General features: G+C 38.6%; 1 protein-coding gene across 1 annotated transcript; it reads right to left on the bottom strand.

Moving 5' to 3' along the window:
* Positions 1-18150: 18150 nt before the first annotated feature.
* Positions 18151-109572, bottom strand: LOC124155857 (facilitated trehalose transporter Tret1-like). Its single transcript, XM_046530009.1, has 5 exons — positions 108927-109572; positions 71620-71854; positions 31455-32038; positions 24913-25157; positions 18151-21963 (listed from the first exon to the last, which is right to left on the bottom strand). Exons 1-5 carry the CDS (start codon positions 109008-109010, stop codon positions 21300-21302), a joined length of 1812 nt encoding a protein of 603 aa, XP_046385965.1. The 5' UTR covers positions 109011-109572; the 3' UTR covers positions 18151-21299.
* Positions 109573-115733: the final 6161 nt, after the last annotated feature.

Raw genomic sequence — 115733 nt, 5'->3', positions numbered from 1 at the left:
ACCGACCCACTCTCCAGTGGGTTTTCTCCTTCGGAGTTTTCGTAATCCCATAGACGACAGTGTGCGCGAGTTTATGTATACATGTGTGTCTTGTGTGTTTGAGGAAAAAAATATGTAAACGCGCGTGTGCTTTATGAGCCTGTTTGACGCCGGTTTCCCCGGCTATATTACGTCGCGAGAGACCTTGCCGCTTTAAAGGTTATTTTTTTCCTTCGGCAATTTATTGCTCTTCTCGCTTGATGGGCAAGTATGGGCCAGGTTTTTTTTCTCTGAGGGAGATGCTACTCTGTCGGATTAGTACCTATAAATACCCGTGGCTGAAAAGTATCGCACCTGATTCTAGTTAGTCCGAAAAATAAATTTCATCTATTGATTATGGTCCAGGGCTGCCTGCTCTGTCAGGAATTTGAAAAAAATCCGCAGGTTGATCTACGTTTGCAGAATGGGCGAGGTTTTTTCTCTGTGAGAGATGCTACTCTCTCGGATTAGTACTTACACCTTTTGCCGAAAAGTATCGAATGGATTCTTATTGGTCCGAAAAAGAATTTTCACCTACAGATTTTGGTTCTGGGGTATCCGTCTTGTCAGGTATTTAAAATAATCCGCAATTGAAGTTGATTTCCGGGGTTTTTATACTGTGGGAATTGTTTATTTTAGTGAAGATTTTTTCCCACAATTTACTGCTTGACACGACCGATGAGCGATTACGGATTAAGAGTTTTATTTTAGAAGAGAAACCACTTCAGCGCAACAAATATAGCAGCGAAATCGCATTGATTTTTTCCGGACTCTAATAGCATATTCCAAGACCTAGATTCAGTTTCTGTCGACAGGAAATGTTAATGACACTATAGATCTTTTGGCTAGCCATTGGCGCGGGTGATGAATTGTGGTATCTCTGTGTTGAATACTGGAAATACGGCTAATATGGCTTTTAAAAATTGCGGAGGCTTTTAACAGATTTAAGATCTAGGCCGTGAGATCGTGAACGAAGTACACCCTAAAATAATTATTGTGAATCATTAAAATTACCTCAGCGATATCTTCCATGTGAGAGGGGTTTGACTTTTGTTTTAATAGTTCATTGCAGATGGCTCTGCTCTCCCTAACCCCGTGATAGATCCTAAAGACCACCCTCGTTCTCGCAATTACTTTGGCCGCACCTGACAAAGACCTAGTTAGCGCTCGTATTACTGAATAAGATTAGGACGTTGCCTCAGTAATGAAGAGAGGATCCGGTAGATAATCGTATGGATCTAGAATGACGCACCATATTGGTCACCTTATTAGGTCAGCTTCTGTTCTCGCAACGCTCAAGAGGGACTAGAGATTGGGATGACAAGTCCTGTAGAGGGTTGCTATGATTTTATCACCCAATGGACGATCTAGATTTTATTATATTTTTCTTGGTAATCTATGAGACTGTGTTATCTAAGGTCATGAAAATGGGACAAATAAGCGTTAAATCGGTGATTGCAAAAAGCACCTCAGTGCCGCGTCCTTACTTCCCTGAAGTTACAGCGCTTGCATTAGGTAGGCGTGCGAAAGAATCAGAGGAACAAGGGACCTCATGCATAGTATATACACCAGGGCTCAATCCTTGAAAATTATTTCTTCATTTAATTAAGTAGATTTTCCACTTTTTCGTCAACTCAATTCATTTTGAGGGATTCCAATTTAAACTTGGAAGGATATATATTTGCTCTGCGATCCACTTTTCCGCTATCAGCAAAGGTGATAATTTATCGGGGTAGATATATAATTGAAGTTAGTTTCTTTCTTGTTGGTAATGTCAGTTGTCTCCCTGGTTTTAAACTACGAGGGCTCAAATGATTCGTACCAATTTTAAGTAGTTACCCTGCACAGTTACGGCTTGAAAGGAGTTAGTTCGTCAAGCAATGAATGCTGGACAAGTGAAAGAAAGATAAACATGCACTGGCTGGCCTAGTTGTGGAAACCGTCACTTTTTCCTCGTTATCTGTGATAACCACTTCTTTTCACTGGTTCCTGGTGACCATTAACTGGAGATGCGCGAGAAGCACCCGGTCAACACTTGGGCTGTTCTAAAAGACGGTAGTGTTGAGTCAGAACGGAGAAACGAGTCCCTCAGCCCTCCACGCCGCTGACCGCTGGACTTGATACTGACTTGTGAGGGCTGAAGGAAGCAGATGCATCATCGAGTGATGGGAGGGGTGGACAATCCGAAACCCGCCCCCTTCCACCCACCCCTTCTCCCCTCTCCATAGCTCCGCCTCAATGGAGGACGCTGAGGCCCGAATGTGGAAACGACAGCATTTTTTTTGCTCCTCCGCGAGAGCACAACATTTCCTTTGGTGTCACTTCCTCCTTTGCAGACTAATGTATTTCCTCGTCTTATGTTCGCCTATGTGTTGACGGAAAAATCGTTTTCGATTAAAATCGAAACTCGAGTTTTAAATCTAATACACTACTAAATGTCAAGTTGATCTCGTATATTTCATTCTGTATCGAACTCTGTTCAGAAAAACAAATCACTTGTACCCCTTGGCTTCTTAACCTTAATATAAAAAAATAAATAGAACTTGCGATCCGAAACCTCTCTGGTATTGAAGGACAATTTTATATGATGAATTCATTGGTCTTTGTTACATTTGGTGACATGGCACAAATATTGTATCTTTCGTGTAATACCAATAGCCTTTACTAATATTTCACATTGAAATCTATTAAAAATTGCTGTTGTCATCACAACTTGATGGCAATGCGAAACGGAATCAATGAAAGTACGTTCAGTTTCGAAAGTTCAATGCTTAGAGAGCAATACTGCATGAAGATTACATGATAACAAAATTCGTCCGGGTACTCCATGCGTGGCTTGCTCCATAGGCGGATTTAGGGATAGGGCACGGGGATTAACGTAGCCCTCTCCAGACGCTTAAAAAATAGACAAGATTTTTATTACGGTTATCATTACGTTCGTTTTATTTTATGTATTACGAAGCATCAATATTTTAATTTCATATTAAAACCAAAATAATATTTCTTACATTTATTGTTGCATGTTGATTTTAATTTGAGAAGACCGTCTGCATATCAGACCCTTCTACCCCCATCCACCCTTAGGAAAAAAATCCGCCCTTGGACGGCTCCCTCGTATTTTTAATGGAGATATACGCAAAATCAGATTGAAAGAATCGGGCATTACGAAGTGAAAATAATGTGTAAATGTAATATAATTAATAAACAAAATAATTGATATTCAAAGTCATAACCTCATGGGAATGCATGAGCTGAAAAAATTCAAAGTCGTGCGATTTCCCACGTCTGTAAAAGGAGAGGAATTCCATCTGAAGATCGGTAGATGCGCTATTTCTTGACTTCACGTTGGGAAAGGGGGGATGTCGGCATTTAATTGTTTGCGATCCAGTGGTTATTCTTCACTGGCAAGCCACCCGGCGTTGCTCGGGCAGAATAGTACCCCAAGAAATGGCAATAGGGTGGCTTCCTATTATTTATTTATTGCCTAAATCGAAAGATGGAAGATCCAAAACATTGATCTCTATGTGTCCGTACTTGCGAAGACAAAAAACGTCGCGTGAGTCCATGCCTCAGCAAGAAGGTTTGCACCAAGAAGATTAATATTTAAGTGTGTGAAGAGGTGTGGACTCATGGAGTACGTATTTCACGCTTTTAGATTTTTAAATGATGATATCTATTTTTCGCGATTAAATGAAAAGTGAAAAATTTCAAGCTCGCGAAAACGCGACGGGTAAGTATGAATGTCGGGAAAACTCCCGTGTGACGTCGTTCTGGTTCCCGCTGCCGCAAGTGAGGTGACCTTGGGGCGAGGCTTTGAGCGCTGATACGACGCGGGATGCTAGCAGGTAGCAGAGTACCATGTTAGCTGGTAGCGCTTGGCTTAAATAAGGATTATCAAACCTTATCAAACGAAGGAAACTTTCCGACCATAGGCAGTTTTAATAGGTGATAATTAAGAGACGTTTCCCTGAGCATGCATGCATTGGTAATGTCAGACGATGTAAAACTCCTATCTACTCGTATAGAAACTAGGTCCCTGTGACGTCACGTGGAGTGGCATCGCATGAGCGTCAATCTGGCCTTTTTCAAATGCGGTTAAAATTGACCATTGCGATTCATCTAAACTGGGATTTCTAAAACGAAATAATTTGTATAATATGAATACAGTAATGGTGGGTAACGAATCGCAATCAGTGCCTTTCGTTTTCTTTGATGATGAAGGAAACTACCCTATTTGCAGCTTGGAATACTTGGTCACATGGCAGGATTTTTAGGTAAAGGAATAAAGTAAGCATGATGATGTTATATATATGTAATAGCAAACGATTAAAAACATGATTTTCTTGTACCCCTTACGGGATCAACTTATACCCCGCTCCAAAACATTGATCTCTATGTGTCCCTACTTGCGTAGACAAAAAACGTCGCGTGAGTCCATGCCTCAGCAAGAAGGTTTGCACTAGGAAATTAATATTTAAGTGTGTGAAGAGGTGTGCTTACCCAGTAGGATGTTTAACCACAAAAGTCGTATGACGTGACAGACGGTAATGAGAAAATGACGCAAAGGACGAGTTGGAAACAACTAAATACACCACTACGGCGTTAGAAATTATGCGAAATGCGCTTATGTACTAACTTTTTTTGCAATCCGTGTAGCCGTATGGAAATGCATAGCCGACAAACAAACTGATATCCTCTACAATTGATGATCACGAAGATTCGTTTTTGGAGTTGAAAAAAAAACTGAGAACTTTCTTCCAATTTCAATAGTTTGCCATTGGCACTAGAAAGAATTTGCTATGAACTTGTAAATATAATTATTTATGGTTATTTTTATTATGGCTGAATATGAATAAATTTCTATATGGCCCTCACGTAATCAGAGTGTATGAAGTATATAGACATAGTTGTATAATCCATGTATTTTTTTCACCTTGGTTCATGTATTTAAATTCTCACCAAAATGTTATCCATTTCGCCTTAATCGAAAGCCCTCTGAGCTCTTAGTTGCAGTTCATTTATGTTAAAGCCTGAATCACACGATCATTTTTTTCGTCGCGAAAGTGACCACTATCGCGATCACTGCGCAAAATGATCGTCGCCGGCAATTGTTTTTCGCGATCGCGATGAGGATTCCCATCGCTATTTTTCATCCCTCGTCCGGTCGCTTTTACCGTCGCTAAAACCGTCCCTAAAATCCCATATCAGCCAATCGGAACGCATGACCGTATGGTGTGATTGCAGCGCAGCGTTTGACAATTGTGGGAATGACATAAATAAACAAACACGCTATATAATTTCGTGATGTGGGTCCTATGACAACGAGCTGTGATATTGGAAATGAAGCGAAAAGCGACGGCGGGAGTGACCGTGTGATTCAGAAAAATGATCACTGGAGCGATTGCTTTTCGCGACGGGAAAAGTGATCTCGATAGTGATCACTTTCGCGACGAAAAAAAAAGATCCCGTGATTCAGGCATAAGCACGATTGTTGTATTTTATTGAGTCATTAGCAGGCAACACTTTTCTCATCTGTTTTCTGAGAGCTACCGAATCTACTGTTTACGCGATAGTAGGTGAAATGATTATGAGTGATTAAGATAGGTCGTTTTTTGAGGTCGAAAAAAACTTGAACTTTCTTCCGATGTCAATACACGTCATTAACGGAAATTGCGTTTAGAATGGAAAGGTATGGATCTATGCTTGTTTTCCTAAAGGAAGGATATGGATTGTTATTCGGAGAATATGGATGATAGTCGGTCATATGAATGATCAACAGGATACTAACGTAATTTTACATCAATATACATCCGTTTTCATCTAGGTTTATATGTTTTGCACGCAAAACTGAAAAAAACGTTTCCTGTCTATTTTCTGAGAGCAACACCAGAGGATGTTTAGAGGGAAGAAGTGATTTTGAGCCATGATGTTCTGAAGTATTGATTGATTTTGTGTACATACATATTTTCATCAGATACACTGATTCCAGTTTTCATCTAGATAATCGTATTAAATTGTACAAAATAAATATCCAAAGTTGCCGGTTTTATTTTCAGTTATGGTTGGATTATGATTGACAGAGTTTGTGTTTCAATTTCCGATTTGTATTGCTGGATACTTTGAAATAAAATTTCCACATTCCTTCATTATCATACATTAGGTAAATGATATATATTATAATCATAGGCGGATTTAGGAGTGGCACCAGGGCACGTACCCCCCAGACGCTGAAAAAGTTGACAAGATATTTATACGGTTATCTTCACGTTCGTTTTATTATGTGTATCACGGAGCCTCAATCATTTAATTTAACACTGTCAAAAGAAAGAGAGAATTACATACAGCATTATATATTTGTTTTTTACTCTCTAATATGAGTAGACCTATCAGACCCTTGTGCCCTCCCCAGAAAAAAAATCCTGAATCCGCCCCTGATTATAACCGTTTCATCAAATTATAATTTTGAAAGTTGTATTAATTAAGAAAATTTTTATTCGTCTACGGCCCATGAAATGTATTGTTTTTGACGCGAATTTCGTGGGAAGTGTTAATTAAATGAGCGCAAGGAGGGGTAGAAGACGTTAAGTGATAAAAAGTGGCTGCTGGGAGCAAAGCACTTGTCGCCTCGCATCCAGAATGTAGGTCGACTATTTGGTCGCATTTTTCGTCTTTGGAATCCCGAGCGGAGATGAGACCTTGCCGTCATCCAACCATGCATTTCGTTACTGAGGAAACTCCGCAATGAAACGTGCGAAACAAAAGACAATCATCCAGGGTGAGGAATTTTGTCCTCCCCTGTCAAAAGACATTCTGTATCTGAGCATCATAGCCTGGACAGGCCCGGGGTAGTTGTTACCCTTCCACCAATCTACAGAATTATTGACTGTTTAAAATATACGTATATAACTAGATATCTATATATATACTATCAACTAGATAGAGCATTATATACGTAAAACGTATATAATGCTCTATCTAGTTGAAAGATTGATTAGATTTTTTCTTTCATGTGTGATAAATTGTTTTCACCAGCTTCCCTCGTCTAAAAATGGCAGAAATTCTATTATTCTGCTAGAACTTTGCTTCTTTTTGCCTGTGGTAACTCACATCCATGATGTCAAAACAAAGTATTGAAATCTGAATGTCATTTCCCCTTTTTCGGCTTAAGAAAGTAGGAAATTCTTACCAAAAACATACGGTGGATTCCATAGTACCTGCCTATGTAAGTCAGATATTGTGGGGAGGCCACCCTTCTGTATTATGTAGAGGTTTTCATTATGGAATTGCATTCATGATTAACAGGACAATTCTGTTCCGTCTGATCTATTTTGGGGAACGATGAAATTTTCCAACACTTGATTTAAATTGACTTTAGTGTATTACCTAGAGATATTAAGCATAGAGATTTTGCGAGGTTTGGTGTAGTATTAAAATTGACGCGAAGAAATATTCGATTGTTATCCATTTTCAAATTTTTCTGATAAGTTGAATGATGATTATTCAGTACTTTTGGTTGTTGAGTAGGATATTAGGAGTTGCAGTTAGGTGTTCTGATGTAGAAGGTAAGGAATATGGTTGTATCTAACTCGTTCTACGGAAATAAAAGATGCTACAGTAATGAATCTATAAAATGTCGCATTCGTCTCCCATTGTACCTAAAGCCCGAATTTCCCCGTGTATTAAAAATAAATAAATATTTTTCCTTCGAAATAGCTATAATCAGCGCGCATAAAGAAAATTATTATGAAACTGAAAGTCAATCTGCTGAATGAGGGCTTGGGGATGAACGGTTAAATATCTCTCTCAAAAAAAGTTTGTTTATTGGAATCGATATATTGGTGTCCAAAATAGGGCCCGAAGTCTACCTGATCCCTTTGTGATCCTTAAAATACGCAATTTACAAAGGTATCAGTTCTGCTTCATTCCATCTGAAATTAAAAATGATTCCTGAGCAAAATCGTCTAGGAATAAATTTCCCAAGCAGTAATCAATATCCCAACAACATCCAGACAACATTGTTGCCGTTAACTTACGATATCCGTACAATATTCATGTTGATCCAATTAAAATTGTATGGAAATTTATCTAATATCGTAAGGGCCTCCCTATAAGCGTTGCAGCGATGCCCAACAGTGGAAATTTTATTCTCAAACCACCGGATACAGCAATTATTGGCCATTTTACACCGGGGTGATCAACAAATGTAACAAGTAAACGTACACAAACGACCATGCCCAGGACCGGGGAAACCTACCCAGGCGGGACTCGAACCCGCGACCTCTTGTTTGGCAGGCGAGAACGTTACCCCGCCGCCATCGAGGCCGGCAAATGGGGGTCAATATTACAACATCCCTTAGATATCTTCACAACCTCTAATCAGTAGATAATAGGTGTGCTTATAATGGTTTTTGGTAATCCCTAGGCATACAGACAAAACATTTGCGCTCTTCAAATCTATACAGAACATACGCTTCCTATGGATACTGTTTGGAATAGAATTGCTTCATTATTACTGGTATTATATTATTAATTCAACCAGTTGTGGATGTTACAAATATGTTGTCAATGTATCGTTAACTAAATATCCATTATGTAATAAATACGTGTTTTTGATATATTTTCTTTGGGTATTCGACGGATATCGTCTGCTGCTTGGGTGGTGGTCAAAGCGAGCGGAGCGTGGAATACAGTTGAGGGGATGAGAAGCCAAGGGGTATAAGTGATTAGTTTCTCAATAGAGTTAGGTAAAGTTAGAGGAAATACTCAAAAACTTGGTTGCCGAGGAATATGAGTGAGTCTATTCTGTGCTGACATCTAGTGGAAAATCAAATGCACTACTAAATATCTAGTCGATCTCGTTTGTTTTATATAGGTATCTAATTTCTGTACCTAACTCATTATAGAAAAAAGAATTCACTTGTATCCATTAATCCATTGGCTTCTTACCCACTAACTTGTAAGGTGGAGAATCCATTTTAGTGGTGTGGACAGCAGGGGCGGATCCAGGATTTCTTTCTGGGGGGGGGGGGCACAAGCAATGCTGTATCAGGATTTTGTTCTAGGGGGGGGGGGGGGGGGGGGGTAAGGATACCTCGTAATACAAAACGAACGCAATGATAATACGCTATTAAAAATCTTGCGTATTTTCTAAGGGTCTGGGGGGGCACCTGCCCCCGGACCCCCACCCCTCCCCTACATCCGCTTATGGTGGACAGTCAGGAATTGTAGTATCCCATCGGACCATGGGATGTGGTTTTTGCTGATTTTGTAAATCTCAGTTGAATACTCCCTAACGAGTGAGCCTTTATCGCAGAATATTTAGTGGTTAGGTAACTTTCGCGATCTTTTCTTATTTATTCCCTTCACTAGTTGTGACTAGAGCTACTGGTAGTCCCATCAACCACGAAGTCCAACCCACTAACCGTGTTATCCTGTTAGTTTTCGACTGTTTATAATGTCGTATAGGAATATTTTGGTGTAATAGCAATAATATTTTCGTTAAATAATTTGATCAGGTTAATCGAATACAGCGTTACAAGTTATGTCCCTTCTTTCAATGTCACAACCTCGTTGATTTTAACTGCAAATAGATTCGGAGTGGTATGGTAGAACTCAGCCAAAACTAATTCAGAGGCTTGAGAATAATATACATTCAAGGTTGAGTTAGGTGTACCAATCCCTTCGATTTTTTGTCCAAAAATTAAACAGGAGATACGAATCCAGCTGCCAAGAATTCGGCCCATAAGCTATCACACTCCCTCGTTCAATATAACAAAAATACAGAAATAAAGGTGGAAACCGCATTGCAGCTGGATCTCTTCATGGCTACTTGAACGATTTCCACGACGTCCAAGAGCGACGAAGCCGTTATTCTCATTAGCAAACTGGACGAGTATTACTATATCATTGTTCCTTCATGCTTGTTATGAAAGAAATGCATTTTTTGCCGGGACGCTCTGCGACCCATCTAACAGATCCCGTGGAATACTCGGTTCTTCCGAAGCCTAAGTAGGAATTCTAACGCTATTTCTCGGAAAATAAAATTATATCTCATTCTTGGCGTGTTAGACAATAAGCCTATAATTACAATAATATGGTACTCATTTTTTTTTTCTCTTTTCATAATCAGCTATACTATTATATTCTTCCTGAAGCAGCATCTATTTTTCTAAGCCCTCTGGATTACCTCATATGTTCTTCGAAGTGGAGTCGTCGCAAACCACTATTATTTAGGCACATCGATAATGGCGGACTGTGTTGAAGCAAAGGCGGCGAGGCGTGAGGATTTTATTTTAAAATTTGTTATTGGAAATAAAAACTCCTTGGAATATTCCTAACCACTCCACGAGTGAGATTCAGAGCTTTCACTTCATTTCCGACGATCCCGAATTTGTTTCGTTTCAAATGTTTTTAGATAAGTGCGTACAGGCATTGGTGAACATCTCAACTCATCTTGAATGCCCGACGATTTTTATACGTTCAATAAACCTTATAAAAACGTGATATCTTCCCATTTTCCCGTAGTCTATAGGAGGCGTTTACCTCAACCATTGTGAGAACCGCCTTTTTCCACAGTGGATTCGTATGCTACGACTCGACTTGGTTATTAAGTAGTGTTGAGAGTGCCATCTAGAGGACTCTGCTACTTATGTACCCACCGCGCCATCTCTGAATAAGCTGAACTAAGTTCCGCGGGATTTTGTTCTTATGGCATTAATTTCAGAGAACAATATCCCGCGTTTATATTCCCGTATTTTTTCGGAAGGTGTATGTCAGTTTATTCGGAGGTTACATGGAAGATACAGCTCTTTAGGTCATAGCTAAAGCTCCCGTAGTGATTTCAGACAGTCTTAGATTCTCTTAAAAATCGTCATTTCGTGGAATTTCCTATCACGCAAAAAATCGCGAAAAATCAATTGTAAGTGATTTAAAAATCGGTTTGACTTCAGTAATCCAGACCACAACGGATTTCATACATATTTATGTGGTATAAGGAATATTCTGTTGTTTTAGGCGTGACTCCGTTGAATTTACTTGTAATTTATGTGAAATCACAACAGGAACTTTCCTCATTTATTTTATTAAAAAATGTAAAGCTAATCCAAACTATTTATTTAAAAACTATGAAGTTTTATAAGAAATATAGTAGTCGTTGTGAGTGATCGGCAAAAGCACCACAGTCTAGCTTGAAATGTGACTTCCCCACTCGGGATGTGCGCGAAACGAACAAAAAAAAGAATACGGTCGTCGGTGGTGGTGTCGGATGGAAGAGCATTGAAAATAGTTCACGCGAGAGTTCATCCTCTGTTTTTTTTCTCCTATCTCTCCGACGCATCGGCTCGGAACTTCCTCCATCGTTTCGCAACACACCGCCCAGCGGCGCCAGCATTGGTGTGACCGCGTGGCGTTCTTTTCAAACCGGCAACAATTAGCCGACGCGACGTGTCATTGACGGGCGTGGACGGGTAGATGGGATTATCGTTCGTCCTCTGCGACCTCATCGTTGAATTTGAATGATGGCTGTCGATGATGATGATCTTGACATTGGATTCGGTTTCTATGTCCGATATTTCAAGCGAATCTCTCTCCCATCATTGTTAACCCTTAGATACACGTTAAGCGGGGATTTTGCCGCATTTTTCGTAAATTCGAAATAGCGCGTTTACTGCGTATAGATCATTGGTTTCACATTTGGAATTCTTTATCTGTGCTTTTTCCTCGACCAAGAACATTATCGTCTGCAATTCCTTAAGGAAAATTATTCAAAGTATTTATAAAGAAATTTGCATATTCATACGCTTTATTTTTGTTTATAATTGAAAGAGAAAAATATTTAAAGTGCTTTCAATTATTAGAAATTATACAAATGCGTTAAAATACCCTAAAATTTTAATTTATATTTTGGCAAACCAAGAATATTAAAGTGCGGCAAAAAAACCGCAAGCGTGCCCTGGCGCTATCCTCGCAGGCGCGTGTAGCTAAAAGTTGATATTTTCAAGGTTGATATCATCTTAATTTCATTTGCTCCCCGACTTTAATTTAACGCGAATTCACACGATAAATTAATACTTCTCGGATGAAGATTTTCACAGCTTCTTTCATCAATTTGGGTGGTTGTTTTCGGGAATTGCTGCGTAGGTAACATTTTCTCACTCAACGTTTCACTTCTCCGACTGGGAGCGCTATCAAGAGAATGGGAGGGAAACTAGGGATGGGTCGATCATGAACGATTCGATCAAAAAGATTGAATCACTAGGTGAATCAAATGACTCATGATTCATTTCGTTAAACAAGTCGATCATCAATCACTCCGACTTCCGGTTTCATATCAATCATCCCGGTTTCCGGTTTATTTCAAAATTTGGAACGATTGATGCTTGATCTCTTTTCGACAGGGCGGAAATAGTTGAGAGAAAATTAAATACTATGTTATAAAGAACTGAATACTTGTGTAATCTTTTTCTTATATGTTTTCCAGCAGTTATCACTATTAATAACACAAATACACGTAAAAGGAAAATATTAAGATGACTCTTGTAGGAGAACGTTAAGAAGTAGAATTTAAAGCTGTTAACATTTTATTGTGCCGTTCATAAAATTATCCTGCAGATCAGATTCATGCATAGTGTGTGGTGTATTTTGTGTTATATTTTGAGATGTATAGTTAGAAATTATTCTATTAGTGTTAAGAAACTGTGGCAGTTTTGCCTTCCCAAATATTTTCAAGACACTACTTCCTTCATTTTTGCAATCTAATTTACTCATCTAGGAATGCACTATCAAAATAGTATATGAAATGATAATATGGATAGCAATCAGCGTTACCAATGCTCTTCGCAGATGAGGCAGTATTTATTCGATTATTCAAAGTGATTTATTACATCCATTGATTAAGTCTTTTCGATCTTGATTCCTTTTGAGTCTTTTAGATCATGGGGCCGATTGTGTAACTTGGCTACCTTTCGATCGTTAGAGATCCGTTCACTCTCGATTGAGTTCCCGGTATTCGAACGTTAGCTGTAAGTGCGATTGTGTATGGACGATCGTCAACAAGCAATCGAAAGTTACGACGTTGTCATATTTACTTGGAATTGGGAATAAGTTTCGCGATTGTTTTCCTTGAGCGCATGCGCAGTAAGGCCGAGAGTGGCTGTGTTTGTTTTGAAAAGCGAAACTAAGTAAACAATATTGGTTTCAGAGACAATCGGCCAATTAAGTTTATATTATTGAAAGAATTTAACTTTGCGTATAAATCAATCTTTCTCAATTCAGTATTAAATACCTTCCTTTCCGTTGGAGCGTAACTGATATTTGGGATAAGTAGTTTTTACTCAGATATCGCTGACTATTTAGAAATGCCGCGGTAAGTCTCCATTTCGTTACTTTTGCAATTCGCTAAATAATAACTTGTATCATTTGTAATTGACTTAATTCATTTAGAGGAAATATATGAGCGGATATTCGATATTGATAGGCTCTCGTCTTCGCCTTTGTGTGTCTGTAAGGAGCAATGCCGCAGAATATTGAATATTTGCAAGAAATAAAAACTGACGAGTGTGAATTAGTACGACGTCTTAATAATAGTCGTAAGGTAAACAGATAAAAGAGCACGTAACTCATGAAATAAATAAGTACGTTAATATTCTCAATAAAAAACATTCTCATCATCACAAACCTTTCACCTATTACTTGAAAGAAAAAGCAAATATGCAGAGTCATCTTTGATATCTCTTCTCGTCTCAAACACCCGAATATCACTTCAAAAATTTACCCTTTTTGAGGAAACCATATCGCATCAGAGACATTAATTGAAGTACATAAACCTTATAAATTCAACTTAATTTACGACGTCATTGAGAAGTTAAAATAAACTATTTGAATACATAAATTAAATCATTTACTTGTCAATAACCGCCCGATGATCCGAATTAAATTAAACCTCGTAGAGAATATAATTTTGGCAATTTATTATAGCACAACTATAATTTACCTAATATACTATAGTGGAACCACGTTTAAATCAAGCATAAAAAAAGGATAATTTCAATTGAATTGCACACACATTACATAGCGAAGCAATTGTAAACGTCCTCATCTTTGTATCGTATAGTAAACTAACACGTACAAATTGTATTTATCGATGTAATTTCACTACTTATTCACGTCATTAAAAACATAACACAATGATATATAAATTAAAAATAGAATGTTTAATTCACTTAATTCCACATGAGTTAATTTCATTTCAATTGCACACACATTACACAGCGAAGCAAATGTAAACTTGCTCATCTTTATACCATAGTGAACTAATACGCACAAATTGCAATTATTTATGTCAATTCACTACAAATTCACGTAATCAACAACATAACACTGCGATTTATGAATATAATTGATTGCATAATTCACTTAATCCCAAAAAAAGGACAAACAACGTGGCCATGAAAGGTAATAAACATTTAAATTCCATCCCAAACCTCACCTGCGAACGATTCGATAGCCTTATCGTCAAGTGATGTGTTGACGAAGAGATGCTTTCGATCGAGAGCCGGAATACTTTCGAACGTAAAGTTACACAATCGCTCCTTCAATTGTTTTCAAGTTGTTGATCAAAATTCCACGGGAACCGGATCGTTACGTTCGAACGTAAAGTTACACAATCGGCCCCCATAATGATTGAATCAATTGATTGAATCACTAAAATGATCGACTTTGCCCATCACTAAGGGAAACCGTTCTCGCCCCGAGCTTATATAGGTTTCGTCAACCCATTGTTGACCCGATTTTGAATTTTTACGGAAGGCGATAGCCGTTGGTCATTATATTGGGCCAGGAACCCTCTCCATATGCGGCTGAGGTTATACCCATCCTCCCTATTAAAGTTAATAGGCCTTTTCGCTATCTATCACGTACTATAAGACGCGGATGATATTATTCCACCTTCGCTAATACCCGTGCAGCGTTAAACATTATTTTATGCCCAGGGCTGGAGGCGTAACATTCAGCGACCGCTGATGCGTCCCACTGACGTAGTTTTAACGTTGAGTAAGAAAACGTTACCTACGCAGTAAATTTTCGAAAACAACCACCAACACTTCTCGGATATTCACCATTTTTTTCATTTTCCGTCCTGGGTGTCGACAATTTAACTTGCCATTATCAAGGTCCTTGATTTAAAAATAAAAGTATTTTAAGTGTACAAATTTTTTTTTCTGCCATTAGGCGTCCATTAATTAAGTGAGGTGATTGTGGCGATTTTTGGACCCTCTTCCCCCAGTGAGATATCATGAGATTTGGCTCGACACCCTCACTCTAATCTCACGTGAGAATGTTCTAAATGCGCATATTTCGAACGACTGCATTTCTACTGGCTTTCCTCATTATTTTATCATATATTTTCCTTATTACTCTACACCCGTTTCTCCACTTTTCATTGCAATAACAGATTATGCAAATACCTCCGATGGCATTGATTATGTAATATAGTGTCGTGATGAAACTTAAATAAATTAGCAGTTGGATCATTTGCATTGCTAACTACCGAAGAATCAATGGTGTGTGTACACTTTTAAATTGATCTTGTCTAACACGTGGGGAGTGACAATAATTCTTGCAGGGAATAACCTCTCCTCAAAGAAGCCTTAAATTTCTACATTAGCGTATTTCCATCTTTGTAGATGATAACTGCGCATGTCTCCTCCAATCACCACACTTTGCGCCATAGGCGGATTTAGGGGGGGGGCACAGGGGCATGTGCCCCCCCTCCTCCCGGTGGAACAAATTAGCTAATAGGAGAATTGAGTGGAGAGCTGCGTTAACCCAATTTGGGGGCGCCAAAGATATTTTGAGCTACCTATAATTTTATCGCAATGAAAAATAATCAAGTTACATGCAAAATTTACGATAGTTTTATTTAAACTGATTATACGCAAATACAAGACAATGCTATCGTATGATATGAAAATTACAATTACGGTTCTGCAATGTACGGTAATGCGGGCAGCTCCGCAAGGGGGTGGGGGGTGCGCGCCCACCGCCTCCCATATGTATCCGCCACTGACTGACTCTCAGTAGCCAAGGAATTTCGGGGTGGAATGTAGCCTAATATTATCCATTCACCATCAATTTGTGGGGGGGGGGGGGGGTTATAACCTGGGTCCAGGAAGTATGGAATACACCCCTGGAGGTTGCAGCGTTCTCCCGTGTAATTTCTTTTAAAAATAAGCCATCTTTTTTACCCATTCCAACATTTCGTTTTCATTCTTTGAAACAGATGAATTTGAACAATTTTGGACATTTAAGGATATGAATATTATTAAAATAATAGTAAAAGTTGAAAAAGTTTCATAAAATGTGGGAGGAGGGGTCATGACCCCTGTTCCCCCCACCCCTGAATCCGCCACTGACTGTAGCCTGGTATAATCCTTACCATTGCGTGGCTTGGTCCTTCCCCTCTCGGCCGCATCTTCTTTCCTCACTGGTTGCCCAGGCGAGAGGGCGGGAGATTCGCCGCTGACCCAATTAACCGCGCCATATGCCGGCTCTCTCTCTCTCTCTCATCACATAACGCGAAGTGTCCGCGTCTCATTGTGTTTGTGACCTTGCTTCCTCCGAATGACTCGCTTCGTTCAGCGTGATTAAGCACGGAGGGAGCGTGGGTCGACGTCACTGTGACGCAACGATTTCGGATGTGTCACTAAGTCAAGGTCCTTCCTCCCTAAAAATTTGGCTGTTTTTGAGAGGCACCAAATATTTTTTTTATAAGTGCTTTCGTCGTGAACGAACATCTTTTCTGCTTTGCTCCTCAATTAACCCGGAAAAGGGCGCACGGGGTGTATATCACTCCATGGTTCTTCTTTACTTAATAAGAATAATTTTCAGTGTCAATTTGATTCGATGTACCTATTTCAAAAAGAACACAGCATAGGTATATTATTCCAAGGAAAGAGAAAAAAAATATTTTCTTTGGGCTGCCAATGACACTCCACGCGCCTTCTAATGTTATATTTCACCGCGCGCCCTCTCCTGGGTTAACCGCCAACGCACTACGATTTGAGATTTCGAAGTGCCATACTGTAATGAGCTGTGTAAATTCGTTCAATTTTATCAAGCTCAACTATGTGGAAGATAGTACTCGAAAATGAAAAGGAGACTTCGTTGATTTCCACTGATTTATTTCGTCCGTACGACATGTTTCGAACCATAGAGGTCATTATCAAGTACAACAAATTTATATGGTATGCAAACATATACTTCTCCCAAATTCCCCTCCAAGGAGTATGTATGTTTGCTTACCATTCAAATTTGTTGTACTTGATAATGACCTCTATGGTGACATGTCAACTCCTTTCATCAACGAAGTTTCCTTTTCATTTTCGAGCTGTGTAAAGCTATTCCTCTTCTCTTATTTTCGAATAAAATACTAGATTTTATCTGAATTAATTCGCCTTTTGGTGTAACTTATAGTTTGTAATTCCTCTACAGTGATTCCTATTTCCCGTGGTTCTTATTTATGGAGTTTCGATTGTTATAATTTTGAAAATACTACTACGCATAGTTAGTTTGTTACTTACATTTATAAATACGATGATATAGCAAGCTGAGCTTCAAACTCCAACTAGCTAACTGTAGAGCTAACCGTGCTGTTTCTACCGATTTCTAATTGGAGTAGTTGCACAGAATGCTATCAGCTCTTTTCTCGATTAGTTATTCACATTAACAATCCCATTGTAGTCGAAAATTTGTGAAGAATAAGTGCACAATCTTCTCAATCATGAATTTTGAGAGAAAATAATCTTGACAATGCTTGCTCTCCAGCATTTGTCGCGTGAAAGTGGAAAGGCTCTTTTCCCAGGCATTGTAAATGGCTCTTAGAAAACGTAACTCCTTCTAGCTCACCTCTGGCAAGGAAAATCATTGTTTTTTTATTTCCATTGGTCATATCTCAAGTAGCACATGTCATGCTTTCCAGTTCATTTATCCAGTAGCATAAAGGCAGCGAAGATGCAAAGACCTGCCCCTTGTTCAAATACCCCCGCCCCCTTTTACCCGACAGTTAACATGGTGGCACGAAAGGTTAATGCATTTATGGATTTTTTGATCAGCTATGAGCGATTAAAGAAAGCAAAACATTAAAAAATTCCATTTATTGGATATAACAAGCAATAAGCAAAAAGTAGAAAATACAAAAGCCATTACAGAATATTGATGCATTAGTAAGTATACTAACTCTGTGATATAACGTAAAGGCAATCCAGACATTTTTAGATTAGATTACATCACATTAGATTACATAAATAAACCTGTAATGAAGACTTGTAATGCAACTACTCTACAACAAATAAATCAGTGCTTCCTCATTTCGAGGGTATAAACCATGTAATCATAGATAGCTTTGGTACTCTTCCCGAGCAGGAATCTCTTACTTGACTAAATTAAGCCACGGATGAAATAGTGGCGAGGAAGCATGATCCTAACGTCAAAAACCATGCGAGTAGCAGAGAAAAAAGTGTTTTAAGCCTTTAAATTAAATTAATTAGTCAAATTAGGCGTTCTTGAAATATAAAATGGAGCATAAGTGAGTGAATATCATAGTAAAGAGAGTGCTAACAAAATTATATCGTGGGATTGCCGTTTATAATTTTTGTTGCTTCGTTTATAAATAATTTGGCGTAAAAACTTTATTTTGTTAAATTGTATTTTTATCTTCGAAACTATAATAAAATATAATTTTTGTAATTCTCTCCCAAAAGAGAAAATTTTTCGCATGGCGATGAACTATATGTAGGCTCAAAAGAGAGACTATGACTTAAAGAGTATTGGTAAAATAGCATTGCCGATGTAATTATAAAATCTGGGTAATTAAACATGATATAAACGAAATATTAATAAAAAAATGAAAGTTTCATTTGACTACGAAAAGTGTTAGTGACAATTTTTGTTAATTTTGAAATCTAAATAGTATCAAAATGCCATCTTATCAATTGATTTTCAAATCAGGCTTTTCGTAAGGTAATGTGAAAATTAAAAAAAGGTTGTGAGAAAATTAAGTCGTTCTTAGCTGCAAAAACACAGAGGAAGAGTTCATGGTTTTAGCGCTATGACTTAAAATTTGTAATTTCAGGTGAATATTTTCTGGAGAGATTTATATATTTTTTAATGCCTCAAGTGTGTTCCCAAAAAAAGAAAAGTAGAATTTGAACAGCTGATAAGTATTTGTGTAGTGCTTGTCAAAAAAGAGATAGGAGTATATAAAACAGGGGTTTAATTCATGATACCGGAGAAATAAAAGTTACCCAGAGGATAGTATGGGGGTTAGGACACTATATATTGAAATTTAGGGGCTGTTTAATCAGAAGTTTTATCAATACCAAATTCGCTAAAAAATTGAAGGTTAATAATTTTCTTACAGAGAGAGTTTCGAAGTGATAGTTAGTTAGGAATGCCTGTATTATCGGATTTTGGGGGAAAAGTGAATTTGAAATCAGTCGTCTTGTTTGAGACGTGATTTCCCCTCCATTGCGTAAGGTGCAAGCTCTTTTTGAAATGGAAGTCTGTGCAAAAATAGATCCTTATATGATCATCAATTTCCATCAGTAATAAATAATTATCGATGGAGATATGGTATGGTCTTGCAACGTTTGTCTGTAAAAATTATCGCATATAACTTTCCAAAATTAGAAAATTTTGGAGAATTGAATTCGATAATTTTTACAATATGACTTTTTAATTTTAGCGATGCACAATTTGTGTACCCAGTTCTGGCTATAAAAAGATCACAGAAGTGTGACTGATTGTCGGAACAATTTCTATTCGACTTTAATTAAAAGATGTAATATGTTCTTTTGAAAATTATATACTTTCGATGCTTTCATTTCCATCTGTTTTCTTTATAATCTGTTGCTTATTCCTCTTTTCATTCTGATTGTATTTTATTTTTAATCGGATGGTAAATATTTTGTGGGAATTCAGTAGGTACCGTAACTAATTGGTTCCTAATGGTTTTATTTCATTGCTCACAAAATTCATTATTTCTGAGAACGAATTAAAGTTAAGTTTGGAAGGAAGGAAGAAGTAAAATGCATATCCAAGGAAAATATATAAATCAGTAACATAGAAATATATGTCAAGGCACTGGAAAAACGACTTTGCGTTAGGTTATTTTAAATAGTTATATCGTGACAGTTGCCATAGCAGTAAGAGAACTGTTCCTGGAGATGAAATATAGAACCCACGAGGTTTGAAAGAAGGGAGATAAGACAACTTACGCACCTCTATGAGTAGAAGAGGTGAATCAGTGCCTAAGGAAGGATTTTTTTCAATAATTTCCCCTCTTTTTCAGAAAGCACTATATGACTCAATGTAGTTTAAAGACTTATAGTAAAATACATGAAGGGATATGTAATGAAAGCATGATAGTGAAATGTTTGGGGTTAATTTATATTTTTCTGTCAAGAGCAAAAACTTCCATGCATAAGGAATAAATTTTATTGCATTTGGAAGGTCAGGAGTGTATTTCTAATCCATTTTCTATATAATAGCGAATTCTAATTTATTATTTAAACTATAAATACTATTTTCAAGGAATTCTCAACTCTCTGCTTCCTAAGCTCTTATTATTATTATGATTAATTAGCTTAACAAAAATTACTCATCAATTTTATGCCTTAATTTTCTATTTTTTGAGCACTAATATAAAAAATATCTAAATGACTTCAGGTTCAGTCGGTCGTTTTTTTCGTTATTTTTTCGGTATTTAACGCAAACTCAGGGAAGATTATTTCTCACCTTTTCTATTCAGTAGCAATAGGGGGTACTCCATTGTCCTCTTAATGCTCTCACCATTCCCTTATCCTTCGTAAACTCGATCAAGTCGAGACCAATTTTCTTTAACTCCAATAAGCTTTGAAAATTATTTTTCGGGTTAATGCCGCGCTGACTGATTTTGGTGGACGACAGTGTCGGGCGCATTACAGTTCCCGTCTTCGAGTCCAAAAGATCAAGATTTATGATTTTGGACCCGAATACGGGAGCTGTTGTTCACCAAAATAAGTCAACGCGGCATGAACCCGAGGAACAATTGTCAATTTAATCACCACGGAATCCTCCATACCATTCAACTCAATGAGTTTTTTTATAAAAAAATATATACACCACCATCTCAGCGGTCACGTTAAATCGAACCCTTTTTCATATGAGCTCTCTGGCAAAGTCAGATAGGTTTCGTGGTTGCCCAGGACGATGAATTTTTTTTTCGTCTCCGGGTTATGAGAACTAACTCAGCCGTACACCAACACATCCCCGTAGCGTTCCGCGGGCACAGCCGGTGCCGCGACCGGCGCGGGCGTCGAGTTGACCGAAGCGTGGACTTCCTTCCACCTCCCTCCGCGTTCCTCCAGCCCGTCGATGGCCATGCCTTTGGTCTCCGGCACTAAGACCGCCACGTACACGGCCGCGGCCGCCGCTGCCGACGACATGATGTACATGCACCCCGCCAGTCCCAGCGGTGCCACGAGGTCGGAGAACACCCTCAGCGCCACGAACGCGAAAGAATAGGCCGAAGCTGACAGGATACCGAATCCGATACCCCTTGTCTTCGCTGGTAGGAGCTCCGGAGGAAGGGTCCAGGGTAAGGGGCTGAGTCCTAGGGCCGCGGAGAAGGACCAGGACAGCAGGGCCACCAAAGGTATCCAGGAGTGCCAGGGGGATTCGGGGATGGCCAAGTCCTCAGGGAGGCCCGAGCTGTTGAAGTGGGAGCTGTAGTAGTTGCTGTAGTTGCCCGCTGCGGAGTATCGGCTGTAGTTTGACAGTTTTGTCCACAGTGGTCGGTGCTTCCCTGGATGGGAATATTGTGGTTGGATTATCTGGACGTAGAGGCCGAGGACGGCCATGGCGATTGCCATGCCTGTGGCTGAGCAGATTGCTGCTGGACGGCGTCCCAACCTGAGAATGCGAAAAAGAATGTTTGCGTATAGTTACATGCATAAGGAAGAATGCTCACCGTAACTTCGTTTGTCTTTCAGTTTCCATACTGCTTAAAATCCCCTCTAATCTACTAAGGGCCAATTTCACCAACAAGGAAAATATTCTCTATTATCTCAGTTTTCGAAAACTCGGTCAAAATTGTATGATCTTAGGTTTTTCCAGCGTATCAGGCGCAAAAAGTTTCTCGGGTTTTCCACCGGTTGATGTCGCCCAGGTCTCCCGACGTTTCGAGCAGCGACTTGCTGATCATCCTCAGGGGATCTTCCGGAGGATGATCAGCAAGTCGCTGCTCGAAACGTCGGGAGACATGGACGACATCAACTTGTGGAAAACCCGAGAAACTTTTCTGCATCGGTTACAATTATTATCGCAGTAATGTGAGGATCTTGTTTCACTAACGACGTTTTATCTTAGTTTTCGAAAACCGGGATAATCAGAATAAATTATTTGGCTCGTGCGTTTCTCATAACTCTGACTTGGGAAAAATAAATGACGGTAAACAACCGTATGACATGCAGTCAGCTTTAATCAATCCGTAAGTGGAAAACCAAGTACAGAGTGAGAAAATGAACAGAAACAGTGTTAATAGTGAGAGTAAGAAAAGCCCAAATAAGACGTTTTCTCAAAAGGATGTATTAATTCACCTCGCCGAATACCACGCAAGAGTAGTAGAAAATAAATAAAAAACCAACAGGGGATCCGCGTCGGGCAGGAGCGAGGAATGCGAGAATATTGCGGTAAAAAAACTTGTAAGCACCTTTGTTTAATGCATCGTTATTTAAAAATGAAAATGTTTAGTTTAACGAGATTCCCCGATTTAAATAAACACAGTTCTTTACTTTTTAGGTGGGTAGCTTTTCAATGGTATGAACTGTGATATATTGTACAAGACTTCCTCTCAGGCCTTGAAGAAATGAATTTCAACCAGATAACTTGATGATAAATTGCCCGATGATCATTAAAGTTGCAGTAAAGATCAGCATTTGCCTTTAAACTCAACGAGTGTCTTTCACGTGAGCATCGTTACGCAACACTTCAGACTGGACGCGTTACATAACGGTGTGCTGTGAATTTGACATTTAACTATTTTAATCTTCGAAGGGCATTTAACTATTTTAATCTTCCAAGAGCATTTAACTATTTTAATCTTCCAAGTCGATATTCATGCCACTTGTAAATGAACACATTGAACCACCGAGCATCACTTATTTGAGACGTAATGATACCAAATGTATATCATTCTCCACCAATGCCACACTTAGGAAAACTTCCCATGCGATGAAAAATACAGTCAACGAATTCACGAAGTGGTATCGACACGTTACGCTAAAATATACACTCTTTGCTATGCTCCACTCTTAAGGTAGAACCTGTGTTCCAAGTACTGTTTTCATTTGTCAGAGAAAATCGATAGCATCAAGAAAAAAAAAAGACTCGATGTAATAAATAAAATTAAAATGATTTTTTTAAGCAATCAAAATAACTGTACTGGACATGAATTTTATTAAAATGAAAAATATCTGTAATATGAAGAATGGCTTGTACAATGTACATTGACTCTATGACTCGGAAGAATTTAAAAACTTTATCTGGAAAGACACTAATGCATCATAATCGCAACATTTGGGATGTATTAAAAATAGAACTTGTGTGCAATTTTTCTCTTTTAAAGTCAACGTAATTAAAAATATTTAAAGGCAATTGCTGACAACCAACTCGACAACGCTATATACCTGTCAACGTAGAGTTCTTTCACACCGGTTCGGCACCTTTGTTTGTTTACGATACCTCATAATATTAGGTGGGCATTTCCATGAAAATGTCAACTTTTTCTCACAAATTAAAATTAAGCCTGGAAATGTTTCATCTTTATAAATCAACAGCTAATTGATTGAATTTCAAGAAATCAATGTTTGAAATATTATTCACAGCCTTGCTAAAAGTGCTCAAACTATACTTCGATTCACAGAGGTTTTAAGATGTTTAAAATCATTGCACTTTGGAGGTTGACCTAACAATAATTCCGTCACATGTTAATTTTGGGCATATTTAGAAAGTATTTCGATAGTTAATTTTGTTTCTGTTCATGAAAATCACATTCATAAATGTTTTTCGATCATGCACAGTTAAAAGTATTACAATTTTTTTGTATTTTACAATTGAATCGAAATATCCTATCGCATAATTTTCTCCAAAGGTAATTCCGTCACAAATGGAATTGCCCAGGTATTATTAGATTATTATTTTATTATCCAGTGTAGTTATCCATTAACAATTATGATTTGGAAGTATATGATGACACCTCGGGTGTGTATGAAGATTTGACAGATTCAGAATGTCTTTTTTTCCACGATGAATAAGAGATTATAACGGCAGCGATGGAACTCATTGATAGATTGCATGACTTGTAATGTAACCTAATAACCTATGTAAAACTTAATGGATGTTTCTTAATTTTATTATTATTTCTAACAGCATATGGTAGCAGTGGCGCCGACTCCATGGGGCCTGAGGGGGCCCGAGCCCCCCCAAAAATTCGTTACAGATGTGAGGAAAAAATATGTCAGGCAAGTGAATTTTCCCCGGAGTGTCCAGATATCGAGATTCGAGTAATCAGGGTTCTAATGTTAATCATATGACTGTTATAAATGCTTAAAAAACTTCAAATTCACTCCTTATAAAATTTACCGGGGCAAGGTCCCCGGTTTGGGCCCCCCCAATATTTTTTGTAAGTCGGCACCCCTGTATGGTAGTATAATTTGTTAGTATACGTGACGTTTTTTGGACCGTGTCGTGTGCATGTGGGAGTCCAATTGCATGCTGGTGATTGATCACCCCCTGCCAAACACCCTGGAGGTGGCTCGCAGGGAATTATGTAGATGTAGATGTATGAAGGTAAATGCTCACTTGTCGATGAAAGTAATGACGAGGGAGAGGCCGACGAGGTTGCACGTGCCGATGAGGACGGCCGTCATGTTGCTGTTGACAATGGCGCCCCTGATGCCAGACGCGGCGGCGATCTCCACGGCGTTGAAGGTGACCACGTAGAGGCCAGAGGCCTGCTGTAGCAAAAACAGTCCGGCCAGGATGAGCATCGGACGCCGCGTCTTGGGCTCCAGGAGACGTCGGACAGAATCCATCACGCCAACGCCCTAAGAAAGAAGAATAAGCAGGAGTCCTTACAGGAAAGCCCAATGGCGACGTCACAAAAAGCGTTTGAATTCATACGCAGATTGGCTGCCGCTGTATTTCAAATACGTGCAAAGTGATGGAAAAACGCGACGGTAACAAATAATGGAAATAGGGACGATGATCCCTATCATTGCTGCAATCCCTGAAAATTATGACACCCGAGATTCATCATTTGAGCGGTCATTGCCGCCATCCCTGAACTCGAACGCGAAAAATGATATTGTAGTCCATACTATTGGTCCCAACTTCAGAGCCATACCCAACTCTGTAAATTTAGTTTTAATATTATGACCAAGTACTTAAAAGAACCCCACATATTTTCAAGCTCAGATGAAATGAATATAATAGTGCTCATCTGCTTGTGGCCATGGGACCACGTATGAAGAGGCTAAATCAGAGATTAAGTGCCGGATCCGATAGGTCTTATTGGCTGTAGCATTTGTTTTCATATTATTAATTTTAAATGGAAATTTTATTTCCTTTAAATTGTATGCTAAAGTATAAGAACCTTTTAGGACTTTAATAAAACCATTTATGAGTATTTAATTTATAAGTGTGAAGTGTAATATACAAGGTGTTTTAGTATTAATCTGCTATACCTCAAGAGGTGGTAGGAGAGGCAACTTTAAGCAATTTCGTCCATAAACATGGGGTCTCAACTCCTAAGTTACTGAGCCATGGCAACGGAAACATTTTTTGGATTGTCTTATTAGTTACCATGAAAACGGTTTTGCTAGGGCAGCGTTTCCCAAACTGGGGGTCGCGACCCCTTGGGGGGTCGCGGGCCATTTGGCCGGGGGTCGCGAGGCTGTTCCCGAAATTAAAAAGTCAAAAATTAAAACGAACTGTAAAAAAATTAACAATTAACCTTCTGAGTTTTACAAATAATTGCGTATTTTACAACCTGAAATGCTACAAATCTTAACCTCAACTCTGCACTAAATAATAATAATTTATTTACACGGTAGGGAACTGAAAATAAGTAGTTACACATATTTTATTTAAAAAAACATCATTTAATTCAGTTTTAAACGAAAAAAATAGCTTTGGTTAATACACATTGCTTTTAAGAAAAGAAACTTCGAGAACGACGTTAGCGAGTTCTAGTGTGAAACATATGCCTGCTTCTCCTTAACAAGTTTTTGTAAGTTAGGCGTAATTTTAGACACACAAACAAAAAGATCGTTTTCAACATCCAGTCGATTTCTTGCTTTGGTTTTTATGTTGATCAGCAGAAAACCCCAACTCACAGAGGTACGATGTTGCAAAAGGCATGAGGATTCTTAATGCTGCTGTAGTCAAACTCGGATACTCGGTTCTTCTATCCAGCCAAAACTTGTCGACATCTTTGGCACTGAAGGACAGCTGCAAAGTCTTGTCACAGGACAGCTCGATGAGTTTGTCGTGGAGTTGCGGGTTATGACCCGCCTGACCAACAGTCAGTTCGTTGAAGGGGTTGAGCACCCAGCTGGAACCGGCGTGATCATCTTCAGGGATGTAGCCGATGATCTGGTCTCGTGGACCCTTCAAGTGTGCAACTATCAATTTTGACAGGTTGTCTACGTCGGGGAAGTTTTCATCATCCTTATTAAGTGTAGCAAGGAATTCGTGTGTTAATGCAAAACTTTCTAAATTGTTCTTCTCAGCACGGGAAGTCAAGGCTGCCAATTTCTTCGCAAACGCATTCACTTTGTCCTGCGCGTAAATAATAGTTTTGTCTCTTCCTTGTAGGGAGACATTCAAATCGTTGAGATGTTGAAAGATGTCTGCCAAGTAGGCAAGCTTTAATAGCCATTCACTCTTATCAAACATACTGGCTAGGTTTTCGTTTGCAACTTTAAAAAATGTCTTAAGTTCAGAGCGCAAAGCGAATACCCGGGAAAACACCTTACCTCGTGACAACCACCTTGCTTCTGTGTGCAGTAACAGGCATTTGTATTCTGCTCCCATTTCTTCACACAACTGTGAGAACAGTCGACTCTGCAATGGCCTACTTTTCACAAAATTCACCGATTTAACGGTATCGTTTAAGACTTCTTTTAACTCGGTCGGCATGTCCTTTGAAGCCAATGCCTGACGGTGCAGGAAACAATGGACCCAGATAGCGTTAGGCATAATAGTAGCTAGCCGCGTCACGAAACCACTCTTTTTCCCAGTCAGAGCTTTGGCACCATCACTACAAATCGAAACGCACTTTTTCCAGTCAATGTTATACAAAGCGGTTGCAGATACGAAAGGTTTAAACATTTCTTCGCCAGTTGCATGGTCAGGCAAGGGTTTTCAAAACAAAATATCCTCCTCCACGTTCTCACCATTCTCAAAACGAACAAAACACATAAATTGTGCTAAACTTGACACATCTGTTGACTCGTCTATTTGAATTGAAATAAACTCACTTTTCTGCAATTTTTCCTTCAACTGGTCTTTGATGTCATCAGCCATTTCAGTGATGCGCCTCCCCACTGAATTGTTCGACAGTGGGACACTGGACAGTTTCCTAGCTGCCTCCGGACCAACCATTGTTGAAACCATGTCTTGAGCAGCCGGTAAAATTAGGTCTTCCGCAATGGTGTGCGGCTTACCTTTCTTTGCTATTCTTAATGCCACTTGATAAGATGCTACCAACCCATTTTTACTCACATTACTGGCACTCAACTGGGACACTGAGTTTTTCTGGCTATCTAAAACTGTTAATTTGCGTTCAAAAAAGTCCACTGGTTTGTCTTTTACGTTCGGATGTTTAGTCTTCAGGTGACGAATCATCTTGGAAGGTTTCATACTCTCAGTCGATAGCAACTCACTGCACATAACACACCGCGGCCGATTTCCGAGTACCGTAAATCCATACTTAATATATGACTCGTTGTATTTTCTTAACTTCGCCTTCTTTGGCTCATCCTCGTGATGAGAAGCCGAAGGCCCCGCACGCACAACGAATTTATCCATAACTACTGTATTGTTATTATTAACAATAAACACTGAGCGATCGACAACAGTTCACTCGTGACAATCCCCTACTACTCGTGCGCAGGCACAGCGACGTGGAGCGAACTTTCTCGCCCCTTCGCTGAACTAATCGCGGCGCCCGACGCGACAGGGTGGCAGTCAGTGCCTGTCTGTCTGTCCCTGCCAGCACAGCGCTGGCGTGGTAGCAGCGGTGTAGTAGTAGATTTTAATAGCGCTAAGAATGATGTGTGGGCTATTATTTTTAAAGAAAGGTTGGCAGTTTTTGTTTACAGTCTACATAGACTACGAGTGAGTATTTTATTTCCAAAACGCAAAATTTGTTTAATATTAATTCGAAAACAGCTCCGATATTTTTTGTTTACGTGGGGGTCGCGGCCAGAAGGGTCATTCCCAAAAAGGGTCGTTGTACCAAAAAGTTCGGGAACCGCTGTGCTAGGGTATCCAGATTTTCGACATTTTATACAATTGAAATTTTTCTTCCAATCTTAATTATTTAATATCCTTAAAAATCTATGGCAATTAAAAATTCGAAAAGGCTGGATATCCAAGAAATGCAGTTTTCATGGTAACTGAAATGTGCATCCAAAATAATTTTTTCGTTGTCATAGCTAAGTCATAGTTGTCGTAACTAAGGAGTTACGATTTACGGCATCATGGCAATGGAAAAAATTATTAACCCTTTGAGGGTCGACCGATTTTCCAGGTACTATGCTAAAAATGCCGAGGCATTTCTGCTGATTTGGCAGTAGGTTGGAAAATAAATTAGGTCTCCAAATGACTAAAGGTATACTTTCAAAAACTTCAGGAAGTCTTTGTTATATATGGTTTCACCTTTTTAAAGTATTATTTGACGAATTTTTGGTAGTATGAGTTTACTTTTATAATTTAAAGAAAATAGCCAATGTTAAAATGAAATGAATTATGACTATTCAATGATTAGTGAACTATCAGCATCTAATACTTCGTTCAGATTACCATTGTTCCAGCAATCGTTTGAAATATCGTGCATTCACACAACAATGGTTAAAATCTGTGCTGCCTTCTAGTGCTGACATCTAAAGTGAACGAGAAATTGACGTTTAGCAAAGCTGTTGAGGAATGCAGGGTCAAGATATTTCTGTTTTCAACGTGTATTTAACGAATAATTTTTCCTCCGCCCATATTCTTCCTTGCTTGGGAAAAATAGAGCGAAGGGAGCTTTTTGGCGAAGTAGTACACAGTAAGTTACGATTATTTGCAGACGACGCTGTAGTTTACAGAGAAATCCGTTCCAGCAAAGATATAGATGAACTAACGAATGACCTTGCTGCTATCCAAGCTTGGTGCGATGCTTGGCAGTTAGAATTAAATTTGGAAAAATGCGTCGTAATGAATTTCTGGAAGAAGAATAACTCTCTACAGCGTAACTATATCATTCGGGGCACCCAGTTAAAGGCAGTTGAATCCGTGAAATATCTAGGGGTAAGACTCAATAATGATCTATCGTGGAATAAACATATTCGAGAAATAACCGGTCAAGCTAATCGTAAAATGGGTTTTGTTAAAAGAATATTAGGAAAGTGCGACGACAAAGTGAGAGAAATTAGCTACTTTTCCCTGGTTAGACCACATTTTGAATACGCTGCCAGTGTTTGGGACCCTCATGAAAAAGGCTTAATAACAGAGTTAGAACGCGTGCAAAGAAGAGCTTTCAGGTATGTGAAAGGTCGATACGATAGTCTTGTTAGTGTAACTGACCTCTTAGATAAACTCGGATGGGAATCTCTGTCGGACCGTAGATTGAAAAATAGACTAAACCTTTTAGATAAATTCAAGAGCAGTGTCTTTTCTTACGAAGTTAACCATATCTTGCGGACGCCAACGTACTACGGAAGATCAGATCATATAAATAAAATAAGAGAGATAGATTGCAGAACAGACAGATTCCGAATGTCATTTTTTCCACGATCGATAAGAGATTATAACGGCAGCAATAGAACTCGTAAATAGATTGCATGACTTGTAGTGTAGCCTACTAAACTATGTAAAACTTAATGCATGTTTCTGAATTTCTATTCTATATTCTATTTCTAACAGCATATAGTAGTATAGTTTGTTATTATACGGGACGTTTTTTGGACGGTGTGGTGTGCATGTGGGAGTCCAAATGCATGCTGAATGCTGGTGATTGATCACCCCCTGCCAAACACCCTAGAGGTGGCTCGCAGGGTATTATGTAGATGTAGATGTAGATGAACTTTTCGACTTTCTCTTGTCGCTTCCTCTTCCGGCCTCCCATCGTTAAGTGGCAACGGTCGGAAATACGTGAACTATTGTCAGGACATGCATTCACACAGCTATTTCTGCCAACTATCGTTACGACGATCGCTCGGACAATCGTAATCTGAACGAGGCATGAGAGTGACATTGCAGGAGTAGCGCTATCGCGCTCTTGGCACCTTTCGCGAGAGACAGGAGGAGCGTGATATCGCTTCCCGACACTCCAAGGGTGAAAATTGTCTCCCCTACCACCTCCTGAAGTGTTGGAATTTCTCCCGAAACACCCTGTACATAAAGCAGGTAATGAAAGATGCGGAAGGGAATAAATACAGTAGATTCCGGTTAATTGGGACATATCGGGACTTGTGCACTTTGCCCCAATTAAGCGGCTGCCCCAATTAGGCGAACTATCCTGTATATGGACATAAAAAACTTTGAAATGGTAGAAAGAAGGCTAAAGAATGTTTATGATGCAACATAAGTTTATTAAACTATTAATTTCATTAATAAATCAGCGAGTGTAGGTAATTAATATAATTTTAAAGAATTATAACAATTTAGCTAAAAATATTTTTCACAGCCTCGGGCGACGCTGAATGAATGTCTTTTACCAAGTCCTATTAAAGAAAAGTCCTATCCTCTTGCGAATAGTACAAAAACAAGAGCTTTCAAAATAATGCAAGAATAGGAACATTTGTGGAAAATAAGAGTAAATCAAAGGAGGGAAATATAAAAAATTGTATTCTGAAAACAAAAAAAATTTTATTTCGTCGCGAGTATAGAATTTATGTCGCCGACTCATGGCCCAATAAAGCGGCATGCTGTCCCAATTAAGCGGAGAATACTCTGGGATATTCCTCTATAGGGTTCTGTTTTTCAAGATCTGCCCCAATTAAGCGGCTGCCCCAAATAACCCCGTTGGACCCATTAAACGGAATCTACTAAGCGGGAAATGGTCAGCGGGTTGAAGAATTGATTGGAGGGCTGCATACAACCAGACTTAGGTTTTTCGAAAACTGATGAAGACTTACATCCGAAGTTTCCTGAAGCGAGGTCCCGTTATCCTCCTTGCCGAAGGCTCCTTCCGTGACTGCCCCCCTGGTCTTCAGACCCAGCCGGTAGCACACCCAGTCTGCGTCCCCGTAGAGGCCCTTGGATCGGAGCCAGACCGGACTCTCAGGGAGCATAGTCGAGAGGAAGGCGATCAGCCCTGTGATGATGGCACCAAAGGCCGCGATCATCCTCCAGCCGGAAGCAACGTCGCCCATGAAGTAGGCCAGGAGCACGCCCAGCGCGACGAAGAAGGAGCTCATGGAGATCACTGCTCCGCGGAAGCGAGGACTCGAGGTCTCGCTGACCAGGACTGAGCCCGGTGAGGATGACATGCCTATAGCTATACCGTTGAGGGCCCGGCCCAGGATCATCTGGGCGAAGACGGCGGTGGATGCGAAGCCGGCAGGCGCGGGAGGGACGAACTTCGGCACGGTGGCCAGCATGAGCCACCCGACGATGCCGGGGAAGGCGACGGACAGCAGAGCCCCCTTCCGACCGATCGCGTCTATCAGGTATCCAGAGATGAAGCACCCCAGTGGAGTGGTCGCCATGGCGATGCTCACTGAGAATGGAAAGAAGCAACATCTTCGATCATTTACACAGCAGATGTATTGCTGAAGGCTTTATCACGCGATCGTTTTTCACGCACAATATTAATAATGAAAACACTTTGTTACTTCCACAAAATTCACAGAGATTTTATGACCGGTTTCGGCTATTACACTATTTTCAAAATGGTGCAATAATAAAATAGAAACTCTGTGAATTTTGTGGAAGTAACAAAGTGTTTTCATTATTAATATGGAGCCCTTCCACCACGTAAAAGCTTCAAGTTTCGATTTAATTTCACGCACAACTCCAGTGATTATTTGAGGCCGTGGAAATCAAAGATATGTATGTGACAAAAGCTAACTTAAGTGTAAAACTGATTTAAAGTTCAAATACACATAAAGGAGTTTTTACTAAGTAGTGGTTTTGAATCCTGCTGGATCACCTGCAAAGTTACCGCTAACATCTCTCGATAAAATATCTCATCTCTCGGCTGTTTAAGACCAAGGCTTCGATGAGAAACTCCCTGATCGTCAACCAGGGCTAAGACTGACATCAAACAGCATCAGCATCTCTTTGCTCACAAACTGAGGAGGCTTTCCTCTATAATGTGATGTAGATAACTCTAAATTTTAATTGTTGTCACTTACACCCCTTTGCTTCTTGCTGCCTCATTGCAACTTTTCAATGACGGAGAAAATGACTGCTTAAGCCATCATTTTCTTTACGACTCGGTCATTTGAGGCGTCCAATATTTTTTCTGTGTCCGTTATCATAACGCTAAATGGCGACGTTGCAAAAAGCGTTGGACTCATGCGCAGATTGGCTGTCGCTGCATTTCAAATACGTGCAAAGTGATGGAAAAACGCGACGGTGACAAATAATGGAAATAGGGACGATGATCCCTATCGTTGCTACAATCCCTGAAAATTATGACACCCGAGATTCATCATTTGAGCGGTCATTGCCGCCATCCCTGAACTCGAACGCGAAAAATGATATTGTAGTCCATACTATTGGTCCCAACTTCAGAGCCATACCCAAATCTGTAAATTTAGTTTTAATATTATGACCAAGTACTTAAAGAATTGGTGATGGGGTACCTATGCCTATTATTAAGCTAGCTGCTAAAATTATTTCTACCCCTCTATCGGATATCTTCAATTTATCAATCTGCAATGGTCATTTTCCGACAAATTTAAAATTTTCTGTGTTATGCCCAATTCATAAAAAGGGATCTTTGAGTGACTCAACTAACTATAGACCCATAGCACTACTTTCTGTTTTCTCGAAAATCTTTGAAAAACTCTTTCACAACCGTATCATTGTCTATCTGTGTAAATTTAATTTATTGAATCTCTCCCAACATGGCTTTATTAAAGGCAAGTCAACTATGTCTGCTGTCTGATGTCGGCCGCAGGCAGACGTAGAGCTCCCTCATCCAGCGAAATCGAGTTAATTTATGAAAGCGCACCTTTTGCGAATGGATGCCAATAGATTTTTCCTTAATCTCTTGTGTATACTCTTTTACTGGTATATATACCAAGTAATAGCTTAAAAATGCGCGTGCTTCCGATAAAATATCTGTATGATCGCTAGTTGAAAACAATCCAGAGAAAAATCAATAAACATTGTTTATTTTCTATATTAAAGTATACTACATATATTCAAGCCCGTTTCTAGGCATTAGATGTCTAGTGTAAGCGAACATCCCCCCCCCTCACAAATAAAATAACATGAGACGTAGTAGGAATTCTTTCCGGATACATTCTAAAACAAATACAAATCCTTCAGGAATAAGTGTATTGACTTAAATATGAGCGTGGACTTATAACGTTCTTGCTCTTCATCATCATCATCACTGGTCAACAATCTTAGGATCGGTTTGACGCAGCTCTCCACTCAGTTCTCCTATCAGCTAATCTTTTCACTCCTACGTATTTCTTCTCTTTCACATCTCTCTTTACTTGTTCCATATATTTTGTTCGAGGTCTTCCTTTTCCATTCTTGCCTTCCACCTGTCCTTCGACGATTGTCTTCATCAGGCCATCATGTCTCACGATGTGGCCTATAAGGTTGTCCCGTCTTCTTATTAAGGTTTTCCTGAGGCTTCTCTTCTCTCCTACCCTTCTTAGGACTTCCTCGTTACTAACTCGGTCGATCCATTTGATTTTCATCATTCTTCTGTAGCACCACATTTCAAAGGCCTCTATCCTTGCTTTCTCCGCTGCGGTCATTGTCCATGCCTCACTTCCGTATAGGAGCATACTCCAGAATACTGCTTGCTCTTATATATTAAAAGTGATACTTTTAGAGATAAAAAAAGCAATTATATATGAATGGGTAGGAAGCCAAGGGGTACAAGTGATTTTTTTCTCAGCACAGGTAAAGTTAACTGTTAGAATGAATACACAGAAACCTAGTTGCCAAGGGAAACGAGTGAGTCTCTGTTCTGCGCTGACATCGAGTGGAAAATCAAATGCACTTCTAAGTATCTAATTGATCTCGTTTCTTTTCTATACCTAATTTCTTACCTAACTCTGTATAGAAAAGAGAAATCACTTGTACCCCTAGGCTTCCAACCCACTCATATGTAAATGCAGGTTAAATAAATCCTTGTTTGATTAGAATTGAACATTGGATTGAGCGCTGAGGCGCCACCTCTTGCTTGGAGCCCTTCGCGGCCGAATACTTTGCTTACCGCTTCAACCGGCCCTGAATGCATTATTTCCATCGATATATTTTAAATCACACGAATTTTATTCATTCTTCCAATTAACGTCAATATACTTTCGAGAGTCTCGTGGACGTGGTATCGTATCGTCTCGTCAAAAAGTGGCCTCTTATCGAGTTTTGTCTCGAATTCTGCCCAACGGTCTCGTCTGGAGTCTCGTGGCAACACTAATTGTGTAGGACAATTTCAAATCTATTTGAAAGCCACAATGCTATCTGATAAAATCCGAATGTGTATTCGTATACATTAGGAGTGTTGTATGGAGGCCATAAACCGTTTTATTTCGATAAAATTTCTTTCGCTGTGCAAAAGATATTTTGTAAATACGTGTTTGTTGTAATCTATGATCACGGTCCCCATTCTCCATAGCCTCTGACCGCGACTACGTTGGCAGAAATGGAAGCGACCGCTGTAACGGTCGTCAACAGCGAGAAACTCCCAACCACATTGCCAAGTTGGTCAGCATATCATTCTGCAGTTCAAATATCTGGCTCATCATCAGCTGATTCCCTCCCCTCTGGCAGATCCCAAGCATGTCTCCACCTCCTCCCCTCCCAGACTTCCCCCTTGGTCTCTCGGTAACTTCTGTTTAGCCTCAATTCGTCTTTCATTTTCAGCATGGCAACAGAAACTAAACAAAAGTCAAAACCAGTTTCGTTCCCGGGAGCGAAATGTAGAAGCGAAACGAAATGGATTTAAACCCGGGGAGCGAAACGAAATCGGAGTCAAAACTACTTTGGGTCGAAACTAAACTAAAACTCTGGGACGAAACGAAACGCAGATAATGTTTCGCACTGGAGGGACCACGTGCTACACCTTCGAACGGTTTAGTTTCGACCCACACACCGAGTACGAAACATGGTTGAATGAAGTTTAGGCTCGGCCTACCGCCATTAGATGCATGGGGCACTCATATTTTGACTACAAACAGCAGAAAGGTGAACGCAAACTGGCCATTCGATTTGTAAGCTCAATGCTTTAACGTCTCCAACGTATTTGAAACGTAATGGGTCGAGACTATTCTCTCTTATCCCCCTCCACCCAACTTTTGGGATCGAAACTTATAACTATGAGCAGCCGAGTTTCGTTTAATTTAGTCTCATTCCCGGGAGTAAAGTTTCGTCCCGGATCGAAACTAAACTCCTTGGTGATTTTAATTTCGTGCCGGAACGAAACTGAACCTAGGCCTCGTATTTTCTTTTCCCTCCGGGTCGAAACCAAACATTTTTGATTCGTTTAACTTGCCATCCTTGATTTTCAGCCTCCTTTTTCCTCATTCTTCTCCTTTCACAGTTCCCTCGACTGCTGTTCTTTAAGTACACATTCCCCTTAAAATATGCCCGACCCAATTCCCCTTTCCTTTTGCTTGTTGAGATTGTTTGCGATCATGTCCTTTCCACCCGGACCATTTCCAACACATCCTCTTTTCTATATTTATCTAACCATTTCACTCTCTCCATGAAGATGGAAAATGCAATTCGTAATAATCAAAGATCGAGGAATTAGAGATTGAGCCGTGATCTTCGATTTTCGATCAAAACTCGATTATTCAACTGCGACCTTAGCCGTTTAGTTTGATCTCAGTAGCATCATTACCTATGATAACGTCATCCGTCCCATGTGAAATATTTCTCTTTGGCCGGTAAAGTTGGAAAGGCTCGCCCTCGATCATGAAGAAAGCATCTTATTCAGTATATCTTTCTCAAACTTTTATTGGCTCCAAGCGGTGATCCCAAAACTTAAAATGTGCGTCATTGCGTAAATATTTATCGCTAATAATTCAAGCATGAATTCTAAGTAGATTTTTTTGACTGCTCAAATGTGTATTTTGAGTGTTTTTCGAACGAAAAATAAACATGTTTTTGCGCAAACTGTTTTTTTTATAAATAAAATGTTTTTTCATACAGTTTTTTGATGAACTGTTGATTTTTTTCGATGAATCGATCTGTTGGCTCAAATTGCGATTTTCGTAGAAAAGTCGAGCTTTTCATTTCGATTAATAATCCATTGATCGAAAATTCGATTTCGACCGAACATTTTTTCCATCGCTATCTCTCTTGCCTTATCCCCGTTAGGAACGTGGCAACCTTGTGTGTAGAGCGCTTGACTGAAGATCGAGTGGTCCCGGGTTCAAATATGCGGTGAAGCCTTAGGACCAGGGATGGCAAGTGAAACTAAACGAAAGTCAAAACCAGTAAAATTTCAATAGTTTCGTTCCCGGGAGCGAAATGTAGAAACGAAACGAAATGAATTCCAACCCGGGGAGGTAAACTCAGGGTCGAAACGTAATCGGAGTCAAAACTACTTCGGGTCGAAACTAAACTAAAACTCTGGGACGAAATGAAACGCAGAAGATATTTCGCACCGGAGGGACCACGTGCTTCACCTTCGAACAGTTTAGTTTCGACCCACGCGCCGAGTACGAAGTGTGGTTGAATGAAGTAGAGGCTCGGTCTACCGCCATTAGATGCATGGGGTACTCATATTTTTACCACTAACAGGAGAACAGAGAACGCAAACTGGCCATTCGATTTTAAGCTCTCTACACGCATGTCAAACGTAATGGGTCGAAACTATTCCCTCTAATCCACCCCTCCACTCAACTTCTGGGATCGAAACTTAACTATGAGCAGCGGAGTTTCGATTGATTTAGTTTCGTTCCCGGGAGTAAAGTTTCGTCCCAGGTCGAAACTTAACTCCATGTTGATTTTAATTTCGTGCGAGAACGAAAATAAACCCAGGCCTCGTATTTTTTTTTCGCTCCAGGTCGAAACGAAATATTTTCGTTTCATCTCACTTTCCATCATTGCGTAGGACACCGCCAAACATAATATTCTAATTGCGAGGTAGCCTAGGGAAAGGATCCCCCTCCCCCCCACACCCTGAATGTGTGAAATACATACGCTTGATTTTTAGTCCCGTGGTGAGCTCTAGCTACTTCCGATATGAGTTCACCAATATAAATGACCCTTCAGATGGAAGTATTGAGTTTCCCACGCCATCGCATCTCGAAAGTGTTGATCCAGGGCCGGATTTTCCCGGAGGCTAACTGTCAGTAGGCATCAGCCTAGGCCCTCAAGATCAAAGGGGCCTACATTCAAAATGTTAGACAAATTAAAATTAGGCAAGCACATGCAAAGTTATAGAAGCTATTTTAGAAAATCACAATGATATCACCCCTGCTCTCAATTATTTGCATTCAGATAGTAATTTAACATATTGATATTTATCACGGTAATGATGTAATTTATAATATCTCGTGTTATTTAAAAATTTAAGAATGTGAGGTGAAAGTGGAATAACCTATAGGGCCTCTTTTCATCTAAATCCGGCCCTGCGTTGATCCCTTGACTCTATAATCCTCACTTGTAGTTCGAAGTCCATGCTGCTCCACAGAACCTTCCTTTCCTTAAGGCCTGGTTACACGGTACATTAACACGTACTACAAGTTCATGTACGTTTGCGTGAATGATTTTGGTGGACCGGAACGGAACATGTACGAATGGATGAACCAAATTGGAACAGGTTCTATTTTCCGTTCATGCATTCGCACAAGTTGGGTGGTTACACGGTGCATTTTCGTTTTCATTCACGCGTTCATACATTTAGACATTAACCCGTACTTGTTAATGTATCGTGTAACCAGACCTTTATTAAAAGTATGGAATCAAATATTTTTAAAGCTGTAATTCGAACTTTCATTTTTGGCCGGCTCGATTTCCCGATTTTTTTCCACGGTTATTGTCCCCTTCCCTTCCCCGAAGACCGAAATGCTTCCCCCCCACTTGTTCCCCTACCCGCCGAAGCATTTAATGCACACCCGTGTGTTAAATAGTTATTGTTACTATCTGTGTTCACGGTCACATCTCAACACAGCCCCTAGCTGCGTCTACGCAGGCGGAAATGGAAGCGACCGCTGTGACGGTGGCCGTCAGCGAGAACACTGCCAACCGCATTGACAACCGCCGCTGAAAGCGAAACCTCACTGAAACACTGCCGTACCTCCTTGCTCCCAGAACTCTTCCCCTCTCGCTGATCCAACGCCAAGCCAAGTCTATCCCAGTGCTTTATTTCTAAATCTTTTGGTACCAGAACGCATACCAATACATTTTATCCTCACCATTTTCAACAATAAGCCTCTCCCCTTAAATTTCCGATTTTAATTAAACTTTTAATGAAAGTTACAATGAGAAATCATGTTTTACCAAATATTTAAAAAAAACGATGAAATTTTTCGACATCACCCAGTTTTACCCCAGAACGCCGTTCCGTCCGAAATTGAGCTCTGGTCTACAAGGACGGATCCATGATTTTTTACAAGGGCCTGGTAGGCAAATGGTAATCTGATATTTCAAATTTAAAAAACTACATACAGAAATTAGTGTACGAAATATTGTCTTTGTTTAAAGATCAAAGAGATTAAAATGAAATAAATGTTTGAGGCTCCGTAATACACAATAGAAAACGAACGTAATGATAACCGTGCTAAAAAATTTCCTATTTTTTAAGCGTCTTGGGGGGCACGTGTCCCCGTGCCCCACCCCCCAGTTATTCAGAAAAAAAGGGATCAAGGCCTATACCATTAAATGGAAATCATAATTACGGAAATAAACTAAAATTAAAAACATTTATCAGAAATGCTGATTGCATATTAAAAATTACTATATATCCTAAAGGGCATTTTCGGATGCGCCAGTAATAAGATTAACATGATTTCGAGTTCAATTTACGGTGAAGGACAACGATCTCATTTGAAAATTTACGTTCTACCTCCGACGGAAGAGATATCTGGCGGTTATCTCCGAGTTAAGAAATTGAGCATCGAATTTATAATGGTACCCATGGTACTATTGACACATCGCGCTTACAGCTAATGTTAGGGGCCTTGAAGCGGGGCTGAACGACGCGGAAAATGTTGTTAAAATTCACTTCACAGTCATGTGCCCAAATGGTTACGCAATATAATTTCGTCTTTATTTTTCAAGTGAATTTAGGACAGTATTGTCCTCTCTGACAATCACAAACATCCATGCCCTGGATGGTGGTCAATCCACCCAGGTGGGATTCGAACCCGCGACCTCTAGGTAAGCAGTAGGGGACTTCACCCCGGCGCCACCGAGGCCGGGGTTGAGAAGGAGTTGGGGGTATACATAGGGGGGAGTATATATGGGAGTATATATGGGGCAAAATATAGGAGTTGAATTTCAATAAGCGCGTAAGAATTCAATATCCATGCGACATACTCTGGATTTCATGATAGTCCTGCATAGTTTTAAAATCAGAAAAATATTCACAGTGAGTGCGCAGCATCAAATCATCAGTCACTGAGACTTGATCTCTGATTCGTTGCATGATACTTTACCCACTACATCCGCCGGTACGATTGTGCCCTAAGGCAGTGTCAATGCCCACTACGTCGGCTGTGTTCACTGATGTCCCGACGAGGGTAAACTCCATTCTAGTTGAGTCGTGGGCGAAGCATTCATCAGGAGGTTATGGGAAAGAATTCGTAGCTGGATCTTTTGCGCGTTGTCATAATGCGAGGGGTATTATTATTTCCCCGGTATAAGTGGCATATACATAGCCGTTAAAATTCCCGGTTGTATGAGAGCAATACGAGGGCTAAATTTTGGAAGACGGAGGTCTTCTAGTAGTTCCTGAACTGGCCGCTTTCAGACGACAATGAGCTGTGCGTTAAATATTTCCGCCACTGTGCATGAAATGAAACTGGATTTCTTCGACCCTTCGAAATCGTAAATTATCTTGTTTATTTTAAATTGTGGAACAATCATAAGTTCCCATTTCACAGAGTCAAACTAAAAATGAATTTAAAGATAGGAAAAACCTCGCCACGGAGCCCGAAAGAAAACACTCACAGGGCTAAATATGAACGTAGACGTGAGTTAGCTCAGTGAATTCCATCCGCTAATATTAATTTCGATTGCACTTTTGTACGCGAAGTTTGACTACAGCTTCGGTATTTTAGTCGGGTCTGCGTCCGTCCTCGTTGGCTCTTGGAGCCGTGAGGGCAAAGAATGCATGTTTCTTCATGTGCCAACCTTCTAAGTTTTCACCGACCCTGCCCTATCAGTTGAGTGTATCTCGTGGGTGTTCACGTATAATTGAAAGTGATCGTACCTAGAAAATCGCATGTTGTGTTCGAAAATCTAGGTCCAAAACGACTGCATAATATTTGTGTAATACTCTCACCTAGGTCCGTCGAAATATAAGAGCGTGGAAAGAAGTCTAGGTGATTTCATTATGTTAAAGGCGGAAAAATTCTTAACCGACGTCATACCCTAACCAGAAGAAGCCGTGTCTTTACCCTTCGGTGTGACTCAATTCATAGCCGATGGTGGGTAAAAGTTTGAATCAGCGCTAAGGAATTGGAGTTAGCTCAGTTGCTCGATGACTTTGCGAGGAGAGTGTTGAATCCTGTAATTTGTGAATTGTGCCCCTTTTCCGCCAAATTGCGTAATTGCCAACATCCAATAATCTTTAACAAGTGATTCCAATGATTTGGCATGTAATGCGCGGGAATATTTCGCTGCGAAATTTGAAGAAGTAAATTGCACGAGAAGCAGTTGGCAATAATCTCAATTTTGAAATATCTTGATCTATGCATGATCACAGTGTTGAATGTGCGTTGGTGTACGTGTGGAATCATATTGTGGAAATGGTGTGATAACTTATTTCTTGGTATCGTGAGAGTCGTAGAAGGAGAATAACCTATTCAACGGTCGACGAATTTCAGAATATGCTTTCATTCCCTTGAAAATTGGGAAAATGGCCCCATGTCAAAGGTAACACTAATAGTTATAATATTTATCGCATTTTAAAATATATTTTCATTGCATATCAGCACTTGTTTATGAGGAAACCGACATATTGTAGTTGTAATTACATTGAGGGCATATTGATTTCTTTGCTTTTGTAGCTATGGTAAAATAGAATGCATTTTATTATTTTTTTCTGAACGATACCACAATAGATTTCCAATATTTCACCAATTTATAAGTGGTGAGTTTTAAGTTTTTTAAGTATTTTAGAAGAGTCATATGATCAACATTAAAACCCTTATAACTCGAATCTCACTATCTGGACGCTCCGAGGAAAATCGACAAGCTTGACACATTTTTTCATCACACCCATAACGAATTTTGAGGGGGATCGGGCCCCCTAAGGCCCCATGGAGTCTGCGCCACTGCCTATGCCTTCTGTGCCCTGAAAGGGCCAGTTTTACTTACTCTAACCGTCCGCGTTAAGTCCTACCGAGACATTCTTCACTATTCCTAAATTCTTCGCGACTTCCCCGATTCCCAGGGCCAGAAAAAAAGGCAAAGCATAAGTTCTCAGTCACGCGATTCTTACCCTGATAGTATTCTGAGATAGATGGTCTGAGTAGTCTGGTTTGCACTAAAAAATATCGAGACGTATGTGCGTCGCAACGCACATAATATTAGGAAGAAACGAATATAGGAATTTACGTCTGAAAGAGTATTCTAAAAGTTGCATACATGGTAACCATCTAGATTATGAATTTAACACATTATTACTCAACACTATCAATGCATATTGGTCTATTTTTAAGTATTTTAGACACTCTGATAGGCGCATTCATTATTCCTAAGCATTTTCTTGGGATATATATTATCCTATAGTTTTTTACTTGTCTCATTTCACTTGAAATCAAAAATGCTAATGTGCTAAGAACTTGCCTCTTTTACTGAATGTTTGAAATTACATTGAAACATGCATTTTTGTCTGGAATTAATTTTCGACAATAGCTTAAACGGAGGACACACAAGGAACGCGGGGCCATAAAAACAACCTTTTCGAGACCCCAGTAGTTCTGAAGAGGCGAAAGCCTAAGCAGCTCCACGAGATGCTTTGTTATTGTTTTATTGTGTTAAATTTATATTTTTTTGCTGTATATCTCGTGGAATAAACATCGTTGAACTGGACAACCGTTGTGGAGTGGACGGGGAAGTACCCACTTGAAGTAGGCTGGCTGACAGGTTGTAAAAATGATTTCGTCGTCGAGGTTAAAAGTAGCCTTAAAAAGATTTTTTACCAATAGAAGGAGTAAAATGAGCACATGGAATTGTCAGATTTTCATTTCAGCTAGTTTGCATTCAGGAATTGACGGAAAAATAGTGACTAGTCGATAACTATGGGTTGAGAAGGAAATTCATTACCATGTAGTGACTTCATTCTCATGTGAAATAAAATTGTTACAGATAATTAAGGCTGAAGATATCCGCAACAAAGACTGTACACTTATACATGGCAGATTAAAATGTACGCCGCGTCACGGCATTCCATACCATCAAGGTGCAGCCGCAGACTGCGCGGCACATTAAAAGCATCGATTTTATTTTTAATATGCTAACGGTCGTAGTTGATTTCTTTGGATGGATAATCTAAAACGTTTTAGGTAATTTTAATTTAAATATCTCGAGACAACCCAGTGATCCTTTTTTTTATTAATCTCACATAAACACAAAATTTCGACGAAAAACAGAGTCCGGCAATTTGTATCGTATCGACGATTAATATCGCAAGACAGTGAAGAAATTAGGCTGCATAAAATATAAAATAAAGGTGACACTAGTGTAATTTGGCTTAAATACAATACACGCGCTTTAAAAAATTCACTTTCCAACGACCGTCGAACACGTTAGTACACGTGGCTAGAGGCGATCTCCGGACTGTGCCGCACCTTCGAAAAATCGATCTTAAATTCAGCGTCGCCGGCGCGGCGGTCACAATTCTCCTTCAGGTATCACACTCCACAGGATTTGTTGTATAACTGGTGTAAATATCCAGAGATAACTCGGTGATTCTTTCTTTATATTCGTATATGAACAAAAAATTTCGACGAAAAACAAGAGCTGCTCACGATATTTTGTGTTCGAATCTTAAGGAATAGCAATACATAATTCCAAAATCAAACAGGTTTAAATATTTAGGAGTCCATTTATCTAAGAATTTAGGATGGGGTTTAATCGTCGAGCACACAATCAAAAAATCTTTTGAAGTATTGCACTGGGTGATGAGAAACCTGAGAGGAAGCACCAGGGCCACCAAATAAATGGCCTATACAAACCTAGTAAAACCAACATTAGAGTAGGTACGCATCTCTTGTCTGGGACCCACATTTTAAAGGAGAGGTCAAGAAATTGGAGACGGTGCAGAGAAAAGCTGCTAGGTATGTGTTGGGAAAGCATAAAAAAACGGACAGTGTTTCAGAAATGCTCAGAGTTCTAAGGTGGGAGAGTTTACAAGAGAGGAGGAAAAGAAGCAAGCTATGTGGCATATTTAGAATAATGAGTGGGGAAAAAGCATGGAAAGAATTTGGGAAGGACATTTAAAACCCAGATTTGTTGGAAAAAATGATCACCAGTTCAACATAAAGTGCCGATCACAAAGGACAAATGCGAAGCAGTTCTCCTTTTTGAATAGGACCATAAGGGACTGGAACGACCTACCAGCAAAACTATTTGAGCCCTTCCCGAAAATTTTACATAGTTTTAAAAAGCGGTTGAAGAAGTAGGGACCAAGGACTTTTTATAATGTTTTCTATAGTTTTTGCATCATATGTACATGTTACCACCAGGCCAATGATCTACTTGTAATAATTTAATAATAATAATAATAATAATATAGATATTGTGCGAATGATTGGCTACCATGGATTAGGCCATGACCATGATTAGGTCCAGTCGATCTCCCTGTCCCTATTACTTCGTCAGCCGTTGATTCAGCAAAAACGCGTCGGAGTAAGGGGTATCCATGTATATTAAGTTTGTAGCGTGTCAGTCTTGGGCGACGGACGTTCACCACATCACAGCGGCAGGAAGATTATCCGTGGCTGGAGTCGAAGTGCCCCCTCTCAGCGAGCGAAAGCTGGTTGTCATAGTATGTGATCGTTATCTTAAATGATAAATTGATCTCGAAAACGAGTTAAAGTGATTGTTGGTGCATTCAAAAACGCCTCAAGCATTCTCGCATGGCAGCGTGCGTTTATAAATTACAATCGGCTCATAGAAAAGCATAAGCAATGAATATAAAGTAGTTTTAACGAAAGAATTAGCTGCACCGCTCCAGGGCGGTAATGGAAAAAAATTAGCGTGCATTGAACGCCATCTATCATTCTTCTGCGGAACTATGACAGCAACTGCCGCAAGCCAAGGTATTCAAATTAAGTTGAGTTGTTTGTTAAGTCCAATCGATGTGATATCCGGAGTTTACTTCTAAACTCACTTTCGCCAGATGGGGGGCTAGTTATTTAATGTACTTATTTAAAGTATTGATTAATATTTCGAAGAGGCTGGATACCCAAGACAAACAGTTTTCATGATAACAGCAAAGTTCATCCAAAAAAATATTTTCGTTGCTCTAGCTCAGTAACTAAGGAATCGCGACCCCATGTCTATAAGACAAAATAATGCTTAAAATTGTCTCCCCTACCATCTCCTGAAGCATTGCTGATTCCTCCTAAAACATCCTGTATCCTCATTTCATACATGTAATACACGTGATCATTTTCTAGTGTTTTAAGGCCGTTTTACACGGAGCACGTACTTGCACAATCTGACGTGTACACGAAGGCGCTGGCAAAATTGCGACGCGTAAAGCGATAAATTGCTAGAACACATGCGAGAATGCGTGGACGTGAGATGGCAAAATAGCCCCTGTTCTAATTTCGTTCATGCATTCGCGCAATTCCACGTCGTTTTTTGAAATTAATGCAGCTCTAACCTGAGCAATTCCGTGCTCCGTGTAAAATGGCCTTTAAAGTTCGATAAAAAGTTTAAAATCGACCTTCGCGTATTGCGTTATGGGCTTGCCACCAGTGGAGCCAGAACGCGCCGGAATGCCGTTCCGTTAACTGGTTAACAAAAATACATAATAGTCAAATAACACTTTTATCACTTTTGGTGCCTCAAAATTTCAAAGTTATACGTTCGTAACCATAACAAAAAATTTTGTAATAAAACGTAAATAATAACTAGCTATAAAAACACACGCACAGAGTATTATTTCACTTCTAAAAAAAGTTAAGGAAAGTGCGTTCCGGCACAGCTAATTTGACGTCACTGCTTGCCACCGATTCGTGGTCATTATTACGGTTTTTAGGCCAAATTAATCGGAGAAAACTCTAAGGGTCTGCGTAGATGTTTTTTATTTGAAAATCATCTTAAGAAAGCGGATGCATCTGATGTCTGGTGGCTCTGAAATAACTGGAATCAACGCTAGATAGTAAGGAAAATCGCAAGGTGTAACATGAAATTGGCTGGAGATATATCATTCAAAGTAATGGTAGACTTTCTCCCTAGGTTCTTGAATAGTTAGGTTGTCTTTATCTTGCATATGTGTCATGAGGATTTGAAATGGACATGGTTATTGGATGAATTAAGTTTATTACATATAGGTAGTCACTCAATTGACGGGCACTCTTAAAATGAGACAAAAGTATTTTTGTTGCATTATTTATCGCCTACACAAAGTACTGAGTGTGTTGGTATCTAAGGAAAATGTATTTCCTTACCTCATTTGAGCGGTGTTTATAGATTCCTTCCAATCGTATCTGAACCAATAGGTGATAATTTACCGACGTTCATTATCAGTTTCAACCTTCTCTGTTCATTGTCAAGTGAATGCCACTTGAAAACTGGCTAAGAAGGTAAAAACCAGTCGTAAGTGTCAATTAATTAAGAGTGCAGTGCAGAAAATGCATGTATTTAGCATCACGTCTCGATTCCACTTCATCAATTCGTCGAATGTATTTTTCAATGTGTAGGAAATTTTCGCACTGCGCTTTACAAATAGTTTGATTGATTGAAAATTACTTTCAATTTTTATGAATTACATGTTGAGCCATTTTATCTTGTTGCTGTCGATTTTATCTATCTAATAAGAGCAGTACTTCGATGCTCAAGTTCTTCCTCAAGTGTGGAGTGTAGCACAGTGTATATTTAAGCGTAACGCCTCGATACTACTTCGTGAATTCGTCGACTGTATTTTTCATTGTGTTTAGTTTTCGTAAGTGTGGTGTTGTTGGATAATGGTATCACTATTTCTCAAATAAGTGATTCTCAGTGGTTCACTATGTTCATTAACAAGCATAATTATTATTCCCTTGGGAGATTAAAATACAGTTAAATCCGTATTCACAGGACACCGTTATGTAACGTGTCTAGTCTGAAGTGTTACGTAACGAAGCTCGCGTGACAAATACTCGTAAGTTCATAGGTAAATGATGATCGAGCGCTTTCTCATCAAGTCATGTGATTGAATTTCACGCTTTTAAGGCTTGGGTGAAATTCTTGTACAATTAATGACTCTTCAGACCCTTGAAAAGTCACCTTTATGTAAGTTGCCTATCCTCATCATAAGTCAACAACCCTAAGATTTGTTTCACGGAGCTTTCCATTCCCCTCTCCTATCCGCTAATCTTTTCATAGCGACGTATTTATTCTCTTTTACATCCATTATAACCTGTCCTAATTAACTCATTCGGGGCCGTCCCTTGCCAATCTTACCTTCCACCTGACCTTCTACGATTGTTTTTATCTGGCCATTAGTCCTTATAATGTGTCCATCTAAATTGTCCAGTCTTCTCCTTAGGGGTTTTGGGAGACTTCTCTTTTCTTCCACTCTTCTTCGCACTTCTTCGCTGGTGAATTATTTAATTAGACTGTACTTTTAGTTTCGGTTTTGTGTAATGTATATTCGCCTTTCGCATCACTTCCGATATCACAGCTCGTTGTCATAGGACCCGCATCACGAAAATATATAGCGTATTTGTTTATCTATGTCGTTCCCACGATTTTCAAACGTTGCGCTGCAATCGCTCCATACGGGCATGCGTTCCAATTGGCTGATATGAGGTTTTAAGGGGCATGGAATTGCGCAGGTTAGAGCTGCATTAATTTCTAAAATGGCGCGGAATCGCGCGAATGCACGAACGAAATTAGAACGGGCTATTTTGACGTCTCGCATCCACGCATTCTCGCATGCGTTCTTGCAATTCACCGCTTTACACGACGCAATTTTGATTGCGCCTTCGCACGTACGTCAGATTGCGCAATTCCGTGTACCGTGTAAAACGGTCTTTAGTGACGGTTTTAGCGACGGAAAATGCGACCGCACGGGTGATGAAAAATAGTCACGGGAATCCTCATCGTGATCGCGAAAAACAATTGCGGGCGACGATAATTTGCGAGTGATCACTCTCAAGGTGCGCATAATAGGAGGTGGTCTCAGCTGAAAGTGGGGGAGGAAGTGCGTGACGTCACGAAGTTCCACATTGCCTTTCGGTTCCTCAGAGTTCCTTGCACCGTGGCTTCGTGGCTCAGCAATTTGAGGCTACCATGTACTTTGACTTGAAGTCTTTGGGTAACTGGAATATGAGGTTGAAGTAACTTCATAATAATTAAGAATATTTCTTTAGACCGGTAAGTATTGTTTTGTTATAATAAGAAAAATTCACTGCCCTTCCGAGGATCCTTCATAACAATTCCTTTCTTTTACAGAAATAGTTATCACTCCATCCTGATCCGTATTATACCTATGTGAACGTGTCCGTGAGGAATATGTATATCAGTAGTCCACAAAGATTGTTATCAATGTAGTGACTAAGGTCATTAATGTGTGGCTATAATTAAGTTTGATTTGCACTCTTCGGTGGACTGTAATACAGGGTTAAAGCCTCTTCCTTATAATGGAGAATCGCTATTATACGCACCTTGGATCACTCTAGTGATCGCGATAGTGATCACTAGGAAATGACGGATAAAATTATCGTAAGATTCAGGCTAAACATTGTTGTAATGGGATGAATCGTCGAGCCACTGCGAAAAATAGAAAATACCAAGGAAGCTGTTTATTGGTTATGAGGAGGCATTTCGATTTCTAGTAACAAGGACTAATAGCAATAAAGATTCAGGAAGTTATGAATCATAGCTGAAATATCCGCTACAAGCTCACTGCGATTACGTAATAGTTCGCAATAAATGCATGAGTTATATAAATACACTATTCTTTGGAGGGCAAAAAAGAAGTATAATACGTTGGTTACCTAAACCTCCTTGACCCTACAAACCACCGTCACAGTAAATGATGAATTGCAGCAGTTAATGGGAACGAGAAGGCATTATACAAAAATATGAATTCATAAAATATATTACTCACGACTTTATGATAGCTTAATACCTAATAAATAACAAGAGAAATCAGAAAATACCCAACAATGACAATACTTTTCAAAGCAGTTTCCTAAGGTAATAAGCGGTTTCCTAAGGTTTTATCGTCTGAGCGAGATATTCAAACCGAGTGCCTTAAAATCAGTCTTCATTGGATGTGTGCAACTCATCCTTTAATTTTGCTCTCCCATTTGGTCAACTGCTTCTCCCACCACACTGAAACTAATCAACCGTCCACTCAATTTCTTCTTAGCAATAGTTTGACATCGCATACCTCACTTCAGATTCTCTTCACGTGCCGAAATATGTACTTCATTCACTTGGATTATTACACCCCACCCACCGCCGATTGACATCAGACATCAAATTTCTTTACCGCATCATGAATGGGTCCTTTAGATACAGTGATCTCCTAGCATTCTTTTCACTACGCATTCCAGCTCGCAAAAACCCGCAATACTGAAGCTCTACATCAGCCCAATTTCCGTCTGGCATTATCTCATAGATCCCTCTTTTATCGCTTACCTTCTATTTTCAATTCAATCTCCAATACTTCTCATGACATCTTTGCCTCCCGCACCAATTTTAATAACCAATGGAAAAGACTATCTTTTTGATACCGACCTTTTGTATGTTTTGTATATGTTGAAAATGGTTGTTATTTATGAGATTATTATTATACATGTTTATTAATTATATTTATATAATTCATTTTGTTTATAAACCCAATGTTAAGACGTTAGTGCTGTTTTTGGTGTGATATAAATAAATAAATAAGTTGCTTGGTATCCGCGGAGCTGTGCTTCCGAATTCGGCCGTTAGTTGGCGTCTCACTTGCCTGGATTCTCGAATATAGATTTACGTAAACCATGAATATTGCAAAAAAGGATCCTTAAGTCGACCTCTAAATGTGTTGCCACCCACCGCGCATTTAAATGGGTTTACAAAAGTTGCCACAAAGTGATCCGATTTTCACGAAGAGATAAGATATAATTAGCGGCTTTAACCGAAATTAATATACATGATGATGTGATAAATAAAATTTATAAAAGCTCAATGGTATTCCTTTAAATTACCAACATTGTACTAAAAAATATTGGATAAAAAGGGGATCGCATTGCCCTCATCACCGCGCCTCGGACATTTTTGAAAACCGATTAAAACGCGACCGAAGGTACAACGGAAATAAACGTTCTATGGAATGGAATTGAGATTAATAAATGGCGGAATTTTGTAGATAAATGTTTCAAAATGGTGAGTTTCACGGCTTTCTGATGGATATTTTATTAATCCTTACAATATTATATTAGTAAAATCAGTCAAATTAAGTAAAATGGGTTAAACTTAAAAATTTATCTGAGCTCTGGGGGGGAGGGGGTGTTATCCCCCAAACCCCCCCCCCTCGCTGCGCCACTGGTCCCCTTGACGGAGACTGTTTGTTTAGTGTTGTGCGAAATTTTGTTGGGCACCCATGCATGTTTTGATGCGGCGCTGCGCGTCCGATAAGCAGCCTAGGGACTCTCCCGACAGCATCCTCTCCCTAGTTTCCATTCTCTGGCGCAACCCACTTCCGTGGAACGCAGGTTTTGTTGCGGATGTGGTCTCGCACATCTGAGGGTGACCTTGGAACCTTTCAAAATCTCACCTGAATGTTTGTTTCGCTTCTGAGGCATTAAAGCGTAGCGCGTGCTCAACGACTCATCGGTGCGGAAATACCGGAAATGGTAGCAAAAGGAAAAGTCGTTGCACTTTTGGCTTCAAGGGAGAAAAAAAGGATTGTTATGAGCTGCTTTTGCGTCGCAACGGTAATTCATACTCTGTGAGCAGAATCGCAGATTGTTCGAATATTGAGCGATACTGTTTTAGAAATGAGTAATTGGAGTACCCTTACAACCCTCGGGCAGTCTATGTAGGTAATTTGCAATTAATCAATATTTAATGATCGTCAAGTCAGTATTCCGCGGCCAAACAATGAGCTTTCCAAGATTGTTTTGAGAAATAAGAATTATGAAGTTGTAAAAAAAGAGAGAAGATGTCCGAATAAAATAAAAGAGTTATACTTAACGAGGGGATTACATTTGCGTCCTGATATCATTGTTACCATGACATTTCGAGGATATGGATAATGGATAAAATATAGTCACCTTGCTATATTTATTCTGAGAAATGACAATCCGATACTTATCGCTAAGAAGGAAAATAATCATCACACAATCACTGTATCGGACGGCTAGTAGGAGGATAATTCATTGATATCAATTTAGGTTTATTATATCAAGTAAGGCATGGAGGAAAAAAGAACTTAAAATAAGAAAATTCCAGTATTTTTTTTTATTTTTAAAATTTTACTAGAATTTACTCTCTTTCAGTTTTCCTCCTACATCTTGCTTGGTAATACTGATTTAATAATCCTGGATCGAATTGACCCCCTATTAGCCGCCCGATACAGTGATTGTGTAATCAATATTGCCGTCCTTTGCGATAAGTGTCGGATTGTCCTTTTTAAATTAATAATTTAGAGTGACTACATTTTATTCAAGTTATTCTGATTTCTCTCTTTAAACTCACAAAAATATCAGCTTGAACAGTATTTAGGTGGCTTTCTTTACGGCAGCGCTGGCAATAATTAAGAGTGAAGATTATATTTATTGGGAGTTATCTGAAAGATACTCTGCCATTTTAATCTTGCTGCATTCATAATTTCGTAAGGGTGTATGTTAATGGTGCAAGTGTCTACCTAACCAGATGTCAAATCGTTGTCTTTATGTGAGCGCAAAAACAAAGTGCTGTTTATGATTTTGATAACGTGTTCTCTCATTGCCGCTATCACGTGATACCATTAGTATAAAACTAATTTTATTGTATTCGAATGAGTTAAAATATTTAAATAATATCTTTCTAGTTCACGCTAAAGAGCTTTCTTTCATATAAACGCATGGTACTCCACAGTGAATTAGTGGATGAGATCATGTAAATATAGTGACATTAAATAAATTCTTAAGTAAACGAGTAAAATGTTTGGCTTGGCTGAAATTTTACTTTTAAAAAATGTGCCTGTAGTAATGCCAAGAACGTACTAATGTTTAATGGGTTTGGAACTGTGCCCATGAATTTAGCGAAATTCTGTAGCAATTTTTACTCTTACGTCAATCGTAGATTGGTACATTTACTGCACGAATTTAGTGGATATTTTATTCAAATAATTTCGGAGCTTTCCAATATTCTTAACTCTTGCTTTCTTTTCATCGTGTGAAACTGTCTCGTCCACAACTAATTCATATGAGTTTTGCTCAGTCTCCCACCTTTCTAATGCTCGAAGTTAATCAATGCAGATTCGTGCGAAACATCCACAGAGAAAAAACAATTCGCCTTGACCGGGATTCGAGCCAGGATCCCCCGATTTCCGGTCGAGTGCTTTAGCCAGTTAAGCTATCGAGGCGTCATTTTCCCTGTGGATATTTTCGCACGATTGTGTATTGCGGGTGACTCCCGTAAAAAGTTATCACCGCGGCTAGTCCCGGTATAATTTGAACAATGCAGATTGTTTCTTTCTTAATAATTTTGGTTCAGCCGTGATGAGTTTCTCGATTTTAAAGCGCATATGCATCATAATTTTGCAGATAAAAGGGTCAAAGTATATGGAGATAGAATCCAAAAGATATATTTTCATACAATGACCGCATTCTCTGAAGAATCGGGAGACACAAAAGAAGTCTTCATTCCTCTATCATTACTCATATCTCCACCTCTCTTGTTTCCGGAAATGACATAGTGAGTCAAATTTATTGCCTTCGATAATCTGGCTCATATGACCCTACCGGGAGGATGCTATCACATCCGATGTCCGCTGCAAGCCAACTTCAACAGCTGTTGCCCATATGTCCATCCTGAAACAATGCAGCGTTTATAGGAATGTGATATTTATATATCTGCACCAGCTTTTGTTCTTATCGAGTCCAGTTTCATTAAGTAATTAATGATAAATGTGAGCTGTATAAATGTCGAAGTTTAGTGGATTCGTGCTTGATGATTTGCGTGGTATTGGATTATATTTGACGTTTCTCGCAATAGATATTTAAATCGCCTCTATTAGGTGTACTAATATATAAGTAATGCGTATTTCTCCGTTCGCCTTGAATTCATATTAGATCAAAGGATCAAATTTAATGGATAAAAAATTACTTTTCCTTCTGATATGAATAAAGACTTCTTGATAATGACGTGAAAAAATTGAAGGCGGTTGAGGAAATTAAAAAGTGTGGAAAGTTACTACAGGTGTTTGTATTATTATTAGGGATGGACGGATCCAGGATTTTTTTCGGATCCGGATTCGGACCGAATCCTTGATTTTCGGAGCCGGATCTTTCGGATCGGATATTTTCTGATCCAAATGCATTTTAAAATTCCTGACGCTGAGATTCCCCCGATGATTGTTCAATCTCTTGGGAAGAGTCACACTATGTGCCAGTCGTGTTTTGCCTTTTTTATTTTCCACGGCTGAAATTCTCCTAGGTAACCAATGCGAGAGCTTTCAAACAAAACGGTTCATGAGTAGGACAAGAATCGCATGCGACGGCGCATTCGAAGATAGAATCGGAACTCTTTCCACCCTCCCTTAGGGGGCATTTCCACCCGTTGCATTCGCTGAAGCTATTATTTAAAATTTCGGATCCAGATCCGATGACTTCCGCTACTTAGGATCCGATGTATCCGATGAAGGGCAATATCCGCGGATATTTGGATCCGATGTATCCTATCCGACCATCCCTAATTATTATTACTATTGATGAATTTCCACAAAGTTAAGCCATCAACCTAATCTTGTGACTCAACATTCTGAAGAGCATTCTGAAAAGCATCCTAAATTGCTTGAATTTATAGCCGCCTCTTTGTGGCCTATAACAAAGGTGGTTGTACATATCTGGAGGGGGCACCACTGGTTCCGAACGTGGAGTGAAGTGTGGCAGGAATAGGGGTGTTTGGGTGAGATAAGCCACGCCATTACTTTGACCAAAACATTGACAATCCCATAAGGGTCAATGCTTACTATTTGGTGAAATTTTTGCTCATAATTGGTTAATATATTAAAATAAACTATGGAACGCACACTGTAAACCTTTTTTTTCTCACTTTATTGGTAGGCTTCGCGAAGTTATGGCTCAAACATATTTTTCCAGGGAAAAATTATTATCAGTCACCACGGTTACGTTCTACAACTTGCTCAGCAGAAAATAAAATTTTACGAGTGTTAACTAGTCATTTCCCTGCACTTATTCTGGTATTTAATTTTATTATAGACAATTACACTAGAAAAGTATACTTTGAAGGATATTCCACCGGTAAAGTGGCTAACAATAAAGCAATTGTAGATTGGAACAGATTTCCTGCGGAGTTATTGGAGCTCTTTACCGGTAATGTAAAAATATTTAAGAAAAAGCTGAAAAAAGTGAGTTATTTTTTTTAGAAATCTTAATTGAATTTTTAAATTTTGTACACCGTCTAGTTTATATGTGACTTGTGGATATTTTGTGTTTTCTTTTTGGATGTACATGTTACCACCTGGCCAGTTGCCAAATTGTAACTGATTACGATGGTAATAATAATAATAATGATACTAGGACAGAGTTTTTAAATTAATAGAAATATCGCGAATGATGGGTAAAATTTGATGACAATCAACGGCTAAATGCTAGCGATTATGGTAGCATTTTTCACTTTATGTAGTTCATTTTCAGGACAAAACTTAGTCACTTCAAAATATCAGTCGGACACTTAAGTCCAAAAATTGTCAAACTAAGATGGCGGAACTTTGACCACGCTTAAAACCGGGAATAGAGCCTCCAGATGTTCCAACCTCATTGCCTATTACCAATATTACCGTCTTAATTCTTGTTCCTTGCGGGTCCTTGGCAGTGCAATCTATAGATAAAATCTAGAACTAGCTAGATTTCAGTTTGAAGTAGACATTTCATGAAATTCTCGTTTAATTATTTCAAATTTCTTCTGCACCATACTTGCCACACGCCCTTTTAGGAGGCTTGCGGTTTAGTATGTAGATGTAGACGCTAGGAAACTCGGAAATGTTGCCTAATGCCATTTAAAACCGCATATAATATTTCATTTTTCTTATGCTTTTAATGAATGACCGCTGATAATTAAAACAATTCATGCATGGTTTAACATGTGAAACAGAATTCATCGCATAAAATGCACTCCTAAAAACATTTTGTAATCTGTCCTGATTTTGAAATTTAATTTTTTCGCAATTTACAAAGATGTGAAATTTTGGTCGTTTCCTGATCGAACGTTTCTAAAATCGAAATGACTGTAAAATAAACTATGAAATTTTCTTCTTATTTGCTGTAGCAATTTAAATATACCAAGAAATTAAAATCGGCTCCTCCTGTCACTCGCAAAGTTATGATAAGAAATATTGCAATCAGAAATGTCACATTCTCTTAGGTACCAATGGATGTAGTCAGCAAAATATTCGTTGAAGGGTGAAATGCGCTCGTTTGCGTTGTAATACGAAGGAGGTTGCTGGTGTGTCTAGATGATTCTCTATTCGCATAGTTATGAAATGAATGTGCAAGTTTCTTGGCGCACCAATAAAGCGCGCTGATTTTCATGAAATCCGCTAACGTGACGTGACCTATGTTATGTAAGGATGCGTGGGTAGCCGCTAAGACTTGTATATAGCTCGTCTTGTTAACGCTGTATAGAAGGAACTCGGCCATATTGTCATGCGTACGAGTTATTCATAGTTTTTGATAAATTCAAGCAGAGCGTATGGAAAAGTTTCCACAATAAAATGACTAAGTACCCATAGCGTTAGTACTCAGACAAAGTATGAACAATAAGTATCTGTAACTGAATAAGGTTGCAATATCCAGCGTTTCGATGCTTTTTTTTGCGATAAATGACCTCTAAATAAATTTTATAAAAACGTATCCACGTTTACTCACTGCTATTAAGGCTAAAGAATACAATTTTTGCTAGATTTATTTATCAATAGAGCTGACGAGGCGTATAAATTGGGGTCCTTGCTTTCACATGCTATGAGCTCATTAATCACAAAAGTCGTTTAACAAATCAATCGCAAAAGTCACAAAATCCATTTTTCCACGGAAATGGCGCCAAAATTGGATTTTATGTGAAAAAAATCTTTTTTAATGTAAGTAATGAATTGAGCAATCTGCATGTTTTCAATCTTTACTCGAATTTCTATGTCTGTAAATCAACTTTGGCGACAAATATACTTGTTAAATATACTGAAAAGGGATAAAGTAGGTGTCAATTGGGATAGCTTGTCAAAATTACTGTGAGACTTATATAGTTTAATAAGTGAAGGCAACAGTCCCGTCCTCTTTCTTTTTTTGAAGTGATCATTTGAATTGCTTCTAATTTTTAGAAACTATTCTCTGAGATATTATTCTCTGTATCGGTTTTCTCGAATAGTCTTTGACTTTAATCTCAATTCAAATGACATGAATCTCCTCGCAACTTGATAGTTGAGTGCATTGATGAAATCCCAACTTACGATTTGACTCTGCAATTACTGGAACTTTGAATTTCTGGTTTAATATCATGATTATTCTGTAAACTTTGAAATCGTATTATGCACGCAGAAATTATTCAAAGGCAGGAAAATTAAATTTCAGAGATAATTATGCTTTTCCTAGAAATGGCAAAGAAAATAAATTTAATCTGAAAATAATCACATCTGCATTATGACTGGGCGGGTAGTTTTCCCTCATCGCACGTCAGTATTATTATGTAATTTCGTATGGTGCTCCACAGCTGATAAAATTCATTTTCTTACCTTTAATCTGATTAATGTTAGCTGGAGCTAAAAATTAATTTCATTTCATTGCATTTTTATCATCCGCGAAGATAATTATTCCATAAATTTAACGAAAATACTAAAAAATAAGTAATATTCATCCAACAGGTTTCAAAAGATTTATGCTCGTAACAGGACATTAAAGAAAGCAAAATTATGCATTTAGAAATCGTATCACTGAACTCGGGCTGTATTTATAGACCATTTCGTATCTTATATTTTTTTCATTTGTGCAAATCCACATTTCTAGTCCCAACATCTCATGTCCCAGGCTGATGTGCTCACGATGTGGGCCGAGTAATGATGTGTTAGAAAAACTAGCTTTCCGGACGACACTGCGTTCCCCTTTCGCACAGCCTCATCACATAAACCGACGAAAAAAATAATTTCCGTCAGTTTAGACAGACGTCTAGGTTATTAAAATGTGTGGTGAAGTACTAAGCACTAGTATTGCGATTAAAAAAGAACGTTATTTATTTATTTTGATTCACTTCAGATAATCGATCATGGGATCCAATTAAATCGCTGCTTCTCACGTCGGACGGAACCAGTTGGAAGGTATCCAAGCTTTTCTGCAGGGCAACTGGGCGGCTAACTCTCTTTTCTTACATCGGTTTTTCTGCCGCGACGCTGGAGGTGAAGAGATCCTGCCTCGGTTCTGATCCAACGCCAATAAGTGGTTGCTATGCAGCACTTTCCCACTTGTCTACTGTAGACATGGGCGAAGTTTAGAGTTTTATATTATCAACCAGTACTTAAGCGCTTGAATCCTTCAAGCGGGTTCGAGTGGAGGATAGAGACATGGTGGTTTCACATTATTTCGAGTATTTCTACATCTACATAATACCTTGCGAACCACCTCTAGGGTGTTTAGCAGGGGCTGGTCAATCACCAGCAAGCAGCATGCAATTGGAATCCCACATGCACACCACAACGTCCAAAAAACGTCACGCATGCTAACAAATTATACTACCATATGCTGTTAGAAATAATAATAAAATTAAGAAATTGTATCCACAAATGGTTTAAATAGCGAAAAAAACTGTCACAATGTCGTGTAAATGGAAGGGATAGACGGAGAGTACGCTCTTTCGCCCTCAACAGTACTTTACGTCGTCTTAGTAACCACGATGATGTAAGCGTTGAGAGATCGTTTTGAAAATGATTTACGTAATGGAGAGAAATAGAAAATTAATGACAATTGAAATTATGAAATTAGCCGTTTGTTCGTATTTTAGCCCTTATACTAAAGTTGTAGCTCCTCCATTTCCGATTCTGAGCGTTTGAACGCCGCTAACTTAAATTAAAAACAGCACTTTGGGAAAATAACAGACACTTTGTTACTTTCACAAAATATTTATAAAAATGTCTGTTATATGACCGGTTTCGGCTGTTACACCATTATCAAATACGGAAAACAGAAAAAATATGGTGGGGAATGGTTTATATATACTATGTTAGTTAATGGAGCGGGGTTGGTTCCGATTGGTAAATCCTGGAGGGGAAGGGGGCAAGACAAGGTTTGGGAGGGTGATGAGTAGAGATGCGTGAAAATCGCAAATGCGATAAATGCGATGTGCGCAAATAAATGCGACATAGATACGATGACTGGACTTTTATGATATTTTTACGCAAATTTGCCTTTTCGACGGCAAAATTCGTACATTTTGTGCCGAGCGCAGTTCAAATGCTCCGCCGACACTCACCGCTGAAGCATGTGGGCGACTGGGCAGCTGCTAGTTGGCTGGGACTCTACGTGGCCGCGAACTAAAAGTGGGCGCGGGCAAGTTACCCCTCCGCCACTTTGTCTTATTCCTTAATTTATTATTGTTCTACGAGATAATTATATAAAATATTCTACTTTTCGTCATATAACTGTGTTTCACTAAATTTCATCGTCATCTACCTCATTATGAAAATAAAAATAGACGCTGCAAAATGCGATAAACTGTTGTTGAAAGTGCGATAAAATAAAAATGAACGTACGATTTTCACGTATCTCTAGTGATGAGTAATAAGGGGGATGGGTTGGGAAAGGTTATGTTAATAACAAGATTTCCGTTTGTTGCTATCTCTTGGCTGCTATGTTGTCTTCCCCCCCTTCCCCACCAGGAATTACCTACCAATCCCAGCTCGGAACCAACCCCACTCCATTAACAAACATAGTATATTTATAAACCTATCCCCTCCATATTTTTTTATATTTTCTGTATTTGATAATGGTGTGACAGCCGAAACCGGTCATAAAATAGAAATTTTTATAAATATTTTGTGGAAGTAACAAGGTGTCTGTTATTGATAATATGGAGCCCTTCCACCCGGTACGAGCTTCAAGTTTCGATTTAATTTAGAGTTTAATGCCGTGGGGGGAGGGGTAGCAATCCTGCAAGGGGTTTTTGGGGTTATTTAGGGGCTCCGGAATACCCTCCCCAGTTACACTGGGGGGGTATTCCAAGGCCCTATGTATTCCTGGAAAATCTGTTAAGTTAGCCTCCGAAAACATTATTTTATGTATTATCTAAGGGTAAAATTTGCTTAAACTTTTGGTGTGTTTGTTTTCATAGTACTTGAATATATAGTTTTCGCACTTTTTTCGGGCAACTTGCTATTTTCAGGAATTTTTCTCGGGCTCTACATCAGGTTAATTCGGTCGTATCGGCCGGCGTTTCGGGAAACGACTTGTCTTCCATTCTCTTGGCGTATTACTGCCTGAATGTCCGATTTTACACAATTGCCGATGCTGCTTTCCTCATTAAACTCGGTTTAATACGCTCTTTTACCTATATCCCCCTTTAACGACGATATGGATATTTATCGACCTGAAAAACCATGGATTGCACAGTGTTAGCCATTTATAGCCAATTCTTTACAGCGTTTTACTATCTTCACCTGTTCATTTATTTTTTTTTTTCAATTGGCAAAGTAACAAACGCATTATAAAATGTAATTTCGTGATGTAACAACATTTAAATTTACCTAATTCTACCACCGTTCTTTCTCTAAAATTGTTGAAATGAAATTCTATTTGGCCTTGACTCATGTATCGTCCGATTGGCTCACGGTCTCCGAAACTTTGGGCAGGACAACTGAATAAACCTGGTGCAGATCCCGAGAGGAATTACTGAATTATATTCACTTGAAAAAATTTAAATCGTTTTAAACGGCCGGCCATGGGGACCCGGCTCCCAGTCTACCCAGGCTCCATATACCTAAAACATTAGTGTTGATACCATTTGAAGAAATTGAGTGAAATTTTTCTTCATCTAATCTTAAATTTCACCGTTTTTGTATCAGGCTACCCCTGCTCCCCTCCAAAAAATTCCGCCCATGACGGTTGAGTTATCTACGCCGTTTCATTAATTTAGTAGTTATTATTAGTAAGTCTCTTGAGAGCAGGTAGATGACTCTGACGTATTCTCACTCGGTGGCCTCCCTTCAGCTTCGCCATAATCTCTAAAACTTCTGATTATTTATATATTATTTCTGAGGTTTATACCCAAATTTTGTCCATATACCTAAAACATAAGTGTAGCTACTAATTTTAGGAACAGATCGATATTGTTCCTCATTGAATCTCAAATTTCACCGTTTTAGTTTTAGGAAAACATTTTATTTATGCTACTAAAAAGAATAACATCAGATTGATTGCCACCAGTAGAGGTAAATTTTCCTTCTTCTTACCTAATGGAAATATATTACTCCGAAAAGATTGTCGCAATGCCTTTCTGACCCATTATTGTAGACAATATGAATTCTGTTGGCTACGGCATTAAAAATTCTAATTTGTGTCTAACTTTATCGTGAAATAATGCAAAGATTCCTAATACAAAAATCGATTTATCTGCGGTATTGCTATTTGCTACTTTTAAAATATAAATGGTAGGTATATATTTAACGAATAAGTTAAGTAGCATGTGTATATACTGATTGAAAAAGACAATTTTACGTAGAATTTACAATTAAGAAGAGCCAAAGAACAGGATTGTCATGATGATCTCATTTTCACCAAGCCAATCTTCGAGGATATAAATTGTGACTCTTAATTAAGGAACTATTTTACTATGCTACGGAAATTTAAATGTACTAAGAATTGAAATCAGCTCCTCCTGGTATTCGTATAGCTATAATAAGAAAAGGTGAAATCTGAGAGCGTTTATGAAACCCTATTAGAATACTTGAACTATGCTTTTGATTAAGTTCCTGTGAAACCTACGTACCTGGTATCTTTAAGAGAGTAAAGCGACTTATTAGAGCCGGAGATATATAGATGACTTCACAGTAGTGCGTGAAGTGAGGATTTTAGTGCTGAATGCTGTTTTTCGATGTCATAGCGGCATTACATTGATGTGCTGCCGTTAAATTTTGACTCCGATCAGTTCCATTCGTCCCTCTATATATCTTAAAAAGGCAAGAAGTTGAGGTTACGGATAACAAAAGTATTCTCAACGGAGAAATTCTATTTTGGTTTTAAGGTTTTCGCAGCGATTAGATGCACTATTGAATTCCATTCTTCGGATGTACGTTTGCGTGCTTAATATTTGACTCGGCGTTTCGTTCCTCCCACTGGGAACGTCGAGTTAAATACTAAGCACGCAAACGCACACCCGAAAAATGGAATGCAATAGTGCATCTAATCGCTGCGGAAACCTTATTGCTTTAATATTTAACCCGACTTTCCCAGTGGGAGGAACGAAACGTCGAGTTAAATATTAAGCACGCAGACGTACACCCGAAAAATGTAATGTAATATGGACAAATTCTATATTGACCGAGCATATTATTTTCTGAAGTAATAAAAATACCGAAAATAACATTCATGTGCTTCATTGAGGTTACTTTGCTGAATTTCACGCTGAAGGAGCATTAGCATTCCTATATGCATTTTTTTGTTCAGATTTCCATGTAGCATTAAGTAGAGGGCACATTTTTTACACTGCAATACCTTCAGGTATGTCGTATGTGCGAAAAACAGCGGCGATGGATTGATATAATTGTAGCTATTTGAATCACCTTCTATCGAGTTTTTTTTCACTCGAATGAGGGATCGTAGTGACGCTAAGAAGGGTTGCAAGGGTAGTAGACTCATTTATCCACGTGGAGAGCGTATCAATCTTATGCTAGGTTAATGACAAAGCTCGTAATCGTTCTCGTTTTTCTAAAGCAAATGGCTTTGAGTGCTCGTTAACCGATCTTTGGATTTTGAGAGAGAGACATCGAGTTGTGCGCCTTTTCTTTTTCTATAATCGAGAGGCACCAATTTGATTTCACATTTTACGAGTTGTAACTAGTAGCCCGGTCAAATTAGCCCAAAAAATAGGGGTACCCTTGCATAAATTGCCAACAAGCCGAAAATTTGCATGAACCTCAAGGATTCCACTCTAATGAAATCTTGAAAAGTCCCCATCGATCCCGTGTGTGCAAAAAATTTTATTCAAGGTCAAAGGTCACAGAAATGAGTTTCTTGCATTTTTTGGCCAAACCGTTAGTGTTATGGTAAAAATTGCTCAGACCAAATTCGTAGATCATAAAATTATCTACAAAATTGTCGCATCACTTTCTTCTCTAAAATTTACCGTTTCTGAGAAAAGGCCATTCGAATGTAAGCTGGAGCTGTATTCTTCGTAATATGCATGACATAAGGTGCGTATTGTTGCGCTCTCCGAACATTATTGGACGCGTAACTAGCATACATTCGAATGGCTTTTTCTCAGAAACGCTAAATCTTAGAGAAAAAAGTGATATGACAATTTTGTAGATAAGTTTCTGATGCAAAAAACTCATTTTTGTGACCTTTGACCTTGAATAAAATTTTTTGCACACACGGGATCGATGGGGACTTTTCAGGATTTCATTGGAGTGGTATCCTTGATGTTCATGCAAATTTTCAGCTTGTTGGCAATTTATGCAAGGGTCAATGTCTATTTTGACCGGGCTATAGGCGCTATTTTTTTATTTAAATAGGGTTGAACGATAGCCTCAAGAAAATCTGCTTGAATTGAAATATTTTTTTCTTGAATTGAGAATTCAATTCTCTTGAAACTGGACTGGATTTTGTATTTAAAGAAGGGATCCCGTTTGAATTAAAGAGTAGGGCAGTAGCCTCAAGAAAATCTATTGGAATTGAATTTTTTTTTTTTTATAAAAATAAAATTTTCCTGGCACTGGGCTGTGAGCTGTCTACATATACTGTCCTCGTTCGGTGCACGAGATGTTGCTTTTAAAATTAATGAAAGAAGAATGGCTTTCGTCTTGGTTATTTTCCCCACATAGGAGCAGGAAGAAACTTCATGTTTCTTCCTCCTTCTATCATTGTTTCGATGTCTGCAGTGAGATTCAACGGCCATGGCCTCCGAATAGGAATCATGCATAATACGCGTAACGAGTTTTTTCCCCGGCGCAACGAGTTTTTTCTCCTAAGTGAAAGATCTTTGTGATGCCGAGAAGGGTAGAAAGATTTATTCACGTGAAGAGTGAATCAATCTTATGCTGAGTGACGGACAAATTACGTACTTATTTTCGTATTTCTATAGCAAAAGGACTCAAGTGCTAATTTACCGCTTCTTTGGATTTTAACGAAGAAACATGGGGTTTTACGTCTTTTCGTTGACCTTTATCGAGAGACACCAATTGAATTTAAGACCAGGCGACTCGTAACAAGGCGCCAAAAATATTTTTTTAATTTAAATAGGGTTGAACGGTAGCCTCAAGGACATCTGCTTGAGTTAAAACATTTTTTCTTGAATTGATAATTTAATTCTCTTGGAACTGGACGCAGTGCTATCCACTTAACTGTCCTGGATTACTTCATGTTATTATTAAAATTCATAAAAGAGGGATAGCTAAATGACTTTGCGTCTAGGGTATTTTTCCCTTGTAGAATCCACGTGGAGACTGTGTCAATTTTACGCTGAGTGACGTACGAATCACATAATTGTTCTTGTATTTATAAATTAAACATATTTAGGTGCTGATTACCCGATCTTTGGGCTGTGAGAATGAGACATCGAGTTGTGCGCCTTTCCGTTTTCTTTAATTGAGAGGTTCCGATTTGATTTAAGAGCATATGACTTGTGATTTGGCTCCAAAGAATATATTATTCGTTTAAGAAGGGTTCCCATGTAAATGGTTGCCTCAAAAAATCTGCTTGAATATAATATTTTTTCTTAAATTAAGAATATAATTTTCTTTGCACTGGGTATTGTGCTATATATGTATACCGTCCTCGTCCGGTGCATACTAGATACTGCTTTTAAAATTCATGAAAGAGGAGTGACTTTCGTCTAGGTTATTTTCCCCATACAGAAACAGGAAGAAACCTCAGGCCCTGTAATGTAAGCGCTTTAGCATTGCAATGTGATTCAATGACCATGACCTCCGAATAGTATACCTACATCAAGTTTTTTTTGTCTCTCCTGATTGACAGATCGTAGTGACCCTGAGAAGGGTTGCGAGGGAAGGAAAAACATTTATACACGTGGAGAGCATATCAATCTTATGCTGAGACACTGACATTGCAATTAATTTTTCTCGTATTTCCAAACAGAGAGAACGGCAGTTTTTAATCAACTTCGAATTTATTTGTGTTCTGTTGATCCGCATCTTAGGATGTTTACGTAGAGACGTCTTCTTGTGTGCATCAAAGAGAAATCGATCGAAATACTTGCCCGTATTATTTCTGAAAAAACGAACGTTTTTCCTATTCTTACCAGAAAATACTTTCTTTAAATGGAGGCTTTTCTTTGTGGTATCTGAAAGTCTAGCCTTGATTACCTGTTAGGGAAATTGAAGTGTCTACATGTTCTCATCCCGTCTACTCAATCATTATGGTATTTCATAATAAAAATGAGTATTGTATTGAATTAATATTACGACACCCATTTAGCAACCGGTTGCTAATTTCTGCGGCATGAAAATTGTCCGTGTTTTTTTATTGATCTCATTTTATAGGAATGTCTGGATATTTGTCGGTATATTCCATTAAAGGCTATCATAGAGGTGATTTTTATGTAGGAACTATACAAAAAGGAATAAACTTAGAACACCCTTGGGCAACCTCGGGTACTACCTGTCTCTCATTCCCGCGTGGAATCTGATTAATCATATCAGTACTCGTTAGTGCCCTTTTTTTCTCAATATCTCTTTACTTTTTTCCAGTGTTTCTCTGTGGGGAAATAATAAATTGGAACATATCACTCTTGATGAGTAGTTTTCATTCGCTTGCGGTTGGAAAAGCCGATTCATGGCAATCGTTACCAACGGAAACAAATTGACCGGAGATCCTTCTTGGGTGTGGTAAATAGCATCGTGGACTAAACAGTTATTTGTAAACCGTAAGTCATGGATAATGTAGGACTACATTATATCTGTCATAATGTTCTGAATTTAAATGAAACCATTTGGTATCTTACCCGATAATTTGCAGCGTTAAGAAGTGTTTTATATCAAGCAGAAATTTAGTTTTATAAATAAATTCCTGAGTAATGATTGTAATTGCATATTTTATTGAACCTGGCCACATGATAGTAATTAAAGAAAATAGTAATCTTGCATTGTGGGATGTTACCAGCATAAGGAAAGGGCAATACGCGATGAAATTTAAATGATATTGTTTTGGACTGTTTTGGTAGGAATGCATTCTTTTCAAAAATTCCTTTTATCCTGTTTTGATCTTCAGTTTGTGAAAAAAGTGCAAGAAAGTGACCGAAAGTGTGTCTTATGCAAAAAACTTTCGTTCGATTTGCTTTTCATTTTTTTCGTGACGAATTACAATCTTATTTAAATCAGGTCTCATGAGGAGAAAAAGTTCAACATTTCCGTGCATCAAGTATATGAATTTTTCACATAAAAAATACCGAGATAAAATTTTATGATTTGAGACACAGGAAAATTGTGAAAGTGGTGTTCTGCGAATGCGCGGAAAATTTTAAAATGATAGCGATTTTAAACGTGTGATTTGTCGCCAAAAAATTCCGATCAAGGGGAAGTAATGTGTCCTCTCGGTGAATATTCCGAGTTATCCAATGACGTAGACAAAATTTTCTTTCTATAGCTAAGTACAGAGTTTTTTTTTGTATCTCGCATAGAAAATCTTCCTCAGGAAAAGGTGACAAACAACGGCCACGAAACGTCGGGAAACAATTAAACAAAATAAGCTTGAATCGGCACGATGATTTTTTCCATCCCTTTCGAGGGATAGCTTCAGCGATCATTCCAATTATGGCAGATAATATGGCCGTTTCTCATGATCATTTTCCGCGATGGTTGGAAGGATTGAAATCCCATCCCTGTTTCCATTATTCAGCGCGTCCCTTTCTCCGTCGCTGAAACCATTGCCTGTAGCGACCGCCACACAGTGGGGCCAAATCTATAAAAGGTGGTCATAATTATAAAAATAAAAATTCGGGGTTTTGATTTTTCATATCATGGTTGGGAAGACACTTATTTGAACCGCTGAGAAATTAATTTGAAAAGTAATTAAGTAGGCACCTCTTCGTATAAATTACTGGCAAAGTGACAGGTGCGCTGCTGATATGCATTGACTCCCTCTCCCTTCGAAATATTCAGATCTTCAAGACTGCTCTACAGCTACCCAATTGGCTCAATTTTAAATTTAAAAAGTAGAATCGATGGAGCAATGTCAATAGATTTGAAATGCTTAATTTACTATAACATTGAAACAGCAGTAAAATTGTTGTTAAAGTAAATATTAACCAGTAAATTACACATTTTTTATAAAAAAACAAAAATACGAACATCATTAAGTTAAATGGCAGTGCCCAGCAGCGCTTTTGTATACATATATTATTGTAGCCACAACTCTCTGCTATGAAAACAAAAAAAAATTGTCCACCCCAACCCGCCTCTTCGCGAATTATTGAAGAAATACGTTAGTAACCTTCAACCGTAATGAGACATAATTAACGATTACAGTCCTATTATATTAAAAATTCCAATTTTTTGGCAAAATTTAATTTTCTTTATATTTCAATATCATATTCGTTATTAGCGACCTCGAAAATTGTTATATTCTAAATTTCAAACAGATTACATGGTATTTAATAATTATGACCACCTTTTGAGCATTTGGCACCACTGTGCGCCAGCCAATTAATATGCGCGGCCGCTAACAGCGATTGTAACGCCATACGTGAATGACAGTTGCAACTTCGGAAAGTGACGGAAAAAGCGATCCACCAAACTTCGGACTAAACAGTCCTTTCTTGCAATTTAGGCGATGGACATGCGCATTTATTCATGCCCTTGATGGGAGAAAATCCACTCAGGCGGTATTCGAACCCGTCGACCCCTTGGCTTATTAGGCAAGGATTTTACCCCGCCGCCACGGAGGCCGGCAAGTGAGAAAGTTCAGTCGCGACCAATCCTCTGCGCAGGGAACGTTGCCTCACGAAACACTCTCTCGTCTCTCTTCGACACTATGCCAACACTTTCTACGCACTTTTTTCCCATGGCCGTTACGTTTCGCGCATTCGTCTGCCATCAACTTCGCCTATCCTTTGCGTAGGTGCCTCACGGAAGCGATCCTTTCCTCCCAAGGTTCAGGTTGCGACACCTGCAAAGTGACTACAAAAAGCCGTTCGGACGACCACCCTTTACACGCTCCATCTGAATCACAGCCACCCTCACTTGCCTCTCACAACCCAGTTGCAATGAAACCTTCGCCGTATATGGGAAGAGTATGGGAACACATTATGACCACGAAATCAGCTGCGCTGGGACCTTTGTCAACAATTGCTTGTATCTCAAATTTAAAAATATTCTGAGGGAAAATTTGGCTAAATTAGTAGTATGGTTTACGAAAGTGTTGCCTATGATATACTCATTATACCCTGAAAATTTCAGGACAATAGCAAAACTTTTGAAAGAGTAATTCGTGACCATAAAATATCACCCGAGTGGGAGAAATGCATTCTCATGTAGAGGTCCTCCTTCAAAGTTAATTGCATTTTATTTCCTCTATAATTAAGCTTGCGAATGATTAGATGGCAGACACATGCAATCAATCATAAATCTCATTCTTCTTCACAGATCTTTTGTCTAATTCCTTCATTTTTATTTCTACTTCTACTAGTGGCGTAGCCAGGAATTTCTTCGAGGGGGGGGGGGTCAAAACCGCGGGGGAAATCAAAAAAAGAAACGGGGTACTAATTAATGGGGTTTAAACTTATATTAACACTTTTCATAATCGAGAAAACTTCATTTGTTAAGGAAGTATTTTATAAATTCATAATTTTTCAATCTTTTGGGTTCTTTTATAAAGGAAAATAATTGTGTTTTTATATTTCGGGGGGAGGCGGGTCCGAACTCTCCTCGGCTACGACACTGACTTCTACCAACATCTGTCCATCACCAAAATTTATCCTTGCTGATTCTCAAACATGTACAAAAACATGTTTATTATTCATTCGAAAAACACATTTGTGTAGTAGAAAAAAAATCTACTTATAATAAATTCTTGAATTATTAGTTATAAAAATTTACCAGTGCATGCAGATTAAAGTTTGGAATTACTGCTTGGAACCATTCGGCTTGGGTATATTTTTTTAGAAAGAGCGACTGATGAAGATGTTTTCTTTATGATCGAGGACGTCCCTTTCCAATGTTACCAGAGATAAAGTCTTTCACAAATGATGGATAGCGGTATCATAGGCCGGTAGTGAAGCTGCCTTGATAATACGAAATGGTCAAGATCGAAGATGAAACATCGAGTAAGGATCGAAACTCGAAGATCATGGATCGATCTCGAATTCCTTGATTTTTTACTATTTGAACTCGATTTTCGACTTAATCGCGATCGTTTTTTCCATCACCCTACCAGAAGTGCGCTTTGGTGATTCGAAGACTATTTGAAGTCTATTTTCTCATAGCGACACACGTGGAAGCTGGCGAGCACTTTCCGTCGTACACTTGGCTTTCTCACAGTTTGACATTGAGATCACTCTAGTTGGCGCGGAAGGACAGGTAATGCCAGCTGCCTTTTTACTTGCACCTGCTCAGCTTTTCATGATAGGAAAGTTGAATGGTTGAATGGTAACGACGGAATATTTATTCTTACTAAAGTAATGCTTTGCGAAATTGTTGGCTTCGGATTGACCTTGATGTTACGATATTCAAATAGTATGCAGTGCGTATGTTTGCGGGATATCGTCGTTCTTATTTTTTTCTAATAATTCCTCCGTCTAGATCGTATGCTCGTTGCTAGTGACAGTTTTGGTAACCTATATTTCCATTACTACGCCATCTTCAATATTTTATTAGCACATTCCTCCGCGATACTAACCAACATGCGATATACATCGGAATTAATATTTTCCCATTACATATGAGGGGGTGAGAAGCCAAGGCGGCATGTGATCTTTTTCTCAACAGAGTTAAGTAAAGTAAATTGTTAGAAGAAATACACAAAAACTTGTTTGCCAATGGATACGAGTGAGTCTCTGTTCTGTACTGGCAACGAGTAGAAAATCAAGTGCACCAATAAATTTCAAGTTGATCTCGTTTGCTTTCTTTACGTAATCTCTGCATATAGCTCTGCATAAAAAAGAAATCACTTTCTTCCTAGTTTATTCAGCCCCTTCAATTTTCCCGATTAAAACTCAAAATGATTACTCATCATTTTGGGGATTCATGTAAAAAAATACAAATTTACCTGCTCCTCCTTTTCATTAAAATTCTGGCCCGAGGAACATCGCAACTAAAGACTCAATTTTGATTTTAACTCCCTGCACTAAGTTATATTCCTGATTTAGTACTCCATCAAGAAGTGAGAAATTTTCTTTAAATGAGAATAAAAAATAGGATCACGAGACGAATGCCCTGTCAAGGCCAAGCAATTCTATGCGTAATTATGTTTCATTCGGGTTAGGTTACCTTTGAAGACTTCCGTATTTTTTTATTTCCGTATAAAAGGTTGGATTTGGTAATACCTTAAAAACCTCCTCTTGGTCTTTAAATGTGTTCACGTCCATTCATGTGAGGCTCAGTATAGTTCAGCGTATAATTCATGACCTTTTAGCGATCGCAAATTATCATATTCACACGGCAGGAAAATAAGCAATTCTCCTTAAACGCATCAATTAATGCAATAGGTGGTACCTTGAATTAGATTAATTTAGCTGCCAATATGGGAAAGGAATCGACAAGTGAAATCTGAATCTATTAAGATATTATCTATGATTATATATTATCTACTATTGAGGATAATTATTCTTAAGCTTCTATTTGCTAGAGGGAATAGCCTGTGGTTTATAAAAAACCTGGCTTGCAGAGATCGTTCAACTAAGCTGTCCTTGCCATTGACCCCTTTTAAAGGCCGGCGTGTGCACGAAGAAACCGCTCAGGTTCACGTTATCGAGAAAGTGGAGCATGAAAGTTTCCGCGATACATTCAAAACTTACGTATTCGAGTAGAAAGTTGTCATTTTGAGAACCCTAAAGAGGTGGCATCCTTAATCAAGGTTGCGTAATGGTTATTTCCTGTAAAAAAAAAGGACATCGCGACCTTCTCTAATTGTGATTGAAATTGGTCTAATAATATTATCATTCCGTTAAAACTACGAACACAATTTTTTTCTAATAATTTATTATTTTTATTGCATTGACGATTTTTTCAATGTTGCCACTATGTGGGATACATGGAACCTTCTGACAATCCATAAGGCTTAGAAGGACCAAGTTTCTGTAACCAAGGCAATCTATATATTAAAAAAATCCAAGGTTGGTGCTCATTGTTAATATTTCATTTTCACAATATTTCTGTAGTTATTTTAATATCTCATTATCTAACCTTATATAATTTTTTTAAATGTTTGAAGTGCCTAACTTTTGAAACCCGTTTTCCCATATAACAGATGCCCTCGATTTCACTAGATTTTTATTTACAAGTTCTTCGTGTCTATTACCGAGAGCGAAAATTAAACCCATGTCGAAGTCGTACGATATAATTTCGAAACGACGAATCAGGCTGAAATTTGCACCCTTTTAAAAATTAAATTTAAACCATCTGTAACTGTCCAGTCATCATTATTCTCGAGACCACTCTGTCAAGAATTTATGCATTGATGATGACGCTCACCAAAGTGTCGTAGCCTTATTCGTTTGAGCGTAAAATTTGTGTGAAAATTTCCATTGTCCTTAATTTAGTCTTACCATAGGTTTATAAGGATTACCATAATGTTACACTATTTCTCTTGGTTGTTACTTGCCTATTGCCAATATTTGCAGTTATGGTTGTAAGGAGTACCTAACTCCAGTGGCGTTGCCATGGGGGGGTTTCCGGGTTACCCCCCCTTGAGACTTTAAAAGAGGCACCAATAACGAGTAAGATGGTCTCAACTATAAATATTCGTACAAAAGTACTGTTTTTGTGTCCTAAAAATCACGTTTTCAGCATCAAAAATCCCAAAAAATTTCCCTGGACACCCCTTTGCCCTGTTGTGTTTTTCATACACCTTGGAATTGGCCCCGAAATCTCCTGTAATCCCCCTCCGCCATTTCAAAATATTGGCTTTATTTCTTCTTTTGCTCCATAAAAAACTGTTAGACACAGTATTAAGGTAATTAATCTTTAATTATACACGTCGTTGTTGTCCCTTTGACTTATTTATCTTTTCCTCTTACTAATAAACAACTCTTGACCCTTGACAACCCTTTTGCTTGTTTCTTTTAATTTAAATTAGCAATTGATTAATTCATTTACTTTAACACAAAATCCTGGCTACGAAAATGCCTTACTGTGATTGAGTTTGTAATTTTTTTAAAGCCCTGAAAGATATCCGGGAATGTACTCACTGAACCAGGCAGACTCTTCGTCGGTGAGCGTTAGGTTTCCGTTCGTGTTCGAAGCAGCCTCGAGCACAATCAGCGCCTCTGTGCCGTTGAGGTGTGCCGTGTCGTTGGCGTTTGCCGAATGCACGGGGTAGGGCCCGACCGTGCGAGGTCTCAGCTCCGGGAGCGCCACCGCAGAGAAGCCCATGCTCATCCCGGGAGCCAGGCACGACAGTCCGGCGAGGAACGCCATCAGCAGCTGGAAAAATAAAATTTGGAAAAAATAGGATTAGTATCAGGAGTAGCTTATAAAGTCTTTGACGAAGGATCTGGTACTTTCCCGGCGACTCTTGTTGATGAAGTCTTCACGGGAAATAAGCCGGGTCAAGAATGACGTTGCTGCAAACGTTTCAATGGCCTCCTCTGCCATCGTCTTCGCCCTGAAGAGAACGACGAGATGGCAGAAGACGATGGCAGAAGAGACGATGGATGGATTCTTCATTCGCCCCAAAGACGATGGCAGAGAGGGCCATTGAAACGTTGGCGCAAAGTCAATCTTGACCCGGCTGATTTCCCGTGAAGACTTCATCATGAAGTCTATGTATCAGCGAATAAATATATAAAGGAGAATAAATACACCAACGGATGCAGTTCGCCCTGAAAAATATTTGTCTTCGCCGGGATTCGAACCCGGATCTCCCGATGGCCGGTTAGGTGTGTTAGCCAGTTATACCACCAAGCCATTTTCTCAGAGAGAAAACCGGGATTGGTTTTACCGAACAAGATGCTGACGTCCACACTGCGGTACATGTGGCGAGGGTCGTGCTTACTAAGCCACTGTCGGGGTGAAAAACCCTTATTTTGTCGCTGGTCTGGGACGACGTATTTCGAAGCACTGCAGGAACAAGTGCCTTTGTAAGCAATCACGCGCATGGGTGCATAAGTTAAATGCACCAACGAATGAAGTTTGCCATGAAAGAGGATGTCTGTTTTTCTATTTGCTATGCTTTTCCATACGGCCGCATGGATTGCGACCAAAGTCATGACATGGGTGCATCTCATTCTTCCAAATCCCGTAATGCTACAAACTTTTAGATACGTGTTGTTAGAACTTAGCCATCGATATGTATAATTATATATATTCTGTATATACACAGAATACTCGCTATATAGGCAGTACTTGTGGAGGGGTACAAACCATTGGACTCGCATCACCGTCACCATCACCGCTACTTTTTTTTCCCTCGCATTCAAAATTTTTTTCCTTTCATGCAAAAATGCTCTCGTTATTTCAAGTTTTCACTTCTGTCGGCATTCTCGGAGTGCAGCTATTTTGTTTGGATTACGAATTTTCCAAACTTTTTAAATTAATGCCTGATATTTTGTTTTGCCTACGATACTTACAAACATGAATATAATTTGCATGAAAATAAGCAGGAAAATTGCATTTTTTATGTCAAGAATGTTTTTTCCAAGCTTAATGTCAGATTTATTTGTTATCAGTTAGTTTTTCTATTTGAGTTATTCAGTAGGGTCTGGTGCATTAAAATGGAATTCATTCAGAGAAGTAATTGTAATCGAATTCAATACGTTGAATATTCCTTGAATTTAAATAAAGTGATTAAATTAATCCTTAATAATATTTTCTTTGCAGTTGGAATGAAATGAAAAAAATGCTTATTGCTCTTCATGCATGGCTCTTATTTTTTCGGTAACTCCATGCAACACTTGGGTATATTCGTGGTGTCATGAACAGTTACGAGGTGTCATTCAACACTGGAAGCAGTATCACCAATAGTGTAGTTTCCTTCATCAAAGAAAACGAAAGGCATTGATTGCGATTCGTTACCCACCATTAGTGTATTCATAATATACAAATTATTTGTTTTTAGAAATCCCAGTTTAAACGAATGGCAATGGTCAATTTTAACCTCATTTGAAAAAGGCCAGATTGGCGCCCATGCGATGCCACTCCACGTGACGTCACATGGACCTAGTTTCTATACGAGTAGATAGGAGTTTTACAACGTCTGAGATTACCAGTGCATGCATGCATGAGGTACAGACTTCAGGGAAGCATCTCTTAATAATCACCTATTAAAACTGCCTAAAGTTGAAAGTTTCCCTCGTTTGATAAGGTAGTAATAATCCATATTTAAGCCAAGCGCTACCTGCTAGCAGGGTATTCTGCTACCTGCTAGCAGCCTGCGTCGTATCAGTGCTCAAGCCTCGCCTCACGGTCACCTCTCAGGGCGGCAGCGGGAACCAGAAATACGTCACACGGACTTTTCCCATCATTCCTACTTAGCCGTCGCGTTTTCGCGCGCTTGAAAATGTTCACTTTTCGTTTAATCGCGAAAAATAGATATCGTCATTCTAAAATCTAAGAGCGTGAAATGCGTACTCCAGTAGTAATAATCTTTCAATGTAGGCAATAAAAAAATAATAGGAAACCACCCTATTGAGCTGTAGGTACCCGGATATCGTACGGATTCCATGAGTGAATCTGATTTTAATCCGAACACGTGATGAAATGGCTACACGTAATGGTTACGCGAAACCGTGATACTGTAACGAAATTGAAGATGTATCTACTCGGATGTCGCATTTCCTCTTTCTCAACCGCCATCGGGATGGACTTGAGTATCAGTGATATTAATAATGCCTGTCACCATTTAAGGTTACCCTGCGGGAGGTTATGTTCTCTTCGCACCGACCACAAAGAGGTGGCGTTGCGCTGGACAGTGCTGGGTAATCGCGGAGATGGGATTAGCATTCCTGCGTTCAGAAGGTGAAAAGCGAGCCCTCCTTTCACCTTCGTCCGGTAGACGTCTCGCGGATCGGTTGCAAGACCGTTGTCAACGGTGTACGTCCGAGTACCTAATCGTAAATCCGAAGGGCAAATCTCTTCTCAAATCTCTCCATTCTAAATCTCATTATTCCACCCCGTGACTTAGGTGACCGATTGTATCCCTTTCGATCTTAATCTTTCACGGGGAACTTACTCGTCTTGAAAGCATGGTGGGTCACATCCATATCTCGCACATTTTATGGCCGTCAAAAAATGGTTGAAAAAAGGTCCAGCAATTCGTGCGTCTGTATTCCGCAAATTACCGGTTACAAATTACCCAAAACCACACCCGGTGGGAAACTCCGGAATTATTCCTATTCGTCGTCTTTTTCCCGATCGTTCTAAACGGATCACAAATATTCTCGTCATTTAGGCGCGTCAGATTAAACAATTTTAAAGCATACTATACGTATTTGGTAATACATTTTCAGTCGTTCCTTACTTGTCATGAATTGACACAGTGTAATGTTTGATTTAGAAATTTCATATTTTAAATATTAGATTTTTCACCTTGTTTAAACCAAAGGCAGTTAGCTAGTTGTGCCGAGCGGGTGTGGGGGCTGTGCGTGAGATAATCCTGCTTGGTGTACAACATAGAACAGTTGCGGTTTCGTAATATTGCTGTTCTTCTAATTTAATATTCACCGAAACCTGGAAGTGAAATTTAATTTAGGTTTTCGGTTTGGTCCATTATGTGTATTATACATGCCTCGAACAGCGACAGATTTTTTTCGCATCAAAGCAAAATGTGTCCTTCCTATAAGTAGGTACCTGTCATAAATAATTGGCATAACAGCAATATGCGAAGCTTGGTCATTCTCAGTCAAGAAAGTTGGGTTAGGGGTAATGTACGGAATGCGGATGAGAAGTTCACGCCACTGTGATCAGTGCCCCGCGAGGGATATCCTGACGGGATGTGATGAATACATGTCCTGCACGAAAAGGCTAGGCATCAGCGGAGGATTGGAACGTTCGTTGGGCGCCGTGGTCGACTTAGCCGTGTCGTAACGTTTTCCAAAATTACTTTCCTTTCAAAAGACTACACTCACTCAGGGATTAAATCCGAATGTTGGTTGGTTAGGCGAGGATAGATCTCACCCCGCACTGAGCCACAGGCGTGTGAATTCACATATCCATAGTAGGGAAACAATTCCTTTCCTGGACCACCTCGCACTTAGAGGATCATAAAGTGGTTAATATAAAGATCAGTACGTAGTTTTTTTGCGTGGTGAAAATGACGGTACAAATGACGGTAGATGTCCCGACGAGAGTAAAATACATTCTAATTAAGTCGTGGGCGAAGCATACTTCGAAGAATATAGGGAAGAATCCGTAGCCGAATCTTTTGCGCCTTGTCATAATGTGAGGAGGATGATTATTTCCTTGCTATAAGGGGCGTAGAGCTTTCGAAATTCTCGGTTATATGAGAGCACCGCGAGGGCAAAAATTTGTAGGACAATAGTTCATGAATTGGCCGCTTTCAGACGCCAATGAGCTTTGAGTTAATTTTTCCGCCGCTGAACATGAAGATCGCTATAGCAACAGATTTCTACATCTCCGATTGAAATGCAATGGTATAATGCTCTTTTTCTCTTCAATGTCTTATTTTAATTCATTCCGTGACTCAGGAATGCGAAATATGTCCTTCGCATAACTGTACCAGCTATTGGTCACTTCAATTTTACACTAGCTACTCGTAGCGCTGTCATGTTGAGTGTCGCACCCTCATAGATATTCCATCCATCACTCAGACTCGCTATAAATTTGATACTCTAAGGTAAAAAAGTTGATCTGTTGGAAAGCGATAAACTTCGGACGAGTTTTTTTTCCCTCCTGAATGAGATAGCGTGCTAACGCCCAGCTGAGTTTGTCATTTTATAGGTCTTATTACAAGGCATGAGATTGAGGTTAGAAAAGGTTTCTCTATTGATTCTGACCGAATTTATTTTTTCAGAAAAAATGGAAATGCCGAATTTTATTAATAAGTGACGTTAATTTTAAAAAAATTCTTGCTAGAGGAGAGTTATCATTCATCAGTGCATTTTGTTAAATTCAGATTTTAAGGAGGTGAAATGAAGCATTTAATACTGAATTCTGAGTATATATGCTTACATTGCAATACCTACAGGTATGTCCCATACTCAGTAGACAGCAATATCGGCGAAAGAGAGATTATAGTGACTCCAAAAATGGTGCAAGTGTGTAAGACCGTCTTAGCCACGTGTTGAGCATTAGACCGGCCGTTATTTTTCAGAAAAGGTATTGTGATTGCATATTGTTCATTTAATACGGAAAGGAGAGGCAAGCTGCCCACTGCATGTGAAGCGCACTAGGGGATGGATTGCATTACGACGGACAATATCTCGTTAAAGCTTAGAGATAGGTCAAAACAAACGGAAATTCGGCCCCAAAGAATTTTACTTTCACATTTTACACATTGGTAGTACTTTTTCTGTCCCAAAAAAACTCAATTGAGGGTCCTCAGTACTTAAGGCCCTTTGGGCTCGGTTTGCCATTATTTTAAAGTAAAATTTAACCAAATTATTCAGCAAAATTTTAACACACGAATTTAAACCTCATTCGTATCATTTTGAGACAAGGAAAACAAACTTTTCTCAATTCTGAAAAATAAGGGCTGGCCTAGTGAGCATATCAATCGTATGCTGGGTGACTGAAAAATAACGTAATCGTTGTCCAAACATACGGAATGATGATTTTAATAAACTTTAAATTAATGTAAGTGCTGATTAACCGCATCTTTGGATGCTGAGGGAGAGTCATCGAGTTGTATTAAAATTTATTCATAATTTAAGGATGGATGAATGGTAGTAGGTAGTAGTAAAATCTGCTCAACAATCGCAATACCTTTTCTGGAAAATTCTGAAAAATAAGGGCCGGCCTAATGCTCACCACGTGGCTGAAGGCCCCTATGCACGGTGAATGATCATGCGAATGATATCATTCGCCATGTAAAACGGAGAAATTCGCGAATAATCATTCGGTGCTCATGATCATTCAGTGAAAATCAGAAAATGTTCTATTTTGCTCGCATAATACTGTGTATGATCACGTGATCATTCAGCAAAATCATTCACCGTGTATAGCGGCCTTAAAAAAGGTCTTACTCACTTGCACCCTCATTGGCGTCACTATGATCTCTCTTTCGCCGGTATTGCTGTCTACTGAGAGCCTCAACAGACTTACACCTCAATAAAATCTGCTTGAATTAAAATATTTATTTCTTGAATTAAGAATTTCATTTTCTTGGCATCGGGTTGCGTGCCATCCATATACATGGTCTTCGTCCGGGATTCTATAAGTTGTTTTTAAAATTCATAAAAGAGAAATGACTTTGCGTATTGGTTTTCTCCATTTAGGAACAGGAAGAAAGCTCAAGCTTTGTAGAGTGTGCGCTTAGCACTGTGTCGATGTCCGCAATCTGACTCAACGACCATGACCTCCGAAAATGGATACAGTATACGTATATTATTTTCTGCATTCCGGGTTTAGTCAGACTACATCATGTGGTTGGGAAAAGCTTCTAGTTTTCCCATTTTGTACCTTAAAGTATCTTTTCTAAGCAGTACAAGGCAGGCAATTATGGCTCTCATGAATACATACTTGCTCGCATAAAATGCAACTCATATGACGCCAGTGCATGCGGGAGTGACGCGACAGAATATCAAATTTATTTTAAATAACAATAATTTGCAGTGATGGTGACTAATCCGTTGAATTGACTCCATCAGAGCAGATCTCTTTGAAGAATCTATTCTGGTGTTCGTTTAGACCAACAAACCCTCATATTATGGTGTAACTTGGAGATTGCCAATTCGGGATCGAATCCCGAGGTCAATTTAATTTTTTCGTGTTCTCTCTCATTGCTACGCTATTTATTTGATATAATGGCAACTATCTGTTTCTGTAACGAGAGTTCGTCCGATTAAATTTCGATACTGTATAGTGACCTATATATTTAAATTTAAGACCATATCATGGGAATTAAGTAGTGTGATATGTTCTAGCATTAGAAGCTCAGCATATTTCAAGCCAGATTTAATTAGTTACGACTCATATATGTCGATACTTTGAATCTAGAATCAACTCAGTTTCCGGTGTTAAGAACTTTTCTCCCTTAATTTATGATAATTTTTTTCTCTGCATTGCCATAAATATAATTACGCAAGTTTATAATCCTTTTTCCCATGGCTAGGCGTCCTTATTGTTTACTATTTTTCAAAGTGTTTGTGTTCAGTAAATGCAGTTTTCGATTGTTAAACCTGTAAAATCAATTTTAATTAAAACTTCATAATACATTCTGAGAAAACTACGTTGATTCACTGTTTTAAATTTTCACTGCTGTGTAGAAACATCCTATTTTGAACATTGATTGTGTCTCCAAAAGATATAAATGTATTTCATTCAAAGAGTTATCTATTTTGAGAAACAAGTTCGATATTGCGGCATCGTCATAAATGCAAGATCAAACGAGGACCTTGATCGGGTAAATTTTAGTTTTTTTCTATTAACTGGGGTATTTTTTTCAATTTAAAGCTTCACCATATACTATTATTTTATATGTAAAACCTGCTATGAGATTACATGATTCTAAAATTTAAAATTTACTATTTTGATTCACGATTTATAAGTTAGCGTTGGTAATTTATACGAGTTGCGCATCTCTCTTGAGTATAGATTTCGTTGCAACTGCGTGAATCAGATGGAGATCTTCATTCTGATGATTGGGGTCGTTAACTCAGATCCGAAATCGCAAATCGTTGAAAGAATTCGGTAGATGGAAGGGAAAGGAAAGTAACGGTGAAAAAAATGTCTTCCTTGTTCAGCCATTCTCTCCATTGTTTTAAATAAAAAACGCGTCTGTATCCGCCCACTTTTCCCGAGTTGATGACGTCAACCAAGTTTTGGTTCATTCGCTCGAACAGGAATCGGATTTCTCTGAGGGAAGGAAATTCTCAAAAGAGTGAACAATAATGAAGCAAAGTGGTCTATGTGCGAGGCCGAGGGATAGGGGAGACGCGGTGACCCCCTACGCATGATTACGTGACGCCAACGACTTGACGTTGAAAGGGTCGATTTTTGCCGCCAATGGCTCATAAAGTAGGCACCGGCTAAATGAACGGAAATTTGCGGGTCTCTTTTCATTTTTGAAACCTCAATATTCCAAAAAACTACTGATTTAGATAGATAGATAGACAATTTAGTAATTCGTTTCTTGTGCGAATTGGTATCTCTCTGGCAACTGCCTTTGGCATTGGAAGACCGAATCAATTCGTAAAACGTACAAACTTGTTGAGCGAACGTTTTTCATCCTAAAATACGACCGTATTGTCATTTTTGCATTACACTTTTGAAAATTTTCGCAGTAAATGGCATATTCTCAAGTCTTGTTTTAAGGCCATAACCTTTCTCCTCTCATACTCTAAGAACATTTTCAGCGCATTATAGCATCCATCGCTCCTGTCATATCAGGTCACATTCGTGTCAACAAAGTGCATCATATCATCATATCAGTATCAGATATCACGTCAGATCGCATGAATACGTTTTTATTAATTAGAAAAAAAAGATGATAGGTAAAGCAAAGCTACTACAATAGACACATGCCGCATGAACCGGTTCCGAATTATGCCTGAAGTAATTATTTTGGCGGGTCATTGATATCTGCATTCCTTACATTAAATTTACACATTGTTATTTTTAATATTCTTCTCGGATTCGGTTCGTGACTCAGTTTCAAAAAGTTTTATTTTCTTATATATCCGAATTGTGAAGAATATTCTCTAAACTACACTCAAATGAATGTTTAGGAATAACGATGAAGAATGCGGTTACGAGAATTTTTCAATTTTATGAATTATGAGAGCTAGTTTGGCGCGGCAGTGATTTAAGCGATAAAAATAGTTGTCATATGTAGAAGCGAGCCTCACGTTCGATTGTCATGACCTCGAAATACCGCTTTGCACTTTCTCTTCTGAAACCATGAGGAAGAACGTCATTTTGCATGTGCTACAGTGCATACTAAGGTGGGAAGAAATCGGCCTTAATGCGTTTACTGTATGAGGTTCGCAGCTTGTAATCTTTCTATTATTTTCTTAACGGAACTTAGTGATGAACTCGCGATCAATCATTAAAAAATCAAGTTTAGTACTTAAGACTACTCCATAACAGCTTTGTGTCTCTTTTATTAAAAAAAATATTTTTGACTGGATGTATATCCAGGACTAATTTTATTTCGTGTTAGAAAGTATAACTTTAAGGTTTCCCTTTCACATTTAACTTTTCAGTAACGAGTGTGTGCATGAGAATAAAATAAAATGATAAATTTCCACACAATTTTATTTACAAAATACCGACCCGGTTTCGACACGTAGTGTCATTATCAAGGTGACCTGTCGAAACCGGGTAGGTACTTTGTAAATAAAATTGTGAGGAAGTTTACCATTTTCTTTTATTCTCATGGATATAAAACATTTCCACCAGATATCGCCGGACACTGTGAATTATGAGTGTGTGCGATTGAAATGAGTTAACTTCACGTTTCATTCAATAACTTCATTCGCTGGTGCTCAAAGTATGTTTCCTTGCTTCAAACGTCTCCCGCCCTATGAAATGAGAGCCCATCTCTCACATTTTGCCATTTTATGCTCTTACTTCGTATGCGAGTCTGTGGCGTAGTCAAGGCGGGGGGGGTGTTCCAGGTTAAAACCCCCACCTTGAGCCTTAAGAGGTGTCAAAAATGACTACGATGGTCTCAATAAATGACTTAATAAATACTTGTAAAAAATTACTGTTTTTGAGTCCTAAAAATCACGTTTTCATCATCAAAAATCCCAGCATTTTCCGAGGGAGGATCCCCCTTTGCCCTTGGGTATTTTCCAGACACCCCGAAGGGGCCCCGGATATTAACGTTTTCGTTCGAAAGAACATAATCGCCTATCTTTATAATCTACGGGGCCAAGATGGTCCATCAAACTGAAATTTGTCCACCGCCAACTCCAAAGACGGATTTATGGCTGCGTTTCAGCCAATATTTTCGATGATATGATACCCTCGACCGATTTGACAACTTAATTCCATTTATAGTGACAATTGATTCATTAACGGCCAAACTTAATGCCCCTGGCAATTCATGACCTTACTCTGATTCTGCGTGGTTTTTCAGCAGATACAATTACAATGATCGGGGCGTAGCCAGTACGATATTGTGCGAAAAATCCACAGAGAAAAAATCATTCGCCTTGACCGGGATTCGAACCCGGATCCCTCGATTTCCGGCCGAGTGCTTTAGCCAGTTAAGCTACTGAGGCGTCATTCTTCCCTGTGGAAATTTGTGGACTATACCGGACAAGGACTATAACTATACCGGTATACATAAATTCGTCAAAGAGAGAACACCTATATGTGTTCAAAGTTCGGACTTTACTCTCCGGCTGTGGCGCCGTGCGCACGATTTGGACTGCTCGTCGCATAATATGCTCAGCAGTCCATACCACCTTGTCCGGTATAGTCCACAAATTTCCACAGGGAAGAATGAAGCCTCGGTAGCTTGAAACATTGTAAGGAACAATATGTACCTGAGAACTACCTTGGAAAAAAAAAACTGGAAATAAAATGATTTGAAACTAACTGGCTAAAGCACTCGGCCGGAAATCGAGGGATCCGGGTTCGAATCCCGGTCAAGGCGAATGATTTTTTCTCTGTGAATTTTTCGCACAATTGTGCATTACGGGTGACTCCCGTAAAAGTCATCACCGTGGCTAGTCCCGGTATACTTAAATTCGTACAGTACGATATGTTGGGGGGACGACGACCCGGATCTAGGAGAGTGGAAAAAATTTGATAATTTTTATCTCTAGACAACACATTTTATGCAATTTGGGCACCAGTGGTGCCGACTCCATGGGGCCTGACGGGGCCCGAGCCAACTAAAAAATTCGCTATGGGTGTGAGGAAAAAATGTGTCAGGCTTGTCGATTTTCCTCGGATTGTCCAGATATCGAGATTCGAGTTATCAGGGTTCTAATGTTGATCATATGACTCTTCTAAAATGCTTAAAAAACTTAAAACTCACTACTTACAAAATTTCTCGGGGCAAGATCCCCAGTTTGGCCCCCCCCAATATTTTTTGTAAGTCGGCATCCCTGTTTGGCACTTAAAAGTACACAGCTGATGGGTGATCGGGAAGCTGTTTTGCTAAATCGTATTGTTGGAGTAGAATAAATTTTTTTGCAGGTTAATATTTTTCTGCTTAATTAATTAATTGTTTTGGGGGGCGCGCTCTGTGCCCTCCCTTGGCTACGCCAGCGACAATAATTAAAATAAAATGAGATTAAAACTCAGTCTTTAGCCATTACGTATTTCTCTAATCCACGGGCTCATAACTTACGAAATGGTGTGACGCAAATGTATAACAAGAAATCGTTATGCTGTGTTTGAGATTCTTCCAGTTTACATAACAGCGAGAGTAACATTTGTTGGCAGATTCTTAGAGTTCTGACGCCATTCATTTGGCATTTTAGCCGGCTGCACAATTCTGGCTAGGCACTGTTGCAAGTTTCGAGGTTGAGATCTCTTTTTGCGATACAATCTTAAAGGAATATGTCGCAAAGATACCAAATTAAGATTTGGAATTAGTAATGGCCGATGTATCTAACTATAGGGAAATACGCACCTCGATAATTTCATGTATCTGGAATTCGATAATGTACTTATTATTAGACCATTTACGATTTGTCTAATACAAAAGTGATCAATACAATAGTGATATTTAGTCCGATAGCATAATTTCGATTTTTGCGCGATTGTTAGTGTTTTGTCTTTTACAACGACTTTTTCCGCGATTTGAAAAGGTTATTCGGTCATTTTGCAGCATATTTTTAATTTCAAACCCCAAATAAGCGACTTTTTTTTTTAACCAACTCCGCGAAATAAGCTACGGATTAAAACGTTGGATTCTCGACGCTGCCACATTACGTCATCCTAAAATTCCCTATCGAATGAGACGGCAACAGATATCGGTACGCCCCCAATTATGGGTTCTATTTTTGCTCTTCAAACTATACAAGGAAATTTTCATTACCTTACCATTTTCAGCCGTAAAGAAATTGTCATTACCTTACCATTTTCAGCGCTTACTCTGAATACTTAGGTGTAGGCACTAGTGATGAGCGATATATCGCTAACTGTGATTGAATCACCGTTACTGAAAAGTAGCAATCACCGTCGGTGATTGACTGTGACTGTGACTGCGATTCGGTGAAGATAGCCCCGCTGGTGATAGGCTGCTACCGCTGCTACCTAGTGATCGGCGATGTATCGATATGTACCTGTGATTGAAAAGAAGTAGCCGATCACTGCCGGTGACTAAATCACTGAATACTCGAAATCACTGCGACTATGGATACAGTGAATATAGCTTCGGCTGCTACCAACAGTATGATAAAGGATGTCTTATTCATCTTTTCTGATGAATAAGACATTCTTTACGTAATATATAGCTAACGATTTGAATCATGATGGTTTGAATGTATAATATGTTAAAAAAATGCCGACGGGATTTTAATGATTGCCTCTCATCAATTCCTTTACCATATCAAATTTACTTAATTATCGTAATATGAACTCAGAATCAGACATTTTCCCTCAAAAAATATCTTGCAAAACTTTCCAATTTTCAATAAGTTTATTCGTTCATTTTGCTCTAGCTCTTTCATTGGAATTGGACAAAGTAACAGGAATAGCAGCGCCACAAATCACCGATGACTTTTTAAGAGTGATTCTTCTCGGTGATCGCAATCACAGTTTAGAATCACCGTTACTGATGAGTAGCAGTCACAGGTAACGAAGTGATTGGAGAATCACAGTTCCGCTCATCACTAGCAGACACATTGGGGACGTAACCTCAAAGTTTCTGTTGTAGTCTCTCAGAATGGATTCCTCTGGATTGTCGATAATACACTACATAGTAATAGTAATAGACCCTAAGAGGGAGTAGTGTAGAGAACTGCCACCCAGAGGACTCTGTCGGAGAACAACTCCCCGCGCCCACTTGTGTCCCAGCAAGGTAGCTTATATTGAATCAAATGTTATCATGTTAAACTTAGGGTTTCATGTTCCATTGTGAACTCCCAATAAGATTTATTAAAAATGCTGCTTTTTGACGGTAGTAAAAACGTTAACAAGGTTTAAAATTATAAAACTTGGATACAGTTTTTACAAAAAATTCTAAAAATTAGCCCAGTAATTAGTAGTAGCATGCATGTAATAATAAGTATGGGGTTTGAATCCTGCACTTTACAATGTATACATTAAGATATTTTTTAAAATTTTCACAAAAACAAAAGTGGATGTATATAAAATGAAACCTTTGCTCATAATTCAATTGTCTTAAAGAAAAAACAACTCAAAAGTACACAAGAGCTGCATTTACTCAAATTCGCTGCAGAGACTAATTAACCAAGAATTTATTATTATCATATTGAAAACAGATGTTATTTACAGCGTCCGTTACAGTCACTTTTCCCTACAGTCAACAAAACCGGTAGCGCAGCACGGGTATTCCTCATGCAACACAGGCTGACTAGCACTGATAGTCTAAAAGTTAAACATGACAATAAAAATAACATTTTTGTAAAAACCACGCTTCATCAAAAAGAAGAAAATAACGACTTATGGCCATTTTTCGCAGGATTCTGTTAAAGATATGTAAATCGCAGAAATCTGTTAAGAATAAAAATATACTGATACTTTACGATTTACAAACAGAAACCTAATTTATTGCACATATAACGATTGCAGCGCCTTCATTGGATTTTAGGGGGCATTTTTGGAACTCCAAATTACATTTTTTATTCCTGAATATTAAAAATTTCAAAAATTATTGATGAGATAGTTAAAATAAGTTTTCGATGAACATTTCAGATAGCTAAAACGTGGGGCGCACGTAAGATTATAAAATGAAAACATGCTGGTCAATGTATATTAGACTTGTCTCTTAGTCAAAGCGAATATAATCTTTCATAAGTAGGGCAATGAAAGGAATGGTAAATCTCAGGCTTCCATTATAGATAAAAATCTGCAGGTACTTAAAACATTACCAACACATACTTTATTGTGCCTATAATGATTGCAGCGCCTTCATTTTGGCTTTTAGTGGCCATTTTTGGAACTCCAAATTAAATTTTTATTTCTGAATATTACTCGAGATACTATTTCGATCTTGCTATAAGAATAGTAATATTGTATTTTCATCTACTTACGAGCTATCCTGAAAATTTCAGCGCTCTAGCTAATATGAAAGTGGGCGTAATATGAGTAGCAAGATTTTTCCTGGAAGGGCAAACGAGAAAGCGAGTATATTAAAACTGTTTAATACAACCGAGTGAATCAAACCAAGAGAACCAAGGGAAACTTGAGAGAAAAAAATTTGTCTTGAAGTCATTGTGCAAACATAATTTTCATGGATTTATCCTCATCCGAAGTACTAGATGCCCCTTTTAAAATTCATGAAAATAAATGGCATTGCGTCTAGGTATTTTCCCCAATTACAAACAGGGAGAAAGCTCAGGCCTTGTTGAGTATGCGCTTTGGCATTGTGTCGATGGACGCAATGTGACCCAACGACCATGGCCTCCGAATAGGAATTATGCTTAATAAGCAAATTATTTTCTGTTTTCCGGGTTTAGTCAGCGCATATAAAGTTGCGGAAAATATCTTCTTAGTTTTCCTATTTTGTGTCTAAAAGTATCTTCATTAGCCCATAGATGGCAGGCAGTTAGGACTACAATGATACATACTTGCTTGAATAAAATGGTGCATAAATGACGTTAATGCATGCAAGAGCGACGCGTCAATATAGAATGTCAAATTTATTTGAAAAACTACCACATCAGTCATGATGACTAACCTGTTGAAGTGACTCCATCAGTGAATGTCCCATTGAAGAATAAATTCTGCAATTCTTTGATACCAATAAACAATCCAACTACGTTGTAACTTAAGGATTAATTCCTGACCGCCAAGCCGAGTTCGAATCCCGAAATCGGATGTTTTTTTCGTGGTGTATTTCATCTTAGGTGTAAGTTAACTTTGCATCCGTGCGCGTGACTTCTTAGGTAATGTTTTACTTGTTTATACAATCAGTGCCCTTCATTTTGCAGTGTCCTACGTACTGCCGGGTGAGTTGGTGCAGCTACAGCGGCGACAGCGGTGTGTTTGCCTGGCCCTCTTCGTTACGGTTTTTTTTTTTTGAGATAATGACAATTATTTGTTTCCTCAAGGAGTGGTAGTAAGCGTCCCCCCCTAATTAGTTCCTGCCCTTAGTTACTCCACTGCTCCTGAGGGCTTCTGGGATTAAAGTATCAGACTTATGAGCCTGGCCATAGGAGTGTATCCCCGAGGGCCCGCTCTGGATTCCCTTTTTCGTTGCTTGATTGGAGACAGTTTGCAAATACGCGTGGTCAGCCTCCTCTGCAGCAGGTGTACATAGCAAATATCACCGAACTCTCGTAAATTTACGCAAAAAATAGATATAAAAAGACTTTCGACCTTGCGTTGGAAGTGCGCTTGCGTTTTTCCTTCAGTTTGCTGAAGAGGGCCACATTATTTGCCGAAATTCGTATTCGACCTTTTCCTCGTCCCCTTTCTGACCTTCCCCCTTCTCAGAGATCCTCTTAGATATATATTTCTCTGGAATGAAGGAAGCCATCCTTGGGAGAGTGAGTGTGTTTCGTGAGTGCATGTGTGTATATCTACCAATAATTAGGCATTCTTAGCAGGGTCTCGCCAGCCCTGTGAAGAATCTCGGGTTGAGGACCAGGGAGCCTTAGTTTGGGTCCATACAGCCCTCGCAAAGGATCCTATTTGGTCGCTTTTATGCGTGAGTGGGTGTACATGTGTTTATAAGTGAGTTTGGCTATTCCGGTTGAGAGGCTGGGATTTGTTCCCCGCGGTGAAACTCTTCCCCCTCCCGTACTCAGTGTTTAATTTTTGCTGGGTGGACGAGCATTAATAATTATAATTCGTATTTATTGGGCGAGATTGGGAAGATCCGCCACTGGGAAGATGGGACTACGTAGTCCCATCCTCCCAGTGGCGGATACAGATGTGGGCGCGCGTCCCCCCCTTGCGGGCCCGCCCGTATTGCCAAACATTGTAGAACCACAGTTATAACTTTTTTGTATCATAAGATGGCATTGTCTTGTATACGTGTTTAATAAATTTAACTAAAATTTTCTTAACCTCTGAATTTGACTTGATTATTTTTTATTAGGATAAAAGTAAAGTAACTCAAGATATCTTTGCGTCCCCCCCTCGAGTTTTTTCTGTATCCGCTACCTACTGCATCTTCTATCTAGCATTGAGATATATAATACGGCCGTTTGAGTTTTTTCATTCCATTTTGTCAACAAAAAGGGCAATCTATGAATTCGATTCAATGCCTACCTATCAAAATATATTTTGTTATCAATCAAAATGTATGCATTCTATTTTAAATTTCCTTCTTTCTTTATTTTACACGGACTCTTCACTACGATACTTGTTGCAATTTCGCTAAAGTTAGGAAGACAGGAGTATTTAATCGCAAATATAAGTTTCATTGGCAACATTTATAAAGGACTGGAACTTTATTTCCCGAATGAAGTCCAGGAACTTTTCGAATAGGCGTTAGGTATGCTGTTATCGGTGAATCAAGGAATGGAAAACTCAGCATTCTCAAATAAGATTTTTCTTTTCATACTACATGATCAACGCAGTCAATACTCGCTGTATCACTGTTTTACCCTTCGTATCGATGATTAATTTACGTTTCTGACTTGCTCCACGTGTATTGTTTTCCTCTGGCACCTTGAATAGCAATTACCATTGGAAGCAAAACAAATAATATGAGGACATTTTTTTTATGCTGTAAAGAATAATCTGCTCGTAATCAAAGGTTTTCTTCCATTGTAATAGAATCGAAACTTATTCTATTTTTCTTTGAGAAAACCTTTGTTTTATTAAATCAGTATTGTGAAAATTAATCTGAACCAAGTGGTATTGCGAGATGCATTTATGATACTTAATTCTGGATTTTAAAACATGCTATTTAATGCAGAAATGGCTTGATCACGGATCATTAGTTTTGAATTTCATGTCAAACGTTCATTCTTTCCAGTGGTCTGAGATAATCAGTTTCTATGCGCGATTCGAATGCTATATTTTGAAAGGAGATGATAGTAAATGAAAAACAATTCTTCATGATTATAAGCCCCTTTTTACAGTCTTTATATCAACTCACCAACCTGTCTGTTTGTTTGTCTGGTACAAATCTTGTAACTCAAATTTGACTCACTTCCTGTGAAGCAAAAACGCTGAAATTTTGCACACTTCTTCATTTCCGATGACAATACATGAAAATATAACTTTTTCTCTCCAACCCCCCTTTAACCACCCCCCAGTCAACCCCCCCCAAAACATGTTTTTGATCTAAGAAGTTCCAAATGGTCGATTTTCGTGTTTCGTGGCATTTTTAACATAGGGGTAGGCATTTAAAAGCATAGGGGTGGCATTTTGAAACATAGGGGGCTTACCATTCACTGAAAATTTAATAAATATAGTGACTTTTTTAATACGTCACTTTTGGTTTTTCGGGGTCACTGAGTTTTTTTGCTTTGTGTCATATATAAACGTTGCTCATCCCCTGTAATCTAAATATAAAGGCTGGTTTTTAAAAAAAATTTTTTTATAAGAGCTTATTATTTCATGATTTCCTTCCATGTCCTTGGAAATCTAATGGTTTCATTGCTCAACAATAATATTAGCTCGAGCGGTTTGTCGACTATTTTCCAGGCACTTAGCAAATACTCATAATGCTACTAAACCCACCTTCTTCTAAGCTTAAGTATTACTCTCACGTTTTCTTCGCGAATTGCGATTGGAATTTTTTTCCTGGCACCGGTGACTCTCAGAGTGCTTTTAATTGTATATAATCACTTTCAGAATTACACATAGCTACCCGAGCAATAAGAGGTGCACATTAAATAACAATTAATGGATCGAGTGAAGTTCACCTAAAACGTCGCTTAAGTACATGTAGCACCGGTCTGGAACTAGTTCTAATATACTCTGCATTATTATAGCCATAATAACACATAGATACCCGAAAAATAGGTAGTGCTCATTAAAAAGCTATTAATAGATCCGGTAATTTTCACCTCATTATTTTTTATTCAAACTAGTTAAAAGTGAGTGATGAACCTCATTTCCAAATTAGAGTGAATGCATACTAATCGGTTGGGAAAATGTCAGTTTAAACAATGGCAAGGGTTTTTGTTGAGCCCCGTCGCTAATGCGTTCTGCTAGCCACGTAAGGCAACATTGGCTGGTGCACCCTCATGCATCTGCCGGCTGCAAAGGCAGAAAAGCGTTTCCATGCCAGCCTAGATATAGCATTATATAAGGAATCGGACCGGTTACCTAAAGGTCGTTAGCTCGAATCTCTCCCATTAGTAGGGCATTGGGCGCTTCGCTCAGAATTGATGAATTCAGTCCAAATTGCTAGTCATTCAGTTGTTTAGCTCTCATTGTTTTACTTTTCCTAATCCAAACATTTTCATGGTTTTGAACCAAGACCCTATGCCCGTAACTGCAGTGCTCTATTCTAATCTAGCCGTCCAAATGGTTATTTCGGGTTTAACCCATCATAACCCAATGTTGCTTCTAAGTGACATCAAAAATGCGCACGTTTTCAGCTCCACTCCGGAAAGATTTAAACCCCGTGTCATTTTGTGTTGTAATATTTAATAGCGAAACATGCAGCTGCCACAATCATTCCGATGGAGTAGACATTTAAAAAATGAGAAGTCTTGAAATATAATTTCTCCCAGAATCAGTTCTCGGTTAGGAAGGGTTAAAGATTTTATGAGACTTCAACCTATTTGGTAAAATCAAGAGGGTATAATACGAGATCTAGATAGAGAAACGGATTAGTTTTCACATTTCTTTTTTTTCCCGAGAGAACAGAAAATCACAGATGTATCAAAAATATGAAACAACTTCAACTTTCATATTTCTTTCATAACATCATGAATGTAATATAAATTGTAATCCTATATGTAATAATGCTAGATTCTTCAAAATTTGATGTAATTACGTAAAAAGTTTTGTCGCAAGGACTTTTTATTATTTGAAAAAATGATTTGACTCCTTTGTAAAAATGCAAAAAAATTATGGGTGAATGCTCCCGAGGTAAAAAACCGACTGCACTTCCCAAATGAATGAATGAATGAATGAATGATAAGAACATTTTATTATTAACAGACTTATCACATGTAGTATTCTCAAGCCATTAAGAATGATTGATAGTAATTGATAGTGCATTGTATATTTGTAATTGATAAATCGCCCAAAGTGGCGACAAAAATCAAGCTTCAGCGGGACGGACTGGTGCCTCATCTATGCGGTCCCCTTGATTCAAACTCTCATGATCACGCGGGGCAATAAAAACCTGAATGCTAGATACTCGCACGTTGCGAACGCAGCCCGCCCTTGGAGCTCTAAGAATTGACGACTGCACTTCGCCTATGTTTTGCCCCTCTACTCTGCTAGTGAGCTTGCATTAAAATCCATCTGCGAACACGCTCCAAGATGCATATCATTTCGAGCCAACTCGTCTCGGGAAATGCCGATGAATTTCCTAACTGGTCTCAGAATCATTTTTATTCATGTACTAGTAGTTTGTGTTGACTTACGGAGGTGTAGAGTGAGTTTTCACGCTGATAGAATGCTGAGGCGTGTATTTAATACTGTAATTGACCAATCTGCTACCGATACGAGACTTGTCGATTGAAAATTTCGATTCGTATCCATACCCTATGGTAGGAGGAAAGAATAAATATAGAGGCGCTTGGTGCTTGAATGATGCTTATCATGTCGATGTGAGCACACAATATGCTCATGTTCTTAATTAGTGAATCATGGTTTCAGAATAGGAGCATTTATCGAGTCACCTAAATCTAAGTCATTTACCGAACTATTTGAGGAATTTCCAGTAATGAATAATATCATATGGGCCAATTTAAATGGAATAAAGAATAACTCAAGAAAAAAGTAGGTTTATCATTTAAAAAAAATGTAAAATAAGGATTTTTCCGAATTCAGGATATTAAATAATTTGGTAAGAATTCAAAAGGAGGATAAATAATAGTATTTCTCCACGAATATATACAATAATACGAATTGCTGTTACTATTTTATGGTTAACGTACGAGTTATCGCTGCGTCGCTATAGAAGTTTCCTTGATATGGATTGGTAGAATTCTTAAATTGTGTATATTTAATATAGTCGTCATGCACAATTCATTTTGAAGGTATTAGATTGGCATTCGAGATGTGGTGATGGAGAAGAATAGAGAAGGTGAAATGGACGGAGAGAAAAAGGAACGACGAAGTGCTGGACATGGTGGGTGAGGAGATGCAGCTTTTAGATGAGATACGGAGGAGACAGAAAGTATGGATGGGAGGAGTATTTAGCGGGGAGGACATGTTGAAAATGGTGTTAGAGGGTAGAATGTTACGGAAACGAGGAAGGGGAAGGAAAAGAACAGGATTTTTTGATAGATTGAAAGGGAGTAGGCCTTACAGTGAATTGAAGAAGGCAGTGCTGGAAGGAAAGGGAGGGTCCCAGATCACTTCTTTAGTAATCCATGGAAACCTACCTTAATCGGTAGATTACTATAATAATAATAATTGGTTAATTCTTGATATGCGTTCCCCTTGCTTATTAATTTTGCAGACATTAGGTGTTTGATGAGTTTCCCCTACTGTACGTTATATCACATCTACTCTAGCTCCACCCTTCATTTGCACGAAGAGACCACGGATGATTTGTTCTCTTTTATCGGCCACAGTGGATGCGTGAGTTCACTTACTTTTAGTTTTTTTTGTGCAATGATATTTTTAAAAATAGTTGGGGTCAAAAGATGGCGATATATAAGGCATCCTCGGTGTCTTGTGGTTGAGTTCTCTGCGGCTCGCGAGAAATAATATCCGTCGAAGCACATCAGCTCGATCCCTTCTTGGCGGTTGTATGTGCGGATGTACTCGTGGTGTGCCAAGAGTCGCGAATCCAGTCTTAAGGAAGCAGGTTCGTGACTGGGCGATGCAAAAGGAGGGTGGTCGCTGATGACAAGTGGCACATATTTTGAGCGAAACGTTGGCAGCCGATTCGACTTCAATTTTAGCTTTCATGAAATGTCATTTTTATCTTGATTAATCTGCCATAAGGGACATTATATCAGTTTTGTACACATAGCAAGGCAGAAATCGGCTTCCTAAGACAAGTATTGCCATAAGAATCTGTGTTATATGGCGGATTTTCATATTTGATTTCCTGGGTTTAGTGTAACATAACATTTAATTTCCGTGCACATCATGCATGTTATATTATATTACATAGCAAGACTACTTTTTGTGGCCGACATTTAATAATGTATTGTTTGAAGAGATATTTCAAAATTTTCATGAAAATTACATTGAATTCGTTTATCGGACTAACCTCCTAGAAGGCATTATTTTTTCTAAATTCCTCGTCCTGCGGGTTAACTTAAGGTATGATTAATCATAACTCTAGGTAGGTACGTACGAAAATAGGAAGGTCGATTGTGAAAGGCGTTCAAATCATCGAGTCCTCAATGAACACGAGATATCGTCCCATCTTACATAAAATTGTTGCGTAATTTAATCATGTGATTTCACTTGTGACGATGAATCCTTCAAGTCTGTGAGGCTTAGTGAAGTGGACGTAGATTTTTTCCATTACTCTGCGTCGGGCATGATGGATTTTGTTTTGCTTTTATTTTCGCACACGTAATCTTCCTCGCCTTATTGGCCAGTCATTTCGATATAATCCATGCATCTTTCAATAATTGAATGGAGTAAAGCCCGAATCTATGGTGGACAGTTTTTGGAAACGATTCTAAACTTAAATATTTTTTGCTTTAGGAAATTTTTATTTTCATGTTTGCATGATATTTTTAGCCAATTACTTGGATAAATGTAAGTTTCCAAAAATTCATAAAGTAGAATCGCAGGCTATAGTGTACTGTTTTTTTTTTACTGTTTTTGCGCCCTTCGATGTAGGCAAATTATAATCTATCATTACAATATATTATTGGCAATTTATTTGGATGCATACAAGTTTTCAATAGTTAATTAAGTGAATCCTGTACAACTGTGCCGTTTTTATACTAATTCTCCTTTTTAGATTTAGTAACATTAGCTTGCATTGGAGCTAAGTTTCTGGATTCATGAATTTGAATTTTCTTTAGTCTTTTTCTCCTGAGTCATTGGAAGCATGAATAATCTGCGGATGAGATTGTGGGATTCAAGCTGAAGAAATCATGTGATCATGCGGACTACGAAGGCCATCTCGTTATCAATTCTAGCATAGTCATAATAGTGGTAGTGCGATAAAAGGTTTTGGGGATATCCTTTTTTCGTATAAGTTGTCGCCATTAGTATGGCTATTATTTTTCATTGTTCTATCGAATAAAAATAATATTCTAACGGTGTGATAGCAAAGGCATATGTGTGATAAATAAGGAAATATTAACACGAAAACATTTTACAGATTTTAACAGAAAAAGAGGAAGTCCTTATCATTTCAAAAAACGCACTGCTCGCCATTCCACCAATCTTCGTTAATTTAATTAATAGGCTATTGTTCATTTCATATACCCTCTTCGTACCACCGAAGTGTTCATGATGTTATGAGTATATCCTAATAATTTTTTTCTTCTTTTTTCTGAATTTTTATATTAGTCGTTGGGCGTCATTTACGAATGCATATTGTGAGCGAAAATTGAAGTTCATGCAGAGCCTTGATACAATTATATTGCTGTAATAAAATAAGTTAATTTCCTATATATCATATCCTGCCTTCCATACATGTTTGGAATATAACACGGGGGTTATTATACAATATTTAATATATTTTGATTAATTGATTACGTAATATTTTTTACGGGTACAGGTACGATGCATCAAAGTAAAGTAGTCGTGGTACAGGGTGGCTATCCTGATAGTAGACTCGAATCACGAACCTTCCCGAAGAATTTTTCTAACGATCCGCACTGCTTGGTACTCTCCCAGTAAACGCAATTGTGTTTAGTTCAAAACATGTCGAAGTAAATAGGGAAACTTAGAGCTGTTGGTTCGAATTCAATTTCAGTTCTCGTAGTAGACATGGCATTAATCGTGGTGGCATAATTACTATTTTTCCAGTGTCGAGCATAGTTGAGGAAGTTATCAATTAATTGAATAGCTAAAGTAAGGTACTTTTAAAAAAAATTAATTTTGGTTATTAAAAACTAAAGTTGCCGTAAAAAACAACATTTTTTTGCCGCTTTTAGGCAAGATTTTCAATATGTATGTACAATTAAAGAACAGTCACTTTATCATTTTCATGCTAAACTTATGAAACATATTTTGCACGGCGTTACCGGAAGGCAGATTAGTATTCTAAAAAAACTAACGAGCCGTTTTAATTCTCCGTTAGTTGGGCAAGCTATGTTTAAAATTAGGCCAGGTGGACTGTTGCCAAAAATTGGCGGAAAAACTAATTGATGGTAATAATAATCAGTTAATGCATAAATATTTTCCATATAAACTTTTAGCATTATGTTTATAAAACTTTGCCTTTGAATTAAAACGTTAGCCACATTTTTTGCGATTAATCGTTATCATTAATCCCAAGTATGCCGACATGCATGTCCAAGATGGAAGTGGCCTGAGGAGGCAGAAATCGAATCTGGAGTGGGACAGTGTCGACTGTCGGTCTTTTCGTTATCGATGGCTTCCGCATCTCGATATTCGGTTTTTACGAAGGTGATGCTTTTTATGACTTTGACCACCATGACGATAAGTTGACGATGACAATGCGGTTGAGTAGAATTGAAATTGTTCTACTCTAAGGATAAGGGAAAGTTTGAAAAAAAATATCGTTAGTTCAGTTCCTGATAGTAATTATTTATGTAAAGTTACTAAAATATTGAGGAGAATTTCCAGGCTAATTAATACATTCATATTACTTTCTCGTGTAAATAATGGTTTCCGTATTATTATTCACTAATTTTTTGTTCCTAACACACCATATACATACAGTTAATATTTCTAATCTACCGCATTGAAAACAATATCACCCAGCAGAGAGAAAAAAAATTAGTCACATATATAGCCAATTGCTGCTTCAAAGCTGGTATTGGACTCCAGTCGAGCTAATTGTAGCCTCTTTGACGCTCGAGTAGGAAACGCTAATTGCTACTTACCCTATTGAATTTATGCAAAGTTTGGCAATGGGTGGCTATTTTTTAGAAAAGAGGGATTCGGATTCAACATTAGTATGGTCTTTAATTTAAAATTTAAACGTCCTCAGATCAAATGCTGGCTCAATTCTGCAGTGACGGGGCAAAACCATCAGCTTGAATCAATTTGCAGGTAGTATACAATTAAGGAGTCGGTATTATATCCCAAAATATTACTCTTCGAGGGCACTTGCCAGTCTTCCAAGGATCCGCTTTTTCTGTAACCTGCTTTGGCTAAATCAGGTTGAAGCATTTTTCGCGAAAGCATTTGCTGATATCAAGGGAAAAATATTTTATACGAATCGCGCAATAAATTTCGCTTCCCTTCCCCTCAATCGGATTATACCGTGTGTTCCAAAACGAATATCGGGGCTTCAACGCTGTAAAATATTTATATGGCACTGAACTTACAGTTATATATCATGCATCGAATAAAAGAGTAACTCAAGCAGTTTTACATGAAAGCCTTAAATTGTTAACTTATGGCACTGTCACTCGGGACACGTCAAGTTGGCATTCGAGTTCTTCCCAAACGTTGATTGGTGTACGTCGAGGAACTGTTGTTGCAGCTGCTTCAATCCTTTGTCTTAATTCAAAACGGTCTGTTTGTAGTAGAGGCACGGACGTTAGTATCATCTGAAGGATCACATCCGAACTTAATACGAAACGCACGTCGCACAGATTTCATCTTTGCGAACCGTAAAATACAAAAAGCTTTCTTTTCAACAGTCGCCATCTTTGCTGCTAGCGCTTTCTGAAGGATGACGGCGGAGTCATTGGGTGCAAACGCGCATTGCTGCCAACAAGCATTTTAGGTTGTTTATGTTGCTCTTTCATTATAGCTGCATGTTTATTATAATACAGATTATAAAGCGTAAAAACCCCGCTATTCATTTTGAAGCACCCGTTATTTGAGAGCCCTCCATTTCCTGTTTATCTCCAAACTTGCTGCTTTATTCCCAACCAATCAATTGATAGCCTTTTCTTATACATATTATATGGTGTTCTCTACATGATCTGCCTTTGTCGAATTCCCATTTCTTTTCCCTTTTTTGTCATCTGCGAGAGATTTGTCTGCCACGAAAAGATTTCTCCTTCTTATATAATGCCGCATCATTATTAAAGGGAAGAGTAATAAAATTTTTATGGCTGCTCTCCGTCAGCCTGTCTCGCGGTATCGTGAGCGACCTCCTTCCTTGCTCCTTAACAACCTGCTTCCCTAGCAGTCTACATTCTCCTCTCTTTAAAGACAAATTTTTCTCAGTAAAAGCCATCTCCTTGTCCTCCATAGCTTTTTTGTTCGCCATCTGCAGTTTTTTTAATGAATTCTTTTAAACTTGAGGGATTCGTTGAATAGGGTGCTGAATACTGAAAAAAACGATAAAATGTTAAGCGGAGGGCTTGAAGCGGATAAGTTTCATCGTCATAATCAGAAGTCAACTGTCCCGTGATTGGTTTGACGCAGCTCTCCAATCCTCCCTCTCCTATCCGCTAACCTTTTCATAGCGAAGTATTACTTCTCTATTTTACGTCTTTTATATCCTGTCCTAATTAACCCTTACGGGGCTGTCCCTTGCCCTTCTTCCTATTCCTTTACGATTGTTTTCACCGGGCCATCATGCCTCATGATGTTACCAACTAAGTTGTCTCGTATTCTCGTTAGGAGCTTCAGACGGTGCCAGGCTGAAAAATTATATTGTGCTGTTGTTGAATCCTCTTGACAGAAAATGAGGGCTACCAGGATTAGCTTTAGTTTAAACCTCATAAGTTATGTTCATCAAAATAATATTCGAGTTGAAATTAGCGGGGGTAGATAAGTAATGGCTTGTTAACGGAAGAATAGATAAGGGTACCCAATCGGTCAACAATTTAGTAGAAGGAGAATTATAGTTACCAATTCGTGCTTAAGAGACTATCGGCAATGTGGATTATTATAGGGAAAAAAGTAGCAGATTCCAGTCGAAGAAGTGACTGGTTAATGTGCTATAATTTAGTTTAATTCGCAGAGAGAAGGTAAAATGTATAATTCTTTCCCTTATTTACATGAAATCTTCTCCACCATCCGGGTTCATTTTCACCGTTTTAAATCGTTGATATCACCGTCCATCGTCATCATAATGAAACCTCTGAAACCATCTTGGGTTATACCCTGCCAATTAATGCTGGTGGAATCCCGGGAAGATTTCATGCAGAGAAAAGATAGTTCGCAAAGATTCCGTCGCCCAGTACTCGCTGGCTACTTCTAGTCTCTTGCACATCGATGCGTGTAGCATGGTTGCCTTTGCCTCTCACAATGGACTATTGTAGGCTTCAGTTCATTTCAAATATCTTTGCGACAGAGAGGCAGGCCCAATTTTTTCGGGGGGTGAGGGTGTAGGACACGTGACTTTCTGAAAACCAACCAAGATGCGATAGGCGGAGCCTAGTCTCCGGGAAAGTCAGTCGCTTACAGACCTCCGTGGTGTACGCTTCGTGAGCACGCTGTGTTTCCAAGTGGGAGGAGGGTTTTTCACGCAGTCTTTCGTTTCTATGCATAATTTTAAGGTTTGTGAGAAAACACGGCGACGCCTTTCTCTCTATTCCCATACCACATCCCTAATAGTGTCGTAGGTCCCACCTACTGCCGCGACGCCGCTTGAAATATCCCGAGCCGGCACGAGTGGGTCAGTCGCAAAGATATTTGATAGGGATCATAGGATGTACAGAACTCTATCATTAGGTTAAAAACACGTCAGCACTCAAGTCTATGAATTTACAATTACAACTCAATACCGACTCCTAACAATATTCGAAGTATGTAGGCTATAAGAACACTCAGATATAATTTAAAATTATTTTCATAGTAACCTACCTATATCAATTGAAACGATTCCTCAGCATATATTTTATTATCTCGCTTATATTTTAATAATGTAATGCTCATAGTGAGTTAAAGTGTTAATAAATAATTAAATGCTTATTCATTTCAGTCTTTGCTATCTTTTGTGGTCTTAAATGACACTTAATTGTCTATATAAATATTTTATATCAAAGACGACAAAAGCTAGAGTGACACTAACCAACGTGCCGTAGCCTTATTCGCTTGAGTATAAAATTTGTGTGAAAATTTCCATTGTCTTTAGTTTAGTTTAAGCATAGATTTATCAGGATTACCATAATTATATACTATTTCTCTTGGTTGCTACTTGCCTATTGTCGATATTTGCAGTTATGGTTCTAAGGAGTACCTAACTGTAGTGGCGTTGCCACGGGGAGAGGGGGTTCCGGGTTCCACCCCCACCCCCCCCCCCCCGCGTTGAGACATTAAAATGAGTAGGATGGCCTCAATTATAAATATTCGTATAAAAGTACTGTTTTTTATAGATTTATCAGGATTACCATAATTTTATACTATTTGTCTTGATGGTTACCTGCCTATAATCAATACATTCTACGATATAATGCCTGGTTCTTTCCTGGCGAACAATAGCAGTGAATATTTCTCGGATTTAGCTCCGGGTAAGGTTCTCCATATCTCCTTCCAGCGTTTTGATAAGGAACTCGCCCATCGCCTTCAGGGAGTCAAGAATTCAAGGCACTTGGATTCGTGAATTCAAGTGCCTTGTATTCCGTAATCCAAGAAGACAATGGGCGAGTTTCTTGTCGAAACGTTGGAAGGAGATATGGAGGATCTTACCCGGAGCAAAACCCCAGAAGTCTTCACTTCTATTGGCAATGGTATTTGTTGGTAATACCTCACTTTGATTGGGTTTATATTTTTTTTTGAAGTCCTGAATGATCACGGACATGTTATAACTTTGTCCTTGAGGACTCTCAAATTTTGCCATTCTATCTACCGTTGAAAATAATCACGTAGACCGCCGAGTGTCTGTCAATTGATAATGGCACCTTGGCCGTGTGTCAGCACCCATATCAATGATAATCCAGAACTGTGAGCTGAATTTTCATTGTGCTCTCTCTATATTGAAACCGAGTCGCGGAAAGAGGACCGCAGGTCATGTGAGCGCTGCTTTTATTTTACGGTTACGCAACCGATTCCCGTCCGTCAATCCGTCTAATTTCTCAGACTGGTTCGTTATGTAAAGCGGGCGGTTGGCAAGGCTATGTCCTAGAGTAAGGAGGTTGCGTACCGAGGCTATGGTCCAATGAAATCCAAGTTCCCACTTCTCTGGTACTATCCTTCCCGAGCAACGCCTGGTGACCTGCTAGTTAGCAATTAATCACCCATAAGGAGTACTTAGCGTAAGATTCCAATACTCATGCATCAATTGCGGCCTTCATTGATTAAAATTAGCGCGGAAACGGCGGTGAAATTACTTATTTATTTGTAAGATCTAAGATTTTTCCGGCAGATTAGGTGCAGAAAGGATTCTCGGATTCTCCACCGTGTAATTGACAAGTGGCGCCGACTCCATGGAGCATGAGGGGGCCGAGCACCCTCAAATATTCGTTATGGGTGTGAGGAAAAAATGCGTCAGGCTTGCTGATTTTCCTCGGAGTGACCAGATATCGAGATTCGAGTTATGAGGGCTCTAATGTTGATCATATGCTTCTAAAATGCTTGAAAAACTTAAAACTCACTACTCATAATATTTCACGGGGCAAGATCTCCGGTTTGGGCCCCCCCAATATTTTTTGTAAGTCGGCACCCCTGTAATTGACTGTCTATTTCCCGAAGTTTCGAATAAAGACTTTTTAAGAAGATCCCCTGAGGATGAAGAACAAGTCGTTCTACTAAACGTCTTTAGACATTGTAATTACCCGGTGGAGAACCCGAGAATCCTTTCTTCCTCCTCATCTAAAAAGAGCACCTTTGGCCTTTTACATCGGGATTTTTAACTTGACAATCAAACTAACACGAGCATCCATGCCCTGGATAGGGGCGACCTTACCCAGGCGGGAGTAGTAACCACGACCTCTGGCTCTGACTCTGGTGGTAAGAGAAAATATTACCCCGCCGCCTCCGAGGCCGGCGTAGGGCTTGGTCTATTTTTGAATTAACCCATGAATTAGCATGAAACTTAATGAATGCGTAAAGTTGTGGTCATTTGTTTAAACATTTCATGCACTTTTGACCCGTGTCTCGTTAAGTAAAACCGTTTATTATTTAGTCAGCATGTTGCACCGCATTGTAGAATAAGAACTGCAGGGATCCCGATGATTTAAGAGTCCTGATGATTTTGATTGTTTTGGAGAAAATGTTTGAAAAAAAAAACAAAAATTTGCGAACCTGAGTGGAGTTGACAAGTTTTCATCTGCAAAATTCGCTGTGGAAATATTGTAGCTCGTAATTTCTTTCTCGTGGACAGTATTGAGCGACGAGAAGAAAATACTTTACGCTTTGGAGGTGTGGTTATGGGAAAGAGTGAAAATGTGTGTGAATGAGTGTTGATAGAGAGGAAGACAAATGACCAAGTGCAAAAAATTGTGGGGTGGCAAATGAGGTAGAACTACTGGATGAGATACGGATTTGAAAGAGGGTATGACTGGAGCAAGTACTGATTATAATCCCCAGAGGTTGTTAAAGTCCGTGTTATCAGGGAAGAAAAAAGAAAGGAATAGGTTTAATTGATTGAGGGAAATAGGGTAGGGCATATTATGAAAGGCCGCGAATGTTCCATGTACCTGCTAGAGTCCTGATGATGCTACAGTGTATTGAAACGTATTGACTCCATTTTAAATAAATATTCATGTGGAAAAGTGCAAAGTATTCTACTTCATACCATAGAATGGATTCCGACAATAAATCACCCTCCACCATTTATTTCATGCTATAGTTCTGCGTAAGAATTATTGATGAAATTTACAGCACGCTAATTTTTTCTGTGAAAGCTCCGAATCTGAGAAGCTATTTTTTCTTTGAGTTCTTGATTTAAATATATTTATGTTTTTTATTTCTATAAAAACCGGCCGAAAGTCTTTCACAGCGTGAGCGACGTCGTCGACGCTTTTGCGGCTTCCCTAGATGCTCAGGATTCAGAAAATGTCGCTAAGGTTGGTTTCGAGCTGCGGTCTCAGGATACGATCTCACCCAGTTCCTCTACCCCAACCCCCTACCACCCATTCTTCCCGCAAGAAAAGGCGTCACGCATCCGAGGAAGCGGACGGAACGAATACAAAAATCTCAGAAGGCGCTGCTGGCCGAAAGCTAATTTTTACGTGACTCACCATTCTCTTTCGTGGTCGATAGAAGGAATTTGAAATTTTTTTTCTCGAATAGTTTAGGTTTTCGGCTTGGCTGTTCATACTCCACCTCAGCTCAACACGCCGTTGATCCCTAGGGTCTCTCTTTTCTATCGAATTTTTCGGTATGTGTGTAATTTCATCTCAAACCTTAATACTTCAAGATCGTTTGGGGAGTCATAATTTTGTGCCATTCATGCACAATTTGATTTGTTCACATTTTTGCCAAAAAAGTTACGTATACAGGGTGTTCCATTTATCTTGACCACACGAAATTACTTTTTGTCCAGGTGCAAATTCAAAAATGTGTGAAGCAAATGTTCATTAGCCGTCAGGGGGGCATTAATCAGCATGATTGCCTTCCTTGTAGCTTTGTTATTTACAAAGATATGAACAGTATGTCTTTTTTAAATGGCACCCTATATTTTTTATTCGGCAATTCACTTCCTCTTCTATAACTCCTCCTGTTCATATCTTTGTAAATAAAAAAAGCTACAAGGAAGGCAATCATGCTGATTAATGTCCCCCTGACGGCTAACGAACATTTGCTTGACACATTTTTGAATTTGCATCTGGACAAAAAGTTATTTCGGGTGGTCAAGAAAAATGGGACACCCTATATATCATATGATTCCTTCCGACTGTCCATCTTATTGCCCTCGCACATGGCTTAGGACTCATTTTAAGGCACATGCATATCTTAATGCAACTGATTAAAATAAAATTGATTTGAGAACATTTCTTATTGTTGTTCAATATTAATATTTTTAAATAATCAATCAATTTTTATCATATTTCACCTCAGAATCGAACAAACTCTTATAATTTAGACATTATTAACCGTTATTATTAACCGTTTACAGTCCAATGTTCCCATTTGGGAACAGCTTTATAAAAATTATATTTCAAATCCCATGATTACTTTTACAGATTTTGTTATGTAAATAAGATATGGAAGTATTTTCGGAGCGGATGGAGTGAATTGCATGACTTGTGTATGCATTGGTCGTTAATTATACCTTTTCAAAATTGGTTATTTTCATCGTCTCTGTAGTGAGTATGCGGTTTATTCAATATTTTTCCTTACACTCACTCTCCAGTGACAAATGCTCATTTATTCAAAAGATCAGTATATATTACGTTTTTAAACTTAGATTTTAGGACAAGCGTATTTTTATTTTTCAAGCAACAGCATAATTTTTGGGAGCATTCTTTACAATGCATTAAAAAAAAATTTGTTCAGGTTTTCTTTCATAATATCTCTTAATTAGTTGGAAAATAAATAGGATATTGAAAAAAATGATAAAAACCAGTTGGTAAGTTAGTTCGGTCTTTAAAGGGTTAAAATTAGTGAGTAATCATGAATGTATTCCTTTTAGTGTATAAACGTTTTAACTTTTCCGCGCGATATGCCGCGGCGTTCCCGCTTCCCTTATTACTAATGAATTGAATAAGCTATGCCCCACATGTATGTTACTGTGATAAAAGCTCCAGACCGTATTAATATCTCCTTTAGCTTCAATGAGGGGCGGATTCAGCATCAAATTCGGGGGGTGTGGAATACGCCTCCGAGAGGGAGGGACGTTTTCCCGGGTAATTTTTTAAAAATACCTACTTTTTACACACTTTGGATGCCAAAATTTCTTTTTTATTCTGAAAAACAGCAGAGTAAATTGAAAAATGTTAGGCATTTTGGGATACAAAAACCATAAAACTAGTAAAAATTGAAACTATTTGTTAAAATACGGAGGGGGTTCCTGACTACTGTTGGGTCCTATTTGTGAGGTGGTTGTCGTAAACGGTGTGTCGAGCTCATTTTTTGTGGGGTTCACCGTTTCTGGGAAAGTAACACTTGCGAGGGGGTGAAGGAATGTGAGAAGTTCAATTTCGAATGTTTTTGGAAAAAAAAATTGTCGATTATTTGTATGCAAAACAAACATTTGAGAACCTGAGTGGCGTTGGAAATATTTCATCTGCAAAATTCACTGTGGAAATATTTTCACCGGCTACATCTTTCTCGTCAACGCTCATTAACGAGGAGAAGGAAATAATTTGCGCGTTGGAGGTGTGGCTATGGAGAAGAATGAAGATAGGTTAGTGGATAGAAAGGAAGAAGAATGAAAAGTTCAAAAAATTGTGGGCAAGGAGTTAAAACTACTAGATGAGATTCGAAGTAGACAGAGGGTATGAATGGAGCGAATACTGATTATAAGCGCTAGAGGTAGTTAAAAGCCGTGTTATCGGGAAAGAGAAAAGGAAGGAACAGGTTTAATTGATAGAAGGAAATAGGGCAGGCCTTATTATGAATAAATACGGGAATAAAAATTCAGGCTGGGAGACAGGCCGCAAATTCTCCATTCATGGATATCTGCCTGTCCAACAAAATCGCAAACGCTCTATGTAGTAGGTACCTTCCTTACCATGCTACCTCAGCCAGTAGAATACGTTTAAAACAGTAATGCATATCAAACTTAAGGTATGAGTTTGAGTTTTGGTTAGGTAACAATGATCGAGTTTAAAAAAATAATCTTAACTTTAATTAATGAGATGTCAAAGAGGAAATATTTAATGGAAAATAGGGATCTGAGGGACACTGCAACGTTACTACTTAACCAACGTTACTATTGGTATGGAAAAATGTCCATTTAATTATTTTGATGTGTTTTTATGTGTTTCTAATATTTATTTGAGTAACTGTTGTAAGTACATTATGCGATGAATTACGTCGTATCAAGATATCTACGTTTTAATTTGAGGTTGGTAACGGATAAGTAAAGTATATACCAAGAATGAAATTTTCCATGATAAATAGTTTGGCTCAGCCGAGATTCGAACTCGAATATCCTGAGTGTTGGTCAGGTATGATATCAGTTGTACTATCAAGCCATCTTCTTCCGAGGAGAATCTCAGACTGGATTTACCGAACAAGTCGTTGACGCCTCAAGTGCACACTGTGCACGGGAGACGGAGGCTTACTTACTAAGCCACTGTCGGAGAGTTAAGACTATATTCCGCGGCGGACTTTTGCCACCAGCAAAGCGAAATGATTTTTTCATGGTCAATATCATCCTTGATGTATTGAACTGTGCACCCATGCCCGTGGCTGCGTACAAAGTTACTTGTTTAATGCACTGCCTTGCCTAAAAACTGAGCAACTCTGGGCGTTACTTTGCATCTATACCTTATATAAATTTTCATACAACACAAATACTTAATAATCGCAATGACACTGAACTGGTAAAACAAACGTACTTGTTTGCCCCAAGGGTAGTACTTCTAAAATTATTAGATTTAGAGAATGGAAGAGGTATAATATCTTGGTATTTTGAGAAACGTGAAAAAAGGAGTAATTCTACCTTTATATATACCTGATCTTTCATTTGCCTCGCATCCATTTCGTAAATCACTAATTAAAACGCGATGCTCAAAGAGTTTACGGAATAGTTTCCAAGGCGAAATCGACCATTGTTAACTACTAATAAACGTTTTTTCTGGATATTTCTCGCCTTTAAACGAAATAATTTGTGACTTTTTGGCTGTTTTAACCACTCATGGACGCAATACTCGAACACACGTTACATAAAACATGTCTCTTTGTCTTTTGCGCAATAATTTTTATAAATAATATATACTTTTACCGTAAATATTATCTTTTTTCGATGAATTTTAACTGTTGTTGAGGAATTGTATGGGTAAAATCTGATTATTCCTGGTTTTCACCGAAATGGGCGTGGTTTTGGAGCTTACTTTTCTCATTCTAGCGGTCGACCTGAGGAATTTTAGATTTATCTCAACCGATATCTATAATCTTCTAATGATTGGGCTTCTCTGCCCGAGTTTATTACTGATTACAAAATAAGCTATAATAACGTTTTTACAGCCGTGATGACTTAAATTCTGATGTCAGGTCGAAGCCGAAGATAATTACTGTTCTCTAATTCGAGGCTTCACTTTTTTGTCATGGTAAAAAAAGCATCTCGCATCATTTCTAATTTCATTTAATTCTAAAAAACTTGTAAAGCAACTTACATGGATATCTTTTTTCTTACCGCCAACAAAACCCTACCGGATATATATTTTTCTTCCCGTCCATAATCCGTATTGAAATAAAACTTTCGTTTCAAGTGTGATATCAGGAAGGTGACAGGCACGGAGGTGTCATCACTCTCACTTGTTTTTTTGCAGCACATTTATGTTTTTGATTTTCGTTTCAGTTCTACATACCTAATAACTGGCGGGGAAATCTGAAATTTCATCGTCTCCTAATCATTTTAATACTCGGATACTGCGTCCATGGAAAGTGGGAAAGGGCGAGCATCAATGGAACATTACGTTGTGATAACATTTATCTCAGAATAACGATATTGAACTTTATTTCAGCTTTACGATATTGAAATTTATTTCAATATCTACATAATAATTTTTTGGTTTTGTCTCAAAAGTCTCAGGAAGTCTCAAAAGTCTTCAGGAAGTCTCAAAAATGTACATGAGTTTATTAATGCCATTTTATTCCTAAGGAAATCTCACGTTGCTGATAGCATTATGCAGCTATCTTCGGTGTTTCATGGCGAGTTAGTCCGCTTTTTAGACAGCGGACTGACGAATGTACCTACTGGATTGCTGGCGAAACTGTTATCTTAAAAACGGACTAGGAAGGCAGAAGACGAAGAGCTTCATTAGTTGTCTTACGTTACATGGAGGATGTAAACCATGAAATGGTATCTCTTTCATCTGCTTTATTTTAATACCACTAAAGTCCACTGCTTTAGTCTCATGCTATTGATTTTACAATTTTTATGATGGTGTGTAGAGTAGATCCGCAGGGAAAATGCATGAAACTAGTTTTTTTTAGCTTTAGCTCTTGATATTTTTGTTTTAGCCCAAGTTAGTCCGCATGTGTTAATTATTATATTTGATTCTCAGATAGAAAAGGAAAATTAATATTTATAATTTTTCTAACTCCCCGAAAACAGCACAATGAGGACTTTTACATCGGAGAGGGATTGCAACATTTTACAATGCACTATTACAAACTCCCATGTACTGGATAGGTGCTACCTACCCTGGTAGTACTATATCAAAGGGTATCCAGATATAAACGTAATATAAAGTTTGAAACTTTAATACGTGTCATTGATTTCTGAAATACGACGTTTTTTATGTATCTTAACATTTAGTGCTGCATTAAAGCTTCTTTGTACGATCGTCATGGAATCACGTTATAATTCGTAATAGTGATTTCAGCTGAAAGGTTTATTACTAAAAAGGTTTAGTGTTCAAAAATATCGTGTCTTGCGTCTTCATTGCCGTTCTCAGCCTCTGTTATGCCAATATATATTTTCATTTCCTTGGATTTCAATCGATATATTTCTTTTCTCAGTGGCTAGGCTTCGAAAATCCGTCGTGTAGAAATAAGGCTGGTTGGATTGGCCGAAGTCACGAGTTGCTCTCAGGGACGAAGACTTGCGGTCTGCAACTCACCTCACCCCTGTGTCAACAGTTGTCTCCATGGAAAGTCTTTTATATAAGAGGTAATCATGGAGGGCAAGTACTCACTTGGTTTTCTCCTACAAATAGAATCAAATAATTCATGTATTCTGCCGACTGACTGGTTTCACATTTGTGGTTATATTTTCCATGGAGGATTGTAGAATCAAATTATTTGTTTCGTTGTGCTTATTTGGGCTATTTCGATTTAATTTGAATATTATTTGTGGTCCATTGAATTAAATTACGCTTCGATGTCTCCATAGTAGGAATAACATACCATATGTCGATTGTCGTCGGCTTTGATTGTAGGCTAACCTTCAAAACAAACCACGGAATGTTGTCACATTATAAAATCTTCCAAATATACGAATTAATGAGTGTATACTTATGCCCGTTTCATGAAAAAAACTCATTTTACAATTTTCGTTGTAGTGACTATAAAGGTCGTGCATATACGTCGGTAAGTTAAAAAAAAATCTTGATATCACGTTCATTAAAGGAGAAAAACTGGTTTCCCTGTTATTTACTAGCCAGTATCCTCCCATTCTCTTCTCTTATATTTTTCTCTTCTTTTATCTCCTTCATTCATCTCTTAGTATGCCTTTGATTAATTTTTTTCTTGGCATCTTCACATTATAGCCTCTCAGTTGCCCAAACGTTTTATTTGTACTGCTCACATATGAGATTAAGATTTTCTTTTATTTCACCAATAACCATGCGTTTTGTATGCTGTTGGTAATTTGAATAATTACCGGGAAATAATTCATCTAATTTTTAAGGCCTTTGATTAAAAAAAATAAGTATTAAGATTCCGTTGCGAAGTTTTGTTTTCTTTCCTTAATATACGTGTGGAATGGCCGACCAAAAGTTTAGTTTAATATATTGGGAATATCTTTGAATGTAAATTATATGCACCACCTAACTTTTTTAATAATTAGATTATTAATTGAATTCTTACCGATAAATTTAGAATGCTCACTCATTTCAGCACGACGTAATCGGAAAAGAACTCCGAAAAGAAATATGAATTAGAATATTCTATACTGAAAATTTATTTTATAAATGCAGTGTTGCATAGAGTTTTCTGCTCCATTGGCGGCGGGGAAAAGTCCTTGCCTGCTAATCCTGGGGTCATTGGTTCGATTGTCGCCTGAGTGGAATTTTCATCATTCAGGACACGGGCGTTTGTAAAATTCTATTGATCCAGTCCCTGGAAAACCTGAACACAGGCTGCGCCTTTTAAAATTCCAGCGGAAAAACGAGCCAGGGACAGGAATGTCGGATTAATAAAAAAAGTTGAAAAATATATCATGATATTAGTATATAGGATTGATCGTTATTACTCTTCGAGCGCTACGCCTTTCGTCGAAGTAGCGTGCTACCTCAGCATATCACAATTTTCGGCCAAAATCGTGTTCTACTTAAATGTTTTGTTGGGGACTAACCTGTATCAAGTGGTATTTGTTGGGCTTCTCCATCCACGCATTCTTCGCCCCCGGAAGGGGCTCGTACGGCTCCCCGGTCGCCATCGTTCAGGGCCGGAGGAGGTGGTGGTCGCGGTGCTTCTAGTCGACGGCGCCGAGCATTGAAGTCTCCGTTCACGAAGAGATTCCGAAGAGCGTACCGAAGCGTATTATTCCCAAAAAGGCGCGCGAGCGTGCTTCAGTGTCGTATCTCGACGCACCACCAACTAGCGAGAGAACCCTCTGGTCCCGATACACACACAGAAAAGTCGCAAAAGTCTCCTTACTCACTACCCTCTCCGCGCGATCGTCTCGCGTAAACGACTCGAAGACCGCGGGGCGCTGTAGCGCGTGCTTCCGGTCTGTCCGACCAACCAGAGGTGAGCCTCTCACGTGGTCATCTCACGTGTTTCATCTCGCACACAACTCTCCAAGACCTGTGCGCTCCACTCCAGTTCAAAGCCGCGACTGAGTCCGATCCATGCTGTTGCTCATTCGCTGCCTTTGCTCGCGCTAAGGGCGGCTGCTTGCGCGCCTGCCTGTCCATCTGCTCTCCGCTCATGGAACCGCCTTCACCCCCCTATCACGCCTTTCGTTTCCCAACGAGCCTCTTGTTCGATACCCCTCCGTCAAGCCTTCCGCACTGGTTGGTAAGGCAGCTCCAAGAGAGGTAGGAAGCGTCCTTGAGTCGTCGTTAGGCCTCGCGCGTATAAGAATCTCGCCCCGAGTCGGCGGGAGGCTCGTCTTTTCGTGCGGAGGATTGTTTTGTCTTGTTTTATTATTAAGCTCATTTCATCCTCTTCCTTCAGGAAAAAGATTAGAATATCTTTCCCCTTCAGTTTTGACGTGTCGTAATTTTGTTTTCAAGGTCAGTTGAAACTGTGGCAGAATAATTACGCGGAGCGTTCTTTGATTGCAGCTGAATAATAGGATGTGTAGTACCTGAATTAAATTGGCAAGCGTTAATGTATATGAAATACATTAGATAGCGGTAAGCTCTTGGGTGACCAAGATAAATTATATTCATGTCAATTTCAATTAATTGAAATGTCAAAAATAACTTTTACGAGAGAAAAAAAATTTCGGTTCTTCCGAAGTCCATTATTAATTCCAAAGCTTTTTTTCTCGTTAATGGCTTCAGCATTAATACACATTTGAATTTTCCTTTTTTCGTTAAAAATATGACTTATCCTTATGCAAAATTACCAGAAGTTTGAGGTTATTAATTATAATAAATTTAGATCGCTCCTTAATATTCTGTCTAGGTGTACATTGAATCTTGAGAATCTAAATGAATTTCTGATGCTAAATAAGCTAAGGAAGAAAAGCCATACATGTAAATATAAAAACTATGATTTATCTTCAACGAAAGTAAAAGTAGTAATTTTGAACTTTGAATGACATAGTTGACTACTAGAGTACTATCGACGTAAAGTATACATTCTCGTTTGCCATCTTAGATGTTTAATATGAGCTATTTGCACTTACAAGCGTACATACATTATTTCTTACGACATATTTTAAATGTTTCAAGTTTATAGCGCAATATCGTCCTATTCCCTTACACATACTTCGTAACTCTATTCAAAGACGTATCGCTTCTCATGATACGGATTGTTATTAGCGCTCTAATATTTTGAGCAATCAATTTTATAATTAGACGCTATTATTGGTTCTCTTTGCATCAGAATCAATAGAAGTTAGATATTTTTAAAATCTTGTCTATTTCAATTATTCCGGACCAGGTTTAAAGGAAATAATATTTAATGAAATTAGTAACATGACTATTTTTCTGTAATGGTAGTTTCCTGAATGCTTAGATATTATGATGTGGTAAACAATGTCCAAATTGGGAACGAAAGTTTATAATGACATGTTGATGGAGATTAATCACTGTAGCCAATGGCAAATTATTTGAGTGCACCATCCTAATTAATTTTCTCCGAATGCTGCCATATTATTTATATAATGTAAAGTGACAAATTATGTTTCTGTGTGTATCTCTTTCCTTGACCTGTTGACTTTTTATGGCCAACTCGAGGCGTAACGAATGGTTTTTTTCTGCTTCTGCCAAGTTAGTTGCATACCTAATATCTTCAAAAATACCACTTTTACTATAATTCCCGGCTCATAAGCATCAAATATCCTGGGAACCTCATCTTGGCGAACCATACTACCTCTTCAAGCACCAAAGTTTAGAATGAACTCTCAGTTGTTAAGTCTATTCTTCATCCCAATTCTTGTTTGACAATTGAATACTTACAGGCTAATTTTGTGCTCCGCTCTAGTAATGATGTATTGCAATTTTTACCCAGAAATTAATGCAAGTCCGCCTTAGATTTGTGCCTACATGCGTCAAAGGGCTCTTTCATCTTTTACATCAACTTTCAAAAATTCGCTTTCAGAGTACGTAGATCATAATTAACCCATTTCCGCCGAGAAAACTTTCTGCTTCCTGCGATTGCGAAAATATTTAGGTGCGTTCCACCTAATGTCGCCTTCAGTAATCCAGTGAAATATTTTGGCGGAAAGTCAGCTTGTTTCTCCTAGATGACCAGTAGCCATCTACATCTGCATCTACATAATACCCCGCAAGCCACCTAAAAGGCGTGTGGCAGGGGGTGTTAGGACACCAGCCGTTTACAGCTAAAAAAATGAAGTGCTCTAACGAAGTTGGGACTAGCGTTTATTATAGTCCTTTATGCTTCGGGGGAAAAACGAATTCCCATAGCTATCCGTTCGGCAAAACAAAGCCATATGGTATCACGGGGTGGAAACGAGGTCGGAATCAATTGAATGGGTGAGAAGCCAAGGGGAGCAAGCGATTTCTTTTTTCTATATAGAGTTAGGTACTGAAATTAGGTACATAAAACAAACGATATAAATTAGAGATTTGGTATTGCATTTGATTTTCCACTCGATGTCAGCACAGAGCATAGACTCACTCTTATCCCTTGGCAACCAAGTATTTGTGCATGTCTTCCAACAATTAACTTTACCTAACTCCGTTGAGAAAAAAATCACTTTTACACCTTGGCTTCTCACCTCTTTAATTGTAGTTCATTTTCTACGAGTGACCTTGATAGAAATGATGAATTAAAAGGGCAAGCATGTTTTTTGGATGAAGGAAAGTTAAAATAATCTATACTATTTTATTTATTCTTTGCTTTTATAATAATTGCATGTAATTTACAGTCCGTAGGCATCAATATATTATATTACCGTTAAGCTCCCGTCTATATCCGTCATTTCGACCGTCAATATTAATGGCTTTTGGGGGTGAACCGCGTCTTGACTTTTAATGGCCAACGTTTCCGCTCTTACGCCGGAAACTCAGGCCAATAGGAAAGGAAACTTTGGCCATTTAAAGTCTTCACATCGGTAACCCCCTGAATCCATTAATATTGACAAACATGGGCCGCGAAAGTTTTAGTAATTTTATTTTGACCGGTTTCAAGTATAAACTCTAATAAGTGAAATAAGATATTGCAAGATACAACAACATATTTGTTGCAATCCGACAGCAAAAGGGAGTGCGAATTTTCTTCGAGAGCCTCATGCACGCAGAATGGTAGGAGTTAGGACGACTGCGGGGGGGGGGGGTTCATTTAATAATATTGATTTTTACAAGTTAGTATTTGGAAATTATGGTGGATAGATAAGATCCTAAGCGCCATGGGTGAAAAGATAGAATTAGATAAACCCGGTGTTGCAGTTAGTCTGATCTCAATTAAAAGAACCAAAGGATCCCAGTTAAACGCAGCATCCGATAAAAGAAGTTTTACCTTAATAAGCAATCCACACAAAATCCAAGCGTGGCTCTTTGAAAATCTGCCGCTGCAAGAAATTGAAGCCAGACCCTCCGGATAGGAAGCAAGCCTCTATCTTTTAAGCCTTGTTCACACTTATTTCACTTGTTTAACTCCGCCGTGGTAATATGATTTAAAGTCAAGAATAGCGTCAGCTGATTTCCACCCACTTGAAATGTGACCTTTGTGTGAATCGATTAGGATATTCATTAATATTTCAAAAAGTTCAAATATATCTTTGAAATTATTCAGGAGAATTAAGGCGAATTTTATCAATTGATATTTAAAAAAATGGTCAATCCTGCAAAATCGAATTTACTGTTGATGCGCACCAACTGCTGAGCTTGAATATTCTGAGTCGCCAATCTTATAATTTGACCTTATTCTTGTCTCTTTTGACATCCGAATCAATAGAGGTTTTATATTTTTTTGATTTTGTCTAATCCAACTGTACCGAACCAGGTTTAAGGGAAATGTTATTTAGTGAAATCAATAACATGATTATTTCTCTGTACTTTCTCATTTATCTGTTTTGGTTTGGACCCACATTGATAGGTCAAAAGGTTGAAAAATGAAAAACTTTTCTCATCTTTAACAAAACAAACGCCCTTTTCTGGTATGTATGCCAATTTTAAAGAATATAGCTCGAGGGGAAGTGACTAAAACTAGAGGTCAAATATTACAAATGGTCAAATAAATGATAAAATTATAGAGATCAAAACGTACAAATGTAGTCGACAGAAGTGGCTCCTAATGAGTTAAGTTACGCCATGTGAAGTTGTTGTGAATAAGTTGTTTACATAATATAGTACTTCTTGGAGTTTGGGGTTGACCTAAACTCCAAGAAATACTATATTATATATTAAACAAGGTCAAGAAAAGGAAAGAAAAAAAAATAATATAAGTTGTTTGCAGCAAACAAATTCATTCAAGCAATGATTTTAAAAATCAAAATCTAAGATTCACTCTCGAGTTGTCGAAATTTCGTTGGCATTATTTAACTGGCTTACCAATTTTAATGTGTTTAATTTCATTTGAACCGTCGAAATAATGATTCTTAGATATGTTCTCTCTTCAATGTTGGCTGAACAACATATTTAAGTAAAAAAAAGTGGTTGATAGTATGTTATAATATTTATTTTCCTTATAGTCCTCATTTGTTCAATTCTAACGCTGAGAATTTGGCATAATCTTTAATATGCTTACATTGTTGTTGATTTTTTTAACACCAGACTAGATTGTAACTTTTTCATATTCATGTTAATTATCTAGTTGTCGCAGAAATTGTTCAGTGTGCTCATGATATTGCTTGCATGAAGTATACAGACTTCAATAGCTATATCCTCTGGTTGGAAATTATTTATTTACAGTCACAGGTGTTTATTGAAAAGGTGTTGTCTTAGATATCGACTTTCCCGTTTTATGATTAGAAGTGATGTATAATGTTAGGCTAGATGTGGTGGAAGCTCTTTAATATTAGTAAAATTGGACATTGCAATATTTCCACTGAATTATATTTTGACAATACGCGTTTCGTTGTTACAAACAAAATTATTAAGTGTATCAAATCATTCACATTTGATAATGTTGTTTGTAATAATGAAACGCGTACTGTCAAAATATAACTCAGTGGAAATATTGCAATGTCCAGTTTTACTAACATTAGAAGTGATGATAATTATTTGCTCAATTGGAATTGATACTATCATATCATGAGTCAAAACTTTAAGACTATTTATAACGCCCGAATCATGCGTCTATGGAGAAGGCGCACGAGTCGCCTTGGCAGCTTCTATTAATATATGACTCCAGCTTCCAAACACGATGAGTTCAACGGCCAAATCGGCGAAGCGGCGATGCCACATCTCATTGGCCCAGCCGTTGTCGCGTTGAAGGACTTCCTCCCTTGTCACGCGGTGGTTTTGGCGATTTTTTTTATTTCCATACACTAGTCTGCTTATTTCACGATTCGTCCTTGTCCTCCGAATTCCAATGACACAAACCCAATCTATACGGTACGACTCAACAAATCCCAGTGAATCCGTACTGACTGCGAGTGGGGATACACCGTATTTCTCCGAATATAGTCCCCCTCCGAATATTGAGGCTTCAGTTTCGGGAAAAGTTAAAAAATGTGTTTGAATATTGTCCCCCTCTTTACTTTTGCCTTGGGCATTTTTGGGACAAAAGGGGGACTATATTCAGACATATACGGTAACAGGCCTTTGGCGGGTTCAATTTTTAATGCAAGTGGTTTTTTTACCAGGGTTTTTTAAGTCATCGAGTCATATCAAACTTCCTTTCTAAATTTAACCTTGACTTTGGGCCTCTCTTCTCTCCACTTCAACTTATTTGACACGACCCGTCCTTGCATCGCTTGAAAAAAATATCTTCTTCAAGGCTACAGAAGTGGTCGGGGCGACATATGGAAACATAGGAGGACGTATAGTGCACTCTTGAAAGGTTATATTTAGCCTTTTTTTTTTGGGCTTTACGGAATATAATATAATGATTATAATTTTGTTTCAATATTTAGCCTTTTTTGGGGTTTTACGGAATAGAATATAATGATTATAATTTTGTTTCGCCCATTTTTCTCAATAATTGGTATCCATTATTCGTTCACGTACGGCAAGTTCACCAAGTTTCCTTTGTTTTAGATTATGATTGAGTTTTTAAAAAATAAGGGCACCCGCATGCTCCGTTTTACGATCCGTCTCCTGCTTTTCCAGCTATTCGCGACGAAAAATCGACGGGCCATGACCCTTACGCAGATAAGTTAATGACGTCATGAACTTTTGACGTGCTCCTCACCGCTTGTCAACTGTTTTTCTCGCGTCACTTCATCGCGTGGAGAGTTGATAAGTTAAATCTGGACGTTACCCTTCGACGCTTGAATAGGGTAGTTTCCTTCATCAAAGAAAACGAAAGGCATTGATTGCGATTCGTTACCCACCATTAGTGTATTCATAATACACAA

This window comes from Ischnura elegans, chromosome 3, assembly GCF_921293095.1.
Source record: "Ischnura elegans chromosome 3, ioIscEleg1.1, whole genome shotgun sequence".
Taxonomy (NCBI): Eukaryota; Metazoa; Arthropoda; class Insecta; order Odonata; family Coenagrionidae; genus Ischnura; species Ischnura elegans.
This window is presented reverse-complemented; position numbering and strand designations above follow the sequence as displayed.

Bases quoted from the DNA above. Each gene is read 5' to 3' on its own strand.
- LOC124155857 (XM_046530009.1), bottom strand. From the start codon at position 109,010: ATGGCGACCGGGGAGCCGTACGAGCCCCTTCCGGGGGCGAAGAATGCG. The intron at 71,855-108,926 runs GTTAGTCCCCAA...TTATTTTTCCAG, and splicing joins ACAAATACCACTTGATACAG to CTGCTGATGGCGTTCCTCGC. The intron at 21,964-24,912 runs GTGAGCATTTAC...TCGCATTCTCAG, and splicing joins GTCATTACTTTCATCGACAA to GTTGGGACGCCGTCCAGCAG.